The sequence below is a fragment of the Pyrgilauda ruficollis genome, unplaced genomic scaffold (assembly GCF_017590135.1).
Source record: "Pyrgilauda ruficollis isolate IOZ18807 unplaced genomic scaffold, ASM1759013v1 scaffold24, whole genome shotgun sequence".
Taxonomy (NCBI): Eukaryota; Metazoa; Chordata; class Aves; order Passeriformes; family Passeridae; genus Pyrgilauda; species Pyrgilauda ruficollis.
Genome location: NW_024523648.1, coordinates 1,311,982 through 1,456,160, shown reverse-complemented (window position 1 = coordinate 1,456,160; position 144,179 = coordinate 1,311,982). Strand labels below are relative to the sequence as shown.

Here is a 144,179-nt window from a genome sequence, read left to right as displayed (position 1 = left end):
CACATTACTGACCAGCTGGATCTATTTAAACTGTTTATATTTATGGTATCCATTGATAATGCTCACATGTTTATATCCACATCATCTTTATTGCTTCACAGGGTCTTTGGTAGTCCTCCTGGTTAGGAAGTATTTAAGATAAGTTTAAGACAAGCTTTTTTTTTTTTTTCTGTGCCTATCAAAATACCTTTTTAAATAGGAACAGGAACAAATAAGCTCTTCCTGTTTCAATCTAGTGATGTGCTAGCATCATGTAATTTACATCTGACACACTTTTCCAGGACTGGCAGAGTCTGGGTGTGAATATATCCTTGGGCACAGTCAAAAGCACATGATTTAAGACAGGGAAAGGCAGTCATCATCTTTGCAGACCTCATTTTGCAGCCCCATGTTTCTGGAGCAATTATGTTCGAATAAGTTAAAATGGAGGACACTCAAATAGTTTCATGCAACTGAGGCAGATAATACATCTAGGTAGTGATTTCTCAGACATTACTTATATTTTTGACCTTATTATCTATGTTGACAGTAGAAATAAAAGTAATATAAGGAGTAGCTCTGTCTCATCAAAGGACTGGATTTTTGCCAGAGAAATGCTCTAAGGGCCATCCATTCCACCTCTATCATCTGAACTCTTTGGCAGATCTAATGCAGATGGCTGGAGAATGGCTGGAGAATCATGACTTCTCATGGGCAGCATGAGAAGTCAAGACATCTTCAAGGAGATTATGGTAAATCTTACTATTTGAATAATACAGCAGATTAAATGTCGAGCTCAATAGAACACTCAGTCCAGCTAGATTTGGATTAGGAGTAAATAGAAAGGAAAATTTCTACAGGAGGAAGATAAATCCTATTTTCTGCCCTACTTTGTTTAAATTCTTGAAAAGAGAGCAGTGGCAATCATGGAGGAATTACAAGAAGGATTAAAAGTGGTATTCTGTCTCAGCAGAATAAAAACAGACACCACCAAAACTGGAGGAGCTTTTGATCTGACATACTCAGAACTCTGGATTAACCAGTCAAGGTAACTTCAGAACTCCAACATCTGACTTGAAAAACTCTACTCCTTACATCACTATTCTTTTTTCCTCTGTTTTAATCAATACCAAGCTGTAGAGAAAGTCTGAGGGAAAGACAGCATGGTGGTAGTGCACAGCTGAGCCAGTGTGCTGCTGCTGAGTAGTACAGGACTGCTGCAGACAGATGTGGGAGATGTGGTTCTGGACAAGTGACACAAGTACATTCCTTAAAAGTGACGGATTTCAGTGGCTGAGGAAGGTACACTCACATAATTTGTTCCGGTTCTCAAGCTATTACTGTAGTTTCCACTTTAAATATGGAAATAGAATTTCTAAATTAGGAAATAACCTTCAGTGTGTGCTCACAGTATTTAAAACATCTTGAAATTACATGATATGTATATAGATTTTAGGCTGTCTGTAACTTTTCCTTCTAACTTTACTCCTTAAAAACATTTCAGATTGCTGGGATAGGGTGGAAGACTTAAGATGATTTGCCTTTTTTGCAAAATACTGCTACATAAAACATAAACACAATTTTAAAATAATTAACAGGATGTGAATTTGGGTTTTATGTTTTTAATTACTTTCAGAGATTGTATTTTTGCATCTTTTCCAGTTTGAAATCAATATCTAACATGTCCTTCCACAAAGGCTGAGAAATGTGTGCTAGCATTGTATCACAGCTTATTTTGTGTCACCTGCAGACAAAGCAAATGCTGCTGCAGGGATGCACTGGGAGAAACAGCCTAAAGATGAATGGCACTAGATGAATGGCATACAAAATTATGATGACTTTGAAGTGTATAATAAATGCCATTCCCATAAATAAATCTAGGTGGGAAAAATAGCCTCTGGGATGTCTTTACCCTACACATGTACACACATGCACACCCCTGCCCCCCCAAAAAAAAAAAAAAAAAAAAAAAAAAAATCACTCAGAGAGCCTTGGCATTAAAGCACTAAATTATTTCAGTTGTCCAAGATGCCCCATGGGACATACCTGACATTCAGCCTGTCTAGGAGACACTGCATTTTATCTCAGGGTGAGCCCTTCTGTGAATGCTTTGGTGTCCACCTTTCCAAGGGCATGATCCTTACAAAATGCTTGGAATGCCCTTCCATTTGTGCAGACGAACTAGGACAAGCCAGCTTAAATATGACTCGTTATTATTTAAGGAAAACTTCAAGGAGTAATTCCTCATGCTGGTACTTCTGTAGTATCTCTCAGAGCTATAAATCCACTACCACTGCCTTGCTTTTTCACCCATCTTTACTAATAAGAAGGGGAAGAATTTGGACTTAAAATAACAAGAAAATTTGAAAGTAAAACCTTTTATGATAATCACATGACCATTATATTTTCATTTTTCAAATAAAAGAAAGAGTTGAACCACCTTACATCTAGAGTCCAATCCTGAAAAGCCAAGCACTATATGACTTTATTAGTAATGGGGACATAAAAGGTGAAGCAGGAGAAGCAACATGCAAAATCCTAGCCTTATCAAAATCAGTACCTTTCTCCTAATGAGCTTGAAGAAATGAGGTTTTAATTTCAGAAATTGAAACTGCCTGTCACTTGAGCAATGTGATGACATGGGGAAATGTAAACAAGATGCAATGATTTCATAATGTTAAATCTAAGCCATATATAAAAATTGCTTGAGAAATTATGTGACAATCTTTTAGGACTGTAATTTTTATAATAGTTTGCAAATAAATATACATTTTCTGACTCTTAGCAAGATTTGTTCATGCTGAACATTACTTTGTTTCAGGAGTGGCAGAGACAATGCTTGTTTTTCCGATTGTTGTGAGGGTGTCTGAATGTGGCCCTGTGGAACTTCAGTTCAAAACAAATCCAGATGGATTAAATAAAGGATGCTTCTGAAATGCAGTGACTGGGGAAAATGAACAAGGGAGGAATGAGTTTGGATTATCAGACTGAAACTAAATATATCTATGGACATATGAAACAGTAAAAGACAATTAGCAAATGTATTTATACTAAATTAAAACTTTATTGACTAATGTTCTCCAGACAACATGATCTGACAAACTATGGTTGCATACATGCAATGAAGTTGAAGACAACAGTAGTTTAACATGGAATGTCAAACAAATTAATATATTGTATTAAATGAAACAATTTATCTGTGTTGCTGCAAAATGAAACCAAGTTATGTATTTCCTTGGTGAATCTGTGTTCAGCTAAGAGGCTATGCATTTGAAGAAACTGGTAGATTTCTTTAGCATATATTTCAAATAAATTAGCTAGAATTGTACTCTTTAAAAATCCTTTCAACTTCACTTGCATTTCAAACATAATCTAACTGTAAACACTAAAGTTGCTAGAGCCATCTAGAAAGACCTAACTGTCAAACTCAGTGAACATTGCAGTTCAGCAAAAGTGAATATTTAGAACAAGAAAAATACCAGTTACTGCAAAAGCCATTTAGGCATATTTTATTATTAATCCAGCACAAAGCACTTCTTCTAAGTTTCTCACATAAAAGACTAAAGCTTGCTTACAGTACTACATCTTCTATCATTCAAGCATCATTATTACCTATCAGGGAGATTGGCTAGATGACCTAATGGGTCTTTTCCACCCCTAACTTCTACAAAAGAAAATCATTCATGCCAGCAAGAACATGGTTCGCTACATCTTGGGCTTGATCCTGCAGATTTGTTGAGGCAAAACTCCCAACAACTTGAAAGAGAGATTTTCCAGAGCAAGACATCCAGGATTAGGCCCTTTAGATTTTTTTATTTTTATTTTTAAAAGAGCATCCATTTAGGATACATGGAAAATATTTTATAGAATTAAAAAAAAATATAACAACGTGTGCTTCACTTACATTGAAGGAACCAGAGAATGTAAACACCATAGTGGCCCAGATCTTCACAACATCCATGAGAAAGTGTCAACTGCAAGTAACCTGTGTGCGTTTATTTCTCAGCCTATGCTTCTGAGGGTGTTTTGTGTATACCTTTACCTCCACAACCACACACATACGTACACCCTTGGTACGCATAAAGGTGTGATAAAATTCACTAAAGGCAGTTGCTTGCTTGTCTTGATGCTTAAATCTGCAAGTGGCAGCCAACTGTGTTTTATATAATACTAAAGAGACTCTACATAAGTAGCAGGACACAAGTATTGCTGTGGGCAAGACTGTGTCGTTGCTGGTTCCACATGTGTGGAGCCATCCCATTTATGCACATCACAAAATACACCTGCATGAAGGGCTGGAAGAGCAGGTGACCAAAGAATTTCTTGGTGGGCCATGCCTGAAATTTGAATTGAACGACTCAAAGACTGTAAATTGTCCTCACAGGAGCCTTCCAACAACCCGGAGGACTATGTAGGAAAGTTTACCTTCAAAGTGCACTTTCTAAGAATGGAATGTTCTTGACAGGGAAATGATCAGAGGCAATCCTGGACTTTTTTGCATGTTGAATAGGAAAAATATTTTCATCTTCAGGTAGCACTTCACCCTGACAAAGGTGAGTTCAGTTATTATTGGGTTTTAGTATTACAGAAGAATCTTTAGAAACAAACATGATAGTACACACATACACATACACTCAGATATTTACAGCCTTTCTAGAAAAACAGCCCTTTACCTTAGTACTACCTATCTTTTTTCCTTTTTTTTTTTTTTTAGTATTTAAATTCTTTAAACCAGCTACATTAAATATCAATGTGTAGTGTACCACCCCACACCAACCCCACACCCCCCAAAGAACCAGCAAGTATTTTAAAAGTTTATTTGCTTGTTTGTTTTGCTTTTTTTTTCTTTTATGATTGTTAAAATCTCCTGCTTGAGACTGTTAAGTACCACCTCCACTGGAACAAGATCAGCACTGACGGCATCTTCCAACGCACGTCGTTTCGTAGTTGAGCAAGTACTGCATCAAGAAGCTTAGATCTCCAGGTCGTCAGGTCGAGGCCTGCTGCTGGCTCGGCTGCTGGCTCTGCTGGGAGGCCTCTGGTCCACAATGGTGAGGGGCTGCAGCTCATGTCCTGACGCCAGTTTTTTCGTGTTCTGGTGCTCATCGGAGAAGTCGAAGGGCTGGGCATGGGAGTTGGAGATGGTGCTGCCAGCCTGCCCCATTCTGTTCTGCTCCGCGCTGTAGTTGGCCCAGTTTTGCTCGCTGGCTTGCTTATTGTAGTTGCGACAGGAGGAGTTGTTCCTGTCTCCAGTGACAAGCTTGTACCCCGGGGGAGACATGGGAGACAACGGGGCGGTGGGGGACGAGCAGCCATTGTAATAAGCATATTTGGGAGAGCCACAGTCCTTGGAAGGGCTCATGGCACCGCTGTGGGAGTAGGGGTCGGTTTTCCCTTTCACACGATCCTTGACACCCTTGAAGAACACGTAAAAAAGCTCAATGATGTTCAAGGCAAGAGACACCAAGGACACCACCAGCATGAAGAGGATGAAGATGGTTTTCTCAGTTGGACGGGAGAGGAAACAGTCCACTCTGTGTGGGCATGGGTCTCGCTCACAGGTGTAGATGGCATTCAGACTAAACCCGTAAATGTACCACTGTATCAGCAAGAAAGCCACCTCGAAGACAGATTTAAACAGGATGCTGATGATATAAGTACGGAGCAGTCCCCCACGCATCTTCACTTTGCCATGCTCTTCGATCCCGTACTTGAATTTCTTAATTTCTATTTGCTTGAGGTGCATATCCACATTCACACCATCATTTGCCACTACTTTAAGCTCTTCTTCTCTTTTGTTCAGCTTCTCTTCTTTCCTCATTACATAGAAGACATGTGCCAGGTACAAAAGGGTCGGTACAGACACAAATATGATCTGCAGAACCCAAAAGCGTACATGGGAGATGGGAAAGGACTTGTCATAGCAGACGTTCTCACAACCAGGCTGTTGAGTGTTACACCGGAATGCAGACTGTTCATCTCCCCAAGCAGATTCAACTGCTGTTCCCAATAGCAAGATTCGGAAAATGAAGAGGACAGACAGCCACACTTTCCCTCCTGCAGTAGAATAGGCTTGAACTTTGTCAAGAAGTTTTCCCAAGGCACTCCAATCACCCATCTTCACAGGATGCTGGCTAAACAAGGACACAAATGAAAAAAATAGCAAGGGTTAAGTCAGAGCTTTAATACCTTTGACACACTAAATCACTGATCAGTGCTAACAGAGCAGTGGTGTCAGCTTTGTTGTAATTAATGTACTTTACACAATCAGAAGATTAGTAAGTCCGCAGGTGAAGTGGGAAGTCAGGGAAACTGAAAAGAGAAAGTAACACATAATGTCTCAGAGCACAGTCGAAAAAGTTCCCAATTTCACTCCAGTTTTCAGGAAGCCCATGATAAACCTCAGTGACCACTGTGGTTGGCTCAGCTTCCTTGATGGCATCCTCAATTCTATGACCTACACCTGCCCCAGGTGAAAAACAGATGTGACACACAGCTGAAGCAGGGTGTGGAATAAGTAGTAGCACTGCCTAAATATGCTAGGAATATATGAAAGATTTCTCAGTTTCAGTGAGGATTGATCTTTCAATGTAATTTTTATGTTCACTCTTTCAGATACTAAAAAAGCAAACCACATTATAACCTAAATACAATAGGTTACCTTAGGTTAATATTAGGGTCACAATCCTAAAATTCTACCTTTGCAAAATACACTCTGTTTTTCCTACATTGCAATATTAAACTGAGCTTCTGCCTGTAACTTCATAGTATGTAATACATTTAAGGGTATAGTTCCTAATGATGCCAAGTTTATACTCTAGTAGACTTCAGAAAAAGCATTTGCTGTCTAAATTAAGCTTATACATTAGTATTTGCATCACAAAGATCAAAGAAAACATTCTTTACCTATAGGTTTATGAAGGAACAAAAAATTGTAAATACATGAAACAAAGCTAAGAGCTTGTTACAATATTGGAGGAACTGGTTTCCTGTTTATCTGTGATTTGTTTAATTCATTGGAGTTTCAGGTTTGTATTTGCATCTTTTTGTATTTAAATTCCTTCTTTGTTTTGAAAGGAAAAGATTTAGCAGGAAAAAAAAAGGTAAATATGCTCTGTTTGTAAGGCGACTCCTGGCTTGTAATTTGCATTCCAAGTGTTGAACACTGCAAGTTTAAAGTGCCTTTCCTGACTTGAGTTTTAAAGTGCTCGTTTCTGGGACACAGGCAGCTTCTCTGGATATTTGGAAACACACAGGATGACATAAAAGAAATCAAATAATTTGCTTGATGTTCTAGATTCCTAGGAAAAACAAATTTCGCTATAGATTTTTATCAACTGGAGGATGGCAATCTTATTAAAACATATTTTAACTTGCCCGACATGAAAAAGCACGAAATCATATGAAATCAGGAACTTAAAAGGAAAAATAATCATTAAGTTTCCCTTTTAATGTGAATGCTGCAGGGCACAGATATTGGTTCCATGGATGCTGAGTAATCCCTTCCTGGTATTAACAGTTTTGATAATGTCCAAATTATTTCCTCCCCACTGCATCATGGATGTATTCCCTAGTGAAGGTCATTTATAGAATATGCGCTTTTTGGATAATTCATAAAATGGGAAATTTTAGCACCAAGGAGACTTGCTTTCAAGAAGCGGTGAGTCACTGGGAACACAATATCATAAATCTGGCAAACTCAAACATAACAATAGATGCCAAACAAAAACACACCATTCCTGCCACCGAGTCTGAGAGAGTAATGGGAGACGAGTGTTTAAAGTACTCGCTCTGACAGCTCTCAGATGCCAATTATCTTTGAACCTCTGAAAAATATTCCAGGGCCATTTCCTCCATCTGCCTTAACAGCTGGCTCTGAAGCAGCCACTGCAGCCTGTTGACCCTTCCTCATGTAATTAGCTCTTCTCATGAATGAAGCTCCATCAAAGGATCAGGTCTGCTTCAAACTTTTAAAACTGGAAGCTTCTGCCGGGAGGAGCAAACAGAGCATGTTTGTCTCTGACACATCCCCTCAGCCATCCTCAGCTTTCATCGTTCCCAGAAAAAGTGAGTTTGTCTTTTTGGGCTGGAGTGGCAGAGAAGGAGTTAGACAGAGAAGTGTGGAGGTCCCTGGAAAGTCTGGAATGAAATGTGACCATGTTCCTCCTCAGGCAGGGATTGTTAAAACAGAGAACAGCCTGTAACTATACAACACGTGAAGTTTGTTTTAAAGGCAAGTTATTTGCTCCATGTCCTAGTGCAAGGGGACAGAAGGAGCCTTTTTCAAGAAACAGCTTCTTGATTTAATTAGTCAGCTTTCCAGTGACTAGAAACTATTGGGTTAACAGACTTTCCTCAGACTCAACGTACTTTTTTTTACTGTCTAAATGTTATTTCAGATTGAAAGCCTGATTAAGAAAACAGAGGATATGTTATTTCTAGGCAGTTATGTGTTGTTTGTTTTCTAATTACACTCCTCTCTGGTTCATTAATGCAATATGATTTACTTCAGTTTTGACCTACTTAATCCCACACCTGCAGTATTTGGAGAATTTACTCCCTATTTTTTTAATTTGCTTCAGCATGCAAAATTGCTAAGTTTCATTTGTGTCCGCTGGCAATATAAACTCCAGGAGGAAACATTCCATGCTTGAATTACTCATACGTAGTTCTGAAAAGCAACTTTTTTAAAAAGAGATCAGTTACATGCTAGCCTTTGCCAGTGATAAAAAAACCCACATCAATTCAAAACATTGTACTGTTAATCAGATAACCTTGTGGTGGCACAAATATATTATTCTTTTTCTTAAGTGGATTCCATTGCTTTATGAAACACAGTACTTTGCTTTGTTGTAGAGAAAATTCATTCATCGGATCTAACTTGTTTACTTTCAGGGCACTGAAAGACCAGTTTTATTAACCGATTACAAATCTGTTTACCAGGTACAAAAAGAGGTTTTGTATCAAACAGGTACTTAAGTATTCTAGCTTTGTAATTAGCTTGAAATGGTTGGCAGACAACCTTTAAAAATAGCTCTTTAGCTTTCTGGTCTTTAGCTTGTTTTAACACTTCCAAATAACTTAAAGGAGTCCACTGAATGACAGGCTGGCCTATTCAATTCATACAAGTTCATTACTTTGGGAGTTTAAGGATATGGCTGATGATGAGTACGTGCATTTCATGAGTTCCTCCTGATTAATACTTTAGAGGATCATAACCTTCTCTGAGGCAGACTAATGCTGGCCTAGAATTAAAATCCAGCAGTCTTTAAAAGATGGATTTCTTCCAGGTCCTACTGTGTGTGGGTAAAGGCAGGGAAAAAATCCATAGAGCAGCAGGAGATCTGACAGCATTCATCTGCACGGGTTTAGGATGACCACATATATAAGACATTTGATTTGTAAGCCACAATTAAGAAATTCTAGAACTATTTTTTATGGATGGCATTCATCATGTCATCTGGTTCATATTTTCCAAGAAGAATAATGCAAACTGAGTGCTGTGGTAATGTCCTAGGTCTGACTACAGTGTTAGAAGGTCACATGCCAGTGGATGGAAGAGCAGCAAGGGTTAGAGTGGGCTCTAAAGTGGGATTGTGCAGCTGAAGTAATTGGGAAACAGGCCAGAGCTTTGGTTTTCAACCTTTTCTCTCTTTTTATTTGTGCTCACACACACCTAGACAACAAAAGAGAAGGCTCTGGACCCTGAACATAAATCAGCTTGAGCATTTCCCAAAAGTAACACGCATTGCAGAGAAAGAAGCTGAGAAGTACAGCTCATTTGGTTTGGACCTACTGGTACAAGGAAGGCTAGTTTCCAAAATCTTATAAAAATAAGCAAATGCCTTGCAGACATTCTCTTGGGAAGGTGTAGTTCATATATAGGTCTGCAGGTCAGTTCATTTCATCCACAGGACAAAGGCTACACACAAAGTGGTTGCATTAACTAGAATTTAAAGTGTCACAACATTTTAAATGGTTTTTCCTTTGTCTGCCGGTACTGCTGGTGGTCAGTCACTACCAGATCTACCTCATAGCCTCTGCCTTTCCCATCTTGTACCCTCCACACCTAATTTAATTGTAAAGCATATTTGCAAAGGCAACTGTAAGCACTTAGACATTCCCTAGTTGTACAAGTCAGGTCTATCCTCTGCATTAATGCTCAGATTCATCCCTCTCCTGACTCACTTTGGAATTAAGGGAAGGAACGCTGAATTCCCTGAGGGGGCCTCAGGCCCTCTGATGCTCCTGCTTGGGAATCTTGAAATCTGGATGTCTAAGTACATAAACAGCACAAACAACAGTCCAGGTGCCACTACAGGAGGCAAATTCAGTGAGTAACATGGGAAAGAGAAACCATGGCAAGAGATTGGGGGGCAAGAGAGCAATGTATCTAATGAAACAAATGCATTGCTCAATGTCCTCTAACCTTCCCCATACCCACAGGAATCCTTGGTCCTGGTTCATTGCAGAGACAAATAAAATTAATCTCTTGGGCTTGCATAATATGAGAGCTGAGATAACTTTAGAGTGTTAAATCTGTCTGCGCTCCTGTGTGTATAAGCATTCAGCTTTATGTTGCAAATCAAATCCCTTTTGTCTATCCCTCTCTTCCCTCTCCTGATCCCAGGCTGCCCCTTGCCTTTCTGCCATTCGAGTGCTTGGTAGGTATCGTGGGTCAGCGCCAGTGTTTGGCTTTGAAGTTTCTGAAGGAAACACTTCAGTAAACATCCCAAAGACTAGAGGCTTAAATTCTGCCGCGTAGTGTGCTGTGCAGATGTTAAAAATGGCAGGATGAAAGCTTCACGCACGTCCTCTAACTCGCTCCCTATGCGCACACACACGCGCGCGCACACGCGGGAACGGACGTCAGGCAAAAGGTGTCCATATCCCATTTTTGTGCTCATTACCAGGGTTTTCGTCATAAGTATCACACACAAACACGAAATCCTCAGAGGAAATATGCTGCTCCATGAGGCTTGCTGGTTATCTCAAGGCAAAATATGAGGACAGATATAAGCACACAATATCCTTGTTCATGTGTTACTTGATAAGATAGACTCTCTGCTTCGTCTGTCTTTCAGCTGAAGGCTCTTTTTTCTCCTTGCTCGTGCTTCTTTTTAAATACTGGTGAGCAGCAGGCAACAACTGCTATGAGGAATCACTCCAAGTCTCCCAACATGAAAAGGTTTTTAGTTCTCCAAGAGATGCTGCTCAAGTATTTTCCCCTCTGCATTTTGACAATTAAGTCTTTGAGGTATTATTATACAGGGAATGTGTCATATGTGGATTATGTACAGTCCTTCCTAGAAAATTTTCATTTATATCTACTCAAGACTTTCACAGACATTGCCAGCGTGGTAAGGCATATCATGATATCCCACATTCCTTCTCTAAAATCCCTCACTGAGGTTGCTAAAACAGAGTAACTATATACAAACCAGGTTAAAAATCCATAACCCGTGTCTGGATTTTATCACATCTATTTTAAAAGAAAAAGGAAAAAAAAAACTTATCAGGAAGACCACGTGAAAGTCACCACTTCAGTAGCTGCAGCACTTCACAAGGCATCTAATTAAGAAGCTTACTCTGCTCAAACTATCAGGCATCAATCAGGATTTCCATATGAAAGCAAAACGTGTGGGGAAGGAATGGGACGCATCCAAGGCAAGGTCTCTCTGTTACTAACTTCTGATGCAATTTCGGTAGAGCAGAGGAGAGCGCACCTCGGCTTTTTCTTAAAGGAGCTGAGATAGCCCGAGAGCAGTGGAGGGAAGAGATCGCTTGTGGCAGTAACAAATCTGCACAGCCCGGCACTCGCAACTTCGCCGCAGTTCCTCCTTCGGCTGAACAAGGTTACAAGTTGTAAAAGTGTAGCACTTCTAGAAATGCATAGAAATGTGACAAAAGAAAGCAAAGAATTCCTCCAAGCTGGGACTTAGTGCTTTAAGAGAGAATCTACGCTGTTTAGAGATGTGTGTTTTTAAACAAGTTCAACCCTCAACGCAATAACGCAGAATACTTAGGGTGGGGAGGGAAAAAAAAAAAAAAGAAAAAAGAAAAGAAGTATTTTCAGAAAAAAAAGGAAAAAGGATCCACAAAATGATGAAAAAAGAAACTTTCAACTTACCCTTGCTGATCAGTGAAAATGGATCAGAGCACTTCTTTGGAGGGTTAAACTAAAATGGAAGAGCACGTTCAGGCACTCAGACCTGTCTATTTAAACTTTAAAAGTCTACTGCTGTTTTGTATTTTTCATCCTTCCTTCCCCACTAATGAAAGAAAAGTGCTGATACCTCGTAAAAGTTTTTTCTAAGTTGGAACACTGGGAGAGCTTTTAATAAGTTTTCAAGCCTCTGACTGTGCGAGAGGAGGGGAGAGGGAGGGGAGGCAGCCCGGGAGGAGGGGCGCTCTGCGGGCGGAGAGCTCGGAGCTGGGGGAGGAGGAGGGAGAGGATTGAAGGCACAGCAAAAAACCACAGCAAAAAAGAAAGCCAGAGAGCATGGCACTACATCTTGCTGATGTAACAAAACAAATACACGGGCAGTCAGCAGCTGCCCCACAGCCCCCGGTCACTGGGGCACCTGGGTGGCACGGTGACCAGATCTGGGATCGCCTGAGACAGATGCAACAAGTTGGCTCTCTGGTGTGCCAGGAGTTTCACTGCAGGGAAAGGCAGAAATGCAGTGAAAGGCATTAATGAGGAACCAGCGTGGACATTCTGGATACGGAGGCTGCATCTCCTAGCCACCATTCAGGAGAGGAAGCCCTCCCAAGCCCTCTCTACTTTTTTGTTGTGAACACAGCCTTGTTTACCGAGGTCAATTTCCTTTACGTGCACACATGAAAGTACACACCAAGAGCAGTGTGTTTGTTTCCACGGAAGATACACATCACATATTTTTTTGCTATTATTTGTGTGTGCATGTGTGCGTGTGTCTGTCCCACGGGAGAATTGAAGAAATGATCTCACATTCCAGGAAACTCTTTCCAGGAAACTTCAGAAAATAAAGTATAGTACAGAGAATCAGGGTTCAATAGTGAGAAATGTTCTCGATAATTTTTGAACACATGCTACAGAACAAAAACATGCTTCAAAACTGATATATGCAATTGCAACAAAACTAATTTGGCTGTGCTCCTGCCTAGACCCTGGTTAAATGCTCCTTGAAAAATACCTTGTCTGCAGAACAGAGATTAATTTGTTTCTTTATTTTAAGCTCCTCATACATGGAGTTCAACAGTCATTAGGAATTGGTCTTATCCTTGCTCATGTCATGGAGTATTAGCTGCTCCATGGGACCTAAGAGCTTCTCTAGAAGTGTCCTGGTCAGATAGTTCTCCATGAAGTTTCACACTTTGGGTTGTACCAGGTTCACTTGGGTTTCAACTCATGTTGCTCTCAAGAGCTATTTCTGGGCTCAGTATCATGGATAAGCATTTTTTGCTCTTTGAAGGGGAGAAGATCAGCAATGGGTATGGAGCTATTCCTAGACAAATGTCCTCTTTACAGTTTATTTTTGAAATAATGAGTTAGATTCTGCAACACAACCTAGATATTACTGCTTATTTTTCACAGCTCTTCCCTAAGACAAGATCTTTGTAGAAATATACTCAGCAGGGAGCTTTGAAGCGAGGAACTAAACACACCCATTCTGGTTCTTGCTCTGGAGCAGTTAATAGCAGCCCACACTGCCTCCTGTTTGACAAAAAGAGCTAGTACACTACAGTGCACACCTTCCATTCCCCTTCTTCCAGCTGCAGACAAAGACAAGCGTTTTGCTCAGTTTCCTCTTTTTCCTTTGATAGTGGCTGTTAGTTTGTTAGTTTTGACTTATTTTTTTCCCTCCTCCTGTTTTTACAGTTGTCCAAGCCATATGGCAGTAAGAAATTTCTGTTTTCTGAAGGTAGTTTTCAGGTTGCCTTTTCTCATCACATTAAGGGAGAATTGTAACTTTGTGCCTCACAGACTGTGGACCCTTCTTCCTGAATACATAAATTGTAATATACAAACCATAGTGTTTCACTGTCTTCATGACTGTGGTATAGAGAGTGAGCAGAGTACACGTAGGGCTCCTGCTAGTGTCTGTAAAACAGTGGTTATTCTAGAGCAAAGTATAAAACTCTGTCAGTGTGACTATGTGTGTTAATGTTGAGACATTGAGGACATTTTGGATGTTGTATATGTTGGTCCTGAAAAAAATTGCCCCTTTGGAAAGCAGAATTATGCCAGGAATAAACCCTTGAATTATAACATGCAAGAATACAAAGCTATCATTCCCTGTTGAAGCTGGCAAGATTGCAAGATCACAATATCACAGGGTCCAGCTTGCCTGGTCTTGCATTTTCCCTTTATCTTCCAGTATAGGCTTTGCAATTTTTCAAACATTATGGTTTTGAAGGAAGGAAGAAGAAGTATTTCTCCACTTAAATTAAAATTCCCAGCATTTGTGAGAAGCCCAGCAATCTTAAAGCCCAGTTTGGAAATCTAAAATGTGACATTAGTAACAAGGGAAGAATGGTTTTGCAGCCATGTTAAGCATAGGACTTGGTTTTGCTATGGCATTATCTACATGCAAAAGGGAAAGGTTTACAAGTCTCCACTGCAATACTGTGTAGAATTAGGAAGGATTATTATCTGTCCTGATAAGAATTACTTGGAAATGTCTCTTAGAGTTTGGAAATATGTCTTCATGATCACATTTTAAAGACTATTACCAGAACATATCCAGCTTCAGGTGATGCAATGACCTACCATTTCACAAGGTTACAAGAAAATCTCACATTCATTTGCTTGCAAGGGGAACAATTGTTTCAGATGTGTGTCCTCACACACAACCCTTCTTCAGCTGAAACTGTGTTCAACAGGAATGCACAAGGGCGTCAGATCTGAGATATTTTCAAATCTGTTCATAATTATGGACTAAGAGAGGGGTAAGAAAAGTTAGGCTTGAAGCCTCACATTGTAGAAGACAGATTCTTTTCCCATTAAAAAAAAAAGAAATATTTTGAGGCATTGAACTGTCTGGGAACTCTCTTGCCATCCATTGATGTTTTGCCTTTTGGAGCAAACAGCACTGTCTTGGCAGTGCAAGGATTCCAGAACCTGTTTGCCTATGTTTTGGCAGCTGCAGCACAATCTGTAAGGGCACTGTTGCACCTCAACCCAGGCGCAGTGCTGGAGCGCAGGCTCTGCCAAGTGCCCCTCTGAGGCTGAACCTCAGGATGACTTCCACAGTGCTTCTGTCCACTCTCTGCTGAAACCTCAGCTAAACAGTGAAATAGCTCAGAGCCCACACTGCCCACTACTGCTGCTGTTCTATGCAGACTTACCAAAAGGAACTGAAATTCGGATTATTTAGTACTTCCAGCTTTTGGCACATATTCATGGTTAATACAGAACCCACTCCACTGTTTTCTTTGTAGTTATTACCTTATGACAAGTGAAACATTTCATTAAAAAACCCTTTTTTCCTCATATTTCTTCCAAATAATCCCTCAATAATTTTTGAGCAATCTGATTCACTAGAAAAGCCAAAGTGAATATTTCATTTGGAAGGGTCTATCCAGTCCTTTGAGCATCACCAAACCCCCCACGGATACCAGTGGGTTCATGGTCTACTTCCAATTAAGCATGTCTGTAGTTTGTGGAGCTCTTAAAAAGGATCACATGGCTTCACTTGTTTTCAATTTCCTTGCAAAATTCACTTCCCAGTACTTCCATGCACAGCACTGTTCTCATCCTGTGCATTTTGGGAGAGGAATCCACAGACCAAGTAACATGAGCTGAACATACAGTACATAGAGATTAATATACACAGGCAGTGCAGATTTTCTTGCTTTCCAGGTAGCTGTGCGGTCACTCACGTCCCTGGATGGTGCATGAGCTTTGGCAGCTTTTCACTGATATCCCTTCTCACACACTTGGCTTTGAAGAACAAACTTGTGAATAATGCGTGGCCCTGTTTCACGCCCTATGGAGGTAAAGCTTTTCAGAACATCCAAGGAATAATAATGTGGTATTTCATGATTACCTAAGCACATAAATGTGCAGACTAATGCTTCTTTTTTTTTTTTTTTTTTTTTTTTGCTTGTTTAAGGGATTTACGTCACGTAGAAATACAACTCAGCTTTGAAGTAGCTGGCCACAGTGCTTGCACATTCTTCCAGCTGGGGTGACTGGGTTGGAGCCCACTGATGCACTCAGCACGCCCTTGAGTCTGAGAAGCACAGCCATATCCACCCCCTGCCCCAAGTTTCAAAGGGTCATTGCTTGTTCAAAACAGACAGTTAAAGGCAATTGTCACCCTTCAGGGCAGTATCTGATCCCACTTGGGTGGCACAGCACATAGCCTATAAGAATATTCTCTTACAATAATTTTAAGGATAGTAATAATAAAAGGAGGATAATCGCAAGACTGCCTGTTACTGAGTTCACCTTCCATTCCTTGTTGAAACTGGTCTCTCAGATTAATTTAATTCAAAGCTAGATATTCCCCAGGGAAAAAAGGAGTCTTAGTCAGCATAAGATAGATTCTGCATTTACTGCCTGCAGAAGAAAAGAATTGCTATTGGAAAAGAGACCCTGCTGGAAAAAGCAGCAGACTGAAGAACCTAAAATGAAAGTGGCAAGTTCTCTATGACAGATGCCGTTGCATCAGAGCCCACCCTAGGGAATGGTCACCATTCTCTGGAACTACATGAATTGTACAGTCATCTGTCTACAATCTCAGAGTGTTTTATAAATATTATCACAGAATAAGTTACGTTATAGTAGCTTCTTTTATGGACTAGGAAAGTTTGTCATGGAGAATATGAGCAGCTCTTCTGAGTCACAGACAGCTCATGGCTCAACCAGAATGAGAAGCAAAATTTCTTAAAGTCAGGGTCCATCCTTTAAGACCCAAATTATTCTGATTTGTTCTCTAGTTGCATTTTGGAATATCAGCTGGCAGGAAAAACAACTAAGTGTGAGTTTCTTTTTAAAATTTATGAGGATCACCGAGAAGGAAAATAAAGTGCTCAAAACTTGGGGTGATGGTTTCCTTTCTGTTCTTTGTGCTTGCCACTTCATACCACTAAGGTCTCACCACAACTTCAAGGAGATACTCAGCTTGCTCACTTTCACATACTACATTTAGAAATATGAATTCACTCCTGTGTCACTGATGAAGAAGGGGAGAAGGACAATACAGGACGGTTCAGATGCTCTTCAGCTGTGCCAAGAAACTTCTAAAGACATTAAAGACAGCTTAAACACCAGAAAAGTGGGTCTGAAAAGGATTTATCCCAAGATTGTAAATGATCCCAAGCAATACGTCCTCTGAACTAGTGGCCCCTCCAGAAAGACACTAAAAAAATATTCAAACAAAGATTGAAGTGTAAGTTCACAGATCCTTATGAATTTGGCTCCACCTTCTGTACACAGTGAAAATAAACATGAATTATATTGGATGTTGAATGCAAGGTAATATCTTTCTGTTTATTTTATTTTTCATTTCACATTAAAAAATCCAGCAGTGAGATGTTTTACAGTATTTTATGAGTTTCTCTCTGTTGATGGTGGTGAGGATTCAAAGTCCTTCACTCCCAAAGGATGGGAGATTTTTAAAACAAATATGGCCATTTCATGTTTTCAAACCATAGAGTAACAGTGTGAAAATAACATTGTCTTTCACAAAACTGTCTTTAAATTCTTCAGGAGGTCTGGAAATTATGGAATTTATTATCAATGAAATAAAATAAGATTTCAGGATATCCATTGGCATTGTATCCTGCTTAGTCTTATGGGTAATCTCACAGAAGGCAATAAATTTGCGCACATAAAGTATTATCCAGCAATATAAATAAAGGTTGTACAACCAAACTACAAAATAATAATCTTCTCAAATGAAAGAAAACCAGAGTAGGTAAGTCCCCAAAATTACTACCCAGCTGAAAATACTTCTGTAACTTTATTGATGAAAAAATTCTTTATTATAAAAAAAAAAAATTGCTGTGCAATAATCATTGGGCTTTGGATGTTTAGAATAAGTGAGCTGTTTTGACGTAATTCTAATACTTTTTATCCAGGATTTACAAACAGCAACTGTCTTTCTATGGAAGTCTTAGAAATCTTGCAGAGATTGATGAGTTTTCCACATGTGTTTGAACTGAGGGACAGAAAGTTTGGCTACTTTCAGAGGAGCAAAGAGGAAATGGGTGAGCTTTCTTCCCCTCAAGAAACCATGCCTTTTCAATCCTGTTCTCAGACTATCCTCGAGTTTTATTTAATTTTGATTTTTGGTCTTATTTAAATAATTCCAGATTCACTCATAATTTGAGTGAATTTATTAGTGTGAGGTACTGTGTTTTAGTAAGAGAACAATAATTTTGCATTTAGATAGTCAATATCATTGGTTACAGTGAATTAAACTGAGCTGCTTCAATATTTAAATGAGCATTGAAATCTAACTAAATGGATTTTTTATCTAGAACATCAAAATGAACATTTTTTATTGCTAGTCTAAACATTGGTATTTAGAAAAAAAAGACCCTTTTTATCAGTTCCTACATAGAAAAAACTAGAATCAATATTTTACAGGCTCTCCTACTATGTCATGCATTAGAACAAAGTATGTTAATTATAATTGTAGCAGTACATTACAATTGTAACTGTTTGGGTTTTTTTTTTTTTTTATTATTCTTTACAAGATTCAAGAATGCTTTTGTAGATACAATTATGTTTAGATTGACATGTGGCTTCATTCACATTTCACTGAGTGACTCTGAGTGACTCTGCCCACTCACCTGCAGACAGACTATGCTGGTCATTTATTTCAAAGTCTTTTCCCCACACAATTGCCAAGGAAACAAAGAGGTTTATCTTTCCTCTCACTTTAAGAGGGTTTTTGCAGAAAAGAGAAATTTAATGTCGTCTAAGAGAATGGGCCTGACGTGCACTATTTTAAAAAAATTCTGAAAATCAGAGGCAGAGGGAGTGAGGTGTTCCTGGCTGAAAGGGAAAGGTGCACTCACTGGGCTTCTTGATAGCACCACAGGGGTGTTTGAGGACATGAACATTTCAAGGTTTCCCACTCACTTCCCCTACACCACTGTGTTGCCATTTGCTGTACAGCTGCTTATATGTTGGACAGAATCATTTGAGAAGCATAATTGCTTCTTTCTTTTGGAACCCTGCAGGATTAATGGTGCTGAGGACATGAAAGGGTCTTCAAAGAACTAAACGTCAAGAAATTCACATAAAAGCAAAGTAAAAAATATTAATAGGGTTTACTGCTGGTAAAAACACAAATTGATTTAAAATATACTACTAATTAAGAGTTTCCCATAAGAACAGCTTTGGGAAAACAACTGGAAAATTAATCTGCTGAAATTAGCAGTTTCTGTTATAGATTTTCCCAGAAGGAGATGTTCCAGTATAATCCATGACTCATTTTTTTAGGTAGCAAAGAACATCAGGTCCAGAAATCTGCTATGAATTTAAATGTGTGTACATTCATTAATTTAATTTCTCAGAGATTTTTAGATTAACTGAACTGAAAAAGAAACGTAGTCAAGTTACACAGTATATCAGTAATTTAATGACATATACAAATGATGCGTAAAGAACATAAAAAATCCTGGCTTCACAGTTTAGGCTGGGAACTGCTCATTAGTTATTGCCAGCACTGTTCAGCAGACATGAAGATAGGTGCATAAGGGAAAGCATCACATAAAAGATAACAATAGCTATTAGCTATTAAACTTTAAGACAAAATACATTGTATCAAAAGAATGCTAAAAGCTTGTTCAATAATGTGAGAAAAATTAGTTGTAATGTACTGAGCATTAAACTAAGGGTTTCCTTTTATGTATCAAATTTGAATAGTAAAACCTTGAAATAAACAACTCTCAATTCCTGCCCTATAAACTGACACTGGTGTATTCTTCAAAAACGTTGTTCTTGCACACTTGATCACAATAAAACTCAAAATTGGTACTAATAATCTCAGACTTTTCCATATGTACAGAATATTTTTAGAAGATGGAAGGTACAAATTAAATCAGTATTCTCACAACCAAGGTTATGTCTGGCAAATTCCGTCTAAAATCTAAGTAAGAAATGGTAGACAATGCCTGTAAGGTGTTATCTCTTATGAAAAAAAAAAAAAACAAAAACCTTTATATAATAGCAATAATAGCATATTAATGGTGACCTAGTGTTGTCAGCAGTGAGGATGAGAATGAATACAGAATTTATGTCCTAGTACAGACATGGAGAGCTGAGGCACAAAAGTCCCAATTTCTGGTCCAGCTGCCTTTCTTCAGTGATTACCAAGCTCTGGAAAAGCACAGATTCCTGCAAAGCTCAGGAAGCATCAGTGGTGCTCAACAGGTCCAGAACCACCTCACACTGAGCTGCCCAGAGCCCCCTTCTATCCTTGCTCTTACCAGGAACCCCAAAACACCAGAGGTGCTCCCCCCTCCCTGCCCAGAAAGGCCCCCTTTTGCCCCATCTGAAGCAGCCCAGGATGAGCTGCCATGTGAGGCTCCTCACGCAATCCTGTTCTTCCTGGATAAGGCTGCTTGTGATTCTGCTGCTGCTGCTGCTGAGATTTTTGCTAATTATTTAGCAATCAGAACACTTGTTCCCAAAGTGGTAAACTTACTTGCAAGCTGAGACTGTAAAGTTCAAAACAGTGTCTTTAGCTTTCAAAGCCACGGCTCAAACTATTAAAACTGAGGACAGCTGCAGGAAAACCAATGCATCTTTTATTGCTGTTGAGAAAGCTGCACTATTTTGCAAAAGTATGGCACAAGGGCTGTGGTTTAGCAGTGGGCTTGCCTGTGCTAGATTTATGGCTGAACTCCATAAAGGTGTCTTCCAACCTTAATAATTCTATGAGGTTGGAACTAGATGATTTTTATGGTCCCTTCCAATCCAAACCATGCTATGATTATATGAAAAATAATTGAAAAGTTCAATAAGATGAGAAATAATTGAGAAAAAAATTGGATTTTTTTCTTAGCGTCTTTTTCAAAAATAGTCCTAAAAATGGGATAAGATCTCATAACAGTGTTAAAGAAAGTAAATTTATTTCTGTCAAATTCAGATGATCACAGCACAAGTGGATACAATCTACTGAGCCTGAGAGCCCCTTGGGCCACACACTGCACACTATTCTGTGGAAATTGTGATGACTACTACATTTTGGATGAACTTCTTTATTTGGATTAACCTCTTTACTCACTGTTTATACTCCTCTGAGTAAATTCTTTCTCTTAAACCTGGAAAGCAGTCATGAGTATGAAGCCAGTTAAGCTGATATCTGTAGAAGATACTGCTGAAAAAGTTTACTGATTAAGGAAGATCCTGCTGATTAGCCAAGTAAGCCAGAAAAGAAGGGCCAATCTTGGATACAGGACAGGGAAACAGACCATAAACTGCAAGTTAAATGCTAAAACAGAAATAAAATATCTTTGGATTACTTCATGAATGACTATATAAAACACAGATCATTTTATGAATTCTTGTCAAGTGATACTGATGCACTTGCACAAATTTTTTGCTTTTCCACGGCACATAAATAGCTCTTTGTTACTTATTCAGTCTTTGTTCCCCGTCCTCAATACCATTTGATTTCAAGAAGGAATTCTACATCAAGAACAAACAGAGTCTCTACCAGCCTTTGAAATGGAAATGTAGAAGTCTCAGTGTGAAATTGTAAAAGTCCTTGATATGCAATCTGCTTGACCAGCAGACTACATCTGAGAAGTGCCTGTGTTGGGAACCCTGGTGCCATATATACTGCCATAAAATAACTCACTTCTACCACTAGTCTCTGCTGTAACAACTCACCATGGGTTTTAAAATAAGTATTCTGCTCTGATGGTACAGATATGTGTAGATTTATTGTGAGACAGCCATCTGGGAATGAAGTATTTATTGCACGTAATTATCCTGAATATTTATGAAATCTAGGTAAACACATTGAGGCAATAATATGTACCTAAAATGTGTGAAACATCTTTTGGCTCCTCTATGAACTCCTGAGAGCAGGACTGATAGGGAAAAGCGTATTACTTCTTTTGTCCTATAAATTGCCCTGAGGAAAGTTTATTCCCATAAAACTATGACTGCTTGCCAGTATTTTCAACTTAGGGATGAAAAAAAAAAGCAACAAAAGTATGAACAAAAAATTATAACATCATTGCCTCTTTTTTCCCTTGAAGATACTAAGGATATTCAGAAAAGAAACACAGCGAAGATCTTTGTGGACCAAATTCAAAAAAGGGATCCTTACAGCACAGGACTGGTCAGTATGGGCACACTGATGACCAGCACAAACACAACCATTCAAAGCTCTGTTTTAGCTTAGAAAGGTGCTTTCCTTACACAGACTGAGGCACCAAGCAGCTTCATGCTCTCAAGACCAGCATGCCCCGCAGCAGCCACAGCAGGAAGCAATTAATGACTTCTCAGAAAATGAGGTGCCTCCAGAGATGGCAGTTGCTGCTTTGGAGCTTCCAAGCTATTACAGCAGGAGAGAAAGGCCTAAAGCATAACTCAGCACCAGAAACTGTGTGTGTCTTTAAACCAAAAATCTTTGACTTAATTCCAAATATTACACTGAGACGTAATCTTTCTTTCTGTCCCTGTTAATTACCGGTTTTACAAGCTCACATTTCTAAGCAGCTCTGCAGACCAAGGTTGCAGAGAGATATTAGACACAATTTTCACATTGTGCCAAGAAGAATAACTGCTGCTGGGCAAAAAGCCCGAAGGACTCTTTTGACATCCCAATTCTAACCAGGGTTTGAAGTTTTGGTGGCTAGAAGGAAGTATAATCTGCCAATATAGCAAATTAGCCTCGAAGACACTGAAGGACACAACATGAATTTTTACATTGCCCCTATTCATATTTGCCCTACATCTAAACATAAAAGAAGCTCTATACTTAGGGAAAAAATATACATAAAACCACAACGTAACGACCAAAATAAAGATTTTTAAAAAAATTATAAAGGTTTTAAAAATTTCTTTATTATTATACGAAGTAGTTTAAAGATAGACATATTGATTTATGTGAGACTGAGGTTTTGAACGAGAAGGAGGCGGGAGTTTGGCCGGGGGACAAGCGGGGCGTCCGCGCTTCCAGCAGCTCCCGCCAGGGGGCGGTGCGAGACAGGGGAGCACTGCGGCCGGCAAAGGCATGGCTGGGATCGGGGCTGGCAAAGGGATGGCCGGGATCGGGGCTGGCAAAGGGATGGCCGGGATCGGGGCTGGCAAAGGGATGGCCGGGAATGGGGCAGGGTCGGGGCCAAAGGAAGGCTGGACCCCGTTGGGTTGTGGTTTTGGTGGGTTTTTTTTTTTGTTTTTTCTTTTTTCCTTTTCATTTCAGGAGTGCCAGAATTGACTAAATGTTAAAAAAAGTTTCCCTCAGTCATCAGGAGCCTTGGTTCATTGTAACCATTCTCTTCTTATCTCAGGAATGAATGTCTGAGAATGAGAAACTAGTGAGTTCTGAAGGGTTCCCACCTGAAAGTAATGATTGAAATACATTATAAAGTCTTTTATTTCATGGTCTATAATATAAACTTGTCATAATGTTTTCTGACTTTGACAAACTGATCAACAATATTTTGTTTGGTTTTGTTTTCCCCATAAAAGCCAAGATAAATTGACAGAATGCTTGATTGGCTATCTATCAGCTTGTATTATCTGCGAAATCAATCCTTTTTCAACAGAGAGTACATTTCAAAAAGTTAGTTCTTGTTTTTAACTCCTGTATCAGGATTTTTGCATGTCACAGAATTGCAGAATTATTCAGCCGAGTCGGAAGGGACCCTCAAAGATCACCACGTCCAACTCCTGGCCCTGCACAGGACACCCCAAGAGTCACACCATGTGCCTGAGAGCATTGCCCAAACACTTGTTGAACTCTGTCACGCTTGGTGCTTGACCACTTCCCTGGGGAAGTGCCCAACTATCTTCTGGACAAAGAACCATTTTCTAACATCCAACCTAAACCTTCCCTGACACAACTTGAATCCATTCTCTTCGGTCCTGTCACTGGTCACCACAGAGAAGAGATCAGTGCCTGCCCCTCCTCTTTCCCTAATGAGGAAATTGTAACTGCAGTGAGGTCTCCACTCAGTCTCCTCTTCTCCAGGCTGAACAGACCAAGTGACCTCGGCTCCTCATACAGCTTCCCCTCAAGGATGCTGTCTAATGGTTTCATTTCTTTTTTATATTGTGGCACCCAAAACTGCCCCCAGCACTTGAAGTGAGGCCACCCCAGTGCAGAGCAGACAATCCCCTGCCTTGCCTGGCTGGCGATGCTGTGCCTGATGCTCCCCAGGACACATTTACCATTTACATGGTGCACTGATTTGGCTAGTACCCCAGGGTTTTCAAGGTCTATTAGTACAACTAATTAATTGTCATTAATTGTTTTCTTGGTTCTTTTCTGTCATTCATATTACTCTATTTAAATTTTCTGGTTCTTCTGGGAACAACATATTGCATACTTTTGTCAATAAACCTACAACACAAACATTTTTCATTAAAAGTGTCAGTCAGTTGCACAGAAAATGAGTGATTACTTGTAATTGATTTGGTCAATTCCTTCTGGGAAATATGACAGAGCAATTGTTTTAACAGCAATTTCAATTTTAGAGACTGTATGTCAAGTCTTAGTGTTTTCCTCTGGAGATTATATTTACCTGCAGAAAAAGAGTACTTAGATCACTTGAGATCTAATTATCTCTAGAACCATTGAAATTCCTTTACAGTAAGTTAATAGAAAAAAAAGTCAACTGGTAATGATAGTTGAGGACATGTTCTCATCTGATGTCACTTCTAGAAAGGGTACTGAATGCATTTGGGAGGAAAAAAATCCAAACAAGTTCTAGCGTAAATAACCATAGGTAATATGTGGAGTCACTGGTGGATGTAAGCAGCAGGAATTTAAGCACTTTCTTACTGCTCTTTATAGGATAATCAAAGCATAGGAGGCCTTCCACTTGTACTGTAGATACAAGTTAATGTTGCAGTGAATAGATTAACAAAAAGTCAAGAATTCCATAAAAAAGTTAGAGACTTCCATTAGTCTTAAGTTGCTGTAGCAGTCATGCAATAGTAAATTACAACCATAGAATATCTAATTAATTTAGACAATTCATTTAGATATTTACGTCATATTTCCAGGCACAGTTTGATAATTACCAAAGTATCCATTGCTCAACATTATCCTTTTAAATATTTACATTAATGTATTTTAGGAATGTCTTGGGAATGCTCTTGTAACACATAATTCCAACTCTTTATTTCCAGCATGGGTTATTTGTAAATCACAGTTTGTGGCTGCTATATTAATTGACTTCTTAAACCCACAAAATACTTTCCAGAACATGTACTCCCCTTGTTCACCCCTACAAAAAAGGTAAGTACACTCCCATATAAATTTGTTTCAAAATATTTGATTTTCAGAAAATAATCACTGATAATAAGACTTATCCTCAATGACTGTCCTGAAGGAAATGTAGAATACAGCACAAGATAGTAGACAAAACAGTGAAATCTAAACTCCAAGCCAGTAGTACAAACAGAAATGAAAGATAGTGGTAAAGTTTGGGATTTTCTTGTTTGCCTGATTATTTGGTTTTGTGCAGGGAAGGTGAGAAAATACAGTAAGTGAAAATAAATGGTAGAAAGATGCTCTTGAATGAAGGAAAATATTTTCCAGCTGCCAGGGAATGGAAACTTTTGTTCTCAGTCTTTTATGGCCTAAGTGGTTTGTAAATAACTTGGATATGAACACTCAAAAGATAACAATTTTGAAACAGCAAAACCATAGGTGAGAGGACATAATTAAGGCTATTTCCAGCTCCAAATCATCTGATTTTGCATTTCAGCAACTGGGATCTTCTTCTTCATTGTGTGGAGGAGACTTGACACAGTCATAGGAAAATGAATGATGTCCTCTTCTTGTGTCCTCTTTAAAGGCTTTGAAAAATCAGTCTCAATAAAGTGAACAGTATAAAGAGATGTCACCAAAGGCATGGGTGATTTTTAAACATCAAATCACAGAGGATGAAACTACCTGAAAAAGAAACATACCACACAGAGATGAAAATTCCTTATTGAAAGCCATGCATGCACAAACCACTATTGCTACAGACATTTCTTGCAAACTGCTATCTCTTTAGAAAGTACATTTTAGAATTTACAGTAGCTGCAAGGAATCCTCAGGATGGAGCTGCTCTTAACAGTGGTGCATTCTTAAGAAGTGTGAGGGTTTTTTATGCAAGAAAAATGTAGGTCTGTACAAATTATTAATGGTACAAAAGAGATAGTGATGTGATTAATGCTTCAATATGGGTTATATTTCCGTAAATGTAATCTGATTAGTTCTTGAAACAACCATATTGACGCATTTGTTTTACTGTGATCATTACACTCACACAGATTTTCAGTTTGCCTTTTCAGTTTGGGTTTTTGTTTGTTTGCCTTTTTAACTTGTTTTCTATTTGCTCTCATATTAAGGAGTGTGCCCTGCTCAGTATCAAAAAATTTTCTGGATCAACAAAGTTAATTAAGTCAAAAGCAGATTTAGTACTGAAATAACCTGGACTTTAAATTATGGCTCAAGGTGGAACAAATAATGAATAAATGTAGGAAATGGGAATTGTCTCTAGTTTTAAGGGCTTCATTTGAAAGATAATCTCTAAAAGTATCTCTTTTCTGTGAGATTTGATGTTTGTGTAGACTCAATAAGAAGTGTACCTCCATTATGAATTTGTGCAAAGTTAAGGATTGCACATATGCCACGCAGCACCATTAGTGGTTTTGCTAGATCTTACTCTAACTCATTTGTTTGCCTTTTTCACCAGGTTTTCGGAACAATTCTCTTTTTATCAAGCAGGGTTACATTTGACACATACCACTTCTGGCAATCTAGTGAAAGAAGAGGCTGTTTTAAAAGACAGATTCAACTTTTCTCAATGTAAAACTGCAGTGGTACCCATTGCACCTACTGTATCTGGGATGGATAGCCAGACTTAAAACTCAAAATTAGAAAAATCAAAATAATTGTCATCTTGTAAGCAGGTGTAAACCTTTATTTGGAGGTGAAAGACGAATAAGATAACCATTTGGGGACTGTGAGTACTAAATAGTGAATGATATTCCAGTCTGCAAGTCTCAGTGCCTCCTCCCAAAGCTGAAGGTCCACAAGTCCTCCAGTTACACCAATCTAATTTTTTCTGTAGGGTAGCCCTTTCCATGCTCCAGATTGTGAACCTGTAATTGCTCCCAAGGTTGAGATTTTGCACAGGTGAGTGCACTAGTGTGATTTGCCAAACGATTAACAGGTTCATATCTTATTCTCTTATCTTGGTACCAACAGTTCAGCAATTTTTTTTCCACTTTCTGAGATGAAAATTCCCAATCTTGTGGAGACAGGGTTTTCCATAGCAGTGATTCTCTATGTGGTTCTAGGATCTGGTTGCCTTACCCTCAATTCTTCCTCCAGGCATATGAATTCCTGTCAGGTGGTTTTCAAAATAGTTTGGCTTTTGAAGGATTAGCATTCAATATCTGTTACATAGTGTTCTTCCATCCAAAGCATAATTTGGCAAAATACTTGAATTTTCTTTCTGTCTGGAATTGGCTGGCTTATGAATGTTTTTAATTTTGAAGTTTAATTACTAAAATTCTCAAGATTTGAATTTGCTGAATTATTAAACAACACTTCAGGGCAAGGTAGCTTTTTCATCTTCTGGCCATTTAAAAGCATGATGGCAGTTTAATCAATGTTTTAAATAATTATTCATACTGAGACCCAAATAGCTAGCCATTAATGTGAACAATTCTGTCATACTGAGGCAAGGATATTGATGGCTGTGTATTTGTCAGAATGCAGAACAAAATTTTATGGAACCATTTTTATACAAGGCACTTTCCCCTTCAGCAGGATTTTAGTTGAAGCTTTGTTCTATTATTTATTTGCATAATGTAATAATCTGTTGCAGTGCAATTAAAAAGACAGATTGGACTGAACCTATTTGGAAGAATAGGATATATCACTTTCTGCCTCTGTAAAAATTCTCTTTAAATAGCACTGAAATTGGCAGCACTTACCTTTCTACCTAAATTACTGTAGCCAACTAAAATGCAATGTTTCCATACCTGTAAAATGTTCAGTATAATCAGGAAGGAGCAAGCTGTGCTTTAGGGTTTTCAGACTCTCCTACAGATGTGGCTGAATGCATTCACAAATAAAATCTTTACTGGTATCAAAGTAGCAGATTACAGAACTTGCAATAGTTTCAGATTTGTTATTTTAATGTTCGATGTGCTCAGTAGAGGCAAGCTGTGGTCTGTGTGTGTTTACATAAGAGAAAGCAAGAGGAAGACTCACTAAGCACAGAAACATAAAGCCCACATGTTCTCAACAGCTGCACAAGCTGGAAAATTGTCAGAAGCTGGGTAATATCAGTCTAACAATGTCACCTGTCTGAGAGCTCAGAGTGCATAGTTTTAATGTCACAGTCAAATTGCTGCATATGCTGCTGTCTCAATGATTGTTGTGGAGATGTAGCCTCTTCCACAAGCACCATTTCAAATTATTTTAGTGAAATGAATAAGAACTTTCTGCTCAGGAGCTCCTACAGATTTTCAGTGGGATGACTTCCAAGACAAGAGACTGCTTTGCTGAGAAAGGCTGGAAATCATTGTGATGGAGAATGCATTATTAGCAAAAAGGAGGGGAAATCTCAGGGACGAGATAATATTTATTCACAAAAAAATAGTTTCTTTATCTTTTTGTCATCACCAAAAGTATAAATTTCTATTTGGACACCAGGAATTTTAGTAAGGGGGAGGTGCACTGAAGGGGCTTGCCACCAAGACACTATAATTTTGTACTGGAGATACCCATATGTTTGTCTGATCCTCCCAGCCACCACTAACCCTTCCTGCTGATCCTACCTCTCCCAGCAGCTGCAGGGCACACGTTTATTCCTATGGAATACCTCTTGTGGACCACCATTGACCCAGCTCAGGGACCTCAATGGAAGCAGTATGGTGCCCAGTTAGCAAGCACGAGTGGCTCACTGGTACAGAGTAACAATCAAATTTACCTCAGTAAAACATGGAATGAAATCCATGATTTCTAACTTGTCACTACAATACTATAAAATTGTTTCCATTGACACTTTCTAAAGCTCTGTCTCCATTTGTCTTTGAAAGGCTTGGAACTAAGTCCTGTGTTCCCACTATGAAATTCATATCCTTTTGATGGGCTCTGAACTGAGCTCTTCCTGGGGCTGGCTAGAGAATTCTTCAAGGTGATTTGAACTGTGAAGCTTTGAGATATGCTCCTGTAGTAGGAACCTGACAAGTATCACATTTCGACTTTGTGCATTTTTATTTTAAAATATAACTACAGTCAGATGCTACTATGCCAAATATCCATGCCTCTTTCTCCTGTCACCTATGAAGAAGTATTTTTCTGATGTGGAAAACTAGATTTTTTTTTCTTCATTCTTGGGAAACAAAACTATGGGTTCTGACTTGAGTTTACCTGGGAAAATTCAAAATTGATAAGAATAGCAGATTCTAACAGAGATGTTACTTGGAGGAAAAAAATTTATATGACAGCAGGGGTCTTTTTCTGTGTTAAAAACCATGTTAAAATAAGACACTGCCAGGGCTAAATTGATCTGCCCATCAGAAATCATAAGCCACTGTATTTTATTTATAAAATAAAGAGAAGGAATTTATTGTCTTACATTTTCATTTGTTTAATTTCTGTGTTCACCACTCTCATTCCACATGCATTAAGTGTCTCAGAGTTAAAGGGGATGAGTGTATTAGTGAAAAGCAAATAGACTGAACTAACAGGGTAGACTTCAGTGACAGGTTTGGTTTCATACACAGGATATAGGAGCCTAAATAGAAATTAAGTAGATGTTAAGGATAAAATCTAGTTGTGTGAATTGCACATGGTGAGACTGCCTATATTTACAAGTGACTAGGGCCATTTGGTGCACTTATGGGGCACTTTGTGCACCTTGGTGCACTTATTTATGGGACGGTGAGAAAGAACTGAAATACAGGAGATGCCCTGTCCTTTGACAAGACTTTCCTTTAAGTTCAACTAAAGTTTGTTCCTATGTTAGTTGGCTTAAATCCAGCTTCAGTTTAAGCTCACCTGAAAGTAAGCTTAAACTGAAGGATTGATTCAGCACGCTCAAACAGACACCTACTGCCATTTGGGATGCCTTAGGGCACTTCAGATGTGTGTGTGTGTCTGGCAGATGTGACACAGGACAAACAGGATGGCTACACTGTTCTGGAGCGTCTGGATACCACACACTGGGCCCAAGAATATCTCAAACTAAAAGCCATTTATAGAGAACTGAATTTGATGCTTATTGTCCCACAAAAGCTTTCAAAACAATTACCTACAATAATGTATTGTAATATAGCAAAAGAAGGCCACACTTAACCCAGGAATTTTCATGCAAATTGATCCACAATAAAAACTGGATTTCGTTAACAGATGGATCATTTCCCCATTGTTATTTTTACATTGTTCCAAATCATGTTCCCTTCAATTGTAGGGTACTTTACAGTTCTCATTACCAGTGAAAACTCACAAATATAAAGTAAGATGGTATTGCACTGCCCAGTTCTGCACAGCAGGGTGCTTTACATAGCCAACAGATCAACACTTTTCCACATGTCACTGCTATTCTGCCAGATAGGGACAGAAACAACTTTATGAGATTCCTTTGAGTTCACTAAACAGAATATTTTAATCAACTGACATTTGTACTTTCATTCTCAGCACTGATGATGTGGAAATTAATGACCCATACGCAGACAGAGCTGAAGCAAAGGCTGGCAGTTGCTGCAAGAACCCCTGAACCCTGGAGCACTTCTGTCACTTGCAGTCTGTGAGGCAAAAGGGGTAAACAGTTACATTCCAAAGGAGGCCAGGCAGAAAAGAGCTTTAGCATGATGTCTATGACTCCCTGTCTTTAACATGGACCTCACCTTAGCTAATTCAGTTTGTGTTTCCTTTGGGCTCCCGTTTACGTGATTGGTACTTAGAGAGATTTTGAATGTAATTTTAGCCAGATTCTCTCATCACTTAGAACATTATAAACAGAGCATGACTTCCAATGGACTAACTTGGTGGTGTAAGATAAGCAAAAATAGGGAGAGAAATAAAATAATTCTAGATTTCCTGCATGCCTCCTATCCATTTACTACTATGCCATTAAATCCCCTCTGATTTTGTTTTGTTTATTCTTCTAGTTAGCATCCTCTCAGTTAAAGAATTCATTTTTACCTTGTTTGTTATTCTTAGGCTCTTGGAATAATCTAAAATAACTGACTTCAGTATTGTATAAACTAACTGGTTTATAATCCAGTTCCACTGAATAATTTTCATTAATGTAAATACTTTAAACAAATTAAGTGTTCTTCCCTTATAAGGTTTGAGATTTACAGTTCTAAATTACTTCAGATTTACCCAGCAGGATACTTAATAATAATAATACAAGAAGAAAGCAAATCAATGAGTTTTCAGAGTTAAAATAGGTAAAATAAAGAACTTTGAAGGTTGAGAAAGTCATGAGAAAATATTAATTTGAAAAAAATTAATACTAACAGTGTGACACTTTTGAAGAGAGGTGCTAAGTGTACGCAAACATTTATAGGGCAAAATACCTACTATGGAGAAAGCTTTATAACAGCACCAAGCTGAAAAGCACAGGACAAAGTTTGTGAGTGTATGGAGACAAAGATTTCCTTACTGAAGGAATCCAGTTATGGTGAAAGAAAAAAAGAAAATTAGAAAATAATATAATCTCACCTTTTTTAGGGAACACAGCAAAACCTTAAACAGAAAAGATTCCATGTTTCCTCTAAGAATCACAATGCTTTGTACTAACAAATATTAATCCATGCCACCCCCAACCTGTATTGCAGGAATCTGAAGAAAGCAGTAAACCAAATCAAAAGAATGTCAGAAGTTAAAAATCACACAGACTTAAAAAGAAAGATGCCAAAGAAAAGAAAATGCCAGGGACTCTGTATTCCTTCAGGAACTTCTTTGCTGTTATTTTCTATTTGAAAGATCTATATGCTGCTATAATAAATTGGAGTGTAAAACTATATTGTTATATTCAAAATAGTAGCAGTGAGACTGGCTAAGCAAAATGTAAATCTGATTGTCTGAACCCTCACAAAGGTTGCCATTTCTGCCACATCAAAAAGAAAACAAAAGAAAACAAAACTAGACAAGCATGCACTAGAAAACTCTCCTGGAATATCTTGTAGGGGAAAATTCCTTGACAGGCTCTATGACCTTAAGAGCCAACTTTCAGAGGGCTTTCAGCTTTGGCTGTAAATTGAGTATGTTGCCTGCAGGCACAAACAGGATCTATGCTTGCAGATAAGATTTTGCAATGTTCTCAGATCACTGCTGGGTCAGTCACTTGCATGCAGTAGATCTGCAAGATACCATTAAGGACTCTTTTAAAGTTGCTATTGCAAGTAATTTCCTTCTCTAATTCAAGCATTTCTGCAACAGACTATGCTAATCTATGAACAGCTTATAGCATTAACATGTTCAGGAATGTTCCATCCTCTACATCCAGCAAGACACCATTTCCATCAGCAAGAGCAGATGGCATTAAGCACTGAGTTTATTCCACCAGCAGGCTCACAGCTTTGCACTACTGGGAAAGTAATGCCATTATATATTTCTAATGCCAACTTTAATTTCATTGTGACCCTGTCTTCAACTTCCCTCTTTCACTGTAGCTTCCTGAACCCTTTTTCTCTTTTTCTCCTGGTTTTTCATGCTGGTCTTTCTCTCTCTTTCTGCAAAAATCCTAACTCCTACTCCAACCAAAAGTATCTGCTCTGGGTCTGCAAGAGGCTGCAGGTTTTACTGTGCTTTCTGGCATCCTTATACTGAGGGTTTATTTTCAAAAGTAATTGAACTGGAAGAATGCAAACTTTTTATTCAGCTTTCTTAAACAGAAATTTCAAATGTAAATTTCCTGCTGTGATGGACAAGCACTACAAGATAAACTGGCACACTCACCATTAGCTGGAGAGGAAGGGTGCACGAACAGAAGCTGGAATACTTTATTCACAGAGGATATTCTTTCTTGTGATGCTAAAGCATCTTGTGATGCTATGTTTAATTAATTTTGGAAGGCTTCTTCCATCACCTAGAACTGATGCAAAAAGGTAGCCTGAGATTTTCAGCCATGGCTGGCAGCAATGTGTGCAAAGGAGACACAAAGAAGCTGTGCAGAGCATGAATACACAGTGCTTCCTAGAAAGCATGCCCCACCAAAGTTTCCAGAAATATACTTAAACACCCCAAAAATCAACTATCTTTTCTGAAAACCCTCATCACCCTCTTTTAACATCCTCATAGTGTGTCACCCTGAATAAGCACTTGAAGGGACCTCTGAATAAGCACTTGAAGGGAGCTCTGAATGGCCATCCCCTTTCTTCTCCTAGTGGAACCTTTTCCATACCCACTGAAGTTAGTCAAGTCACTTACAAAGTGATCAAAATTAACACAAGAACCCCAGTGTGTTTTGTTGCATTATAGGAGCTGCCACTATCACTTTAAATAACCAAATTCAGGTGGTGTTTCGTTTCAAGCCTCCAGCAACCACTGTAAAATCCATGTGGCAGAAATAACCTCTCAATTCCAGCACACATCTAGCCTCTCTGGCTTTCCTTTATGCTTGATGCAACCACTTCTTTCCTGCAACTTAACACATAGATTCTGTTTTCTTTGTATTCAGTCTTGTATTAAAATGGCACAGTCTTGACACAGAAATGTGTCATCAGTCACAGTGTTTGGCCAGTGCTGCATACTAGTTAAACACTGGCTATACACCTTCCTATGTGTGCTGTGTCTGTGCAATTCAGTAAAAGTCAAGGCAACCTCCTCTTCCGCTCTGTCTACTGATGAGACATTTCTGTCCCATATTATCAACTGTAATGATACCAAAAAAAAAAAAAAAAAAAGAGAAGCATGAAAAATTGATGGTGATGTGTGTTTGCTTTAAAAAACACTAGCACATTTGGATATGTTATGTTTAAAAAAATGACACATTAAAAACTATTTTTCTTTGCTAATTATAAAAAATGTACAGATACTGTAGTTATGATTTGGTCTGCTCCAGATACTTGATAGATCTCTACACTTTCCTCATTTTTGAGGTCGTACACTTGTTTAGTGTGCGACTAGGAATATGAGGCACTATGGTGCTGTGCTGAAGCAAAAGCCTAAAGCAATGGAAACACCTATTTCTTCTTAGTATTTCTGCCACCATCACGTCATTATATTACTAGACAGACCTGCTGTTGCTCTTGCTGGTAATGTCCTACTCAGTACATGCCTAATCAGATCTAATAACAGGGTCTAATAACTTCTATTTGTAGCTAGATCAGTGGCCACGGGCACTGGCATACAGACACATGATGTTTCCTGTACTGCACACTTTGTTAGGCAGAGCTTGGTACCAAAGGAGAAAATCTCCAACCCTGCTGGGGGGCAGGGATTCTGTTCTGGTTTCCCGGGACCAGCTTCCTATTGCAGGCACCTTGCATCTACAGATCACACTGGATTTAGATAGAGAATGACTTAATTTATCCTTTGAATAAATAATAAAGTTCCACAGTTTAAAACTCACATTGATGACTCTCGGTTTTTCCCCATTGAAAAAAATAGCAAGGAAAGGAATTCACTGTGCTCAGACCTGACTGGGCTGAAAAGCAGCTCAGCTAACACTGCAGCCCCATCTCCTCAGGTCCATTAGACTTGTTAAGTGTCATCTATCTGAAGGTCTGCTCAGCAGCACTGAGAGCAGAATTCTTTACAACTATCTGTTCCCATTGAAAATAACTGAAAAATATTTTGGAGCCTAGGGAAGAAAAAGAAAAGTAGGGATATGAATGAAATTAACTCTGACTCGTCTAGTAGTAATTCAGTAAATCTAAAGAATTAGAATTTCTCTCAAAATTATTTTCCACTGTCCCCCCCAAATCTGACTCAAACATTCATCAGCCAAATAACTGCTTTAGATTTAGTGTTTTGTCCTGAAGATCTAGGAAACTTTAGATTTTGTCATTTTTTGGCCCCTCCAACTTTGTACAGACTAATTCAGTGCAATAATTTTCAAAATACTTTAAGTAACTCTTATTGACCACACAGTAAGCTATATTTTCATGTAAAATTAGTTTCATTTTCCTGACTTAAATTAATGAATTTATTAATTAATAAAACCATTGTCACACATGTAGAGAAGGAAAAAACAGTACAGTAAAGAAAAATGCCTGATCAGAAGAGATACATCTAAGATTCAACAAGCAGAGTACCACTTTTACAGAGCACATCCATCCACAATTCTTCAATTGACTGTAAAGAATTAATAAACTTTTTTAAAATGCAGACTCAGCCTTTTACAAAGGAATTAGTCAGTGAGGCTCCTTGCCACTATGGTGCAACACTCTTGCTGCTTGGTGCCTGCAGACACATTTTTCTGTCCGATTTCATGCTTTTCTCTTCTCCCTCACTTCAGCAGAACACCAGACCACAACCACAGGCACAATGAGGAAATGTTCCTATGATGTGGTTTCTGAAATTTGTTTCAGTTTTTTTTTTTTTTTTTTTCTTGGAAAAGGTTTATTAATTTCCTTGCTCTGTGCCAATCCTGTTCCCAGTAAACAATTAGATGTGTGAATACATGTGAGTGCTGAATTTGACTTTTTGTGTTCTGCTGGTTTCACAATGTCTTTTTCTGACTTGGCGCTCATTCTGGCAAATAAAGTCAAATTTTAGTAAGTAGGGTTGCCACTTAGCAAATCTTTTTTATTAGTAAATGCATTTTATTCCTCCTACTTTGATTTCTTTTTCTCTGACATTTAAAATCAAATCCTCATTGTTAAGAACCCTTTAGAGTCTACACTAGATTACATTTCCAGGTGTAAATATCATATTGTTCAACTTCAACAGAGCTCAGTTGTGCCTGGTGCCTACTGTAAGCCATTTAAAGAGTTACTTACAAGATAAGAACAGTCTTTCAAAAGGAAAAAAAAAAAAAGATTTCTAAACATTTCTAAACATATCCTTTACAGAATGCAGACACTGACAGTTGTGCAAAGGCTGTATGATAAAAATGTTTGGGAGGTCCTTGCTGCAGCCCTGATACAGAAGACTCAGAGCTGGGTTGAACTGGAGTGCTCCTGTTATGTCAAACAGAACAGGTCCCAGGGCAGATGCACTGGTGGCACTCCACTGCCACCAGCCTCCAGTTAAACACAATCCTCTAAGTACTTTCTGTCCTTTGAGCCCAACCATCCAACTGCTTTTTAACCAACTATCTGTCCACCCATTCACAGTGTAATGACTCAACTTAGTTCCATGGAGTTTGAAGGAGGCTCTGTTGGAAGCCTTGCTAAAGTCATGGTAAATGGCACCCACTGCTGTCAGCTTGGTAAGGTATGATTGATCACTCCCTGGAAAATCCGTGCTATCTGTTGCCAGTCACTTTCTTCTTCACCTGCCCCAAAATGTCCTTCAAGAGGGCTTGCTCCATGGTCTTCCCTAGGATCAGCATTCTGGAGACTACTCTAACTGGTAAAAAATATTCCAACTCCCATGTAAGATAATTTGTATTGCATATCCTTCTCTACTATTAGACAGATTTGAAATCTTCAGAGTGGATACAACATTTAATTAATCACTGAACTTATTTTAAGTTGGTGTCTTCAAAAGCCCCATTCATTAAAATCTTCTTCTTTCATAAGACCTTTTGTCCATGGCTTGACAGCAGAATTTAAGGCTTAGTTTATAAAATCCCATCAAAGCTGCAAAGCTGCTGAAATCTATGAACATAGGTGAAGGCAGCTTTTTTTTTTTTCCCAGGAGATAAGTGATGATCATAATTAATTTATTTTAATTCAGTATAAAAAATGCCTTTTTTTTCCCATTTATTATTAGAATGATAAATTTATTTTCACAATCTTAACTGTCAGTTATTAAAGAAACCTGAGTTATGGTTTAACAAGTTAAACACAAAAAATGTTAGAAAATACATTGCTTTGTGTATTAAAGCTGTGTTTGGGGTACATGCACAATCCTAGGATATGAGTGCCCACTAAGATGTCCAAAAGCTGGTTTTGCAAGAAAAGTTCACTTGACATTTCCAAATTCCAACTCAGAAAATACATATTTTTTTAGCATATTTCTTCTTGCTTTCTCCTATTATTTTTATTCTGTGATTGTAAACTGACAGGCACTGTTCTTTCTGTGTTTAGACAGCACCTAGGCACTGCAGCCCTGGTGAGTGACTGAGGCTCTTGGCAATAGTGAAAGGGAAGGATCTGTAACCTATATCTAGTTGCTAAGTTCTAAAACACTTCTAGGTTGTGTGTAAAGCCAAAAACAGCTTTACCATAACCTTATTTCCTTCCTTCCCTTTTCCACACAGATATGATGAAACAGGAATTCCAATCATGTCTGGTTTGTCTGGGAGACAATTAACAAGAACTCCGTTTTTCTTCTCCCTGTTCCTGCTCTGCATATCATACTGCAGGGAAACACACAACATTTGGGCATACTGCAGCAGATTTGGAGATAGAGCTAATTCCAGTCTTAACTGTGCATTTTGGCGTTGTGTATTTATTCCATTAGAAAGAATATCTGGTTTTTGCCTTCGCTTCTGAATCAGCCCAGCCACAGAGTTTCATGGTCTGTGAATATTTCTGCTTGCTATCATAGTCTTTTCTTGTGGTCCATGAGCAAAAGAAGGCCAATAGAGGTATGAGGCATTTACAACCCAGCAGAAGCTTACCAGAATTTAACAGGACAAAGAAGAAATATTTCATCAACTATAAGTACTCCTCCGCTCAAAAACCTCCAGCAAATTATTCATATATATATAAAGAGTCTTGTAGAAAAATTTGCAAGAATGTTATTAATGCGAAGTGTATAAAAGCCAAGATTTAACAGAGTTTCAAGATAGTAAAAGAAATGTAATGCTTCATTACATCTCTGAAGGCTATCTGCAGAGGTATTAGCCAACAAAAATGAGGATGTGCTCTGTGTGTGGATGTGTCCAGTTTTCAACTGCACAACTCAAAAAAAGACATGCACAGACTAGAGAGGATCCAAATGCGGGCCAGAGTTGATTCAGTTGCTGGAGAACCTGACTTACAAGGAAAACTGAAGTAATTAGGCCTTTTCTCTCATGAGAAGACTCATGTGAACTCACCAAAATTTTCTAGTACTTAAAGGGCAGTTAAAAAGCAGAGAGAAGGTCACTTCACAAGGACACACAGGGAGAGGACAAAGGACAATGGGCTCAAGCTCCATAAGGACAAGTTTCATCTTGATATAAGAAATAATTTTGTCACAGTGTTCCAACTGCTGGTTGTTCTCAATCTCCCACTTATGTGATAGTCTCCATCATTGCAGGTTTTTAAGATACCACTGGACAAGGTGCTAGATGTCTTTAGGGCTCCCTTTCCCATGAAAGTTTGAATCAAATGAACTTTCTATCTTTTCCAGCTTAGGCTCTTCTATTATTTTGTGACCCATCTACTACTTTTTTATAGCATTTGGACATGCATTATTAATCAGTTTATTTACTTTTACTGGTTTTTTTTTGGTTGGTTGCTTTTTGTTTTGGTGCTGGAGGGAGTGTTTTGTTGGGATTTTTAGTTGGGGTGTTTTTTTGTTTTTTTTTTTTTTTTAATTCAGGAATTCCATGCAAGCTCAAAATTTAGAAGCAGATGGGACAATTTACCATTTGCTTGCCCGAACAAGATAACGTCAGAGATCTCTCCAAAATGTTTTATCTCCTTTGCCTCATCCTCCTTACAATTCTCCTGGATTCTAAATCAGATTTGATAAATTATTTGAGGATTTGGTTTTGACATGAAAAATTGTCTTCTGCTGTGGTTCCAATTCATAGTCAGCATTGAACAAATGGCATAACTGCCTCACACTGTGATTTTTTGGCTAATATAGCAAAATTATCAGTGTTGCAGTGACCTTTTTTTCCATGATGAAGGATCATGCTGATGTTTTTAAACAAACTAAATTACTTTGAATATCTGAGTTGGCAGGGATAAGAAATTGGAAAAAAATTCTACAGTTGAGAAATCACAGTAAAATGAGGAAAGGATTATAAATATTGACCAAAAAAAAAGTAATTTGTGGATCAGCTTGCATAGATTTCATACTATCTTCATTTGGCGTAACTTTAAAGCACAAATCTGGCACATAAACCCCAAGGATTTAAAAACACAGGAAATTCTAGTTACAAAGAAAAAAAAAAAAAAAAAAAAGACTCCAGAAGATATTCTGATTTATTCCTAAAGGCTGGAAAAATTGCATCCTGAGGTCAGAAGTAACTGTCAAAAAAAGAAAAAAATCACAGAGAAAAGATCTTGTGTAACTTAAGCCAAGAACTCATGACTACATGGGTATGCATAGTTAGGATATACATGCCAAGAAGAAAATTAGGAGATCCAAGATATGTGAAGTAATTTCTTCAATAGCTCATTAAAAATATTAATACATCATGCCCACCTTGTTATACAAATTTACCAGTCAAATATTGAAATTTGAATAGGACAATTTGGCTAACAGGTCGAGAATTTTTTAACTACTTTCAAGAAATAGAAAAGCATTACTAAATGAAGAAGTTCAGTGAAGAGTAACAGAAATGGTCAGAATTGGGACTAATTATAAGGAACAATTAAAAGTATTGAATACCTCAAACTTAGGAAGGGGCTGACTGAATGGCAATGTAACCAGTCACAGATATTTCTTTAAAAATGTTAACCTCAATATGCTATGGATAAAGTAAAACTGGGGAAAAATTGGGTAATTATCAGTAAAAAGTAAGAATAAGTATCTTCTGGTTTTCATTATGAAAAATTAAGGAAATTGTATACCGCAGGAATATTTGGTATGTGAAGCATCATTGTAAAAGTGCAGATGTATTGTATGAATCAGTTGGCCACTTTCTTATTAAAAAAAAAAGGGTTTTTTTGTAGAATGGAGCAAAAATTCATAATATTGTGATCACTGAAAAAGTAATATTTGCAATAGCTCAAGAAACAAGTCAAGAAAGGTTTCTCACTGCTGCTGTAGTTATCACTTACTGAAACAGTGAACAAGTGTTTTGGAGAATGAGGGCGAGCCATGGCATTGCCCTGGATAAGGTTGCTATGGAAAGAAATTCTGACCAACACAGCCACAGTCTCACGGCCAGTACCAAAACCTCCCTGAAATTATTGGAGTCTTTCCATGGACTTAAATAGACTCTGACATTCTGTGAATGAAGTGAAATGAACTTATGGGTAGCACTCAAAGTTCAAGAAAGCCCAGAGGACAAGGTCCTGGCCTTTCTATGCCTAACAAGGGGAAAGGAAAGGGGAAAAAAAAAAAAAAAAAAAAAAAAGAAAAGAACAGTAAGGGAGGAGGGCAGGCAGGAGAATGGTGGAGGCATAGAGGAGAATAGCAACTCTGGGCTATGTACCTCTTGGAGAAATTGATAGGGAAGGGAAGAGACATGATTAAAGGAAGGTGGGCCAAGGAAGAGGGAGGAAGATGAACCTGGCACAGCAGAGGGAAATAAATAACACAGTTGGAAGTCCCTTCACGGAGCTCTGATTAAAGCTGAAAGGGTTCAATATCCTCCAAGTACCTCTCCCACTTTGTAATTCTTATTGCAAATTCCAACAAAACTGAAAGCAAAAAAGCAAGGAAGACAGAGGAAAGCTTTTGCATTGGTGGCAAGAAGAAGCAAGTATGCTAATCATGAAAAAAAAGAGAGAATGCAAATCACAGACCAATAAAATACAGTGTCTTGCTTTCATAAGTTAACACTGAAGAGAAGGTTTTAGCTCAGAAAAACTCTTTGTGGTTAAAGTGAAAGACACATAATCCAAAAAGACCATTATCTACAGGCCTGGTAAAAATGGTCCTCTATCACTCATGAGCATGCATGAAGCAGAATGGGTGGCCTTAGAAAGGGATTATGAGATGAGATGGGGAAAAAAACCACCCACATCAGAAAACTGATGAAATCCATAATAACAATAAGCCTACATTAAAAATATTTTAACCTGATACTGCACTGAGAGAGCTGTAAAATTTTCATCCTGGGAGATGGTAGGAGACCAGCTTAGACTATTGATGAAGACACAGTTCCTCACTCAGGCACAGGTCATAGTCCAGATGGCAGGTACTTCTCAGAGTTTTCATCAGCAGTGACTTGAGTGAAAGGGTTTTGCCTCTCTTCCCCTGCCAGCCAGTCCAATCACTAATATTTATTCAAACGGGATAAACAGTAGAAACAATTTTTGGAAGAAAAAGAGCTTCAGTTTATTAGGACTATGGAAACTCAATGCCAGATATTTAAAAGTATAATCAAGCCACTTAAGTCCAGCCATAACATTTAGATTCTATTTAATCCTAATGTATTTTTGTAACTGATTTTTGATGAATCAGCCTTTTAAAAATTTTTACGTAAACTGTTCTTTAGATTTATATGCAAATACTATCCTTTGTAAACTGAAATGTTGGCATATATTCCTACCACAATTTACAAGTAGCTTAACTATTTACCCTTCAGATCATTCCTAGATTTTTTTGATGGTAAATAGCATCCAAAGAAATGAAAGTGTTACCTTTTGGTGTACCATTACAATAAACCCTTAGAGATCACAAAAATTCCTTAGGCTAACATTCTTGCAAGAAGGTTAATCTGAACCTGATGGGTTAGCTCAATTTTGTTCTGATTGTTTGCTTAACATATGCATTAAGAACAGTTTGGGAAATGACCTACATTATATATGAGCTACTTCAGACTGCTAGAGTTTGTCAAAAGTTATGTCATCTTGCAATGTTTCTAGTTGACCAAAATGGTATTCTTACCTCCAGCAGAAGTGAGACACCTGAATAGCATAAAATTCAAACAGGTAACAAAGCAATCTCTTAAAGACTTGCTGATCCCTGCACCAGGTCTGTTCTAGAAAAAGGGAAAGAACCTTTCATTTTCTTATGCACCCTGCCTGCTACAGCAATGTGTGCTTCTCAAGGCACTTCCTTCTACCTACTCTCCTAGGAGCTTCCACACTTACATGTTTTCCCTTTTGCTACAGATATTTTCATCCCTGTCCAGTAAACTGGAGTGGTCAAAAAAGTCAGAGACGCTACAGAAAACAAAATTCACAGTCTGAGTTAACATGATAAGCAGTGAGACAATGACTTGGCATAGCTAGCTTTAAATATATAGTGAAGGGCCCAAAAATGGTCTGCTAGAGCAAAAAGTCTCTAAGATCATCATTAAAAAGGAGCAGACATTCAAACTTTATCTTGCACCACCTCAGACTTCCAAGAGATCTTCCCACACTCTACATTGCTGGTGACAATGGAAGGTCGATAATGTCCATTCCAGATTTTGGTGCAGTCTATAATGCAGTCTACAAGCTCCTACAGAGGCTTTCAGGCCTATTTAACTTAATTTATGTATTTCTCACAGTAAAGAATCACAAAACACTCTGAGTAAAACATCCTGCTTAACATACAGAAATATCTAAAACCCCTCCCACACCACATTGCTACATTAGGCACTAAACTGCAGGTCTAAGATCCTGTCACACAATTTTTAGCTAGTACATTCTATACAAACACCCTCAACATTTGAAATGCAAACATACAGGATAAGGCATAATGAAGTAATATACTGTGTACCTATCTAACATAATGTAACATAAAGACAAAGTAATACTTTATTTTTTCTCATCAGCCTACTAAATCTTGCTCAAAGAGGCACTGTACATAGCTAGGATTTAAGGAGTGAGACATTTTGAAGAGTTCAGACAAAGCTCTATACAACACTAAAATTTAGATAACAAATGTAACAAGGTTTACCTGGGGACACTTTTAGCTCATTCCTACATATGTTCTTTAAATGTACTTTGTCCCTTGGTGGTGCAGAAGCAAATTAACAACATGGGAAATCTACTAAGGAAAACAGAAGGTGTACATTAATTTCACACCTAATTATTAACTAATTTGCTCAGGCTCTGCCAGAGTAATCAGCACTTGAACAGCTTCACTTATTCCTAATGAGCCTCTGCAGTGCCTGTGTTTAAAATTCCAGGGGGGCACAGATGCAGTAGGATGAATAGTAATGATTGCAAGGAGCCTGAGCCTCACTTGGGTACTCTTTCCATGGGGCCAGTACCACACTCCTTTATAGTACCAAGAATGACTAGGACACTAATGGTAGAGCAGATAGATGTAATTTCTTTCTGGTAGATGTGCTACACTAGCATAAGACCGAAGGGGAGGATGATGCAGGTGAAGTAGCTCCATTGCTTTCGCATTGCTGTAAAATTGTAACAGTATAAGAGAAAGTCTGTGTTATTCACACTAGAAAAATTATTCAAGACAAATGAATCTGCATGGTGTACTATGAACCAAGGCTTTGGTGCTCTGATACAAACAATATGTAGTGTTGGAAGATGACAGGTTCAACTAAGATTAAATAAAACACAAATCATCTTTGACAGAGAGATGACGTGAAAGGCTGACAGGAATTTTTCTCCATGCTGCCTCTTGCAGACAAAACTTCTAAACATACAGCACAGTTTCTTATATGTTTGATCCAGATTGTTGTTTGTTTCCTTCTGTACCCCATGCAGGTTTTAATTTGCTGTAACATCTGCCTGATAAAAAGTCTTAAAAACCCATTATGCTTATATAAAGATACCAATATCTTCTACATCCTATCCTTTTTATGTTCTCCTAGGTAACAGAATTGATATATAACCTGTCATTGGCCTAGAAAAAGAAGCACATGTGAAAAATGGAAGACATTTTGGACCAGATTCAGAAGGTCTGAAACTGAAAATTAGGGTGCAGGGTGCAGCTTCCTCCTTGGCTCCGAAGACACCAAATGCCTACACACCTCTTTTCACTACAGTCTCACAGTGCCCACTGGCAGTATCTAAATCATCTCTAGAAACAGGGAACTCAAAACAAACCTGCTTCTAGGAGAATTTTTTAGTGGCTGAGAAGCAGGCTAGGCTGAGCAGGGCTTTCCTCTTCTGCTGAAGATTTGTGAAGGAGGTAGCAATGTGCCAAAGAGGGAGGGAAATCCAACAAGTGGAAAATTGACGCTGGAGAGACACTTGGGTAGGAGTGAGTTGTGGGACTGTCTCTATTGTCAGGACTGATCATCCATTTTATATTAAACAGTGACAGGACTTAATAAAAAGCAAAGTACATACACTCCCACATCAGTACTTAACCATAATGCTACAGTAAAGCTTCATCACTGTGTAAGATCTCAAGGAATTTGTAATTCCTTTGTGAAAGGAATGCTTTCCTTCCCTTCCTTTCCCTTCTCTGTGGAGCTCATAATATGGAAAGCTGAGAGAGGAAGGTTTGCCTAAAAAATGCAAATTCAATGGTTCCTTTTAGCTCTTAGGTCCCATTCTGGAATTAAATGAACAAAATGAGAGTCACATAGTCTATTTTTGCAGAGGTCAGCTGATCTCACTAAGCTTAGGATCATATCATAGAACAACAGAAAATTTATTTAGTGTCTAAATTTACTCTCTTAGCTAAGTATTAAATATTTAATGGATAGGAATTGGGGTGTCGTGGTTAACATGCAAAAAAAAATCTGCATGGGATAAATAACAGAAAGAATAAAAGGTTCTGGCCTGCAAAGTGAGATTCTTGGCATTCCCTGCCTTTAGAAACAATTGAGAATGTATAATAATACTCAGGAGTGATTTTCAAGCAACCTTTGAGGCAAAGCATTATAAGTATAAACTAATTTTAAAAGACAAGTGTAAAAACCATAAAATCCTAGCAGAGCTTATTTACTGTTTTATACCAACATCCATGCTTCTATAAAACTTTGTGGAATTGCATTTAATTTACCACGGGTTATATCTTGAATAAAAACTAGGAAGAAAGGGAATAATATTTTCTCTATAATTTTATATTATTTTCATCACAGTAGGTAACCTACCTATAATAAAAATCCACCAACTCTGTTTTGTAATACTATGTTTATTGTATTGAGTTATATGCAATATAATATACATCAATACCATATGGTGCATAAGCAGTAAAACAAAGAGTATGAAACACAATGGCATTACAATTATTTAGTGCAATAAACGCTATAAAGCATCAGAGTAGCTAGCAAAATTATTCTAAAAACTAAGCAGGTATTTTTAAAGCGTTCTGAGAGCATTGCCAAGAACTACTCACCTGAGAGTGAATCTTCCTTCCTCCTTAAAACTGGGGTTGAATCTTCTACTGGTGTATATTGATATATCCATCAGGATAAATCAAGTCCATCAACCTATAACAGCCTAGAGTCTACATCCACATGAATTCTTCCCTCCAGCTACTGCATTATTCTCCAATGAAAGCTCAGAAACCTCAGCTAAGCAAAAAAGAGTGCACCAAAAGAGAATCAGACTTTAAAATAGTAATTATCACATTCCTACCATATTTTTCATATAACAGGAGTGCTCCAAGGATTCCAAGCAGAATAATAAGTCTCCAATTAAATCACAACAAGCTCACAAAACCCATCTGACAGATGACAAAGGGATGAAGATTACACTCAGCCTTATCAAAACAGAATATGCTCCCACTTGCTTTGACTGTAAAGCCAGTTATGAAGTTCCAACCTCCATCAAGAGTTACTTTTACTCCAGAATCACAGCTCTTTTCCCCTCAGTAGCACTGACTTGCACACTGCAGGTCTGGTATAGTAAACAAGACCATTCACAAGTCCAGGAAAAAGACACCTCCTGAACCAAGAGACCTGAGTCTCATCTTGTGAATTCAAATAAACTTCTAACCCAGGAGAACAGGGACTCAGTGTGTGTTTGTTCTGGGAATTGCCCCAGACAGGTGCAGAAGTACAATTGTCTGGATTGAAAAGGTGGTTCCCTGAAAAAAAGAATTAAAAAGATGAATTTTCTGACGAGGAGAAGAGGGATCTGGACAGACGGGATTGATGAACCAAGGCCAGTTGTCTGAGGTTCAACAAGGCCAAGTGCCAAGTTGTGCCCTTGGGTCACAACAACCCAGCTCTACAGGCTTTATGATAAAATATGCATTACAAAATTTGTAACAGCCAGTGAGCAGATGTATGAAGATACAGAAGTATTAGTATTTGATTGACAAAAACATGTCTCTATTGGAATTTCACTCACACCATAAGGGCACTAAAAAATGCCAGTGAAAATATTAAATATTCTTCTTGTTACTTGGAGATTATTTTTCACGTCAGAGAAATGTATTTGCAGATTTACTGAACCAAATTCATCCTTAACACTAAAATTCACTGGAATTACATTGAGATGATGGTGGCATATTGACTTCAATAATGCAAAACTATAACACTTTTTTAAAAAAGAAATTAGAATAATTATCTTAAGAAATGTGTGTTGCTAATAAGATTCCATTGCACAAGAGATTCTGTTACATAAAAATCTTAAATTTTTCTTAAAAGACCATATTTTGTGTATGAAGGTATTCAGGACTGGTGTTTTTCTTCATCCATTTTTCTTTATTTCAGACACTGTATTTTTCCACAGAATCTCCAAAAAATTTTCTCAGATGTAAAATTCTTTTAGGATCACAGACATTATCTAAGTGAAATAAAACAAAAAAAGTAAAAACAAGTGTTTTCAGGAATTTAAATAAACAGTGTTGTTACCAAGCAATGTTTTGACTATTTCTTTAAAACATAACTTTGAGGAGGAGGTCACAGTTTGCTAGGACACAAAACATTTGAAAAACAAAGCACACAGTTCATGTTGCTGAAAGTACACAAAGGAATAAAGCACGGCAAAGGATGGGCCAAATTCTGTCTTCCTGAGACTGTCTTATGAAGAGTACAGCTTCAAATGAGCAGCAAAGAGCATGATTTGCTTACTTTTCAAGCATTTTACAACATTCCAAAAATGAACAGAACAAAGTTATCTGTGAGTCACATCTGGTCAGATTAATCTGTACTCCTAGAAGAGACTCTTACAAGAAGACTATAACTTATATTAACAAGAGAATATAAAACAACAGCTTACACAGCAAATGTCTCCAGTATTTGACTCCCTGCAAATATTAATATTACAGACAACACTTGGCTGATGATCCAGGAAGGAAACTGTATTGTGTTTGACACTGGGATTCAGAACTATAGCAGGATAAGCCATTGGGTAAGAAGAGCAGTAGTTTATCTGGACGGTAAAATTTCCAGAAGACAAATGGGAAACAGGAAGGAGAAGGTGGGGTCACTCAACACTTAAACCACAAGAAACAAATCACTTTTGTTAGTAATTAGGCTTTGTAGTTAGTGTTAGGCTTTGTAGTAATAATGGTGTAATAAAAGAAGTGATACCAATGACACATTTTAGGGAAATCTAAGAGGGAGCAGAAATGCAAAGAGGAATACCAATCAGTGTCGGCAAAAGAATACCACATCAGCAGCTCACAGGAGCTGACGAATGCATTCTGAAATGTCAATGTGACAAGCACAGGAATTAATGCTGATCTTGAGAGGAAATCTTAAGGAAGTTACTTTAGCAATACTTTACTAAGGATGAACATAAATTGAGCAATTATGAAAATATTCAACTTCAGGATATCAAAGTAATGTTTTCAGCGGTAGCATAAACAGTTATTGGTAAGGAAAAGAAGACAGACGTACAATTCTAAGGCATGGAAATATTCATATACAACTACTAAAAAGGCCACCATGTTTGCTGAGCAAACTCTTTAACAAGCACAGTGTGATAAATTCTGTCAGTATAATTTAAAATTGTAGCATTTGTCTTCCATGCATATTTAGGAGTGGAGATTACTTTAAGGAAAAAATTAATTCTTCCTTACTTTTCTCTTGGAGTGAAACATTCAGATCTGAAGGCATGCAAGGATTAGGGAGTTCATTTGGACCAGTGAAAACTCAGAAGGAAGCCCTGTTTTGCATTTTCGTTAGACACATGGTCATTGGCAGCTATGAAACTGACAGGATCACAGAATAAGGATAGAAGGGACCACTGGAAGTCATCTGGTCTAACCACCCTGCTCAAGTCAGGTCATCCTAGACTACATGGGAGAGGATTGTGTCCAGATGGTTTTTGAACATCTCCAGTCGGGGAGACTCCACAGCCTCTCTCTCTGGGCAGCCTGTTCCAGTGCATGGCCACCTGCACAGTAAAGAAGTTCTTCCTCATATTCAGGTGGAATTTTCTGTGCATCAGTTTCTGCCCACTGCCTCTTGTCCTGTTGCTTGGCATCACTGAGCAGAGCCTGGCTCTATTGTCTTGACACTTCAGATAGTGAACAGACATTGATGAGGTGCCTTCTCATCTATCTCGAGGCTGAACAGGCCCAGCTCCCTCAGCCTTTCCTCTTAAAAGAGATGCTCCAGTCCCCTCATCATCTTCATAGTCCTCTGCTGGACCTGCTACAAAAGCTCCATGACTCTCTTGTACTGAGAAGCCCTGCATCAAAGTGGCATTTCTGGGAGAGCAGTACCAGTACTTGGGCCTTTGTCCTGGATACACTGTGAGAGCAGCCCCGGAGCTGACAGAAGACTTGCAGGCAAAAGAATCACCTCACATAATGCAGTTCTGTTAGTGAAAGACAAAGGGGAGGAAAGCCCTGCTGCAGAGATATCTTTGTGGGCTTCCATGATCCTCCATTTAAATTGCCGTGGGATCTGCAACTCCCTGACCAGGCAACTACTAGCAAAATGAAAGAAGACAAAAGTTCTCTAAATGATTAAATATTTCTAATGTTGATGCAACTGCCTTGACTCAGTAGCAAAAGCATTTCACAACAACGCAGTGTACCACATCTGAAGCAAAAGGAGAAATGTTACTTTCTTTTTTAATTGAAACACTGCAATCCTGTAAGATAGTTGGCCTGCCTAACTCCAGCAGTAATTTTAAATCATGAAGATCAAATGGAGGAATGGAACTGAAAGAAACCCTACAGACAGGCTATAACCTTCCTTCAGTGATCACACATAACATTTGTTTCAGTGTTTTGAACTGCTAATGTAGTGTCCACAAATGAGCTTACAGTTCACTTCAGAAAAAGCATACAGGCTTCTATGAAGATAATGAAATGGTTACTTTTAACTGCAAACAATGGTAAATTGTTAACTAAAAATATTAAATACTTTAGGAATCCTCTTTTAGTTTACGATTTTTTATTATACAAAAGAATAAGCAATTCTAACACTCCAGGTCAACATAGTTTCTTCATATTTTCTAGTGATATTGTACATCCTATGTCTATAACAACAGTATCTACATCATCAAATTTTGATTTAAACCTATTATTAATATCCATAAATACAAATATATTTACATTGAAGAAATGCTGTATTACAGGTCAATAGGTTCAAAAGTCAGACATTCATGCAAGTCCTGAATATTGCTGCCACCTTCAGGAAATACATGATAAAAAAGGACCAAAATATTAATTAGAAAAGAAATGGGAAATAAAGTCAAGACCTATGATGCCATTTGGTTATTATGTTTTGAGATTAATTTTCATAATAGCATATAAAGATAATTTTATTATCCTAAATTTCCAATAAAGACCGAAGTCTGACACTAAGAGATCTGCCTAAGGCCAGTCAGAGCTTGTAATATATGTCCTTGGCTCCTTGAAGTTTCACAAAAAATAAGTTGTGGATCAGAAAATTATTTTATTGGCATTTGGATATTTACATTGTCATTGAAGCTTATTTTGTCTTTGATTCTTTGAGGTAGCTACTTAGCATTGCAATATAAATTTTATCACCTCAGTTCCAGTAGTTACTTTTACAACTGCAAACAGAGCATCTATTGAAAACTGCATCATAAAATACAGATGGAAAAATCAGTACCTATATATTCACTAAGTTACATTTTTAATCAATAACATTCCTGATTGGTATTGGACAGGCTGGTTCAGAGTTGGTGCTTTACAATGTTATGTGAGAGTCCTATTGATTTCCTGCCAGTCTCTCACTTTTCAGAAGAAAAGAGACCAGGAACAGCAAAATAAGATCTTCAGTCTTTTTGAAATGTCATCATAACTGAAGTTTAATGGCCAAATAAGCAAACTGACCCAATTTAATTTTTTGATTCCTGTAATAGTTTACATGCATCTCATACCAGCTTAGCTCTCAAAAGGTACGTACGAAGTCATCTGATGTAACTTTTGACCTGTCAGGACACTTTACATTCTCCCTGTTATGGAAGGTATAAATTCTGTTTGCATGTGTTTTAACACAAGATTTCTAAGTGCAGCTGATCACATAAGTGCTCCAGCCTGCAACCCTCGTGACCATTTACCCATCAGTTTCTTAGTGTTTGTTTTAGCGGAAACATCTATCCAGGGGTTAGTATTTCCCCAGAGTGCACAGGGAGGAAAGGACAGATGGTCTCCAAAACAGAAAATTTCCTTTGGAGATTATTTAAAAAGATTTTCCCATCAGCCGTAATATTTTAAGCAGTTTCCTTTTTGATATTTATGATTAGATTATGATCTAATAATGTCTTAAAACATGTTCATTGTTCCTCCAAATTTGGGAAACTGCCATAAATGTGATGTGAGAGGGCAACAAATGCCACAGCATTCATACAAGGGTTGATGAACTGTCCTCATCTTTTATGTGGAGTCTCAAGAACTGCTTAAGGGATGTCACTGTGCAGAAAGGTGATGAAGACTTCTTGTGCTACCTCCAGAACCAGAATTTACACTTATTTCTCCTTTCCTAACTCATTTCTTCCTTTTCATATCTTAGTCCACGTTTGGGAAACTCTAAAGTGAGTACACCTTGACTCCTTCTGATCTTGATTTAGCTCTGAAATGGGAGTATAAAAAGTTGCTTTTGTTTTGGTTTGGTTGGGTTTGTCTTAGTCAAGTGGAGTTTGCCTTCCCTTTTAGTTATCTGGTATATAGTTCTTTGAAAACTGTATCAGACAAGGAAAGGCTGATAAACTGGAATTTCAATAGATACTGGCTATGCTAAATTTTTTAATCAGATACCAAACCCCAATTTCTTTAGTAGGTCCTACATATACATTTGGTAAAGTTGTAGCTAAAGTCTTGGAGAAACTAACAGCTGTGCATCAACTACATAAAATCAAAATTTCTCCAAACCTTTCTGTGCCATCCAGAAAAAGAGCAGTCTTGTGGGAAGTTCCAGTGAAGGAAAAGAGAAAAGTCAGAAAGAGCAGAAAGAGGGGAGAGAAATTATGTCCCTGTTGTAATGACATGGGCACCAATACAAGCTGTTTCCACTACTACCAACAGCTGTAAAGAAGATTCTTCTGTTTTTCACAGTTTCCTTTTTTATATGGTCTGCCACATTGAAGACACTGCAAAAACATTTTAAATTTACAGAAATTTGGCATAAACTGATAATTCAAATTTTGGGACATGTTCAAGGTATGGGGAGAAAACCATATAAATAAAATTAAACTCCTCTATAATACTTAAACTACATTCCTATAATGTTCCATAGTTTGAAACTTTGCTTATCTTATATGCTACACACTCTAAGAATTTGTGTGTTGTTTCCTTTAAGTTTCTAAAATTATGGAAGTCAGCACTGTGACTTTCTAACAATGCTGAGATCTTATGAAGACCGTGCCTTCCTGAACTGGGGTTACTAGCCAGGCTTTCCTGTTTGTACAACAGAGGGAGAACATCTGGAATATTTTTACCCAGGAGAAGGAATTCCTAGAGTGAAAGAGAGTGGAAATTCACCAGTGTGAAATCCGCATGAACAATTTCACAGTGATTGCAACCTCTCTCAAGTGACAGACATATCCATCCATGTAAACATGCTGTACTTCAGAATGGCACTGTTCACTCTGGAGTACCACCCTCGGAGTGGTATCATCTTTTGCCTGGATGCATCCTAATAATCATAGCCAACACCATCTGAGGTCTGCCAGCTTTGCTCACAAGAAAGGGCTCCAAATTCCAATGGGTGCAAAATATGGCTAAAGAAGCTGGATGCAATACAGAGGGTGGGAGAAGGCAGAAAGGAATGGAAAGATTTCAAGAACATAGCAGGCATCATGAGGACATTTTTCTGTGATGCCGTTACAAGTGCAACTTTTCTTATAAGGTTTTTTATAAGATAGGGAAGGCTTGTTAAAGTGTAGGCTCTTTCAGTAAGGACTATGAATGCAGAGCACTATGTACATTGATTTTTTTTCTATTCCTTATCAGCTATGAAACTGAGATGCTGTCAAGTGAATCAGTGCTTATGAAGTGATAAAGGAATTAGAAGTGTTGCACCACTGCACCTCTCAGTGGGTATGAGGACAGAAAAGAAGCAAACTATTCTGTTGCCTGTGAAGGAAGATCCTGGCATGGATGTGGGATAAGCTGCTGTAACATGTAGCCCATTCCAAACAATGCACTTAGAAGATGGGGAGAGTGCAAGGCCAAGCTACCAGGACTCTGTCAGTTTACTGGAGCTCCTTTGCAAGCAGTAGTAAGCAGACAATTTTTCCAATTTTATTTTGTAGGTACCCGAGCACACTGGCCACATCCAAGCACTGAGGAGCTCACTTCTAAAGCTACCACAGAAACTTTGTTGCAACCGATCAAAATCCGGTTTCTGAGAACCAGCAGTAAGAGAGGTTTGTGTTGCTCCTGAATTGTCTCTTTCCAATAGAAATACAGGACTTTATTAGCTTAATTCTACTGTGGAAGTGGATCCCCACAACTAAGTAGAGCTCTGTTAACTGAAGGGGCTACAGTTAAAGGAATAAGTACTCATAGAAGGTTAGCATTACATGGAGGATTAAGATTTAAAGGACACATCACATGGAAAATTAGCACCACCCAACATCAGAATCATTAGAAAAATATTGGAGGAAAGGATAATAATACACTATGTAACACTTTGCATGCAAGCACTGAAAAACATCATTACGAGTGTTTACCGTAACCAAATTCTGGTTTATTATAGCAGACCTAATATAAATTATTTCATATCAAACTGCTTTTGCTGTTTTTATACATTTTTATACATTTTTATACATTTATTTGCTGGAGAGAAAAAATACTATTTGATATTTTTGTAATATTTCCTTCATCACATTAGGGAATGGAGAGCCAAAGAGGACTGAAAAATTCCTTGCCTTTCATTATTTTATTTACTGAGACAACCTGCTCCATTGCTGATGTAAATTGGGAATAACGGCACGACTGCATTCCTTCGATTTCAGCGGGAAACCTGAGGGCCACCACCCCGGGCTGAACAGAGAGGAGCCTGAAGCCAGGAAGCGCTGAATGCTCCTGAGTTCTGCTGGGATTGCCCGTATCGGCAAACACGTCCCGGCTGGCGGCGGAGCGGCTCCCGGTGCTGCGGCTCCCCGCGGAGCCCTCACGGCAGCCACCACCGCAACACCGCCATCCCGCGCGGGCGGGGCGCGGGCGGCCCACGCGCCCTCTCGCGATGTTTCCAGGGCCCGGCGAGACACGGCGGCGGCGGCGCCACGGTTGCCAAGGGCCGCGGCCGCCCAAGGTGAATCCCGGCGGGCCGGGCAGCGGCACGGGCTGCGGGCGGGGACTGGGAATGCGGGATCCCGGGATACCGTGGGGGAGCGTGGCGGAGCTGAGCGGCTGCCCGAGCACAGCTCGCCTGCGCTGTCAGCGCTAGCTGAGGGAAGCACTTGGGCAGGCGTAGCCTCTCCCGACCCTGGGGACGGACCGGCTGCTCTCCTGCTTTGTGGGTTGTCCCGGGAATCCCGGCTGCCGCCCCGCCCTGGTGCGCGGCCGAGGGACGGGCGGTGAAGCGCCGGGAGGGGCAGGGATTCTCGCACTGCTCGCGGTCTGGGAGCTGCTCTCCTCGGCTTGTTGCTGAAATTGCCTCCCTGCCCAGGCGGAGGTTGGTGTGAGCATAAATGCTGGCAACAACAGGCCGCTTCTGAATCGTTGCCCGAGTTGTGGGGCAGGATTTTCATGTGGGATAGTGCCGGGACCTCGAAAAGACTGCTCAAACTGGGCTTTGGGTAAAGTTGTGATTTAGGGAGAAAATGACCATTTAAATGTTGCCTGGAAACTGAGTGGGGGATATACCTGCTGGGAAATAACCCCCAAAGCAACAACCACCAAAAACCCAAGCACAACAAACCGCCAGCCTTTACAAATGAAATGTAAGATATGTATCTTTGTTAGTGATTACATAAGTCAGGTAAGACTTTTAGAGGCAAACTGGAGGTGAAGCTGCAATATTCTCATGATTTCTCTGTATGAATAACCTGAGCAGGGCTTTGCACTGATTGCCAGCGAGTATCTGGATACCTTGCACTTCTAAAAATGCCTAGTTATACAAAAATACTTGGTGATTTTATTTTTTCCCCCCAAGGGATTAGGATATTGTCTGATGTTTATATAGACCTAAAAGTTCATTAAGTGTCTTGAGATTCTATAAGAAAAAGAGGGCTGCAGATCCGCGATTTAAGATTATTGCAAGGGATTTGGGGTGTTTTGTTTGTTTGCTCTGAGTTTAGTTTAATGAAATTTCTGGTAAGATGATTGAGTTAGTATTGATTAATGATAGATCTAAGTAAAATGTTCAGCAACTGTGTTACTTACTACAGAAGAGTGTTACCTTGATGAACTATTATCTTCATTAAAGATAACTCTTCCAGCTGGTGCTATATGGCTTTTTTTTTTTTCCTTTTTCCTCTGGTTGATACTATTTGATACTTAAACAGCAATTTGCTATGTTGTCTCTTCCACGTGTGTGTGTATTGTTTATTCATAGGTGCTTAGAGAGTCTTTAATTTTTAATTCAGAAAAGTCAAATATCTCTAAGTAATTTTTCCTTAAATAGGCTATAAATATATAAGCTAAAACTGCCACTGAGGTTTGAAAGTCTTCCATGGCCTATAAAGATTTTTAAGCCATTGATTAATCAAGATTAAAAATAAGCTCATGTATTTTTTTTTTTTTTTGCAGTTCTTGAAAATTTAACTGATTGTCTGTCTTCTGGACTTTGCAGATGTTTCCAGTTTCTCACTGCTTCTTTCCCCCCAGTTTTTCCCAGTAGTTTCCATTTAATTTGACAGGACTCTGTCAGGTCACTGCTGTTGATTAGCACAAGGCAATTAAACTGTTCTGATAATTCCACCTGGCCCTTTCAAAAGCTGACAGCACTTTCAGTCATGGGCACAGCAATAGCTCTGAGTAGAGGGATTCCAAAGTCAGAACTGGGTAGTAATAATGGATGAGAAGCAGGTCAGAGACTATTTATAAAGTTGTTTTTTTATCAAAATACAGTCATTGCATCTGTGCAACCTTCCCTCCTTTTAATTTTTTTTAAACTTGCCATGTGGTCTTGTGCCTCTGTCATGGGCAAGTACAAATAGGAATATTCAAGCTTTTCCTAATGTACTATCTCCTTTAAGAATATTATGCTACAATATCAGGAGTTTTAGTGAAACTGATTTGATTGTGTTTTCAGTTGGTCTTAAGATAAACTCTGTCAAATATTTTCTGTCTGTGATTATGTCTTTTGATGAAAATCCTGTTGGTAACAGTAAAAAAGTGGCAATTTAAGGGATTTGTGCTTTTCTTAGCATCTTGAAGAACAGCAAAACTATGAGAGTTTCTTATTCTTCTGTTTGTTTTCTGCAGATGTCTCACTTTACCAGTGAAGACGAAGCTCTATTACAGTCTATGCTTAGACAGTTGCTGCAGAGTGTGAAGGACAAAATCACTGGAGCTCCATCAGTAGAATGTGCAGAAGAAATTCTCTTGCATCTGGAGGAAACAGATGAGAATTTTCACAAGTAAAAATATTTTTTGTTATTTTTAGTCTTTTTAAGAAGTTGGTATGTCTTAAACTGTACTATTCCTGGGAAATGTCTACACTTTACATTACTTCGTAAATGTGTGTGTATTTATACATATGTAGATATTCCTGTCACTAATCAACTCTCAGATTATGCTAATTTAAAGAATAAAATTAACGTCACCATTTTCTTGGTTTGCTTTTTTCCCCATCCATTCTTGCTAATATGTTTTTGCTGTAGTAGTAATCCATGATCTGTTTGTGAGAGAGCAATTTACAAAGCTCTGATGCATGTGCACACATGAAAAGGAGCTAGAAGAAGTAGTCACTGGAGACTCTCAGTATATTTGATGCTTGCTAGACAGCATAGTCATGTTTTTCAAAGTAGAGTACTTTTTCAGAGGGCCATTGGCTTCCATATTTGATTGTTCTCTCTAGCCTGTATTACTGGACATGTCTGTCTTATCTATCTATTCCAATCATTCTTTTAATTTATGTTGTAAATAAAACAGAAATGTATCCCCATCACACTTCTGGTAAATCAGATTTGACAGTGTGACCTCACATGCAATGTAAATTTCTAGATCCCATGCTCCTCTTTCCTTTCCATGATGTTATAACTTGATTATTTTTTACTACATGGGAAATTTTTAGTGCACAGTTTATGACAAGCCAAGACAATATCAGGCTGAAATGACCTGAAGACGTTTTAAGAAGAAACAGCTCTGTGACTTGACTTCTGAGAAAGCTGGTTCCCTATCAGTTTTTTCAGAAGTGGCCCTATCTACATTCTCTTAAATTTACCTAGGTATTAGCATTCCTTTTTCAGTGGTAGGAGTTAGGTAAAAGTAAATAAGTGAAGTAGAATTAGGGTTTATCTAAAATTTCACTGTAATTTTAAAATCTTGACACTTGCATGTGTTCTGAAGATTCTTTAAAAGGTATTTTAGTTCAGTTTTGGTTTTTGTTACCAATGTATTGAATTACACTGTTGCGTATACTCTTGTGAATTTTGACTAAATAGGTTGCTGGGTGACAAGCATGGCAGTAAAATATTTTGGTCGCAAACATGTCAAAGTTGAAAGAATGTAATTCTGAAAGGAAAAAAAAATATTTAGAGAAGATATACACAATAAAGCTCAAACAAAAAAAAACCTATTTCTGTCACTTTTTTTGAGAACCTAATAGAATACCCAGGGTGAGGGAGTAAGGTCTGTAAGTGGTTGAAGCAATGCCTATATAGCTTTTCCTTTTACAGCCGTGAAACCTTGACATCCATTACTCTTTTTTGTATGTTAGAAAATTTGCGATCCTAAAAATACTTCTTTTCATGAGAACACTTTTAATATACATTTAATGGAAAATCAAGTGATCTTTAAATTCAGAACATGAGGATTACTATCTGGTGCTGCAATATTTTTGGAGGTATTCTTGTCTTGTTTGTGACCCATGGCAGTTCAGGCTGGTTTTCATGGAAAATCAGAGAGGTCATATGGTCATTTATAAGTGAGGCCATTAAGAAACTTTATCCTTAACCTATCCATCCAGAGTGCAAGCTCTGTTATTAGTAGTGTGTGCTTTTGAATTGTGCAGTGCTCTGGTTCAGCTCAGCATTTTGAGCAGTACTGTTTCTGCCTCATGCTTATTTTGACACAGTAATTTTACAAGATTTTGAGGCCTTACTTTATCCTTTGTTCCCACTTTGATGTAGAAAAGACAGAAATGCAGGATCCTCAGAAAGCTAATAAAAAGGAAAGTTGAATCAAGTAAAAAACTTCTGTGCAGTAGTAGACAAAAGGATTTTAAACTACATAAGTAGCACGTTTTCTGTTATATTAGAGGTATTTTTAACACCCAAGTGTTATTCCTTTGTAAGTCCTACCAGATCAGTCTGAATTGATTCTGCTTGTGAAGAAGTAGTATTGTCATCACTGAAACGCGTAATTGTTACAAAACATGTCTAAGGTGGAAGAATAAGGCAGAAGATGAAGACTAGAAGCTCATAAAAGTAGTGGTGTGAATAGTGATGTGGTTACTGTATATTTCAGAGCGAAGGAGTCACTGCAAAAACATATACCCTGGAAGTGTTGCCCTTATAGAACAAACGGGAGACAGTTTCACGAAAGCTTTCATGCAGTGGAGAGTTATGTGCAATTTCACAAATGAAAACAAAAATAAACATATTTTGCATAGTTCTTGAGACGTATTTCTGTTGCTTTCACTGAGAATGAGAATGGAAAGGTAGGGGAGAAGACAGGGACATACCTGATGGAACCTGAAGTAGGCAATCTAGTGAGGAAGTATCTATCATGATACAATTTTCTGTGCTTTGTTGTTTGTTTTGGGGTTTTTTTAAAATCCAAGTTAATGTGAAGTAGTTGCACATCTACTTTTGAATCAATGAAAATAAAATTATGCATGTATTGTTACTATATGATTACTTTTTTTGTATGTTTCTGTTAGCCTTGCCCTTTATACAAATCACAAATCTAGCCAAAAAGGGAAGTTGATTTATTCTGAGCACTATTCTGGCAATTTCTGTAGCTAATATGAAGTTGGAAGACCCAGGGAGAGTCTTTAGTTTGAGATCTCTCTCTGATTATTCTGTTCTCTTAGGAAGTGTCTGGTCTGGGGCTATCTGATCATAAGACTGCAAAGTGGTGAATCCTTGAACTTGATATGTTTGTGTAATCACAGATGGCTGTTTTGTCAGTTTGACTGAGATCTGTATATTGTCATGACACATAGAATTTCAAAGGCCATAGATGTTCTCATACGCTCTAATTTATAAACTGTCTTCTGTGTATTTTCTAATTTTGTACGTATGATGCATAAATAATATTACCAGACAGTTTAGGGCATGTTCAGAGTGCTATAAGGAATGTTTCTTTTGGAATTTGAAATTTCGTGATACTCTTTGTTTTTTGTCTACAAAACCTTTACCTTTTGGTAAAGTCTTTTGGTCTGAGTGGATCTTTATTTTTAGAAGAAGCATGAAGTGAAAGTGTGCATTTTGGTAAACTAGCTATTGGCTTTGTTTCTTCTTCTTTGTATTGTTTCTTCCTACAATATGTTGATACTGACCATACTGAAGAAGATCGAACTGTAATATGTTATTTTACACCCCTGAAGTTTATTTACATGCAAGTCATAAACTCTTACCTCAGGGTAACAGATGTACTGGGAGAGAAGATAGTGGTTGTTGGAATAATGTTGAAAATGTTTCATGGTGAATTCAAAGAGATATAACATTTTAATTTTGCATGTTTCTTGCAGCTATGAGTTTGTGAAATACCTTAGACAATACATAAAAAAGACTGTGGGACCTGTGATTGAAGAAGAAACAGAAAAATGTACCTCTGCTCAAAGCCAGGGTGAAATATCTGGCTATGACACACTTGTCCAACATCTTACTAAGAAGGCGCGTGAATCGAAAGAGTGAGTATATACCTGCAATTCACATCTCTATTTCTTCTTTGTCTTAGTGTTCTTTTTGCTTTGCTATAATGCGTTTTGGAAAAATAAGATCTGAACCAATAACAGTTCTGAACCTGTAACCAAAATCAGTGCTAAGAAATTCAGATATTCCCACCCTACATTGCAATTTGTCGTGCTTTGTCTCACCCTGGAATTAAGGTTGAGAACAACTACATAAAAAGATAGGTACCAAATATGTGAAATTTTTGAGGTATTTAGGATTTTAGCATCAGTGGTCATTTTTATGTGTTGCAGAATAAGAAAATAGGAAAATAGATGCTAGCATGACAATTTTTTAGATTATATTGTTTGTATAATTTTGTTTCAAGGATCAGGACCTTAGAGTTTTGTGTGTATTAAAATTGGTAGAAGAAACTCCAATAAACTAAATATGTATCTTATATTTTTGATTTGACATGTAGGAAGATATTAAAGCACAGTATGATAATCTGTATCTTTGATGACTGTAAATAAATAATTGTAGCATTAAAGTAAAAAATAATTTGAAATAAAAACATCAGCATTTTATGACAGGATGCTTTTCTGAAGCATTTTTTTATTTTTAATTGCTTCCCTGTGGATATTATTTTTCAATTTGTGGAAATTAGAAAAGCATGGGTTTTGTTGAAAGAAAATTATTTTGTGTGCATGACCTGTACTCAAGATCTTGAATCAAGATGATATGTTCACTTCTACTGGATCTGCTCAAGGTTTATAGCAGAAGAAAAATTGGATGTTGAACTACAAGAAACAAACAGTAACAAGGATGAGAACTGGCCTGTTCTCTCAGGGACAGGTCCTCCTTTTTGGTGGACTCATGTTGTTCTTTCTTAAGAACATCCCAAAATAGAATTATGATAGTGGTATTTCATTGAATGGTTCTGGAAGGGAACAAAAGGAGTTTTGTTGTGATTTTAAAACATTGTTAACTGAAACATCTAAGGTACATATGTTTCCTTGCTCAGTTTGGATTTGGATTTGGTATTCATTAATTTCTGTAAATTCGGTGAATTCAAGTCCAATTAGCATTATGTCATATCCAGTTATTCATGATGTAGTGATTTTTTTTTTTTGGTTGTTTTTTACATAGTGATTTTTATATTCTTATATATTAAAATCATCTTTACTTTGAAGATACAGAGAAATGATCCATGCCTTGAAGAATGTCATGATGGTTGTGGTAGAATCTTTGATTAATAAGTTTGAGGAAGATCGGATGCATGATAAGGAGCAGGCTAGTAAAGCAAAGAGAGAACGTCGGAGTGTCTATTACACAGACAACTGTTCTGACAGTGACTCCTCCTTCAACCAGGTACAATGGGTGTTCTCTCTATGTTATGAAATAAGCATGATACTGCAAAATTAAGTTTCTGTCAGTGGAATGGCCCTAGAGAAAGATTAATTTTTCCCATCTTTGTTATATCTTTAACCCAAACTATTTGCTTTTCTTTCAGTTTTACGTACTAAGCTTATACTAGCTACTTTAGGCATCATATGCTGTATGAGATCAATATGATGCCCATATGCTCCAAAGTACCTATCCAAGTATGGTATAGAAAGATAAAGATAAAATAATTACATCATCTAACTTTTGTGATTTTAGAAGCCAAACAACTTCAGAAGCCAAATAACGTGCAGTTCATTTCCAGGCTAGTGTACTAGGCTACATTTCTTGCTGAATAAATTATTATAAGGGACTTTTTGTAGATACAGAAAACTTTGAAGTAAAGCAAACAAAATATGTCATAGTGATTTCATTATCGTAAGTTTAACTTTGGGCAAACAGCAGAAAACATTTGGAATGTTGACTTTACAGTAAAATTAGTGTAAATGTTGAAGTCCTAATTATTAAAAGTAAATTAGGAATCAGAAAGACTGATGATTTTAATCTTCTGCTGTTCAGTTTAATAAAATATACTAATGATCCTTTTATAATGTGTATTACAGAGTTATGCATTCATGAGTCAAGAACAATTGCAGCTGCTCACAGAAAAGCTTGACCCTATTCAGCCCAAGGAAGTAAGTTTAAAAACAGAAATGAAATGTTGAAACAAATGAATGTTTTTGCATATTGTAGAGTAGCCTGTATGTACATACGAGTTCCTATATACCTGAGTGGAAACTTGTCTTTGTTAGTTCATTTATCTTACCTTCAGTGCAAAAGCTACTCTGCAGTGCAATATTTCATTGTTTGTAACCATCTGGTTCAAAAACTAGTGTTGCAGCAAGTGTCTATATACTTTTAGAGATCTGTGTGCTATAGATTGTCATTTTTAGTTCAAAAGAAAGTTGTTCCATAATAAATAAAATTACTGAACATTATTTGTCCTGTATACATGTCCCTTGCCCTTCTTGGTAACTTCTGTGTTGCCTTTTGAGTTGCCCCTGTCTGGAGGGAGAGATGCCTGCTGATTTGCCAGCAACCTGCTGCCAAATGGAAAATATAAATCTAAGTTAGGTTTGCTGTCATGTCAGTGGCAGTACTAATTTGTGTCTCTAACCAACAACCAGCACCAGCTGCTGGTACTTTTGAAGCTTGGAAAAATACCGGTTTGAATGTGCTGCCTTGATAAGACTTGTTGGGGCTTGTCTGGTAGTTGAAACGGGCATGGTAGGTAGGAGATGGTGCAAACAATTTTTTTTATTAGAAAACCAGCTAAAAAGCCTGATGCTATTAAATGTTATTAAAATGTCTTACAATTTCTTTCAGTAAGATGAAATAAATTGCTAGAGGTAACAATTGTCTATGAATTGAAAAAAAAGTTACTTGAAATTACTTAGAATGCTGATGAAAATTCAGCAGTATAACACAATGTCTAATGACTGTCTGCTTCTCCTAGCTGAGAGCTTTAGAGAGCTATATTCCCCAGTTTCAAAATATTTGATTACAGGCAGAAAATAAAACATAAACCTTGCATCCAGTATTGAAAACCCAGTTAAAATGGTTTTATTGCTTCTTTGAATGCACACATTTTCCCTACTCAATGATGTAGTGTTTTGTCTAAATAGCCATAAAAAGTAGAGCAGAAGATACGTATTTGTTATTCCTTATCTCTTCTACAGCCAAGTTCTGTTCCTTCCTGTCCTCCCTCCCTCTGACTTGTAAATTACATATTTCAGAGGCTACTGTGAATAGGTTTTTGTTGTTTATCTTTTTGACTGTTCCAGGTTCGCCAAGAAGCTTTGCAGACGCTGTGCTTGGCCCCTGCCTCTGATATCCTGAGCTCTGAGAGTTGGCCAAGTCTGAGTAAGCATCTGACAATCTCTCTGGCAGATCCCGATGCAACATTCAGTGTAAGGGAATGTTTTGTATCTAATTGTCAGATTTGTATCCAAAGAAAGGACTACCAAAGAAGTGTAAGAAGTTACACCTCTTACATATTATAAGTAGTCAAGCAGGGATCAAGACATTTTATTATTTATGTGTGAATCACATAAACTATTTTTTTAAGTAACAGAAATACAGGATTCCATTACATTTTGGTTTAAAGGACTGCAACAGGCTTTCAATAGGATTTTGAAACTCCAAAGTAGTGATCTGCATTTCTTTTAATGGCAGTGAAGACATATCAATTTCTTTTAGCAGAAACCCATGTAAAAAGAATGGACAAAACTGCTCTGTAAAGTAGTTTTTTTAAAACCTGTTCTAGTCAGGTTTATGCCCCATGATGATGAGAAAATGATACATAGCAATATGACACAGGCAGTGATGAGGAAAAGAAATGACAGCTGCTTAAATGGCTTTTAGGTTATTTATTATATCAATTAAACTTCTTTGCTTCTTCAAATTTTAAAGTGATTACCAAATAAATAGGAAAGTTGACCCAGCTGCTGTCATATATTTCTCTTTCATCTGAGTTCTACAATTTCTTTTAAAAGAGTGATAATTACAAGTTACTGATTCTTAATGGAAAAGTAATGTTCCTTGGTCTGCTTTGTAACTCAGTGAGGCTTTACGTTGGTGCTGTAGTTCAAGTATTTGAATAAAATTTCCTTTGAACTGGAGATTTCTGTGATCAGAAACTATATTTTTAGAAAATATGCTTAACATCTGCACAGATGTCTAGATGAATAATATGTAATATTAAGAATAAATGAATTATTGATTATTTTGCAGTTATAATACACAGTTGATGACTAATACATTACTTGCTTTTTTCACCCTTAGGAGAAAATTCTTAGGTTCTATGCAAAAACCTTTTCTTCTTCTCCATTTAATATGACAAAAGAAGTCTATATAAGTTTAGGTATGTGCATTTAATTACATTTCAAACTTCGTGGGTCATGTACTTTTTGAAAAGTTAAATTTTATAATGAAGACTGTATAAGACAGTCTGTTTTGTCACTGTTGTCATGGAGCTGAAGTGATTTTTTGTTGTTTGGTTTCTCTTTTTTTAGCACGACACTTGGAGTTGTACTTTCTTTCTGAAGAATATTCTCTTCATATTTCAGCTGGTCTGGATGTATCTAACTCAGATGTAAATCGTTTACTTAAAAAGGTATAAATGAACTTTTTGTGCCTTTTCTAACATTACTGAAACATTATGCATTAATTATTTTTAAATTTTAATAATTATGTTCTCAGGTTCGCCTTTTAAATGAGTACCAAAAAGAAGCACCATCTTCCTGGATTCGACATCCAGAAAAGTATGTCACCTTCAAATCCCTGTAACTGTTTCTTAATTTAATAGTTATTGACATAAAATAAGATGCATGTAATTTTAACAAAGGCTTGATTATAGGATGCACAGTGGCTGGTCAGTGACAACAGGGGAAATAAAAGTAGAGGGTGGGAAAAGTAAAATGGGGAAGTTGCATAGGAGTCATATTTAGCTTACTTAGCTTTTGGAGTTCTAAGTACTTTTGAACAAAAAATAATTTGGATGCAAGTGTAGCAAGTGTAATACACTTAGGAGTTGTCATAACTTAGGAGAATATAGATGCATGTTAGTTTTATTTGTGGTGTTACAAAGAATTAATGCCCATACAAGAGCAAGTTAAAGATAATGCTGTTGGTATTGGTGATTTATCTGAACAAGGTTTTATTGGAAGATTGTTCTTGACTATTATTGGTGGAAGGACTTCAGTGATTTTTTTTTCATTTCCTGTCCATTTTTTCCTACTTGTGTCATAAGGTACATGGAAGAAGTAGTGGAGAGTACCTTGTCACTTTTGTCATTAAAACACAAGCCTAATCATCCTGCCTCTCCAGACTTCCTGAGTCCAATGCACTTCTTGGCCTTGCTAGATATCAAAGCAATGTGGTTTAAGAAGTGGACGGTAAGCAAATAACCTGCAACCCACCAATACATAACTTGTTCATGTAAGACATTTATTTTGAAAAGTTAAGGTTCTGACATCACAGATCTATTGTGTCTTATAACAGCCTATACTGAGAACTGTAATTAAGGAAGTGCAGATTTTTTTTAGACTTTTATGTCCACTGCTTTTCAGTATTACTCTCCACCTCAATTTCTGTTCAGTTACTTGTTTTCATGAAATTTAGGAGTATTTTCTGTGCTTTGGAAGAATTTTCTCCCTTTGGAAGAATTGACTGTCAGCCATTAAAAGATGCAAGTATTTTTTTGGAGGAAGTGTTGAGCATGAAAGAACACATATATATTACACACTACACACAACTTGCTAACTTTAATGGACATTAGAACTTTCTCCAGCCTACCATATATAAACTTACAATTTTCTTGGCACTTTGAAAATGCATGGTTTAGCATTTCAGTGTAGTTATTGGTTTTCCCTTTTAACTACAAGTTTTATTACACTTTTTTCCTAATTCTTTTATCTACGTGTTCTACTACACTTTTTTTTCTAATGATGTAAGGGGTTTTTTTGTCATAAATGTACTGCAGACAAAAGTCTCAGTTGAATATGATACTGGCTTACTCGAGCTGGAGTTCAATACATTGAATATGTACTATATATGGGATCTCTACTAGAACAAAATCAGAGATAATTTATACTTTTTAGTTAACAACCAGAACATTTCTTTGTAGTTGATGTTACATCTTCTTTGTCATTCAAGCATGCACATTACAGCAGAAGAGTAGTATTTAAGCTTCTGGAAAGGAAATATAAATCCTTGGTAAGTACTTCTGTTAATATACTTTATTGATTATATATGCAATAATAGTCTGTAAATAAAATTTATTGATAGAGCACAGGGTAATGGCTTGAACCTGAAAGAGGGTAGATTTAGATTAGATATTAGGAGGAACTTCTTTTTCTGTGAGGGTGGTGAGACATTGAAAAAGATTCCCCAGAGAAGCTGTGGATGCCCCTCCCTTGGAAATGTTCAAGGCCAGGTTGGATGCCCCCATTACATTGTTTGGAACTAGATCTTTAAGATCTCTTTCAGTCCAGGCCATTCTACGATTCTATGAATTACAAGGCAAGTTCACTTGCAACTTAGTCTTTTTTGCACATAGTGGTTTGGACAATTTTTGTGTTGTTGTTGTTTTGGGTTTTCTTTTTGGGTTTTTTTTGGTTTTTTTTTTTTTTTTTTGTTTTTTTTTTTTTTTTTTTTTTTTTTGGTGTGTGGGAGGGAGGGGGTTTTGGTAGCTATTCCATGTTCTTCAGTTAGATAAACCTTTTGGATTTTTGAAATTTTTTTGTCAAATTTTCTTTGCTTAAATGGATAATTGATAAATGCAAAGAAGCATATATGGCCAGCTCTGTGTAAGGGGAATTTGGATATTTTATTACAGGTGTTTACTTAGTATTATAATTTATTAATTTGTTATGTTTCATTCATATTTAGAATTATTTCCAAAAAAGCATAAAAATGACAAATGGTGCATGATAAATACTGTAAATTCACTGTGCTAAATTTGGATTTCTTCTTCATGCTTCTTCTTCCTTCTTCTTTATGGATTTGGGTGGGATTTTGTAATTGAGCAGAAAAGTCTGCATTGCGAGCTTCCAGGGATCAGTTATTGGGTTAAAAGGGAAAATAATCTAGGTGTCCTTTCTTAATTGGATAGTTTAGTCTTAAAAGACCTTGTAACAAGAGATTGTTAGCCATTTTGTGACTTCTAATGGAAAGCTGCTGAACTCATGGTTGTGAGATTGTTTTACTGATAAGAAATAATAAACACCTGGGTCTGAACATGAACCCACCATCTCAAGTACCTTCAATCCAGACCCAGAGGAGCCAATAATGAATGAAATCAAATGTAAGATATATGGGACCAACAAAACCTTAAGATGGAGCAAAGGACACAGACAGCTATAAGAGATCTGTATTTTTTTATCTGTGTGCATAGAACAGGACATAGAATAAATCATGATCCATGCAACAAAGAGTTCATAATAGAAAGTCCATAAGCAGGGTAGTCTAATCTAATTTATAAGCAAGGGTAAACATCTGATTAAGGTTGGGGTTTTTTTATGCACTTTTTTTATACACTTGTGAATAAATCTTGGCAGCTCCAAGCTATAATAAATCAAATTATTCTTCTCAGATCATAGGAAAATCGAAGAAATTAACTCCATCACACTTCAAACCAGGACAATATGCTTTGTGTTTCCTTGCTACAACAATGCTTATAACTTTTAAACTTTTATATACCTTGATTAGATTATAGTGCTATGACAATGATACACCACCAAGAGCAGTAATAGCACTGACAGCACCCAGCACCCAAACCTACAGTTTAGTAAGTGTGTTCAAGAGAAAGTTTTTCACACATGGAAATTTAAAATCTTCCACAGTAATGACAATAGGGCATCCACAGATTGCTGTTGGCTTCTCAAAACACTTCCATGTTCTCTGAACTCTTTTTCATAGACTGTCTTTATGTTTATAGAACTGGTTGTGTGATAATGTAATAATAATGGTGATATATTTTAATAGCCCTATATATTTTGCCTCCTCTTGGTTAGTACATACAAAGCACTGAAAAATTAAGTAATTTAAGTGAAGTGGATATTTAAGTTCTTGTGTTAAAGGACAGTACTTGGATGCAAGAGAGAATTAATTTGTTGTGAAATATCAGGTACTTTTTTGCTTTGTGTTTTATTCCACAGATTAATGCAGCAGTCCAGCAATGTCTTGATTATTTTGAATTTTGCAAGGCAGCAGTTAATAAAAATTCCAAAGTCAGTGACTTTTCCCAGCAGCACTGTAGTGAGTATCTTTGCATGTCTCAGATTATATGCACATACATCCACATTCTCTAGGGTTTTGAGCATGCTACCTCAAGAGGAAGACATTCTATCTATTCTATTCCCCAAATGTTGTATGACTGTCTTTTAAGAGAAAACTAATAGCAGTGGTTGATAACTTAAACTATCTTTATATCCAAAATTATCTGCTTGTGTTGCAGGAAGTAACTAGGTACTGTAAACTACAAGAGTAAAGTTTTAATTGTTTTGCTTTATTGTTATAGGTGATATGCAGAATTTTTCTTACACTGGACCAGAATTGCAGTACATTTATTTTGTTCATTCACTGTGCCTCTTAGGAAGATTGTTGATCTATAAGGAAGGCCAGAATCTCTTTCCAGTACAGCTGAAAAATAAAAAAGGTAGGGGGAGAGTTGAGGAAAATGGAACCTGTTCAGAAAAACTATCCATTCTCAATATATATTTATATATTTTCACTGCAATATTGTGGATACTGAAGATCAATACTTTGTTCACCAATTCTGAGCCTGGAAACTTTCATAGTGGTGGTGTGTGTGTATATATATCTATATATGAGCATCTACACACAGTTTTTTATTCTTTGATGGATGTGGTTGAATGGATTGCTTATGTGTTTTACTTTTAATACATTATTTTTGTGTTGAAGGACAGTTGGATCAGTGTGTAAGGGATTCACTTTTTCTACTGTATCACATCTACTAGGTGTGAGTAATAGCTTCTGTCAAAACATTTGATGTAATTGGTTGGAAGAGAGACACATTCAGGGACCAAAACTGTTTTTTGGATGTGAAAGAAATATCATTATTTCAAGCTAATTACAAATTGAAAACAAGTGCTCTGAGTTTAATCTGTTAATTAAGATAAAATAAAAGTAGAAGAAAAGTTTCATACCTGTGGAACAGAAGTGTTAGTAGGGACACAACATATGAGATGGAAAAGCTCTTTAACAGACAGAGAAATCTATATGGTGCAGGGTTGGCAAACAGAAGTGTGTGAGGGCAATTGTAGCATTCCACTGCTTTAGTGTCTCTATTAATTCAATGTAGAATTCCAAACCTTACTGGATATTCTGTGACTTGTCTTTGTCCCTCTGGTTAGAGGATCAGGACTTGATAGATCCAGTGTAGAACAGTTGTGAGTAAGAGACAACTACTAATAAAGTGCTTTTGTCATTTATGCATTACCAGTGTAACACCCATCCAGCAGAGATCCTGGGATGGGGATTGCTTATTTCTTTCCCATAAAATGTAACAATCTTGCCATTTCTTCTTAATAGTGTCCTTCTCAGCTTCATTGATGGCAACTCTTTCCTCACAGATTGGCTGATTTATTAACGTAATTACATTAAACTTGGAACAATTTTTCCCATCTTGAATTTAGCTACATTTATTTTTTTTGTTTTAGACCTGAGTAAGAGTTGTGTGACTCCTCTCTTTTCCAGTTGTTTCCCTTAATCTAATGGTAAGGTAATGTTTTTTTTCTACAGCCAGTATTTTCAAATGTTGGCTGCCGTTTGTTACAGTGAAAGACATTGTAAAATTTCAACTGGCTAAATTGAGAGCAAGATCAAGCCTTATAAGTTGATCATGAAATACCTTAGAGTCCCAAGGACATGTATGTCCTTTGCTGGTAACTTGTACATAATTGATTTCCTCTATACAGCAAAGCATTCTTCACATATATTTACAAAATCCATTTTTTATTTGGAAAATTAAACGTAATCTTTAATTTACAAAGTACTTTCTTTTTTTTTTTAATAGCTACTGTATCCATAACTGATGTGTTGGTATTATTTGCTCAACTTATTTATTGTTCTCCAAGTTACCCAAAGACAGCTTTGGCAGCACATACAGGTAAATGCTTTTTTTTTCCTTATATGCTAATATATTTACTTATAATGAGGCATATTATAACTTCTTTTGCAATTTGTGTCTGTTATTAGTGCAGTTTTTCTCTTCCCTTCCACCCTTACCATTTCTTCCTCCCTCTATGTTGAATTAGGCCTTAACAAAATTAATAATAATTCAGAAGCAGCTACAAAAATCATATAGAGATATTTAAGTGAAAGTATAAATAAATATTTCTTGTGTTCACCAGAAAATTATTCTCCAGAAAGTCTTGTTATGGAGATTCTGCAGGTTTTTTGTGATCAAACAGGATGTGCTGCTGAATGTTTGTATACGGACACAGTGATAGATGCCCTGCTTCATCCTGTTCAAAGTTTGCTGAATGGCACAGAGGTTTGTAATAATCTCCCAAATGATTTCCACATATATAGAATATTCTACTTTATCCATATTTTCTATGTAGAAGGTTTTTTTACTCACATAATACGATAGCTTCTGTGGTATTTTATACATTAACTATCCTAGTGTGCATGGAATAGTTTAGTCCATTACTATTATTGGTGTGACATGGAAGTCTTGTGAATAGTAGCAAAAATTGGGCTGTAGTGAGACTGTTTCCTTGGGAAGAAACACACTTTAATTTTTTTCATTGGTTTTGGCTTTTTTCTGTCATCATTTGGATATTTTATGGATGACTATTTTCTCTACCTTCTATTTGAAAGGCAACCTACTTCTATTTTTTAATTCAGTTGGAAACTTGTAAGTTAGGTGTTCTCAATAACTAGTGTAAATAAAATAAATTCTTCATGGAAAGCTGCTGTTTTCTGGATTTATATTAAAAAAAAAAGGCTTTTTTCCTTTTTTTTTGGTTTTTTTTTTTTTTTTTTTTTTTTTTTTCCTGTAAACATTTTTATAAGGATTATGGAAAATATTGGGAATTAGTGCCCTTTGTGATGAAGATTTCTATGTAATGACATTGGGAACATAATATGTTAACTTACTGTGTTTAAGACATTAAGAAATCAACAGAAAAGTGACCTTCAGGTTCTGCATACCTAAGACAGACTTGAAAAAATAGCTTTCACAAAACCATTGAATTTAATGCTTCCTTTTTTTTTCCTCTTCCAAATAGGTGTATATAAACTGCCTTGAAACCACTTTACTTGATGTAGCTGATATTTTGGCAAGGATTGCTTCTTCAGAAGGTGGTCTTTCTCTTCTTCTTTATGGAGAAAATGAAAAAAATGCCAAAGACAGGTAAGAGTGCATTAATGCATGGCATTAGTGAGCACTTCAATAAATTACATTGTTCTTATGAGACTCATTTGCTCATCTTTCATTTTTCTGTAATGTGATAAATTTTGGTTTTGTTTGACTAAAATATCTGATTATAAATTAAACTAGTAAGCATTTTATAGAATGTATGAGGGAGAACTTTATGTTTAGAACCAGGTGAAATGACAATGTAAAGAAATACTGATAATAAGGGAGATTTAATGTTTTTCTTATTTTTCTAATTAATGTGAGAGCTTTCCTTTCTCTGAATATAGTTCCATTATATTTGTAATGTTACTTTTCAGACCAAAGGCCTCTCTTCTTCAATTTTCTTTGTTTGATTTTAGAATAAGTATTTAAACTAACCAAATTTATTGAAAAAATAGATTTAATGTAGCATTTACATTTCAGTACATCTAGTAGAGACAGGTCTTTTATAAGACGCTGCCATGTGTAATACTGTACCTAACTTAGGATCAGTGTGTTCCTGTGGGTGGAATGTAGTTAGCTGATGCTAAAGCTTGTAACAGCAGTAAAACTGAGATGATCCTTTGAAAACAGCTAAGCTGCAGGTCATGAAAATGTTTGGAATGTACATCTCCTAAGTGGAGAAATCTCCAAATTGTCTTCCCAACTGGACTTCTATAAAATTTAGAGTCTGTGTAGTTCATGGTCCTGTGGCTTGTGTGGAAGGCAATGAATGTATTTTTACATTGCATAGAGCTATTTGCCAAGGTGACATCACTTGCTGTAAGTTTCTTTTCTTCTGACTGATGTTACAGGTTATAACATAGTTTGTCCCTCCATTGGGGGTCTTAGTCTTTTTCCATAGCTTCTTTTTCCCTAAAAATTTTAAGTAAGTTCAGTCAGAGGATTTGTTTCAAGGCTTACCACAAAACAAAATTTTAAATGTATTATTTTATTTCTAGTCCTACAGCTGCTCATGTACTTGTTCAGTTCACAAAGAAACTTCTTCATGATGACATTTCTCTTTTATCTGGACGTGAGTTTATGCCAGTTGTTAAAGGAGCTTTCATTTTTGTATGCCGTCAAATGTACAGAACTTGTGAAGGCCTACAGATACTAATTCCTTATGGCTTGCATGAATCTATTGCAGAGGCCTGGAGAAAGGTAAATTTTGCTTTTGGATTGGGAAAAATCTTCCAATGAGATGTTCAGCTTGTGTAATAGTTGTTCTTATAGGTTAATTATTTTTAAGCAGTTAAGTAGTACTTGAAAATGTTGTAAAAATGAAGTTCTACGTGCAAATTTTCCTTCTGAATGTAAACCAAAAAGAAATTTAATTTGATACTTCTATGCCTAAGATTAAAACAGGAACTCTTGATGCATTGGTAGACCTGTCATTGTCATTCATTGATGATAGAAGTCACTCGATGTCATGGTAACCACCGACTACGACAGATCTTGCCTTCACTCTTGGTTTGGGATATTTGGAAAGAAAATACTCCTGTGATGTGCTCTTATTAATTTTTAGTTAAACTGGTTTGTGTCAGGTGGGAGATACAGAGAAAAAAATAGTAGATTGCAGCCATTTATTAAATAGTGAGGTGGCACTGAAATATTCTCAAGAAACCATAGTGAGAAGTGCCAGGCAGGAGTTTTTGTCTTACCTGCGTGCATGGATTTGTTATGAAGTTTAGATTCTGTACTTTAACTTCAGTTTGATTGCTAGTCCAGTGTTTTTTCTACATGAAAGAAAGAGCTTGGATCCAACAGTTCTGTGTATTTTGCTTTCTGTTACCACAGAGTCACAGAATGGGTACGATGGCAAGGGACCACAGTGGGTCTACTGTTCCAACCTCCCTGCTCAAGCAGGGTAATCCTGTAGCACATGGCAGAGGGTTCTTGAGTATCTCCAGTGGGGGAGACTCCACAGCCTCTCTGGGGAATCTGGTCGAGTGCTCGTTCACCTGCACAGTAAAGTTCTTTCTTATGTTCAGGTGGAACTTTTTGTGCATCAGTTTCTGCCCATTTCCTCTTGTCCTGTTGCTTGGCACGACTGAGAAGAGCTTGAGTCCCTCCTCTTGACACCCTCTTTTCAGATACTGACAGTCATTGATGATGCCCCCTCTCAGTTGTCCCTTCTCAAGACTGAACAAGCCCATCTCTCTCAGCCTTACTTCATAAATGATCATGCTCTAGTCCCTCATCATCACCAGTTCTGTTTTCATTGTTCTGAAAGTCACATGCAGTGTGAAAATCCTTGTGTATTGTAAAAAACTACTTAAGATGGAGAAATGATGGCAGATCCTGCAAATGCAGTTTTCAAAAAGTTCACAGGGAAACAAATTCCAATATTTGAATCATTAAAATAACATTGCCACAATTTACGTAAAGGTAGCAAACAAATCTTCAACTTTGGCTTCCAGCTTAACTGAAAGCATATTTAAACTGTAGGTATTAGGACTCATAGTGGAAAACCAAAGTCTAGCTGTGTTATTCACTTTAACCTGAAAAATAGGACTACCTTTTCATATCTTAGAGAGGCATCAGATCAAGCTGGAACAAAGAATGGACTAAAAGACTGAATTTGTTTTTTTCTGGAGGCGAGGAAGGGGGAGGGAAAATAAATGCAAGGGAAAAAGAATGGAAGAGCTTTTCTTCCTTCTTGTACTGTATGCTTTTATTATGATGAGACATTTTAAAAATACAGTCACAATGTAACTAAGGCAGAAAATACCAGAAGGGAGAACATGGATAGAAGGTACTTAAATCACCAGTTTGACGGTATTTCTCACTGTTTAATATATTAATATTGCCACGAAGCCATACATTGTCTTGAAAATAAAATATATTATTACTAAAAATCATAATTATATCACAGTAAATACTGTTTCTCATCAAAGAATGTTGGTTTTGAAACCTGTGTTACTCCTTGCATTGAAAACTTGAGGATTTTTATTTAATTAAGGAGCTTAGTTCACTTGATCCATGCTGTAATTTACATAACTCAGCAATCTTTTTTTTGATGCTTTCCTATTGTGTAACTTGTCAGTCTTACTCCAACTAGCCTCTTACTCTATTTAATGTTTACCACAGGCAGAGTGTTAAAAGCTTTTGATGGGCATTTCTAGTTATTTCCTCTAAAAACCACAGCATTTACACTGTGTACAAAAGACTTCTTTCCACATTAAAGTCCCTTATTAAGCTATAGAACATAATTTAGACAAATTGTCTTGACATGTACAAGATAAGTAGACTGAATGTGTTGAGTGAAAACAAAATTTACCCTACAAAATGTTATTTCTTCACTTCACTTTGGTAGTCAGATGTAAACTGAAGTAGAATCAACCTATTCTTCAAGACTCTTCAAGACTTAACATGCTATTACAGGAAAGTCAAGTCCATCATCTTGCTACTTTTAAAATTATTTTCTGTCATTTTTCGATTTTAAAACCCATGAAGTTTATAAAATATCTTGCCATTTATAGTGTAGTAAAAACAGTAGACTGTGGTAGATTCTTTCCAAGCAGTGGTGTCAATTTTTTAATGGCTGGGCTGGTAACTTGTATCCTTTTACATGTCTCCTAAGTTTTAAGATTAATGGAGAAAAATTATTTTTTTCTTGGCAGATTCTAATGAAATTCTAGGACAGAATTTATAGAGATGACAATAAAAGGGGAGCAACATATCCAGTACAATTGACTAGTTTAATAGAATAATCTGTTGTTGATTTTTTACATCACACTTATAAGGCAGTAAATTAATAACTGCTTACTAATATTTCAATGGGGTAATTTGTTTTTTATCCCATAAACATAAAACAAATGAAATATTTTTAAATATGCATTCTTTCATGCCAGTTGTCTTCAAATATAATTTAAATGATCAAATATAAAAATATGTGTATATATTTGTCTGTAACTCTAATATCATTCCTACCAATATAGAGCAATTTATAATTTATAAATAAATAAAATAAAGAATGTCAGAATTAATCAGTAAGTTTGGTATAGTGAATCCAGAAGCTGTTATTTCCATTACTTGTGACAGAAACGGAGTAAAGAGTTGTGTTACAATTTTTCGTTTTTTTTTTTTATAAATACCAATTTCTGATTTGGGAGTCTCCAGTTGGAAAGTAAAGAGTTTCATTTAAGAATTCTAATTAAAAAAATTACTAACTTTAAAACTGTTTATACCCAAGGAAGAAGTAAAAAATAAGCTTTTCTGGAATAAAAATAATGTAGTGGAATAGTGTATTCTATACCAAAGACTGGACTATAACTGGATCACTGTGTTTTTTTTCTTTTTATACAACAAGAGAATTAACAAGATCTGGAGTTTAAAAATGCTGTAAATAAATATTAAGGAGGTATTTATTTATTTTTATTTTACAGACAAGTTTGCTTTCAGAAAGAGTGCCTACTCCTGTAACTGATGCAGACTCCACTTCATCGATAAGTCAAGAATCAAAAACCAGGTAACTTGGTACTTAATTTATGCACATGTATAAGTGTGAACACACACAACTGAGACATCTTCTAACCCCATGTCTTTGTTGTAGTTTGATTCCAGCTGGCAACTAAATACTGCACAGCCATTTGCACCCCAATAGCATGGGGTGGAGAACAGGAAAAAGAACTATGGATTGAGATACAAACAGTCTGATAATTTAAACAAAGTAAAATATAGTAATACTAATAATAGTAATGTTACCAATGGTAATAATAACATTAATAGTAATGAAAAGGAGAGAGAGAAGTAACACACAAGAGAAACAAGTGACACACAGCTCAATTTCTCATCATCCTCTGACTGATGCCCAGCTCATCTCTTAACAGTGATTTTTGGCCAACTTTCTGGCCAGCTTCCTGCAGTTTATGTATTAAGCATGACTTCCCATGCTATGGAATATCCCCTTGATCAGTTTGGCTCAGCTATCCTCGTTGTGCTCTCTCATGGTTTCTTGTGTACCTGCTCACTTGCAGAGCATGGGAAACTGGAAAGTTCTTGACTTTGATAAGCACTACTTGGCAACAACTAAAATATCAGTGTGTTACCAACATTATTCTTATCCTAAATCTAAAAAACAGCACTTCACCAGCTACTTAGAAGAAAACATACTCTATCCCAGCCAAACTCAGGACAGTCTTTTTTGCCAAAAGGATAGTGATAGGTAGAGAAACTATCCTGGCCTAGGTCTCAGTAGAGCTGCAAAATTCTTCCTGACCTTGGAGAACTTCCTTAGCTTAGAGAGTGGTGTCTGATCTATGTAAAATTGATTATAGTTTATTCTCTATGACTAAATTTGGTTCAAGGAAAATGTGAATTAGAAAGCACAAAACAAAATAGCTGTCTATCTTATGCCTTTGATGTGATGGTACTTTAAAATACTGTTCTGCTGAATCATATTTACACCTTCAAAATATTATGTAGCAAGATTGGCAGCATTTTGGCTGATACCAAGTGAAAGGTGTCCTTCCTTTTATACTGAAACTTAATTCCCTTTATAGAAGTTTATATTCTTTAAGATGAGAAATACACAAGTATTTGGGAGTCTGAAAATTCAGGACAATGTTTATTTTCCATTTACTGCTCTTATTATGTGATGCTATTGTGTAAATACAGCACCTTTCTTCATAATTCCATACCAATTTCTTGCAGGATCCTTCAGCTCCTCAAATGTGAGTGCTTCATAGTGTTTTTACATTGTTGAGAAATTCTGTGCCTGTTTTGCCAACATGTAACTGCCATGTTAATATCTTAAGACTGTATAGAGTCAGACTGTAAGTCATACATATGTGCAGGGATGTCACAGATCTTTTGGGTTCTCCTTTACAGCATCTCTCTCTTCTGTGCTCCTATATAACATTAGTTTTACCGTGCTGGGTTTGAATGTTCACACAAAATGCAGTCTGGTATATTATGTTATTATCTTTTTCTCCAAATGCTTTTTTAATCTAACATAATCTTATAAATTAAGCATAGAGTACAGTGAGTAAAGTACTGTTGTTTTTCAAAGTTAGGAATCATACTTTTTCTTTCTTCCCATGCCATTTTACATATAGTTTTTAATTACTATTTTGTTACTCTTGCAGCTTGTTATGGGAAGAGACTTTGTTAGATGCCTTGCTAAATTTTTCTACCACACCCAAAGGACTATTTCTGCTTCATAGTACAGATGCCATGAATGACTGTGTGAACTTTATGTTTAACAGTTTATCAAAAAAAATCCAGGTAAGCATTGCAGTATTTGTAGTTTATTTTTTACTGTAAAGTTTGAAATGCTAGAAAAAATTTATTTTCTTCTCAGTGCAAATTTTCTTACATAATGTTGGTAGGTCATGTTGAAATCTAAATATGCTAGACAAAGCTTGAAATATAAACAAAAAATCAGATAAAGAGAATTTTAAGTCAGATAATGTGCAAAAAACTAATGCGAAAAGCATCCTACTGAATGTGTACAAAAGCATTATAATACTAATGGTTTTATTGGCTCATATTGCGTGTCTCAACCACAGTATTTTGTGTTTAAATTTTTATAAGACACTTGATAAAGATGTTTGGTTAGGAATCTGACCCTGGTAAGTCTGTGGAGGATAATATCTATGAGCTGTTCAAGTCTAAACATAAATTGGATTAAATTCTGTAAACAAGTGTAAGAAAGATCAATATTTAAGAGATCATTTGATTTGAGAGTTTCATGTCTTCTGAATAACTAACACTGCACTTTTATACTTCTTATCAACAGACAAATGAATATGAAGATTTTGGTAATAAAATCATTGTTACACAAATGGCAACTACACCAATGGCTGCAGTGGCTCTGCAGAATTCAGGTAAACTGAAGGATGATGTTCTTATGAATAATTGCATGCTGTAGTCCATCATTTTGAAAAAAGAAAGATGTTAAAAAAAGATCAAATGTGTAAAATAATTCCACAGCATTAACAACAACTCCTAAATATTTGCTAATTATTTCTTGATGGAAATTAATTCTCTCCAGCTTTCTTGATGCAGCATTTTAGGGTTTTTCTTTTTATTTTTTCTTCTGATATTATGCAAAATCTTCACTTCACTAGTTTGGATTTCCAGAAATTTCCTGTATGTGTGTGAAGACATCTGTCCTGTTTAAAAATAAGTTTGCAGGTGCTTCTTACTGATCTGCAGATCATAATTAATAACTGTTGATGTCTGTAATTTATATGTACATTTCCATGGTTACTGACTGCTCAAAGGGTGAGGAACTGCAAGGGCCTGAATGTCATAGGTGCAGTTACACATTAGTGAGATGTAAAAGAGATTGTGGTGTGAGAAGAAGTGTCACACCACAATTCAGACAAAGTCCCTTCAGAGTCAATCTCAGATAACCCAACTGTTACCATATCATCAACAGTCCAGGTAGCCATTATATTAAAACTAGAAACTCATTGATAAAATGAATGTAATGTCTGAAGCTGCTAAGGAAGTCCATGAGGTACAAAAGTTGCAAATCATCTCTCTGAGTGTCTAGAAGGGGCTGGTGTTGACTGAAAGACTGTCAGAAAGGCGGGCAAATTCTGCCAGTCAAGGAAACTGATTCATTTCTTAGTTAGTTAGTTACTATTTATGCCTCTGGGATTTTTCACAAAGTGGGGAGCAGATCCACTGAGGCGTTACCCATCTGTCCTGTTGTACGGTTTTCAGCCAAATTGCTTCTTATGGCCCTTTTATGCCGTTTGGCGTCAGAGACAAATGATATACCAAAAATAATCAGCATTTTAAACCCTTACATTTGAAGATTTCAGAGTAAGAGGGCTCTTTCCTCTTCTATTTAAATATTTAAGATTTTAAATTTTAACAATTTAAATTCAGCTAGTAGTACTTCTCTTAAAGTTGGGGTTTTTCTAGTCCTTTTCACTATGGTCTATTATAATTTATTTATGAGTTATAGTGAATCTGTATTTTTAGAACACAGAGACAATACTAGCTAAGCCTTGATCCATTGCAGTTAACTTTTTAAGGAAGGTCAGAAGCTTATTTACATAGAAGATATATGACTGTAATCCTGCCCTGGTATAATAGTCTTTGGAAACCATTGCTGCAGATTATAGATTGACCATAAGCAGACTGCTCTAGAAAGGTAGTTTTGACTAAAGGATCGAGAATACCAGGAATAGTAACCCTAAGGCAATCTGTTAGGAAATTTCAGTCTTCAGTATAGAGACATTTTGCAAATCTTGGTTAGAATTGTGGTGTAAAACATTTCTAATATGAAACTCATTATTAGAACAACATTCTTTTTAGGCTTTATAAAGGCGCTTGTAACTGAATTATGGGCTCTTTTGGAATGTGGAAAAGATGATTTGAGAATAACCCAACCCAAATCTACTCCAGTTGACCCTATTGATCAAAGTTGCCAGAAGGTGAGAAATTATTTAATCTTATGTTTTTGTATGGAAAGGAACAATGCTGTGGTTCAGATAGGATGATACATACCTTTCTGTAAATTTTTATTATATCAGCTTCTTGGGACATGTGTCAAAATTGGTATAATACACTAGTTAAATGATGACTGATACAGGATTCTTATGTTGCATGGCAGTTCACAATGCTAAGGATTAACTATGAAATAATAGATAAAAATAATGACAAAACTAAGTCTTAAGTGCTGGCCATCAGTTTATGTCCAGATTACTTCAATAAAATCAGGAAGCGTGACATTTTAGATTATTCTTTGTCTCAAGATTTTAGAATTAAGTGGTAATGGAATAATGTGATTTTCAAAATTGTATGTGCAATTTGATAGGTAATAGATATTTCAGAGACTACTGCCCTTTTAGATTACATGGATGCCTGCCAAGGTTTGCAGTCTTATTTTGGACAGGTCTCTTTATGTTAAATTCAGCCTGTAAAGGATAAGAACAAAGTTAATGTAAATGACAAATAATTCCTAACACTTACTTGGTTGCACTTAACAGATTAATATTCCCTGTTGTCCTTCCTTTTTTTTTTTTCCTCTAGTCGTTTTTGTTTCTGGTAAACTTGCTCACTTACCCAGCAGTTTTTGAGCTCCTGAGTAAACGAGATATACCAAATAAACCCATGTACTCGTTCCGTGAAGTACCCACAGATATAATTGTAAGTATTTTGGAGAAAAATATTTCAGTGAAGACATTTTTACCTGAGAAAATGTTATTGTTATAAAACAGTAAGTTTTTTTCTTATTGAAAGATTTTGAATTTTTCTGCATTTTGTATTATATACAGCATGAGGGCAGTATATGCACATATCACTTCATATTAACCTAAATTTTCATTTTGAAATCTTAAAGGTAATATAAATTTTGATGCCTAATTTAAAGATCGTCTTTCCTGACTTGTGTTAGAATTCTATTTTTTCACAAAAAAAAAGGTAACGTAAATAATCATGTTTGTATGTGCATACAGGTACATATGGGAAAATGTTGGAAAATACATATAGTTGCACTTTATACAGCATTGCTCTGTCACACTATCTATGGATTTAAAAAGAATAAAAGAAATAAAAACAAAATGAAAACACAAAGGCCTCATACCTCAGGCTATTTTTTAATAGGACACATAATTCACACAAAGGAAAAAATCAGTAATTGGAAAGCTACTGATTAAGACATACTTCAGAGAAATAGCTTCACTATTTCTGTATTTGGTATTATTTTATATTCAATCATTCTACTGCAGTCAATTATGGCTTTTTTTCTCATCTACAAAGCACAGACAGTTTGTGACCTTGTGTGGCAGTTAAAATCAGATTTTTTTCATAATGAGTTAGCACTTTAAATTGCTGTTATGTTGAAGTGTTTGTCTAGCACAGTCTCTGGATTGGTGATATTTTAAGTTGTGTAGACAGAGTTTATTGTAATAGGGTATATTATGTTTGGAAGGGATTTTTGAGTGCTTTTTTTGCAATACTGTTTTGATGATTTCAGGAGGAAATTGCATGATAAATTTAATTTTTCCAATCTACTCAATGCTAGTGAGTTCACCGATGGATAGCTTTGTTCAATTATCAAGCTTTTTAATGAACTTAAGTCAGGAAGATGTATGCTGAAGATCATAAGAATTTGAGAGCATTTAAATTGTGGTAGATCTCAAGAATTATTTTTGCAACTTTTGAAAGCCAGTGTTATTTTAGCTTTAGAGGCACTTGAGTATTTTTATGAATTTTTTTTTGGTTTTTAGAAATGCCAATACTGATAGAATTGTTCAAAGTTCCCTGAGGAGATAAAGATATTTTGGATGAGGCTTGTCTCAATTAACTACTGTGCAGCAATGGGTTTCGTAAGCCTCGCCATCCAAGATACGCCTAGCTATGTAAGATAGGCATCCAAGATTATGTAGTTAACAGAAAGGAAATGGTCAGATCCTCTAATGTTTATTTAACATATAATGGCTGAGTCCAAGTACTCAGAAAACTTCTGAACTTAAGAAGAGATACAGGTTTGTTATGACCATGTTTTTGGGCAGTGATTCCAGAAAGCAATTGGTAAAAGATTTTGACTGGCTATAACTACAAGAAGCAAAGTAAAAGCAACTTCTGTGTCACTAGAAGTCTGTGTCACTAGAAGATTTGATTGTGTGTCTTATTTTTTCTGAATTGTGTCGCATTGCCACAGAATGTGACTTGTTTGAGCTAAACTATATTTGCTAGTGCACAGAACTTAATCAATTTTGTATATCCTTTATTTCTTGAATACCCAGGATTTAAACATTTTTACCTCCTTTATATTTTTATCTGACTAGCTCAGATAAATCTGACTAGTATCATTGACTGAACAAATTATCAATTGATAACAACTGGTAATTGTGATAGTTGAGAACAACTTTTACGGCTTTTTACTGTAGACTAATCAGGTTTTCATTTGTGCCCTTAGGAAAATTTTTCTTAATACATGCAAGATTTCTCTTTACCGTGTTTGGCATGTAAAATTATTTTAGAGAATGGAATACATAAATGAGGGTTTTCTGCTTGTCTCCAATCTTTGAGGGCTTCTGCAGTGTATATATTCAGGGGAATCTAGTTTGGAAGGTACCCTCTAGACCTGTAGCTTTGAAAGACATTAAAAAAGGTGATTTTCTTCAGTGATTCTAGAGAATCTTAGATGGCTTGTCTTAGGTATTCAAAGTAGATAACATCTGACCTGTAATATTTAAGCTATGTTCTGTAGCTGAGCAGTGCAAATCTATCCACACATTTTTTGGATGTAATCCTGTGTTAGATCTGATTCATTATCTTGCTTACTAAAATCCCAAATCAGAGCGTCGTCTCTGTTCTCAATAGTCCTCTCACTGTGCCTGCTCTTTGTACTCTTTTGCCACTCCAAGCTTTGATTTATAAATGAGAAAAGGAAGATAATGCCAGAGAAATATCCCTTAGCATTTAACTCTTTGTATGCACAGATATCTGAAAAAATCTTAATTCCCAAACAAATCAATTGCTTGCCTTATCAATTTTATCAGCAGCCTTGAGGTCCAAGTTGAGTTTTTTTAATTGAGAATTTTATTGTAAATAAATTATGTGGAAAAAACTGTCTCCCCCACTGCCCCAACAATCTAATAGGAAAAGTATGCTTTCACTGTATTTTATATGAGTACATTCTGTGAAGACAGTTTACTTTGAAAAATTCTAGACTTTTTTTTTACTATTGTGATTTTTACTCATGCTTTTTACTTTTCTCCATTAAAAACTAGAGCTTTTGTTAATTTCATTAAAGTATGGGTCTTAACTTTCCCTTCATATCTTATTGAAATGACTCATTGGTCTAATTAGGTGAATAATAACTCCCTCGTCTGTCTCTGAAACTATACTTCTAAAATGTGGAGAAAATAAAACTTTAATCGAGATTAAACAAAACTCTTAAGGATTTTGTGATCTGTTTCTTGTAACCATAGCACAGCAATCTCTCTCTGACATGATAACTTCACTGAATGTTTTTGTTCATTCCTTAGTTTTTTTAATGAAATAATTTTTTCAGAAGCAATTTGCATATGCAAGTGAGCCAGAGGGGAAGATAATTGGGTTGGCTTTGTGGAAGAAGTGGGAAGCAGTCACAAGTCATTGTCTGCTACATGAGATGCTCCAAGATGAAAGGTGTAAGCCTCAACATCTGAGCCAAGCCTTGTTAAACCAAGACTAAATGGCTGTGTCTTGAAGCATGTAGTACTAACCGGTGTGAGAAAGGGTTATTGTACTGAAGGAGTTGCTGTTCCCTTTATTAAAGTAGACATGTACATACTTCAAACATACAAAACAATTTTAACTTTTTTTTTGGTGGTTTAATGCTAAAGAAGAACTAGGATAGTTGATATGCAAAGATCTTTTTGTATGTTTATATTTTTTAATAGATTTTTTTCCTAACCTTCTATATGGTTTTGCCATTTTTGCCTTCAATTTTGCCATTGACTTTTGTGTGGAAAACACCTCCTGTTGCTGAAATAATTTCAGTGTGTGTTTTAATAATAGCTCTCATTCAACAGTAAATATCCCTATGAAACTATGATGTGCTTAAATTATAAAAACATGCATGGTTTTTTACATTTCTCTTCCTTTGACAGGATATCATTGACAGGCTTATAATTTTGAACTCAGAGGCTAAAATTCATTCCTTATTCAATTATGAACAATCCCATGTATTTGGTCTGAGGTAAGATGCATGTTTTTTATTCTCTGCTCACATTAACTAAATAGGATGTAATATGCTTGGATGTGTTGCTTCTGACAAGATAACATTGTTTGGATTTTATTATGTATGAAGGTGAAATTCCCCCCTTTTTTACCATAAGAAGATTAAATGAAAAATGGCCTACAAAATGAGAACAGTGACGTATCTAATCTTATTATCTGTAAATTGATATATTGTAATATGAGAAGCAGTGATAGAAATTGCATGTTACTTTGCCTACTTGACTGTAAAAAACAAGTTGTACATCCGCTGTACACCAAAATACTAAAATTATTTTTACTACATTTATGTCATTTATGTAGTTTCCCTGTACTTAAAATTGTTTTTAACTATTTGCTTAATTATCACCTATTTCACAAAAACTTAAAGAGTGTATAATTTGATTCCAAATATTTCTAGAACCTAAAGGTACACTTAAAAAGATGCTCACACTGTTATGCTCAGGTATTGTAATATTCAGTGCTTTATAATTTTAACATAGAAATTAGTTTCTGCATTTTTATTCTGTTTTCCAAGGATGTCTATATATATCCTTGAATTCACATTTTTGTTGGGAACTTATTTTAGACATTTATTTTAGACATTAGAAATAAAAATCTATTGGATTACTTCATAATATGGAAAACTTTGATTACCTTGCTTGGGCAAGATATAGCCCAACTGATTGAGTTCTGAAACATTAGCTTTTTGCAGCCATATTTATACTTTAATATCACACTAAAATTATTTCATACTGTATATGAATGACCATAAGATAAGTACAATTTGTTGATAAGGATGAGCATAGAGGAGATGAACAATGGCAAAGATTGGAGTTGGGAGGTATATATCATTTTGACATATAATTCAGAAGTTATAAATGCTGCTTCGGAGGAAATCACTAGTTTATATAGGAATGAGAAGTCTTATGATGAAATTTGAAAAAAAAAATTGTCCTTCGTTTAGGATTAGACTGACTCCATAGAAAACTTGACAGAACTTTCATTGATTTAATTAGGATCAAGAGAAAATGAGATGTTTTACAATTTAAAATAAAGGGTGGTTGGGCACTGGAACAGGCTCCCCAGGGAAGTGACAAAAGCACCAAGCCTGACAGAGTTCAAAAAAGCAATTGGACAGCACTCTCAGGCACGTGCTGTGATTCTTGGGGTGTCCTTGGGGTGCAGGGTCAGGAGTTGGACTAGATCCTAATGGGTCCCTTCTAACTCAGGATTTACAGTATTAAGAGTTATTTAGAGTATTAAGACTTACAAGTAACCGTGGCCTATACTACCTGAACATGAGAGGTGTACAGTTAATTTCAAAGTTCCATGATCTTTCCTGTGAATGCTACTGACTGCAGACATCCATGTTATGTAAAATGAACCTTGCCTTGTGTAGTTGATTTGCTCCTTGACCAAATTCCATCAAGAGTTCTAAGTTCAGTGGTAGTTATACCAAATAATATTAGATGCTTAACAGATCTGAAAATGTGGAAATTATAGCAAAAGATCTAATTTCTCTTTACTGTTATGTAGAAATTAAATATTTAGGTGATAATTGCAGCATTGAAAAACAGTATGAATTTGTGAAGCAATTGTCTGGAAACATTTCTGCTAGACTTAATACCAACAGTACAGCCAAACCCACCTTCTTGTAATTATTCACAGATCTACACAGCCATACACTATATATGTGGCTCAATTCAACCCATAGTTGAGTGTTGAACTTCAGCTCTGTTGAACTTACAGGTTTTACTTGAGGTGCTGCTTTTCTTTTTCAAAACAGTTACATATTTACTTGATTGTTAAACAACTTCTGCAAGTTATTTTGGTTATTAGATGTGTGATTGCATATAAAGCATAAAATACATAGGTATTTCCACAGTCTGTTTAATCCAAAATGCACAGGTGTATATATTTATGTTTGTAGTGTCATTATGGCATTTTCTGGTGAGTAGTTTTCTTCATTTTGAATAAGTAGGATTCTGAATTATAATTTTGAAGGACAGTCCAGTAGAGGCTCTGCTGTCAACTTCACTTTTTAAGCTTAACCACTGTAAAGTGGTATGCATGCAGTAGAAAGCAAAGGGAAAACATAGGGAGGCAAAATATGGTGGGCATAGCCAATATCACTTAGTCTTTAAAGAATACTTTATGGTGCATTCATATAGATTAGGGTTTGTGTGATCAAGGGTGAAATACGCAGTTCCACCGCAAGCTGTGGTTAATTTCCAGTCTATGGTTCTTTTGGTTTTCTTGTTGTTGTTGTTATTGCTTGGTTTTATTAGGGATTTTTTTGTTTGTTTGTTTGGGGGTTTTGGTTTGATTTTTTGTTTGGTTTTTTTTATGTTTGTTTGTTTTTAAGTTCTTGGAAGTATCTTGGCCTAGGATGGTTCTTCAGTAGTTTCAGACAGTGATCTGGTATTACATTAATTGAATCTATTGTGTGTTTCTGTCATGAGATTTGTTCACTTGAAAGTCCTTTTAAGCTAATTGGAGAAAAAAAAAAGGTGTCATTAGCATTTTTATTTATTTATTAAAGGGAAACCTTAGGCAAGAAGTTGGAGATAGGAATAGAAATGTCTAAGTATATAGACAGTTCCTAATTTTTGTATAGAAAGACTTTCAAATTGTTGGTTCAGCTTTCAGCTTCAAAGCAGATTTACACTTCTTTAGAATTGAGAAGTCTCCCAGTTGGCCAATATCAGTTGATGAAAGAATACTGAAGGCTGTCTTAGGCACTCTTTTGTACAGGCTGAAAATCTGGATGCACGGGAGCTAATGCAGAAATTCTCAGTAGTCTTTCCGTTTTATAAGCTTCTGAACTTGCCATCAGAGCACAAATCCTACAGAAATGACGTTCAGAGCAATAATTAAAGCAATATTTTTTTTACATACTAAACAGAGAGTATTTTCTTAGTTTAATGATCAGCTTTATTTCTCTGATAAAACTATACCCATCAATCTGATTTTAAAAGATATTGCATACGAGAAATAACAGTTTTCTTAAAATGTGGCACTAAAAGTCTTCACCAGCTTCCTGTTAAGACCAAACTCTTTGAAGAGCTCTCTAACTTATATTAATAAAGGAATCTTTCAGGTTAATGTTATTATATATTATCAACACAATTTGTCTAGTATTTCAGTAGAGTAATTGCATTCATGGGTTTTAACAGCCTGCCAAGAAAATATATGCATAATATATTTATTTTTAAAGTCTTTACCTGAAGCATTATTCAGCCATTTACATATTGCTGTTCTCTTTATTCAGAAAATAGGTTTTCTGTGAATGTTAGTGGCACTGTTTTGTTAGCTGGATTAAAGTGTGGCAGAGTAAAAATTTCTAGCTTTGCTAATCCTGTCTCTAAACAGTATCAATACCCCAAAATAAATTAGAAGATACTCAATTAGTGTGGGCTTGAGTGAAAAACAGAAGGAGAAACAACATTACTGGAATATGCCTAGACTGTGGGCAGTGGGAGGGGATAAGACCTGGTTTACAGGGAGATTTGCAAAAATTCCCTTTACTTAATAGTGTACTTTTGTAACATACTGTTCTTGGAATCTCTTTTTGTGGATATATGATAAAATGGCAGTAAGGGGCATTTGAATACTTTAGAGAGGAAAACAAGACCTTTTTTTTTCGTTGGCTATCTTATTTTTTTCCCAGTGGCTTATTTTGAGCATAAATCAATAAAACTCCTAAATATTGTGAAGTCAAAAGATCTTTTGTATGTACATTCTTAATCAGAAGGACCTTTGTTAGCTCCACACTTGTTCACTGAGGTGCCTCCTGGTAGTGAGCATCAAGTGACAAGGAGAGCACTTTGTTAAAGAGTTTGGCCTTCTGCAGGGAGATACCTGGAAAATTCTGAGGGTAAACCCTTTTCCTTCAGATATGCAAATTGTGACTGTTTAATTTTAAAGACACAATGTGTTTGCCTATCATTAGAGATCTCTGAAGAGAACCCATTTCGTCGAAGTGTAATTTGAACTGAAATGGAAAATAGATTTGTTTTAGGCTTCTCTGAGGCAAGGCTGAAAACACAGTATTTATGACAGTGCTCTGTGTGAATAAATGCATTTCTGTTTCTGTGGAATTATAGAAAATTGTAAATATTAGTCTAAGTCAAATGCTCATCTGTGTTAGCCTCAGGATTGTAAATCTACTGTCTGCTGCAAATAGAAAAATAATATTGAATTGTTATTTTCAGGTTTGTGTAATAAAGATTTTGCCATTGTTAGGTCACATTTTCTTTGTCATATAAAATATTATGATGAATATGCTTTTTGTTTATATTTTCATGCTTACTTGTTTATGTTTCCTTGCAGAGAATGATAAAAATGCATTGTAACTATTTCTGTTGCCCTAAAAACCTAGCAGAGAAAGATTTTGGAAAGAAAATTTAAAGGGCTTATATTTTACTGACATCAAAATCAATCAGCATCTTGAAATTTGCCTTAAAGCATCACATTTCTGTTAAAATTTAATCTAGAGCATTCCAGTGAAATCCAGGTGAATGAATTAAATGAAAAAAAATGTGATAGGCAAAAGATAACTTTGTGAGTTTAGAAAATACAAATAATAAACACCTCTGCATTCTTCTCCATTACTTTTGTCAACTGCATTGTAAACACCCCTCTTATATAATTGCATTTTAATAGTGAGGTAGCCTCAGCATATGAAATAGGTAATTTCTTAATTGTACTTGCATTAAGTGTATTGTTAATTAAGAGAATCTGTGATTTCAATGACTGCAACACAATGCTGTTTATATTTACTCTCTTTTCCTTTCTCTTTATTAAAAAGCATTATGAGTACAAGAATCCAAAGGTAAAAGGGGACAGGGTCTGGATTAGTAGTGACTGCTAGTGATGGGGATTTGCAACAGGATTATGTGACAGTGCTTCCACATTATCTGTCATCATGTAGTTACACAGTTAATTCAATTTTTTTCTAACTTATACTTTAGTAGAATTTCATTTGGTTTATTCATTTAAAACAAATAATTGTTAATAAAATAGGAACAGTAGATTCTGTGGTCAGATGTCACTTGTTTGTTGACTTTTTTTTTCTTTACTTAACTGAGGGAAAGTAAAACTTTTCACTTCTGAGTCCTCTAGCGTGGCAAGTGATGCTCATGCAAAGCATTTTTGTTTACCTGGGGAAACTTTTTATCATTAGCAATCACATTACATGCCATTTGTAGGTACATTGGGTAGCTGAAATGGTGTAGGTGGTCTTTTGAAAATCTTTTCACATTGAAAACATTGTAAGGAATACATTAGTCCCTGAGTTTTCTTTCTGAGAGAAACATGACTGCCCTGAGGTAGTAGCTACCAGCACCCCAGGCACCAAAGGTGTAACTCCTCTATCCAGAAATTCATAATTTTTTTCAAAACCATGCATTGCCCTCAGTGGAACAATTAGAAGCCTCAGTCCTTTAGCTAGACCAAGTGCAGAGGCATCCTCTGTCTGGTCATTGCTAATGCCTTTTGTTCAGATTGCAAAGGCAGTGTACAAAGCTTTGCTTGGCTGAAGCTTCCAAATGCCCTTTGTGTTCCAACACAGAGTGGCTTTTGACTTCTTTAGGGTTTATTTTTTTTTAGCCGTTTCCTCTGTCTACTGGTCAGGCACTTGATAATAATTACCATTCACTGTTTGGATCCATGTACTCATTGAAGCTTAAGCTCTTACTTAAGGTGTAATAAAGAATAAATAAAGTTGTTAATGTAAGCTCTGATGTTAAATGTTTTGAGACTGTCCCCCATGATGATGACACTGGAATTGTTTAATGCAAATTTGGCTTTGGATTTCACTTTTGTTGTACATAGTCATTTAGTGAAAAGGAGGTCCTGCTACTGCACAGAGGTTCCAGTCCTTGTTATATTGCTCTTCAATTTTTAATATTTATTCCTGAGAGATTAAAAAAAAAGAAATAGCACCTTACCTTGCCCCACAGCTGAGCTCTGTACAAATATCATGCTGTGTATTTTGCACTGGCCTGATTCAGCCATGCCTATATCAGTAGAAGGCAGTAACTACAAGCCAAAAGAAAACCTTTTACTAAGGACTGGTTTAGTCCTCTATTTCAGCATCATTTCACTGTCTATAGCAGAGATGTAAGCATTTTGTGTTTAGTTGGTCATTTTATGCTGCATGCACACATCTATTACTGAGGTTGTAGTATAGTTTACTTTGGATGAGCTGCTTTCTTTTTTCTATGTGGTGGAAATTTTGTGCTGCTTATAGCATAAAATTTTATCTTGTTTTTCTGGAGTACATACAGACTTGGGTGAAGTTTTTTACTAGCACCCCACATGGATGCTGTGTTTTGAATTTGGGACTAAAGGAGTATTGATAACACAGCATGTTTCCACTGACACTGTGCAAGCAACAGCTCAGCAACAGGGCTTTCTTTTTTATCAACATTGCCTATACCTAGGAATGTGCAAGAGGTTGGGAATGAAAACAGCTGGGACAGCTGACCTGAACTGACCAGAGGAATGTTTTATACTATATAGCATCCCTCTCAGTAGTAAAAACTAAGGGCCTTGGAGGTTGGTCTTGCAGGTCTCATTGGTCAGAGACTGGCCAGGCACAAGTGGCAAGGGAGTGAGAAGCAGGGTGGATGCTTAGTTGCTGAATGGTGTCAACCCACCACAGACTGTTACAGCTGCTGTGTTCAAGAACAGTATCTTGCATCTTTCACCACCAGCTGAGTATTAGCAGATACGCCTGAAGTAAGGACAGAACATCAGTGTGGCTTTGGAAAGAACATATGAAAGTAAGGAAGACTAGTGTATGTTGGTATAGTAGTAACTACAGAAAAATAGAATTGGGTTTACCATAATAAAGGTCCTGTTAGAGAGAAATCTGGTTTGACATTGGGAAAAAGAACAAAGAGCATACTGTTTTGTTTTCTTAAAAGGAACTCCTAGAAAAAATATTTAGTTGTTAATAACTTATTCTCATAATATGGGTTTTTAGCAACTCAGAGTAAATCATGGGCAGTTTATTATATTATTTTCAGGCAAAAAAAAAATTAGAGAGATGGCATGAAAATTAGCAAGATTTACTAGCTGATCTATACCCCATGAAGGACTTTTTGTTGTGTCATAATTAAAGAAGTCATTATGATTCCACTTACCAAAACCAAGGAATAGCCTGTGGAACAAAAGACTGGTAAGAATGCTTTATTTTAGATTAGGGACTTCTGCAGTGAAGTATTAGTTGTGAAATTGTAGTTGAAGGGCTAGAATCCAGGGAGCACCTTTCAAGAAAAATGGATAAGGCAGGAAATGCAGAATTCAGGACAAAATTACTTATTCCTAGCATATTTTCACAACTATGATATGTATTTTGATATTTCTGAATTTCTTTGAAACTACTCTTCTATAAAGGACTGCCTTCAGATAAACTTTTATATGCATTGCAGTTGGTTCCTGGATGTATGGTATATCTTGCTACTAACGATCAGAGAATTACATAATCAGAATTGAAAGGGAGATGGAAGATTGTGTTGTACAACTGCTCTGCTCAAAGTGGGTTCAACAGAGCATTACTAAGGGATGTGTCCAGTCTGGTTTAGAATATTGTCAAGGTTGGTAATCCTGCAGCATCTTTGGGCAATTTGTTCCACTATTTTACCACCATCACAGTACATTAAAATGGAATTACCTGTCTTTCAATTCATGCCCTTTGCATCTAGTCCTTTCACTGGGTATCACTGAGAAGAGTCTGACTAAATTTTCAAACCTTCCTGTTCGATATTTATACACAATGACAGGATCTCCCCTGAGGATCCTCTTCTTCAGGCTGAGCAATCATAGCTCTCTCAGCTTTTCCCTGTGTCAGATGGCCCAAGCCTTAATCGTCCCCTTGGCCTTTTGTTGGACCTGCTCCAGTGCATTCATGTCATGCTGTTACTGGGGAGCTCAAAACTAGACCCAGCACTCCAGGTATGACTTTACCAGAGCCAGTAGAGGGGCAGGGTCACCTCCCTCAAGTCACTTTTGGCAGCACTCTTTATTACACAGCCCAGGATGGTGTTGCCCTCAAGGGCATGTTTCTGGCTCATGTTCAAACTATTGACCATCAGGACCCCCAGGTCCTTGTCTGCAAAGCTGCCTTATGACTGATTGTCCCCAGCCTGTACTGTTGCATTGGGTTCTTCCCAGGTACAAGAACTTCATCAAAGTGTATCTTCCAATTTTCAGCAGTATTTAGGTTGAGAGTTCTATCTTCTGCTTTCTAAAGAAAATTTAAAGACATATCTCAAAAATATATGCTTTAATCAAATTGTGTTATATCTGTAAAGGTTTTATACATTCTCCCAAGCATGTACTTCTTATAGATGAGATATTGAGATGGGGAGCCTGATCCAATTCTCATGTTCCAAAAACAAACAAAAAAGAAGAAAAACTCCATAGCTGTATTCAAGCATGGTTACAGATATACTTAACTATAAAACATAGTTTGTTTTTTTTTTTTAATTGGAAACTTTATACATTTATGACTTTGGAAGGTAATTAATGGAATATTACTATTAACCAAATAACCTGTACTTCAACAGCAGCATTTTTAAATGTATTTTTCTATATAGGTGTAAATTTCATTTGAATGCCCAAGCAGCAGCTGCTTACACTAGATCTTATATATTTTGTCATTTATTCTACCACTATTCTATCTACCTAATTTTACTTGCTCATGGTTGGTTGGTCTTGGTTTTTTTTTTTTTTCGCTCTGTCTTGCCTACCAGGGGAGATGATGTTATAAAGCATTCTCAGCTACTAGTCTTCTTCCAAGTGGTTTTTAACTGCAGGTCTTTGCCATTTATTGTACTTCACAGAAAAAAATTACCCATCTTCATAATGGTTTCAGTGCTCTTTTCTATTTGTTTTTTTTTTTAATTTTTTTTTCTAAATAATAATAAAAATTATAGTTGAACTGTCATTTCTTCTTGTATGATTTAGAAAAGTACTGAGAACAAATTGATGCCACCAAATAGTTAATGTAAAAGAAATAAAGCTGAAGAGTACTGATACTGAACAGATCAAGTTGTTTAAAAAACAACAGGAAAAAAACTGAGACGTATTCTCATCTTGGCTGTTTAATCCTTGGCCACAACTGTATGAACTTGCGGGTGTTAAATTATTGAGAGAATGGCTTATGAATTTTTGCTATTGTCAGTAGAAACATATTAGGTATTACATGGAAGAAAATAAGCTTTGACTAACAGACCATGAATTTAAAACAGTATATTTTCTAGTTCATATAAAATCTTATGTGAATGCAAAATATAATGCTGATCAGCCTTAATTTATATTGCATTTTGTGACTGTTAAAATAGGAAATAAAACCAGTAACAAGAATGTTTAGTTACATTGTTTTCCTTGAACTGGAAGCCCTCAATGAAATTATTCTGTTGTGGTTTTAGAGTGAATAGATCAGTTAAAAGAAAAAGTAATATGATTTGGATTGCTTTATTTCAGATTTATATAAAAATATATTGGAGTACTTACCCTGTTACTTTGCCCCAAAGTTATGAAAGAAAATTGTATATAATGTACTGTCTTGTGCACTTGTTATTATTCATTTCATTTACCATTTGTGTTTCTCTGAAAAAACCCAACCCAGCAGATTTGTTGGTTATGTTACATGTTAAATCTTTTATTGCTTTTGAACTGCGTTAAATGTGATTATACAGAAGGGCTTAAAAGCCTCTTTTCTAAATGAAAGATATTTTTTTACCTCCCTTCCTTCCTCCTCCTTCAGACAACCTAATTCTGAGTTGCTTTACCAGCCTGTTATTGTATAATTTCCTTATATTTCACATGGAATGTCTTTCTAAGCCTGTATCATTTTTGTTACACTGTGATGTAAACTCAAAAGCAGACTGAGCTGACCAGTGGGTATTTTCTCTGGTTGTTCAGTGCACACGAAAAAAACCTGTTGGGAACCATTCCCTGTTTGCTTAAGGTTGTGCGACTTGAATGGTTAAAAAGGACATAAAAGAGTGTTCCTGACCTAGTTGTGTCTGAGTTTTTTCAAATGGGTTTTTTTGTTGTTTTTTCCTCCTCTCCCTTTCCATTGCAAAATCTCATAAACATGTGCACCCTTGTCTTTTTGTGCATTACTGGAGTCCTGACTGATGTGCTACCATTTCAATGTGTCCTTCTGCAGGCTGTTAAACGTGCTGTGCTGTGAGCTCAATACCCTTTTACTCTTGGAGACTCAGTATAAAGTGTCACAAGTTTTACTAACTGCTCAGGAGGAAAATGTCACAGAAACTTCAGAAGGACCAGGGTAAGAAGTGATTGATGTAAATGTTATTTTAACTATCAAACTCTTCTTCTGAGAACAAATACATGAATGCCTTAGTAGCTTTAAATGTACAAATGCTGTCACTCTGGTTTCTAATGTCCACAAGTTTCCTTACATGCAGGTTTGTCAGCAGTTTTAAATTACGAAAAGATACAATAGGCACAATACAATAGCCTTCTCTTTCTCCTATGTTCACCCCAAAAGTATAAGAAATAAAAAAGCAGTTGTTTTTTCTACTTTTTAGTCATCAAAACAGCTCTTAAGTTGTTTCTAAAATAAAAAGTGTCTAAAACTTGTGAATGTAAGTATGCCTTTTAATTTTATATATTTTTAATGTTACATATTTAATATAAAATCAGGGTATTGTTTTAATGTTCATGAATTACAGGCATCATCATTTGGGGTTTTTATGGGAGAGTATTTTTGTTGTTGTTGTTATTGTTTGGTTTGTAGCTTTGTCAACTCTCCAACAGTTTATTTGTAGCTTAGTCAACTCTCCAGCTTCCATGACTTTCCACTGCTGTCTTCTAAATAAAACTGCACAGCACATCCTTTCAAATGGAAAAAAGTACTTTAGGGACAGAAGCGGACAGTCATTTAGTTACTGACATTTTTTCCTTTCTCATGGCATGCTGAGTTTTAAGCATTTTCCTCTTACTGTTTGTTATATGGGACCATTACAGAATGTAAGTCAAACAGTGTGGGTGAAGATGATAGTTATTTACTATTTGAAGATGAAAGCTGCTATTTCCCTCCTAAGGCAAAACTTTTGTTAAGAAACTCAGTGAATAAAAACTGGATGTTACTGCTTTCAAAAATTTTGTACCTTGGCTGCACAGTGACTTCAGACAGCAAGTTGTCTCCGTTTCAAGTAATGAATAACTCTGCTTATTTGTGACAGCAGAAATATACTGGTAGGCCAAATAAGGAGCAAATTTTTATGGTCCATTAACTGTCACTGCCCTAATTGTATTATTTTTATGTGACATAAGAAAATCTGTGAGATTTTCTACTCTTTTGGATCCAGTAGTTGCTCAAATTTTTCTAATCAGTAGTAGGTAGGGAAGCACAAAGTTATAATAATGCTTGGAGACATCTCAAAGTGCTTAATGTTTCTATTTATTTATGCCTATATGTATTCCAGGTTGTGTTTTAACGCTGGTGTGTTTCTCAAAATATTCTTGCTTCTTTCAGTTTTCTGAATTAAATAGTCAGTAAATAAAAGCTTCTAATTTTTGGAGGTTTGTTGTGTATTGTTTGGTTTTTTTTCCACAGAGTTTTTATAATTGATGGTCTGTCAGTGGAGAGAAACCATGTTCTTGTAAGGATAAATCTGATTGGAGGACCACAGGAAAGGATTTTGCCTTTGAGAGAATTAGATAAGGTTAGAATTTAAAGTTTACCAGTTTCTTTCTGTAACTTCTGCTTTCATTAACTGAACATTTTTGCTGATAATTCAGCATGTGAAAAATTATTTAACACCAGAGCACTTTTACCTTTATGAAGTGTTAATGTTTCAAAGAAGTGATACACTGAGCAAATACATTGCTCCTGCTGTCGGGGGATTGTCATGTACCTAGGACATACTACGTTCAGACGACGTGTTTATTTTGCTCCATTTTAATGTTACTTTTAAACGAATACCATTTGTTTGGTGTTTTGCTTTTATATTTCTGTGTCTTCTTTACTAGTTTTCCATTTATCTTTGTATTATTTGATATTTTTTCCATTCTTGGGTTTTCATGCGCAGTATCTAATACCTGGAGCTTTCATCAATGTTCTAACAAAGGAATGTTTGTTAAGCAACTTCTTTAAATGTTCTACTTCTCGCTGGCTGTTAGTCTCATAAAGATGAAATGCAGATTACTGTCAGCACAACAAAGACACCTAAATCAATGTATAAAGTTGGAAATACCGTTTAGTAGGTTGTTGGGGTTTATTTTTTATATTTTTTATAAAACTTGCAATTTCCTTTGTGGTTGAAAAAAGGAACTGTAAAATCAAAACTGTCAGTGGTATATACACCATAAAAATTATATTCTCAAATGCTTTTTGGATTTTCTATCCTATTTTTTAGTTATAGCACATCTCATTGGAAATTGTAGTATCAAACAATTTTGGTGCATAGGCTGTAATTCTGGGAGCTGTACCTTTGTGTGTTAATCGAGAAAAAGCTATTAATGTTTCTGCTAAATTAATTTATTTCTGGTCTTGTTTCTAGGGCAGTGGCCTATATCCTTGGCCAATGTTTTCATCATTCCCTGTGCCAAAGTGCTATCTTGCAGAAATTCCTAGGAAAGCTGAATTGAGACAAGGTACATAGAAAGCATGCAAGCAGTGTAGATTTCATGCAAGGATCTCAGTCAATTAAAAAAATTTCTTTCTCCTTCCTCCCTGCACCCTGCTCCCCACCCTCACATCCCACTGATCATAATCTCATTTAGTACTTAAGTTTATTTCAGTGCTGGCTGCAATTGTAGCTAAATAAGTTGGTTTGGTTTTGCTTGTTTGGCTTTGTGGAGCTGTCAATCTGAAAAGCTGTTCGGTAATCTAATTCTTATGCACACTTCAAGATTAACCTCCTGGCTCGTCTCTGGTGGGTGACTCATAAGGTACATTTATATCATCTCTCTAGTAACTGAAGCAAGACAGTTTGCTTAAACTGCAGAGTTCTTTGTACACTATTTTCGTGATTCACATCCCTGTGTTTACTGAGCTTGGTGGTGTGTGAAATAGACAGCGTTTAGGATAGTTGGTTTCCACATTGAACATCAATTTGGAATGTGAGCAGACTGAAGAATCCTTTGAAGAACTACCTAGGCACAGCAGTTTAATTCTCACAGAGAAACTGTTTTAAGGTTTTAGTTTGCATAGACAATGCAAAAGAATCAGGTGAATTGTTTGGTAAATAAATAATTCATTGTATTTGTTCATGTTTACTATGTCCCTGAGATGAACTTATTAGAAACTGTGAATTTCCTTAGCAGAGACAGATTGACAGAAGTGATAGAAATTTTACATTAACTATGGACTATAAAATAGTCTGTTTGTATGTATCTGGGGGAAAAAAATTTAAAAGGTGATTTCCTGCTCTGACCAGAGGAAAGGCCATATAGTTATAAAAGAAGTGAGTTTTCTGTATCTTAGCTTTTGTAATACTGTTCCAGGCTTCCCAAGGCAAGTTTCATGAGACAACAATCAGATAATGGTAAAGTGGGTGTCTTCAAGGAGGCAGTAGTGTCACTCTTGGGGTGGAAAAGCATATTGTATTATTATTCTCAGAGCATGTTCAAAGGATCCCTTGGTTCTCTTGTTAAGAATAATTCTGTTGCTCATCATTACCCAGTGGGCTAATGAAATAGATATTACAGTTGTCACGTTTGTGGATGACAGCCAACTAAGAAAACTTGGGTAAAACTTTGGCTAAAAATAAATTTGCTGAAATGAAGTTTCAAAGGTTTGCAAATGAGTTTGATGAAAAATTGAAATCAAAGAAATGTTTTAATTTGGAAAGGCATTTTTGATGTTAAAGGTAACTAAAGTAAAAGATTATATAACTGCAAAATGAACAGAAAGTTTGATAGTGGAGTCAAAATATTTTGTATTTGTTGTTTGAAAATAAAAGGGAAATAAACCATTGAAAGTGTTCTATTTCAGTACTAGGTTAAAAAAACAAACAAACCACTCAATTGTGAACATTGATTTGCCAGAATTAAGCTTTCACAATGTGTAAGTTATTTTGAAAGAAAGCATTAGAAAAAATAGATCAAAAATTAAAATAATGAAGTTCATAAATTGCTATTGTAGTGCTTGCAAAAAAAGAAATCAAAGAGCATGAATAGAAAATGGAGAATATCTGAACTGTATTTTTAAGTGCTATGATATGGCAGTGATAGAAGTTTCCTTTCACAAGACAGGTTAAAAATACGATTACAAGATGGATCCATGAGTTACATTTATATGAGATCTTGCAACTTCTTTGTTGTGAATATTCAGAATTCATGTTGTGTGTTACTCAGATTGCTTGGAGTTTAGAAAAATACTTGTTAAATTTTTATTCTGCTTTAGTGCAAGGAGATAGACAGGGTTCACACAGACTTTTGACTGGCAAGAGTTCTGCAGCCATTGTGTGAGTGGGAATGCATGACTGCTTCATTGTATCTGTTGACAAGGATTGAAGGCCAGCACAATGTCTCTGCTTCCCTGAACCTGTCTGTGTTCAGATTTCATGCTGCAGTGTTTCGTTATGTAACCTGTGAGGTATCATTCTGGTCCTCTTATTTTGCATGTATCTATGACATGAGTAATTAAGACTAGTAGATTCTTAGTACTATTAAAGAATGTATAGTTTCTTTGGCTGGAAAAGCTGTAACTGTAGGTTTTATTCTGTCTGTCCTGACCTCTTATTTGTGTCCTCTTTTGTTGCTTAAGAGGAGTTTATCTTTTCTTTGTACTTTGAAAATGTATCCTGTATACATCACATAATTGTGATGGCAGATGCAAAAACATAACCTGAGTTGATTTTTTGATATATTTATATAATAGATGGAGATGGATTGTGAGCATTTTAAAAAAAAATAAATTTACTGATGTGCCTTGAATATGATACTGCTAATAGTTCTGTTTATAACCCTCCTTTCAGGTGGGGTTGAATGACAGATGCTGTAACAGAACATTTTGGAACTAGTGTGGCCAAACTGAGGTCAGGGAAAAGGAAGTTTCATTTCCAGATCTCTGGACTTCATTTATCCTGTATCTGGTATAATGGAAACCATGGATAAAACTGAAAGTAGCTTATGGGGGTGGTTAATTAAAAGGCTTTTTTCACACTGAATTTGAAAGCATGAAAACCCAAGAAGTGGGTAGGATTTTATCTATAAATTCTTTTGAAGGACGGTGTTAAACATGCAACACTAACACCTCATGGTTCAGCTGTAATAAAAAGCAGAGCAGTGGTAACTCTGACAGTGTACGGAACATGTTTCCCAGCACCAAGGCCTAAGGCTGTATGTAACAGAACTCTTCTTTTAAAACTCTTGGTTTTATTCTGTGCTATTATAGTGATCACAAATACTGGCAAGTGGATATTTTGACTCACTGCATAAAAAAGGACTCTATTGTAATTTAGTAACTGCTTTGACTTAGTGGAGTATCTCTTCCATTTCATGAGGACATTTTGAGCGAGCAGACTCGCCCACAAAATGTTTGTATTTGAGGGAAAACTTGTACTGAGTCAATGTTTACAAATATCTGTCCTGTTTTTGCAGATGTTAGGTATTTGTTTGTGTGGTATATGGGTCTGCAGGAAAGGATTTATGGAAAAATAAATTTGCTTGATTGTATATTAATATGCTCTAATAATTTCAGCCAGTAGTTAGAGTTTGAAGGCTATTGGATAGCCGTATATTAATGACTCACTTTTGTCAAAGATAATTCATAGTGAAACTTCAAATGATTTATTATTTATATGTGAAAATTAATTGCCATTTCTACCTGTTTACACTCCAGCAAGATACCCTTTGCTTTTCTTGTTTATTTGTTCAATTATTATTTCATTAAGGTAATTTGAGGAAGAACTATTAAGTAATTTTCAAAGATTGATATAGTCCTTTTACATCCAGGATACAACTGTGAAAAGATTTTTTTTTTATTTGTAATATTAACTATAGTGTCGATTATTAAAAGTTAAACTCTTTAGAAGGCTATTAAACTGTAATATTCACTCTTCTATTTGCACAGAATATGTTTTGCTTTTCTAGTCCTAGCTCTGCAGTTATGACAGTTGGTAATGACTGTGGCTGAAGAATATTGTCCGTAAATGTCCTGCAACGATGCATTCACTGCTTAACATTTCCCTAAACTTGGGTACTCCACCATTCATTAATCTTATTTTCTTCTGAAACCATACATTCCAGAATTGGTACCAAAAATCTGTGGTTATTTCTTATCAAAAGTATTTTAATAATTTTTCTCAGCCACTGTTCTCTGAGTTCTTTGCTTTAAACTTGTAACGTGAATGGGAACTTGCTGCCATGTTTCAGGTTTGGTTTCATTGAGGGTTTCTTGTTTGTTTGTTTGCTTGTTTGTTTTGTTTGGTTTTGTTATTTAAATCTGATCTCATTCTTTTTTTTTTTTTTTTTTGTAATACCTGGTATTAGAAGTGTCCTTAAGTTTTTTAAAAATTTACTCTGTCAAAGAATCAGCCATATTATCTTTCCTGTTATCCCTTATAATGTCACATAAATGCCTTTATCACCTACACTTCTTAGACTTGTACTCCTTTTTATATTTGTCATAGTATTCATGTATATGTCTGTTGCCTTTTGATTTTAAGTCCATTGTACTCCTTTTTATATTTGTGTGGTATTTGTGTATAAGTCTGTTGCCTTTTGATTTTAAGTCCACTCAATTAAAAAAAAGGTGAAAGAGTAGGTAGGTCTATGAGAAATGCTCATGAAGTTTCCTAAATTATATATCTCTGTATGGATTTGTTTCTATGTACTGGTCAAATAAATTGTAGTCAGGTTATTAAGCTCTCAATTTAGATTTTGAATAAGTTATGCATAGATTTACAGATCTTAGTTTTTAATCACAGAAAAACACTTCTGCCACAAAGCACCGTCAGATGAGAAGCAGCTTGTTCCATTTCTTATGTTTTATAAAACATTGATGAATTTTTCTGGGTCTTACTTGCTTGAGAAGATCTAAACAAGCTAGCTGAAGAATTATTTGAAGAATTATAAAGCAGCATCTTTTAGAAAAGGGAGATCAATTGAAACTTGCTATTATAATGTAGTGGTTCAGATTTCATACATGTGTGAAAGTGTAGCTTATTTATAGTGCAATTTCATAGCTTCATAAACTAGTAAATGTGGAGGATTTGTTTGTTTTTTTTTCATGGGATTTCATACAGCAACCATTGCTAGCACAAAGTAAGTACAAGTAAGGGATGGGAAGGCGAAATATAACCACATATGAAGAAAGCAAAAGAGCAGCAGATTAATTAAATTTGCATTAGCTTATTTTCAATCATGACCATATTTAAAAGCTTGCCAGCATCAGTAGAGGAAGGTCTTAGTCATTTTCTTCCTCATATTTTCTCTTCTTTCTATTTTTTCCCTCCTTCCCCTGTTCCCTCACCTTCTATCCTTCACATCATTCAGCAGGTCTAGTATTTTTTGAGGAAAAAAATTAAAATCAAGTCATTAATTTGGGATAACTTGCGAACTCATTTAGTGACAAACCAAAAAAGAGAAGAAATAAAAGCAGGACTTCTGTTTCTCAGTGTTGGTATGTTTAGAACACCCCTACTGGTAGTGGTAGTGTGACAGCCTGCCCCCAATAACACTTAATATGTTAGCCCAGAACTGTGTTGTTGCTTAAGTTTCACCTACAGGGTAATGCTGTTTGGCATGTTGTAGTTGCCTACTAAATTGTGATAGTGACTGGCTTTTTTTTGATATAATGAGTTTTTGGAAGCAATTGTCATTCCAATCCCCCCCAAGGTTCTGTCTTTCTGTCTTTTTTTTTTTTTTTTTGTTTTTTTTTTTTGTTTTTTTTTTTTGTTTTTTTTTTTTGTTTTTTTTTTTTGTTTTTTTTTTTTGTTTTTTTTTTTTGTTTTTTTTTTTTGTTTTTTTTTTTTGTTTTTGTTTTTTTTGTTTGTTTTTTTTTTTTCACTGTGATTACCTGCTGGCAGAAGGGATAGTTCACATTTAATGACAAGTTGAGGGAAGCAAATGGTTTACCTGGAAGAAAATAAGCCACAGTAAGTTTCCACAGTATGATACCAGTTTCAGTTTGTACTGGATATATTAAATACATGACTGCACCACAGTATCTTGGTTGCATGGGTCTCTGGTACATTGACTGATTAAGTCTCAGCTTGTAGTCTCTGATCCTTGTCTGCCAAACTGAATTACTACAATCCTTGAGGAAGTAAAATAACTGTTTAACTTGTATCGAGGAGTGTTTCTTTGCAGTTCTAGGATTTTATTCAATACTCAACTGTTTCAGAAATAACAAAAAAGGGCAGAGAAAGAACGAGAAATCATACTGATAATACTGCAAGAGTTAAATCCTTCTTCACATGAAATTTTCATAAGTAAGCTGTTCTAAGCATCACTGCATGTTATTTGGGAAGATACTGAGGACTTATTTGTGTGAGGATCAAAAAGAAATTTCAGGTTAATTAATTTGGAGTCATTATTAATTATAATAATTATGTTACTATAATAAGATTGTTTTGAAATGTTATGTATTGTATAATAAATTCCGATGACAGGGATACAATCTAATAATTAGAAATCATTAAGGTCTTTAGATGAGCTTAAAATAAATTACATGCAAAATCATAATTCTGTTGAAAATATTCTAATACTCTAAAAAGAATAAGATCATTTGAAAAGAGTGTTTTGAAATAGAAATGCTATAAAGAAGTAAAAGAAACAGCAAATATTCTACATATCCATAGACTGGCTCAAACAATTTGATGATTATCCTGGTTTAGGGCAAATTTAGGGAGGAAATCTCTGAAGTGGTCCCTCTAGAAAGCAGATTCAAGTGGCCACTCCCCCCTCCAGCTTGGGAGAAAAAAATCTTCTTCGAGAAAAATGGAAAAAACTTTATTTACTAAGCAAAGCACTCAGAAACATGAAAAATTAATAATATTAATGGTCCAACAGCAGAGGAATTGTACACATATGGAGTGAATGCCTGTGCATTTGCTTTGTGTCAGGTACCATCTTTATTTTTCCCCTCCAGATGGCCAGAAAGTATTTCATAGCAGCATCAAGTACTCTGGGGGCCAAGTTACATGGTAGTTGCCAAGTGCCCTGGCAGCCAAGAGGGCGAGCTGTGTCCTGGGGGGCATCAGGCACAGCATTGTCAGATGGGCAAGGAGGGGATTGCCCCCCTCTGCTCTGCACTGCACTGTGGTGGCCTCACCTCAAGTGCTGGGGGCAGTTTTGGGCACCACAACATAAAAAAGACATTAAGCTGCTAGAGAGTGTCCAGAAGAGGGCAGCGAGGATGGTGAAGGTCTGAAGGGGGAGCCTTATGCAGAATGGTGGAGGTCACTTGGTCTGTTCAGCCTTGAGAAGAGGAGACTGAGGAGAGACCTCACTGTGGTCTTCAGCATCCTTACAAGTGGAAGTGGCGTGCAGACACTGATCTTTTCACGTTTGTGATCAGTGACAGGATTTGAGGAAATGTTATGCTCAGCCAGGGGAGGTTTAGATTAGACATCAGGAAAATGCTGTTCATCCAGAGGGTGGTTGGGTACTGGTGCAGGCTTCCCAGGGGAATGGTCACAGCAACAAGCCTTTATGAGTTCAAGAAGTGTTTGGACAACACTCTGAGGCACATGGTGTGACTTTTGGGATGCTCTGCATAGGGCCAGGAGTTTAACTCGATGATCCTGATGGGTCCCTTCCAACTTGGCTTATTCTATGATTGTATAATAGAAAAGCAAAAGTCATGCACACAGACAAAGCAAAACAATGAATTAATTAACTACATCTGGGTGGCAGGCAGGTGTTCAGCCATCTGCAGGAGAGCAGGACCCCATCACCTGTAATGGTTACTTAGGGAGACAAATGCAATCACAGAATCAAATAGGTTTGAAAAGACCTCAGATATCATTTGAGTCCAGCCTTTGAACACCACCATGTCAACTGTCATCATGTCAACATCACTCAGAATGTTCCTCCCCTTCCTCTTTCTTCCCCCCACTTTATATACTGAGCATATCGTATGGTGTAAAATATCCCTTTGGTCAGTTTGGGTCACCTGTCCCAGCTGTGTCTCCTCCCAGTTTCCCAGGCACCCCCAGCCTCCTTGCCAGGGTAGCAGCATGAAAGCAGAAAAGGCCAGATCTGTGTAAGCTCTGCTCTGCTTACACAGATCTCTAGAATATCTCTATATTATCAGCTCTGTGTGCAACACAAATCCAAAGCATAGCCCCATACCAGCCACTGTGAAGAAAATTAATTCTACCCCAGCCAAAATAAGCACAAAATCCCATCAGTAAACAGAATGTTGTGTATAAAGCAGAATGACATCAGCTTTAGGACTGCTTCTCCAGTTTAATTGTCTTAGGAAAAGGCATATTTATGTAGTCTTTTCTCATGAGGTCTGCCAAAAATACATGTGGCAATGGAGTTGGGGCTATGTGATCCTTGAGGCCCCTTTCAACTCAAACTATTCTGTGAGTGTATGATCATTAGAGAATAACATTAATTTTTCATTTCTTCTAGATAAAGATCTTGACAAGCTCTTAAAACTCTTAAAAAGTCCAGACAAGCCAACCGGGTGGGCAGAAATTTGTAGAAAACAATTCAGCAAAGTCATGAAAACCAGACCAGATAGCATCAGTGGACCAAGTGAGTATGACTTAAGGATTGTAACAAAGAAAGCAGACAAAAGACCACTAACAAGCAACTCTTCTTATTTTTTTCATTGAGGAGTACATTATCTATACAAGTAGTGCATAATTTTGTGTTACGAAAACTATTTCAATGGTATTTTTCCAAGAAAGTAAGGTTTATGTATTTTATGTCCTATTTTTCTGTTTACGACTGTTATCCCTCTATGTTGTCAGTGAAATTTGACAGAGAAAGAGGGCTCAAATACAAGTCTTTGTTCCAGATCTCTAAAGGGTCCATTATTGAGATAATGAGAAAATGGAAGAGAAAGCCTGAAAGAAAACAGACGGTTCTCAGAGATTAGTGAATGAGTTAACATGGGCTGGGAAATTATATTAATGGGCAATTTCTGTAAAAAATGTCAGAAATAAGCCATACTAAACATCAAAGAATTCATTCATTCAGGTTTTTCTTAATTTTCATATGCATTTCTAATGAAAAGTATGATCATACAGGAGCATTGCTATAGCACAGTGAAAAAGCCAAAGCAGCCAAAGCAAAAACACAGATCATCACATATGACATAAATCATCAGAAGTAAGATATAATAATTCCCTTATGATATCATATAAGCTTGTGTAGCCGTAAAGAAGTGAGGTGTTCTCAGATATTGCTGGCTTGCATTCCCATAGGAATTCTGATTATAGTCAGTATGTAGTCTAACTTGTTTACAGGTGCCCAAGGTTTCCCTTTATGTTATTTAGATAAGCAGTTAATAGAACTGGCTCTTGCAAAGCTCTTCAGATGTTCTGTATCTTCTTGGAGATATTTCAGAAGCAGCAAAATATCTGCAGCTCTGTGGTTTGAGACAACATCATATTCACTGAATCCATTTTATAAGAGACAGCTGTGCTGCTGTGTATCTTTTGCAGCATGCAAAGCTCTTCCAAATTTCAGAGGAATGAAAGACTTCAGTCCAGATGCCCAGAAATCAAAGCTTTCTTTATAGTTACAAGATGGAGCAATCTCCATGGTTTACAGAACACAAATGTACACTTGTGCTTTCTGTACTGGGCCCCTTCTAAGGGGGACTGACATTAACAGGAATTAAACCAGAATATAATGAGCAAAGATAACATTAGATTCAAGGACTGTATAGTGTAATGTGTATTGATTTGTTAAAAATATTCTGTGATCTGGTGTCCAGATTACCAGATGCTGAATCTATAGAACCTGCTTGAACTCCATCAAAAAATTATTGAGCAAACTACAGTATCAACATCTCTAATTCACCCTTCCCATGTTGATTACTCTCCCATCGACTTGGTCAATACTTTTGTGCTAAATGCTCTGGTAATGCATTGCTTTTGAGATGTCCTTTAGACTGGTGTTTTCTCTGCTAAAGCATCACCTCTGACTGTGGCTTTTAAGTAATTTCTGTGCTCAAACATCAAAATATGGTTTTTGAAAGGCTTTATTGAACTGCTAAAAGGAGATACAAACCTTCCTCAGGCCTGCATGTCTTTTAGTGCATCAGGACTGAAAGTCTGGGGTTTTTTTTGGTCTCCTAAAACAAAACATTGTAGACAACCAGCTCCTAGAGTCTGTTGTTCTAAGCACAATAAGCTATGACAAAGACATTCTTCTAGTCATCCCTTCCCTGAAGGTGTCACAGATTTGTGGTTGTTAGGGTGTATAGCTCCTTGTTTTCTTTGGGTCACTTATCAGCAAGAGAACCATGGGGAGAGCCTTTGGTCAGGTTATGTCTTGGCTTCTTTTGGACTACTCATTGCAGTACTTGTGGCCTCCCTCAAGTGTCTTTAGTACATCTAGAAAAGGGCTTTCTGTGTATCGGCATCTAAGCTTTGGCAGAAAAAGAAGCAGGCAAATCAACTCCTCTGAACAATAGCTTAGATTTATGTAGAAAGTTATTACTCTATATTACTCTAAGCTTAGCACAGTGCATGTTCAAATAGTTCACATGACTGAGTTGGTTTTTTTTTTTTTTCTGTTGAACCAGAATCTCATCTTGACTATTTTAGCCATGCATTTTTCAATTATCTCCTCCTTCTTGTCCTGCAGGTATGGCAGAATTCATTTCTGTTGCTTTCCATTCCAGCATCTTGTTTTTTCATCTGTTCCCAGTTAAAATTGTATCAGCATCTGATTTCTGGGCAGATTCAACATTGTTATTCCTCTCCCCTTTAGTTAGGAGACTTTAAACCCAAAGCAAAATAAATTAAGGGTGTTGCGAGATCATATCAATTATATGCTAACATTCTTGCCTTCATAATGAGATACTCTGTCCCCAAATCCTGTTCTTCTCAAGCTTTATATTCATGTGTGATGTGGACAGGGATAGTAAATTCAGCTAAAATTACTTGCTCAATAGAGTCTTTCAGATTTTCCATCACCTATCTCCCTGAGGATCTGGATTTAAATTTCCAGTATTTTTAAGGGCCTATTAATTTACCTCCAAATAGTTTTTTCTTGATAAAAACCAACCAACCAAGAAAAGAAAATATAGCAGCTCTTGAACTTGCGTGTGAGAACTTACTGTAAAACAGGAATATTCTCCAGCTTTTATAAGTGAAATGTTTGATGGAAGCAGAGTGGTTAGAGTCAACACAGTGTTCTGGAATCCTTTAATATTTTGTGAGCTCTCCATCATCTGAGAGAGCTCTATCAAAACATGTTGACAAAAAATACAATGTGCCTTTGAGGCAGTGTCATTGTTTGTGATGTATGTGTGCTGCACCCTTTAGCAATTGCAACAAAAAGTTAAAACTAACTGCAGGACTTTCCCCATAGGATAAAGAACCCATGACTACTGTATGCTGTAATAGTGTTTTTAGTTCAGGATAACAAAATGCTGATATTGGATTTTCAAAAGAAGTTTTTAGAATAATACAAAATAGATGTTTGTGTTTTTATTTTTATGTCCTTGATTTTCCAAGGAAGCTTGTGTTAGAATTTGAGTGAAACAGTGGGTCTTTATGTTATGTAGAAAGAACAATTGCACATCAAAAATTCTTTCTTCTGACCCCCAAATCAGCTTGGAGCCACTGTAAGCAGTGGCATGTGAATGTATGTGCAGGTGTGTAAAGATTTGATTTGGATTTGAAGGGCTGTTTTTTCCATTAATAAAGAAAATACTTGTATATTGATATAACATATGCAATGTTCATCTCTAATGAAAGCACTGTCAGAATTTTTGTTATCTTGTTTTCTTCTTTTCAGAGAAAATGTAGGTTGTTCATTTGTCATTTTAATGTACACTAATTGAAAGTCCTCCTCGTTGTTGCCATCAATAATGGAATTGCTAACTCTGTTTCTCACATACTTGTTAAACTGAAGTATGGTTGATGGAGTTCAAAATTTCTGACGGTACTCTTGCAAAAAAGTAATCTGTCCAAGATTTTCACTCTTGAATTTCTAGCCTCTAACAGAAGTCACAGAATCACAGAATCCCTTGTACTCAGCACAGTGGGAAGAGGCCATCAAGGATCATTGCGTCCAGCTCCTGGCCCTGCACAGGACCATCCCCAAGAGTCACACCTTGTGCCTGAGAGCAGAACTGCTGTTAAAAAAATCCTTTGTATTTTCTTTTAAACTCCTCTGAAAAACCTGGATCATAGAACATGATCCAGTTACAGCAGTTATATTAGAGGATTTTAAAAAGTCTGATGTTTTTTGCATTTTTTGACCTTTTCGGCTTAAAAATTTCAGAGTAGGAATTAGGCTAGTGCTTGTGGTTGTTAACTATTAAAACAGTTTTAATCACATGCTTTTTTAAAGCAGTGTTCTTATGCAGTTTTGAAGCTGTTTCAGTTACCTTCCTTTTGTACGCTACTTCTTCAAGGAAAAAGAAAACCCTGGAGAAAAGTAGGTGCTTTATAAGCATACTGCAGTAATTTAAGAAATTTAAAAACATTTCTGTTTATTCTATATGATTATACACACCTAAATTAAAATTCTGTTTATTTTGTGTGTAGGAATTAAATTTCCATGAGATTATTTCTAGACTTATAAAATCTTCAATACTAACACAGCCAAGCTACCGTAATTTAAGAAAATCAACATTTTCACTATGTTGGTAGGCCACATAAACTTGACCTGAAAATTTGGACTTTTACAGCAATACTGACTGTACTGTACAATGAACCTGCCTAAATGTCTTTTGTCTAGTTTTTCAGTTAAATGAAGAATCACTGAAACAGTTTCTACAGTGGTGTCGAGATGGCAGCTAAATTATGTAGTGTTAAAACAAAAAAATGAAAATAGCTACTTGTCATTTCACATGGACATTCCTTTGGAAAAGGCAGTGTCCTGTGAAAACCATTTACTTATGTATTAACCACATGTGTTTTGAGACACATTCCTGTGTGTCTTTGTCTCTCAAACTTGATGAAAATATTTTCAAAAATCCTGCCAGGCACTTAGATAAATACTTTCAAATGGTGGAAATCAATTTAGTGCTTGAGTTTCAAAATGTTGCTTAGCAGTTGAACTCTCACTTCTATTAACTCAAGCACTGAATTGAAGTATTCACCTGCTAGGTCAAGCATATGTCTGCCTTATGACAAAAAGAGAAGAAATGTACAATGTCCCAGCTTGGTTTTAAATTTTCTGAATTATGGGATATTTTAGTCTTAACATAGTTTCCATTTATTATTATAGTAGGGCATATTTCAGTAATCACTGTACTAATAGTCATACAGTAAATATATAGCTAGTTACAAACTTAAAGTCTAATTTCTGCTTTTTGCTGTCTGCAGTTTCAGGAATAGGCACGTTTGCTCATTTTGCACAAATATTTGTTACATTGTTTGTGGGCCAAATTCCACTAAGCATATTAGTGAGGATTAGTGAGTTTGTATATTCTTCAAAAAAGAATAAATTGTTACTCTTCTGTAAAGTAAATTGCTTTTTTTAGCCCCATGTGTTTTATTAACCATGATTAAAAGTAGCTATGTTATATTTAATTAGCAGTTTCATTTCACTGTAAGAATGCCTAAGAATATAAATTACACATGTAGGTTTTTAGTTTTAATTTAGTAGTCCCTTGAAATGCAAAATTAATTTTGTTACTGTTGGAGTTGGAACTGAAAAATTCATGTTTATCTGTTGTAGTGAAACTTCTTTAGCATTACCAAAACACAACCTTTTAAAAACTTTATTTGGACTTAGTGTAATTTCTCTAAATGTTTTAGGCAATTAATCAAGACAAAAAAGATTGTGATTTAATGTCAGTATGTTAGCTTAAAATAATTGGAAGAAGAATTAATTATCTTTATTGTATCTTTTTCTTCATTGTTTTTCTGGCATAACAAGCATCAGAGTGTGGGTGGAAATTCTGTCTTTCTCCTCCTCCTCATTCCCAAAAGAGCATGCACTGCTCTTTAACTGCTTGTGTCAGTTTTCCTGTCATCATGGCTAGCTCAGGAGGTTTCTAGCTTTCTCCACTGCCACCTCCAGCATGTGTCATTGTTCTGCCTCACTTGTGCTGCTCCTACCACTGTCTGCTTAAACAGTGTAGTGGTACTGGTACCAGTGGTACTGGGTGTTCTTTATGGTCCCTTCCAACCCCTGCCATTCTGTGATTCTTTGAACTATTCAGTTTAAAATCAGCACACCCACCTGGGCAGTGGGTGCCTGTAGTTATGTGGAAGAATGGGGAAACAGGAGCTGAAGCTTCATTGCTATTAACTGAAGTGCTGCCAGGGAAATGGTAACATGATCTTAAAACTGGAAATCCCACAGATGGCAGCAGTCGTTACTCTCTAAATACGCTCCCTTGCTTTGCATTCTTGTGATAAGTATCAGGATGCATATCTGTATGCTTTATATCCTATTTATGGAGCCAACAGCAGGTGGTTTAGGATAGCATTTACTTATAAAAGAAGTTCATTGTTGCTATCCTAAATTCCTATTATGCCTTACCTCATGCGGGCCTGCTCCGTGCAGTTTGTGTAAAGGCTTCCTCATAAGCTTTGTTTAAAATTGTATGGTGTAGTGTTCAGTTGCCATAGCCTCAGACTTGGGGAACTGAGGAATCAGGGGCAGTTTGGATAATGATTTGTCACCGAGAGGTCTTGCTAACTTCCTGGCTAACATCCTATCAAGGTGGGAGGTAAGATTTCCTCCATAGTGAACAGATGTCACCATCGGACTTAGCTGTGCAGTGTCTGCGGACTCAAAGTTCCATAGCAAGAACTGAAGAAGAACATTATGGTCATCATTAAATGGAGAATTTCCAAAATTAAATACTCCTGTTGCATAAATTTAAGTAAATAATTTTTATCTTGTGATAGCATAGGTAGTTTTATATTGAGGTTTTTTGGAAACAGGCCTTAAACTTCATGTGCTTTTGTTAGCATAATTTTGGGATGGTGTCAGCTTTTGGTTCAATGTGGGCTGTTGGGTTTATTTGGGATATTTGGTTCGTTGGTTGGTTTGTTCATTTTATTGTTTTCCTTTCCTGTCTCCCTGTCTTCATACACAGACAAATGTGGTAAGACATTATAGTTTAATTATAGTTAATTTTCATTTCATATTGAAATAATGTAACAAATTCTGAAGTAATCCTTGGAGGATATGAAGATAATATGAGATTCTCTTTCTGTTTACACTGAATATATTCTCAGTAAAGCTATTAAAATTTAATTTAAGTTAGGAATGTTGTTAGGAATGTAAAAGCGCAATGCATGTTTTGAGTTTTTCCCCTATAAAAATGTGAATAAATATGCAAGAAATAGCTTTACTTTCCCACATATTGTCATTTAGTTAGGTGACATAGTTCCATATTTTGTTTGTTGCCTCTCATTTTTTAATGGGTTTTTACTTCTTGCAGTTTTGGCAGAATTAATTGAAAAGTTCGTGTCACATCTTTCTGAAAGCAAAACAGATTGTTATTTCAGCACGGGAAGCTATAAAGGTCAGTCTACTAATAATTTATTGCCATGCAGCTTCTTCATATTTAAATTGCCTTTCTTCTAAATGTATCTGTATAATTTTGGGGGTTGTTTAAAATGTTCTTTAACAGCTCAGAAGTTCATTACTTCACTGGTGGGAAATAACCTCACTTTGGAGAAGAAAATGATGTGCTCGAGTGAACAGAACAGATAATTATTAGTGATGGGCTTTCACATTTCTGTGTGAAATAATGGAAAGATGATACAGAACAGGTGAGATTCAGAGTATTTGTTGACACCTATTATAGATGATTTGCAAAGCTGGTGGCATAAATATTTAAGATGGTGTAAGCAATCTGGCTCACCTTTTGAAAGCCCCACAAAGGTATATACACTTTATATTGTATTAAGGGATATGTATTAAAGAACTGTTATTGTTGCCAGAGTAACCTGAGTGTTAGTTTTGTACAGATATTGTGATTACAGCCAAGAATAAAGGATGAATGATAAAGTTGATTTATTCTGAGTGTAAATGTGTTTTAATACTTTGAAGCACTGGTAAAATTAGAAGATTTAGAACCAATGTTAATATCTGCTGGAAGATGTACTTTCATTCTTCACTGTTTGTCCATGACTCTTCTCACAGGTTGTAGTTCAGCCATTTACAGTACTTATTCTGTTACTAATTGTGGAGAATCAAGTCTGCTTTTGAGGAGAGTCTGTTATTTATACTGATATTTTACTCTTCTATCCATAGGACGCAAAGATAGTATCCTTGGAGACTTGGGGCCTGCCTTTGAAGTTTCAAAGCATAAAACCCCTTTAGAAATTTTAGAAGCTGTTTTTCTTTATATTTAGTGGCCTTTACCTTCCAAAAGCTTGCTAACAGGATATCCTTAATTTCATTTCAGAATCTGTCTCTTTGCTTTAGGAAGAGAGTTGTTGATGGGACAGTTATTTCTATCACAAGTTTATATTTTCTTAAAAGATACTGAAAGTATTTTTTATTGTCCTGTATTACTTTTCAACTTCTCATGAGGCACAATGAGCAATAAAAAAATTCCATGGACTCACAAGGCTTGCTAATTACATATTTCTGAGACTTCCTAATTCAAATTATAATTTTGGTTGTTCCTTTAAAAGCTAAAAATGCAGAAACTACCTAGAGGAAAAAGAAACATCTGACTTGCATCCTCTGAATGGATGCCTTGCCCAGCAAAGGCAGCAATCCTGCTCTTCCTTAATTGTGATATCTAAGTGCTTCCATCTGATGTGAAAGATCTCTAAAGAGAAGCAGTAGGTCTTACTCCATTCCCTTAGTCATCAAGTACCTTACTTTTAATCCACTCCTCTCAATCTTCTGGTCAAAGTTGGGATTTAAAGTATATTCAGGAAGGTTGAACCTAGATTTTCTATTTAATTGATTTCACCATGAACCACTGATTAGACAGAGGTGGCATCAACACTGCATTATTTATCTAAAATCTAATGTCAACTTCGAAGAAAACCAAGTTTAAAAATCCTGTGACAATTGCATATATTGTATAGAATTAAAAATCCAAAAGAATAGATACAGAAACAGAGATAACATAGTGAAAACCTCAGTTCTTGGTTTTCTTGAGCCTTAAAGATTTTCTTTTAATGATAAACCAACTCTGTCTAATATTTTTTATTTTCTGTATGAAGGGGTTTTTGGATCTTATACAGGCACTACTGGACGTTAATTCTGGATAAGTTTGCCTGTTCGGTTATCAGATAAAGGCTCCAATATTTAACAGGTTCTCTAATAAACAGTTTTCATGTGCAAATGCCTTTGGTATTCCATGTTCTTTAATGAAGAAAAGCTTGGAAATGGGAGAATAAGAAGTCTTCTCAAGGGTAGACAGTAATCTGGTGGTAAGAGGTAGTCAGAGGACTGGTGGTGTCCAATTGAGTTCTTTCCCTGTCAGCAACAGCATTATCACAGACTTCTATTGTGGAGAGTTTTCCAGCCAGGAAAGAGTGTTGCTCAGGCAAACACCATGTATCATCAAAGGTTTCTTTTAACTTTTGTAGGAAAATAGTTACTAAAACTTCATAGCACCTTTTCCAGAAAGGTGTAGCAATAAGCGTTAACCAGGTAAGTTAGTTTAGGCCAATAAATTCATGCTAATTGACATGAAACAAAAGTCTGGCTCTAAAACTGAATCTGTGATCATATTCTAATTCTACTCTGAAACAGTAAAAGGGCATGATTTTAAGGATTGGTCATATACCTAAAATTATGTTAATTTTGGGTTCTTTTTTACATCATAAAATAAACAGTATGACCTTTCTGTGAAGGGAGGGTAATGCATATTGAGAACCCGGGATGCATTATGCTTCCTGTGTTTGTACCAACAGGACAACAAAACACATTCAGATCTTTATCAGACCTTATTTGTTTAAAATTAGACTTCTCACTGATTGAACAATGATTGTCCAGATTTCTGTACCTTTCCCAAGGTTTTCTGGTAGTCTTTATGAATTGTTGCAATTTCTTTGAGGGGAATTATTGAATGCCATGTTATTTCACAGTATGTTTTTCATATATTCCTGTAAGAGCCATCTAACCTAAATCCTAAAACTAGTTACAGTAGGGACATTTTTCTGTATGAGGTAAAGCTAGTGATTTGTTAGAAGGTAACATCTTTCTAGCTTCACATATAAGTAAGCCAGCGTGAACTTGGCAGTGGTATGTATCCACCATTCTTTTAAATAAATTTGGGTCTGAGGAACTGAAAGCCAGTTTCTAGTAGTTGTTTCATTTCAATGAAGAAAAGTCACATTTTTCTTAAAAATTGATTCAGTACAGCACATAGATATTCAGCATTTATCATGTTTCCTGAAATTAGAATTTGATTATCCTAAAAAAATGACAGCCTTGTAAACCTGTAGCTAGCTGTAATTAGAATAACACAGTCATCCATATGCCATGGAGCCCCTCAGGATTTCAGTCTCTTATAAAATTTGGAAATATGGAAAAATTAAATTAGATTGGGTTGTAACCATTTGCAAGATAAGAGAGAAGGAAAAATATCTGATAAAAAACTATGCAGTTGCAATATTCAATTACAAACAGTAACACAAATAACACAAATCTTAAATGAAGTTTACTTTCTTCTAGCAGCAACAATACTGCTGTGATGTTTATTCAGATGACTGAATCTGTGCATACGTCAATGATCTCTGTCTGTCCCCTTTCCTAGAGTTAATAATTTCTAGTTTGCTTTTAATTTTTCTTTCTCCATTATAAACCCTAAAACATTGAAAACCAAATAATTGGTGTCTAGCTGTAATAGGTAATAAAATGGCAAGAAACTGAAATTTGCTGTAGTAATAAATACCATGCATTATATATTAGGTATATGAAGTTCCTAAAATAGCCTCTTACTCTTTCTGTTAGCAAATTCCAGTTCAGTGTAACAGAAATGCTTTGTGAAAATGTCATAGTTTTCTCAAGGTTTAAACAACCCATTTATCAGAGAAATGTGAAGTCATCTAATGTATTGGTGTCTGTGCTTCTTAATTGGTCTCCATGATGTGTTGCAGACCATGATGTGTTGCAGACACTTGGGACTGCTGCAATGTTTTGTGGTCATTAGGTTTTTTTTGGGGAGCTCTGCTTTTGCAGATGACCTTGCAGTCGAATCCTCTGTTTCCACTGGACTTTGTCTCTGAAACAGCTCTGCCATTTACTGCCAAAGGGACAGAACCTCTGGGATTTCAGGTCTTGGCCATAAAACTCAAATGTCATGGTGTGTTCCTTCTCCTAGATGAGCCTAAGTTCTCTGACTGAACAAAATCTCCAGGAGCTTTCTGCCATTTAATGAGCTCTTAATCTTTGAAGGGTCATGTGGGTCAGGTAACAAACTGAGAAATTTAAAAACACCAGGGGGAATGTATCGATATAGAGCTGTTCAGAAGGAGCAGCAAATAAGAAACACAGGATTACAACCTGAAATTGTGATGAAAGGGAAGGAGAAGGAAGGGAATTTTTCCATTCTTTCTGTATCATTTGATAAATTCACTTCAAACTGTCCACCATTTTGATGATGTTATCAAAAAGCATTTTACCCGTTGCCAATTTAGGTATCTGGACAGAAAATGTGTTTCATTCTTAATGAAGCTGTTGCCAGAAACAGCTTGAGTGTTTGAGATGATCTTTACATAAGTTGAAGTTCTAGATATTAATATTTTGGTCTTGTATTGTTATGACAAGAGTACTGATGACATAACAGATACTTTCGATAGTCAAAGTAGAATTATGCACAAGGTTACCTCTGAGAAGCCATCAACATTCTCCAGCAGTCACTCTTGGATCTTGTTTACATTGTCTCTATTCTCAGTTCAAATCCAACAAAAGTAATACTTTTCTTTGAAAAAAGATTATTTTATAGACGTTTCTAACAATGAGTGTGAGGTCAGACTGTCACAAGTGTTCTAGATGAGTAGCCTGGTTGAAGGAGGTGACATCATGGAGAAACAGTAGCAAAATGGCAGAGCAGATCATGGAGAAAAACTTGTAAATTTTGCTCTGCCACAAGTCCAAATAATGTTTAAAATAAAAAACTTTCATAAGAACATCAGAATGAGAAAGGATAGTTCCTGGCATAGCATAAAGATTAATATTGACTGTCTGGGTATCTGCCAATGGACAGGGTCAGTGTTTAGGTACCCGTTGAAGAGTAAGTGAAAACCTGCTGGTTTGTTAACAAAAATAATAAATCCTAGGAAAAAATTATGAGTTCCATAATTTCAGTTTATATGGACAAAGCCATGGACTAGACATCTGATAGCAAATATACTTATATACTTCTAAGTATTTTAAAGCATTTGTGGGAATTAAGCTGGTGGCTCTGGCTATCATGGTATTTTCAGCTGTTTGCAGAACCTTTACTAATTTTTTTTCTTTGAATCAAAAGTCTTTTTTATCCATAGCAAGAAACCTAATCTTTCTTATTGTCACTGAAGTTAAAATTTAGCATCCATTAGTATATTCCAAAGGTTATTTATATAGACATAAAACCATTTGGCCTGGGCACCAGGAAGTGAAAGAGCTAAACCAATAATGTGAGTGACAGCTTTAGTAATATTTTTTACTTAGGACAAAAGGGAAGCCAGTGGTGTCTTTGGCGTAGCAGCACTTTAGACAGGGAAATAAATTAAATATTATCCAAATACCATACAAATTATATGACACATGCTGTAAAGCTGTTTCAGCTTGGCATCCTGTCATTTCAGTATGAATGCAATGTAGCCCATTTTCTGACTTAAACACATAAAAGCTTTGTAATGGTAAGAGGAAAAATTAATAAGAAAGCAATCTTTCATATAAATTGCAAACTTAATTGGAGTGTAGGCTGATCAGAAAAAATGCCACAGGACTATGCATGGCAGTTATGCTGGAGTGCTTATAGCTATACACTGAGTTTAATAATTTAAAAAATCGTGCCTCATGGGAGTCTCTTTTTGTGCTCCTGAATGCTGCAAAACATTTTGAAAAGTGCTGCCCATTAAGGTGCTTTCTAAGAATTTTCTTAAATTGTAAATCAGCTCCTAGAGAATTTCGATGTCCTTCAAGTCCAATTTAATTTTGGCTTCTGTTTTACAGTTTTTCATTTTTAAATAAAAAAGTGTGAAATATCTGTTCAACATAGATTTTTTTTTGGTTTAAGATAAATAAAAAGGAATCTGCCGAAATGTGTTGTTCATTCAACTTAATAATGGCCAGAGTGCTGTATCATATTATTAATTCAGAGTTCAGAGAGGTGGTCTGGCCTTTGATGATGAATGGCATTCTTATTTAGTGAACTGATTCTTCTCCATGACTTTTTGTTATGAAACCTTTTGTGCTTCAAGACAGTTATATCAGGTGTATTGAAAAATATTTGTCAAAAATTTTTTGTATAAAATTAATTAAGTGCATTAAAACAGATATATAGGCATCATCACAATAAGCTTTTTGTCCATGGATTGCAATATACGGTATTTAAATATTCCACTTGTTTTTCATAGCATTTTTCTCAGTTTAATGGAGCATTTAAGGTTTCTAGGTCTAGTTTTTAATCAGTGGAAAGTAGTCCTTTGTGTATTCTAAATGACTTTACAGTGTTCTTAGGCCTAGTCTTCCCAGTTTGCTAAATAATAAACAAAAGGGAAAATAAAAACTTTTGACCCAGGACAAAGAAGCACAATTTTTGGATTAGCAGGATACAGAACTGTGACTATGTCAAATACAGTGGTGTCTGAAAGCAAGAGGTTTTGCCTTGATAAGGTACTGTGTGCTAGAGAATTATTATTCAGTCCCGACGTCAAGTTAATTTTATCTTCCTTCACAATACAGAGAAAAATATCAGAAGGAAGTGTGGTGGAAAAAAAAAGCCCTTTCCTGCCACTAAGAAATTGTTACAACAAAGAAGAAAAGTCAATGAAAATTTTTGAAGTCAGTTGTGTTCTCTTAATGTTAATGGACAATGAGCATTCAGTACTTGCTGTGAACTGTAACAGAGTGGACACTGGCTCACACAGTGGGCTGTGATGCAGCCTTTCTTTGTTACACCCTTGCAGGACTGGGATACCTTCATTTCCACCCACAAGAGCATCCACCTCAAAATGGAAGCAGGGCTTCATTGGAGTTTATAGGTCTTCGTGGTCCTTGTCCTTTGCTGCCATTAAACATGGTGGTGTTAGGACTGCATTGGTCAGGATCCACAGCTAACTCATTTAAATTCCCCCTATTTCCTAGGATGTATGTATGCCTCTTGCCTTCCCAATTGCACACACAAGCTTGAAAATATATTGACTTAGTATGACAATTACAGCTTGAGTAAACAGGTAACTTGGAACAGGAGCTGTAAAAAGTTATGAATGTTTCAGTTATTTCTCTGGGGTTTTAACTGAAATGCCCTATGAATACATGTGTATTCTTCCGAAGATTGCACTGCTGGTATGCTATGCAAAAGATATTTGAACTACTGTTCTTTGGATTGCATAAAACCTCTCTGATGTGCGTTTACTGTTTCAGTCCCATCAGATTATTGAATAAGATAATTTTATTCAAAGAGCAGTTGATATTTATTATGTATAAATATATTGTCAAAGGTACAAGGTTAACTTCTCACAACCCTAACACTTAAATTATTGTTCTCTGTGAAAGTTATAAAACAGAGTGGGGTTTTATTCTTGCCATACTTCCTCTGCTGAATTTTATTGCTTCATTGTTGAGTGTATTTTGCTGTATTATTTTCTTCATAAAAATTTTGCCCTACCTCATCTGATATGAGCGGATGGAATCTTATTTTTTGGTTTTTTGGTGGGTTTTTTTTTGTTGCTTTGTTTGTTTGTTTTCCCTTTGAATCTTTTCCTCCCTGAACTTGTAACTATTTCATCTTTAATATCTTAGACCCAGTTTGTGTGCCAGGAACATAGAGTGTTTACCTACACATGAATAGCCAGGGAATCCTTCACTTTGATTTCTTTGTCTGTCTGAGGATATAGGAAAAAATACATGAGAAGTTACTGTGTGATTTGCTTAACTGAATTTTTACATTTATCATTTACATGAAAATACTTTAAGTTCTGCTGCCATATCTATTATTTACATTTTTAGCAGGTGTTGTCAGTTAAGGTTTTTGTTTGTTTCATTTATTTCTGCTTTTAAGCAGCACTTTCAAAGTATATTCAAGGTTTATTGCCTCAGCTTTGTAGCTCATAATATTATTAGACTGCAATTTTTATCTGTGGTATAGTTATCTTAGATGATAACATGTACATTATAGGGAAAATGCCCATTTAAAATTTAATTTAGAATTGAGGAAATCCTACAGCAGTGCTTGCTTTAAATCCTTATTTATTAATTTTTTCTAGCTTGGATTTTTAATTTAAACAACTGCAGAAAATGGGGTATATATTACTGTATGAAAAAAATGCATGTAAATAATAATTTATTAAATATATCCGTTTTAAAGTTTTCTGTTATTCATATCATAATAAAATTTTTGTTAATAAAGTTGGAATTACAGCTAGGAAATTTTAAGGCCTCTGGAATGGAAGAAAGTGGATCAGATTAGGCTGCCTTACCCAATTTCTAGGCCAGAAAGAATAAAGTTCTGCTAAGATATGGGGCTGAAAAAGATTTTGCTTGCTGTAAAGGTAGTGATAATCATACCAGCCATGAAGATTTCCTAATAACAAGAGTGATTTTCATTTAAAAAAGTCTTGTGAAGAATGGAGATTTTTTTATGAACCCTTTCCAAACACTACCAAAATAACTTTGAATAGGAGACTGTTCTCCAGAATTGGTGTTCATACACAGAAAGAGCTTTACATTAGCATTCAGTTCAAATCATATTTCTTATAATAGATTACTTAATTTATTTTGTTTTAGCCATGGATGCAGATGTGAAGAAAGAAAACCTTTCATCTGTGCAGCAGCTTGGTGTTGAAATGACAGTCAGGTACATGGTATTAAAATATTTCCCTAGAGTATTTCTAGGATTTGTTTGATTTTCATGGAATGGCTTTAATAATACTTAATCCATCAACTCATTGCTTTATAGCATTTAAATCTAAGATAAACTTTAAGAAAATGAATTCTAACTGGAATTGAAAAAGGTATTAGTACATAATTAAATCATCTTTACAGTTTATGTATGTTATTATCCTCTATTTTTGTAAAGACTAATTGTAACGTACTAGTAAGATTTACCATAAAATTGCATTATCCTGAATTATGTGTCTTTTTATCCATTGCATTACTTCTCTAAATGGTTCTGTTTATCTAAGCTTAGTTATATGCCATTTAAACATTTTATTTGGCTGGTAATTTGCAGAGCTGTGATGAAGGAAAAGCTTAGATATCTGTACTTCCACAGATTGCTATCTTTAGCATTAATGTTTGAATTCTCATTATAATAATTACACGTACAATAATTATATCGAATTCTAAATATTGTACATGAAGAAACTGAGTCATGCGTGTTGGAGTACTTGCTCCTCCCTACCACCGTCTCTAAAACTGAACTAAAGGGAATTTGGGTGAGGATTTGCAACAATGAGCAGCAGATGTTTGCTCATAATCCTTTCTAGGTAGAGCACAGAAGGTTTTATTTAATGATCTATGTGCAAATCTACAGCATAGTTTTAGTGATGGACAACTTTATGACAGCTTAACTTTTACAGGTTTTTTAAATATGAATTCTTCCTTTCTAGGAACTCAAAAAATATTTAAAAAGGTTTTTTTTAAACTTTTTGAAACAGATACGGAAAATACTTAAATTTGCTAAAAGAAGATGCTGAAAATGGGCTGTGTTTCGTGTTAATGAATTGTGAGGAGTTTCTGAAACAACAGCAAAGAACTGTGGTATCTTCACTTTGTATCCTTTTCCTGATAGTGTAAGTTATGTTGTCTAAAAATTTCAGTGGAATTTGAACTCCTGGTTTGTACTTTTAAGAGGTGTGGGTGTGTTATATTTATAGAAAGAAAAAAAAATTAAATAGCTCTTTTACTTTGAAAGTTTATTAAGTTAAATGCATTCCCAATGCACTTAAGAAAATGTTCACCCTTTTGTTCCCATACTTTGTTAGAATGTTTCTCATTCTAACTCATTCTCACTTTTGTCATCAACTGTTTTGGAGTGGGATCTCATCTTTGAATGTGATGGAGCCTGCAACAATGCACCTTTGAACATTAGTGAGTACTTGTGGAGCTCCCACAATACCAACACTGTTAATGATACTGCCCATGTAGTGAAAAGCGTGATAAGTAGATGTAGTCAGATCAACAGGAGTGGTTAGACTTTTGGTTCTTTTGGATCTACTGTGGAACTTCCTGTAAAAAAAAAAATTAAACAGATAATAACTTTTCAACCAGCTTTGCTATATGATTCTCTGTTAGATTTGCATACCACTATTAAATTATACTTCAGGTGTATTAGTCAGAATCTCATTTTTAAGGCTTTTCTTTTACTTTTTTTTTCCCCAATAATTTTAAGTCCTGTTTTATTCCTCCACTATTCTGCTTTCTTGCACTTTATAAGCACGCTCATTTTGGTGCAGATTTTTTTGCATTTACTTGCTTTTTCTTTACTTTTACTGATTTAGCTTGACTACATATGGCCTAAAAAAAATTTAGTATATGGGGAAAACAGCTTAAATTTTTTCTCCTAAAATTCAGTTTGAGAGATAACTGTGCCTTGATGCTGCCTTCTGTGCAGCTCTGTTGCCCTTGGCCAAGTCTAACAACCCAGCTCCTGGCTCTGCGTGTGCGCACCTCAGAAGGAGGAGAGCTGTGGTTGCTGCAGGAGAGTGAGGAGGAGATCTCTGCCCAAGTTCCTTAACCTTCCTGTTCAGGCTGCTTGCAGGAGCACTATGCTGGTTATGACTGGTTTGCATCTTCCATCTTCCTCATAATGTCAGGAGACAGGGAGAAGACACTGACATTTCTTCAGCAATTTTCACATCTTCTTGTTTCAGCATTTCTCTGGCTACCAAGACTGCATTTATCCGTAAGAATTTATAATCTGGTTCATTTGGAAAGGCTCCTTTGAAAGTTTACAAATGAGAATTTATTCATGTCCTTAGTTTCATTTTTTCTTGGCAATTTTTTTTTGTTTTCTTACTTTTCTAATGCATTATATTATCCTTAAGCCCCCCCCAGCTAAATATATGACTATGAAAAATTAATGGAAAAACGTAGATCTGATATTTACTCAAATTTTTGTTTAAAAGGAGAGAAGTAGCAGGTGGACTGAAGACATGGTTAATGAATTTTAAAGCTGGCATTGAAGCAAACTTTGTTAGTGGCATTAAATTCTGTGTGAAGGCTGTGATACTGCTGAATGACCTTTTTTTTTTCATTATCAGATTCCAGTAAGAGAGCAAGTCCATTGATCTGACTTTTTGGTTTCTTTTAGTGACAGTTTTGAAATTTACTTAATACATTTGAGTATATTTGGTAAATTTTAAAAATTGTTACTGCACAGATACTGTATGATTGATGGTTTTAAATTGTCAGTATCTGGATTGAGGTAGTACAGGAAGCATCATTTCTCTCTTTCATTATGGGAGTTCCCAGCTATTTAAAATAAAATCTTCTGTACATTGTCATGTTGTGTTTTGAACATAAACTCTAAACTGTAGTCTCTACCAGAGAACTCTGAGGTACAAGAAGCACAGATTAGATTCTGTGCTTCTTCCATATCGAGGCTTCTGTAAAAATACCAAGTGATCTGTCTTGTCACTAGAAGGAATGATGGTATCTGTTCATTCAGCACTGAGTCTGGCCTGAGGTTGTTCCAGCATAATGAAATTTGTGCTAAAATTTGCTCCACTTTGCGAGTGCTGAAAAACCATGGTGCCAAGGATTCATTAACTGGAACTGGGCATTGATATCCAGAACCTTCCATAGTGATAAAACCTCTGCTCCTTTTGCTGCACATAATAGAATTTCACTCACACCCTCCACACATACTGCAAAGATGTGTGCACACAAAAACCAACTTCAAATACCATGAAGTTCTACTTCACCACTAAATGGAGGAGAAATATTCAGCAGAAATCAATCTCTTTTTTTTCTTCCTTCTGTTTTCCTGTTTAAAATATAACAACAGTTTCTCCATCCCTGTTTTGACTATTAAAACCTGTATACAATAAGGAACTACACTACTAATGTACAGTAACAATCAGAATATATTTATTAACACCGTAGTTACCTACATCTTTTTCTTGATGGAAGTACAACCTATTATCTTTATCCTGTTTCCTGTCTCTAAAATAATCAGAATTACTTCTCTTACATATAAAAGGGTATATTTTTATATATTGTTCTCAGCAAGGCATTAAAAAACAAACAATTTCTGTAGTCTGTAATCCTGTTCCTCAATTTCGTTGTTGATGATGATGATGATGTTGTTGTTGTTGTTAAACAGATGCACCTGCCTGTTACAACGGTGGAATATGGCATCCATCCAGTCTATTTTTGCAGTGCTCACCACATTGAAATGTTGCTGAAAGCTGAGTTACCCCTTGTTTGTTCAGCCTTCCACATGTCTGGTTTCACTCCATCCCAGGTAACTGATCAAAATGTATTAAATGATCATCAACCTATTGACTTAAATCTACAAAATCAAGAACACTGAGGACCTACTGACCAATTTTTCTAAATGGCACTTGTGTGGTGGTTATAAAACTGAGGGGAAGAGATAAGAACACATAGTGACTTATCTGAGCATATGGAAATAGAAAGTGACTGACTCATAGAATAATACCAGTGTATGGGAGCTGATGACCTTTTATTACATGTTCATGCAGAAAAATTGATAAAAATAATATATACTAAATGCTCAGATTTAGCATTTAAACAAAATACCTTATTCCCTGGAATAATTATCTGAATTTTCCATAGGAGAGAAATGGGTAATTTGCAGTAGTTATATACTAGGAAGCAGTTCCTGTGATATTAGAGAAAAATTGATTTTATATGAGCTACTACAACTATTACAATCAGGTAACATACTATTTTTTCATAATAAAGAGGTGTTACAACAGAAGAATAATTATCTATAACATCAGCTTTCATTTTGCCTACTTACAAAAATTGTTTGGTAGTATGGAAAGCTATGGATGAATCATTGTTTGTAAAGATTGCAGTCATGATGAAGGGTAAAGAGCTCCGTGCAGTGAGATAGATTGTCTGTGCAAAGGACACCTTGCCAGAGTGAGAAAGTGTATTGCTGCGCCAAGGCAGGAAAAATATTTTTCATTTTATGCCTTCAAAATTCTTTTTGCTGCAAGATTTGCAGCTGAAAAGACTTTAATGGGGGCAGATGCCAGTGTGGTACAGACATTGCTTAAAGAAATCAGCTTGGGGTTTGGTTTTGGAGGAGAGGAGAGTAGCAGATAAAGGAATTTATCTCAGCATAGGAATAAGGTGCTTATAATAAGGTTCCTGTTTTAGGATGAAGAAAATACATGAGGACAGTCACTCCTTCAGCTATTCTTGTGCAAGTTACACTATTTTAGTTTTTTAATTGTGTGTACTCAGTAACAGACTAGATACTGTTGTAAACTGCTGATAATGATTTTTTCATTTATTTAATGAGTTACTGAAATGCCACTTGTAGGTGCCACCGTATCTTCTCTGTGATTTTGCAGTTCTAGTGCAGCATTAAAAACAAACTGAACTGTGGAAACAGTTCTGATATATTTAAGTGATTGTGTGCCTCAATAAATACCTCAAAACATATTTAATGCCAGACTATGGTTCTCATCTAATTAGAATTATGGTAATTCTGCTGAATATTTTTAAACACCTTAAGGAATGATTAGCAGAAGATTTGTGGTCTAGAACCAAATGAAATGTGCATTATACCTCTTAATACGTTGTAATTTAGATCAGGGCAAAAGGGTCACTGTGTTCATACTGACTTCATTAAATGAAAATGTGTTTTAGGGAAGGGCCTAACATTCATTTGTAATGCAGAGAACTACTTTAATTGAAAGGAAAACCCACGCTGAACATGTCTTCATCACTGTCATTACTCTTTAGGCCACATTTAAAACAAAACCTTGAAAAAAAATCACTTTTGCTTTCATTGGACTTTGAGTCTCAAGCTGAGGAGATGCTGGAATATACTCATACAAGTGAGATGCATGGATACAGGCTGTAATGTTTAGTCTAACTCACTAGGAGTCTATTCAGAGGCTGTACAATAAAAATGATGAATCTTGGCTTCTTTTGTACTTTATCCCTTTTATTTTCATAGCTGGGGTAATGTTATAGGGAAAAGGTTCTGTAGTACAGAAAAGAGATAAAGCAGATTAATTATGACTGAATGTATAGAATTATTTAATTATATATAATTTCATTCTCATCTAGATCTGTCTGCAATGGATAACTCAGTGTTTCTGGAATTACATGGACTGGAGTGAGATCTGTCACTACATTGCCATATGTATTTTCCTTGGTCCTGATTATCAAATATATATATGTATTTCTCTGTTCAGACACCTACAGCAAGACATCATGAAGCACACAGAAGCCCGAGATCTTCAAGTTTTTCTGAAAGTAAGGGTTTCTTAATTTTTCAACTGCTGAGGAGATGCAAAGCTCTGAATACTGAGGAAATATATTTAATATATATTAATATATATATTATTATATATTTTATCTGAAACTCTTACTGAATTTCACTAAGTCATTTTAAACAAGTGAAATAATACTTTAATTTTATTTGTTCCCTGGAGGAAATTGTGTGTAATATTTTCCAGAAAATAGCTTTCCTTCATTTTTTACGGAGCAATTTCTTTCATGAGCAAAGAAAATAGGCACATTAAGGTAGGGGAGCATTTGCTTCAGTTCTCTGTATGTGGGCTCAATCTCATTGAATGAGGTGCTCTCCAGAAGGGTGGGTTTTGTTCCTTGCTGAAGCTTGTGGAGATGTGCCATGAAGCTGATCAAGCTGGTGGTTTGAAGAAATGCTAATAACTATATGACCAGCCTCACAATTTCATATTCTTTCCCAATTATAAATTATGTTTGGGTTTGGGGTTTTTTTCAGTGTAGTGCAGAGCTGTGACTGGAGTCATAATTTGATACAGTATCTTACCCTTCTTCACAGGGACATTTTTGGGTTTTTTGGTAGTTTTTTTTTCACCTGTCAAAATTGTTATGTGAACTAGATATCTGCAACTTAGTCTGTCCCAAGAATAATAGTTTTCTGACTGGTTTGCATCCAACTCACATATGCTTAAATATGGAAAACTATCTCAGCCCAGTCAGCTTCCTTGAATATGTTCGGTACATAGTCTAAAGAATGCATTGTTTTGTTTTCTCTGGTTTTGTACAAAGTGTCTTAAAAGCTGTATCTTGGTGGCATTGTTGGATAGAATATATAAAATACAGAAGAATTAATTCATACATTGCCACATGCAGTATAAACAGACTAAAGGTTTGGCATGGTATTGTTAAATTAATGAGAAAAGAATGTAAATTAATGCAGTACTCTACAATTTATTGAGTGACCACTACAGAAACAAAAAGGAGCATACTTGTACTCCTGCTGTTGATAAGTCTTTATTAATTGAAACTAAAAAAGAAGTTAAACTGTAGAGTGGTTTGGGTTGGAAGGAACCTTTAGCATCATCTAGTTCCAATCCATCTTCCACTCTGCCATTGAACCTGGCCTTGAGCACTTCCAGAGTGTTCCACAACTTCTTTTCAGTGCCTCACCATCCTCACAGTAAAGCTCTTCCTCATACCTAATCTAAACCTACCCTCTTTGAGTTTGAAGCTATTGCCCCCTGTCCTGTCACTACATGCTATTTAGTTCCAGATATGTGTGTGTGTGTACATGTATAATTTTATATTCCACCATAGTCAGCTTTCTCACAGTGCATGAGGAGCAACTTGGAAGGTAAAATCTTACTTTTGCTTTGCTTCTGTGTAGTGGAGAAAAAATATAAAGACTATTTTGAATTCCTGTTCAGATGCCAAAGTGCAGTTTTCCAAGCCTGAGTAGATGTTCTCAGGAGAATTCTACTTAGAGATTCATAGTTAATACACCAGAGGTACAATTTATGTCCACAGAGACTGGCTGCAGAGAATTTTTTGCAGCACATGCTGCCAACAGTGGTAATACTGTTTAGTAGATGATGACTACACAACAGCAAGTTAACCCTTTTTACACTTAACCATTCTTCAGGATCCTGTGTTCTGTGTGGCATCCTCCTTATCCCTCCAATATAGTAGCCATGAGAAGGAACATTTTCTCTTTGTTTTCTGAGGGCACTTTTTTACTTTGTGTTTCAGAATTAGTAAGAATTATTCACTTTTAGTGGTGCAGAACAGTTTATTCTGGTTTTATTTAAGCACTTCATGAAGATCTTATTTTTATCATTGATTTAAAAAAAAACCAAAACATTTCCTGTTTTTCTGTAGAACCTAGCTGGATATAAAAGCCACCCTTATAAACTTATGCCATATGCTGGTGTAGAAATCTTCTTTCAAAAGAATATTTTAGTGCCTGGATTTCCCTTCTTAAAGCTTGCTTTCTTTTCCTTAAAAATCTTCAATGAAATATTCTCCAGAAATGAGGCAAACAACATCCTAGTGAAATGAAATTCTCTGATACCAAGTGTGTAATTAGAAAAAAAAAAACCACTGTCTGGAAGTAGATATTGCCAAATCTTTATTTCTAAATAAAACCTAATAAAATCTAATTTAAACAGCCAGGCTCTGACAATCAGAAAAAAATGAGCTATCTTTAGAAGCGTGGAATTCATTCAATTGGACCTGTACATTTTTTGTCCTAGCTAATAAATGCTTTCTATGTGTATCTGTGCAGGAGGAAGCACTGCATGGATTTCGACTGAGTGATTATTTACACTACATGGAAGGCTTGGAGGAGATCTACAGACCAATGCTGCTGAAAGACATGAAGTCCATAAGAGCACAGAACACATAGATGAAGCAAACAAGCACTTTATTTTACAGTTTTGTTTACATCCTTTAAAAGGATGCTGATTGATTGATATTGATACCTCAGTCTCACCTAAAATCAGCCAGGCTGTTGAAATGTACATACTGTAAAATAAATAAGAAGTGTTTTTAGAATAAAATTTTTCAGTAAGACATAACCTACTTTTGATAACCAGATTTTCCCAGACAGGTTATGTGCACAGCCTCATTTTCAGTTAGCAGAAGGCAGCTTCAGAAGCCACCTGTAGGATGCTGAAATTTCTTCCTTATGAATCCTTGAACCTGTTCTTGACTCACTGTCGCCTTGTCATGTCCTTGTAGCACTGTCCTAAAGCCTTCATATTTTGGTCAGGTCTGACAAATGGATTTTTTCTTTAATATTTAGAAACAACTGCTATTGTGTATTCATGTGCATGAGAAGTCAACAAATGGAAACCAAATTCTCTGTTCCAACTTTGTGGATAATGTTGAAAAAATGGGATGTTTGAATACATGCAATGAAAAAAGACTTGATATTCCTGTCTTTAAAAAAAACCAAATAAATAGTTTTATATAATAAAGCATTATTAACCTTTGTTGTGAATGAAATTAAAATCTTTAAAATCATTATTTGCCTAAGAATATTGTATTAAAATATATAAAATATTATGTTTCGTCAATACATGCAATAACATTTTCTTTAGCAAATGTCTGGAATCTCAGAATATTTTGATTATGATATAGTGATATAGTGTTATAGTGAATATGTAGTGATATAGTGACTATAATGATATAGTGGTTTGCAAGTCCAATGGAAATCACAAATGTTGAATTTAGATTTATCCAATATTGTTACCACATTCCTGGGAGAAAAACTAAACGTTACTGCAAAGTTCCTGAAAAACAACTTTTCTAGATAAAATGGTTATATATACACTAATTTAGCCCATACTCAAATTCAAATTATAAAACACAGAACCTGCAGTGAAATTTCTGAAGTTATATGCAACCTAAGAGTGAACATTGACAAAGGTTTTGCCACTAATTTCTACTTTCTTGACTGTGCATTTCATAAGTTCACAAGTTTAGCTTTTTTTCCTGTCTAGCAAAAATATGTTTGAAATATTTTTGCACTTTTTTGAACTCTGTTAGCTCATCTACATTAATATAGGAGGCTGGCAAGTATGAGGAAGGAATTACGACAAGAACTAATAGAACCAAGTGTTTGCCTGACACTGAGGCCAGCGAATGTTATGACTCGCATGATATCTATTCTTTTAACCTTAATAGCAGTTTCTCTTTTCTTAAATAACCTTATTTAGGCATATATCTCAAACCAAGGAACAACAAATAACAAATATCCAAGTGGTGAATAACACTCGAACACTAATATAGACATATTTCTAGACAGACCATGGGTGATTAAATATCCATTATGAAGTAAGTCATCAATTCCTTTAGCAGAAGCAGAAATTTTTCAGGAAAATGGGCCTTTGTGATAAGGCATATGAGTAACCCAGAGACTCTTGCCATATAAATAGCTGTCATTTTGTGTTCCTTGTCCCCCAACAAAGAAGAGAGAGGTACTGTAGAGCTGACCCTTAATATTAACAACTTTCATCACTATTTCATCAAATCAATCCAAAGAGATCCAGTGCATAATAACGAGAAAGTTCAGATACAAACAGTAGAAAGCAAACAGCCTGACTACCAAGAAGTGCTACTGATAAAAGTAATTTTTGTATTTCCAGCAATTCAATCGACTGCAATTTTCCCATCTGCAAAACAGCTACATTTTCACACAGTCTGTATATGCTGAGATGATTAATTAGAGAACATCCATAAAACAGTTAGTGCATGAAAATCTTATGTAACTGCTAAATCTTAATACCTGGTAATAATTGAAAAGTCTGTTGTGCCCTATGACAGAAAAAAAGACATTGACACCTACTACAAGTATACTGAAATAAAGCTTGAAGTGGTGGGGAAACCAATGGCATCTTCTTTAAATCAATGACAATCTGAAAACAAATGATCATTTTAGCAAGAGATACCTGAAGACATGCTCACATGCTACATTCCCTCCAGTCTGAAGACTCCTTTATCCAGCTTTGCTGGTTTATATATAAATTTCTCCATTCAGATCCCTATTTTCTTTCAGAGAGCTATTCTACTGAGATGTAGACAGTTTCTATCTCAAAATCTATTTGTATTTTTCTGGTTTCCTCCTCCAGCTGCTTCTTCCTTGCTTTCCATCATGACTGTACTTACCTCTGTCAGGCTTTTTCTCTGTGTTATTTTCAGCTGTCTCATTGTTCCCAATCCCCATTGACAGCCCAAGCGCTAAAGGATAAGAAGTATTTCCTTCCTTGTACCTAAAATGTGTAACTAAACTTGATTTAAAATAAACATAATGGTGCAAAACCCCCAAAACAAGACACTAAATAAATCCCCAACTCAGAAAAATTGAGAAGTCAGCTGTAGGAAGACATGACCCTCCCAAATATGCTGTCAGCAGTCCTGACCCAGGCTCCTACTGGAGGAAACTGATTTCTACTGCCTCTGCCTGTCTGTCGTATCCCCCTGACCATCAGCTGGGATGCCATGCTGGATAGAAACATCTGTGTTGTTTCTAAAAGATACGTCATGTCCAAACTACCTTCTTTAGTCTCTGCAGCATGAGTCAACCTTTGTGATAAAAAACAGTAACATCCACAAATACTTTTCACCTCTTCATGTCTGCCCAGTTGCCTTTTCCAATTTTTTTTTTTAATGACAGTTCTGCAGGTAGAAAGTTTCTCCATTACTATATATAATGTTCATGAAATGAGAGAAATACTGACAGTGAAAGCAACTAGAAACTTTAAAACAAAATATTTTAGATGTGGTAGGAAAAAAAAAATAGATCAGTGGTAAATAGTTGCACTCAAAACTCTGGGTTCGACTGTTTTAGTATGTCCAGCTCAATCACTGGACAACAGATAAAAAGTCTCAGCTTTTCTAAATCATTGTGTGTTGTCTTAAATTACTTTTTAGCTAATCCATAGCAATTGTCCATAGATTCAAGAATAAGTTGTGATTTCAGCATACATTTTTCCTTTCAAATTATAATATCTACCTATATATCACATTGGACTGGAATGGAAGATAAAATTTTACCTAGATTGATCAGATAAAACTTAAAAACTTGTTTGAAACATAACAGTGTATTTGTGCCCAGAGACGTAACTATCATTTATTTCCCATGAGGAAATAAATTTGGAGAGCTGCAGTGTTTGTACTGTTTCTGCAAATCTATGGACTGTATTTGTGACACTTCTTGTGGCATTTTGTTTATTAACTGATCATACATAAGTAGACAGAGATATGACTCTTCCAAGCTAGATTACTCAAGATAGTTTCCAGTAATTTAAAATTACATTTCCATTTACATAGATCCTGACCTTTTAGAGTTCGTTTTTATCCAACATCTAAGCTAAAGGAGATCAATTCTTTACATTTCAGATTGTGAATAAGGTACCAGTTTTATTACTTCACCTAGCAAGAACTGATTCAAAAAGTTTTGTATACTCAGCAGTGTTTGAGGGAAAAAAAAATCTTCCTTGTTCCTCTGATACCAAAACACCACTAAATTAAAAAATCCCCACAGCTCCAGACATAATGTTGTTTGATTCTGTTTCATCAAAAAAAAACCCAAAAAAAGCCTTAAAGCATAATATACAGAGCAGTGGTGCATAGGGAGGTTTCAACATGGTTTGAAAAATTAGTTTAGAAGATGTTAAATCAGGAACTTATACCTGACTAATGTTTCATATGGTCAGTTTCCTGTTCAGAAACAGAACAAGACAAGGAGAACACATGAAATTCACTTAAAATGATGAATGAGGAAAGCAGGCTTTTTTGGAGTAGGTTTTTAAGGAAACAAACACCACAGGAATAAAAACTCCAAGGGAAATTAAGCATTTAAAAGAAATTAGTGTTTACTCTCTCAAAAGATTTCATCTGCTCTTGGTATTTTCTCTGCTCTAATTAAAAGCCTGTCATAGAATCACATGCATCCATGTTGTGGCAATTAACTCCTTTAAAATTTGACTCAGCTTTTAAAATGCTGCTTTAGTTTTAATACAGACATTCACAAGCACAACAATCCAATTAAACTTCTCTCTCCTCAAAATTTTTGATGGTTTATATATGATAAATTTTTTTTTGAGTTTTCCAGGCTATCTATTGCCACACAGTTTTCACTTAGGAGGCATATTTACAAGTGGTTTTTTCAGCTCAACCTTTTCTTGATTTGTAAAACACACTGTTGTGAACAATGCCATAATGTGTACAGTGTCACAATTTCTGTCATGGATTTTCTAGGCAAAGATTTCTTCTCCAAAAAAACTTACTTCCCATGCTGATCCAGGATGGTGTTTGGTTATACTGCCCTTTTTTCTATAGCTCTAAATCAACAGATAAAAGCCTCATGCTAGAAAATAGGAAACCAAAGCTTGGAACAAATACAATTTTGGCAAGGAATTCCTTCTGAGAGAAACTATAGACCCATGAAGCCAGTTAGACCATCTGTCTAAATCACTTTGGAGTCATTCAGATATTTGTAGGAAATTAATTTTGCACAGAATCTGGAAGTGAGAGGAAACCATGGTATCTAGATATCCCAACCCTTTCAGACACCCATGAAAATTAAATTTGATGAATTTTCAGCCAAGTCACTTGGAGCCATGCAACATTGTCCCTTAGAGAAACTAATTTATATCCTGAATAATTGCCTTGACCTTCAACATGCAGTAGACTTGAAGCTTCCAAAACATCCTGAACTGAAGGAATGGGAGAATTATCAGTGTAGTGTTTAACAACCATTGGTCTGTTTTTAGCCTGCAACACTGCTGCAGCTACCACTCTGGCTATTCTTGGTGCCAGCTGTTTCACACTGGACAGCATTATGCAACTAATACACTATGCTGAGGAAAACAGGGATATCTTCCACCCTGAATCAGCTAGCTCATCCTCTCTGGTGAATAATAATGGGACAGTTCGCCTCAAGAGAATTTTGACAACAGATTTCATCAAATATTTCCAAAAGCACAGTGATTATTTTCAGAGTGGCAAATCCTTTTAAATGTCTCTCATAAAAAAAATAGTCTGCCTCACCATCAGCACTGCCCCCCAAAATTACAAGGAGCTATTTAAAACATAATACTCATTCCAGAAAAATGGTAATACAGAACTCCTGGAACATGCTGTTTAGGGCAGCTAAAAAAATCTTAACAAGCTGCTACCTTCTGTAATCCCTGCCTGAGCGATTAATAGTCTCACTGCTTGCACCACTCTGATTCCTATTCAGATCCTTCCACTAGCTGCTTTATATAATTAAAACAGCAGAAGGACATAATCTTGTTTTGTGAAGGTTGTTTTCTAGATGCTCAGGTGGGATGTAGAAGCCCCATCTGGGTTGCAAGGTGAACCTGTAACATGACTAAGTGTGCACATGGAAAAATGGCTCCTCCACTTGTGTCACAAGCACTTAAACTGTCATTTGTTACAGTAGAGAAGATGAAAGTGTCAAAATCCCAAAGTAAGAATAGTTTGTTTCCCCCAACATGAACTTATTTCTACTGTAAATTTCAGCCACTGAAGGAGTTTGAAAGATTTAAAGAAATACATTAACATTCTTTATGGTACATCATAGTCTGGATTGTGAGCAGCCAGTTTGACTTTGAAGAGCAGAGGAGGTAAATGTCAGAACTGATCTTCCAGATGACCCTTTCAGAAGATAAAAATGGGCCAGAAACTTGAAAAAAACCCCAAATGTGACTTCTGATTCTAACTAAGTGTCCTGGTTTAGGGCAAATTTAGGGAGGAAATCTCTGAAGGGGTCCCTCTAGAAAGCAAATTCAAATGGCCCCTCCCCCAGTCTGGTTTGGAGACAAAAATCTCTTTAGAGAAAACTGGAAAAAAAGTATTTATTTAACAAGCAAAGTAGTCACAAAACATGGAAAAATGAATAATATTAAACAATGGAACCTTTCTTGGTGTTCTCTGGTGTTCTTCTGGGTTTTGGATCCAGAGCAGGTTTGAACAGTTCAAAGAAAAAGAAAAACCACAGTCCAGGGAACTTCTCTGCCTGAGCTAGCTAACAAAAACTAACTAAAAAGCAAAAGAGAGCTTTATTCCACTGTCCTTCCATGCTGCAGACAACACAGTCTGTGAGAAGGAAAGCTGAAGCTCTTATATCTGTGTTTTTGAAAACAACCACCTCAGACATTCTGCTGCTTCTCTTTCTCCCCCTCTTTGCTCTCAGATCTAGTTTTAAAGGTGCACAAACTAATTTCGGGGCTAAACAGACAAATAGGAGTACAATTCAACATCATAAAGTCACCCCAGGACACTAAGACAAGCTCAACACCTAAAACAAAACAAAAGTTTTCCTTCAGGAAAACCCCTGGTAAGACCCACAGCATATTTTCTTTGGCACATACCTTTTATTTCAGCTTGCTGATTGTACTGTCCTTTTCTTCCACTATATACCACAGCTGCCAGTGCCTATCCCTAAGGTCCTTGTATACCCATGTCACCTACAGCTTTTCAAAAAACAACAGTGAAGTTACACAATTGCAACTGTAGAAGATAACAAACTCATCTTAGGGGTACAAACTGCAAAGGGGTACTTGAACAATTATTTGCAAATTCCAGATTGATGACAATACAATCAACTCAGATTGATTTTGGACTCTCACAATGAGGTTTTGGATTAGCCAAGGTTTTTTTTTCAGCTTCTTTCAGCCTTTTCTCCAGCCTCTCTGACATCAGCCACAGCCTCCTCACACAAGGGTTTGTTCAACTTGCTACTCTTAAAAGTTGTCACAGGTCCTAACAGAAATCTGTCTGGAAGCTTGTCATAAATTGAATACTCTGAGTGTTGCTTAAAAGTATGAGCAGTATGGAGAACTCCACATATATGTCTTCAAATGTTTTTTGCCAGGAAAGGGTTGTGCTTAGCTCCTCATTACACATCCCTCCTCATGGGCAATGGCATGCAAATCAAGTTCTCCATGCTGCAGATCCAGAGCTGTAGAACATGGAGAAGAATGTTTGGTCCCTCTCCCCCTTAGCTCAGGCAAGATCTTCAGGAAAGAGCCTTCTCATCTGTATTTGTACCAACAGTTTCTATTGCAATTTCAAAAAATTTCAGGTCATATGAAAGAATGTATGAATAGTTCCTTTAAGTACAGTAGCAATTTCATGGTTTGTGTTTATGAAAAAAACGGTATTCACAAAAAGAATGTGCTGCTCACAAAGACCACGGGACGTAACTGCACATTATCACTGTAGCAAAACATTCAACTTTACTTCATTGGCCATGTAGTAAAAGCCAATGTTGATGCATTTTTGTTTTATTTAATCCTGATGACAATTTCACTAAGATTATATTATTTGCAAATTCTATCTCAAAAGTTTCATCTGTGAATAGAGAAAACAATGCTAACACCTACAAAATCTTTTTCACAAAAAAGGTAAATTAAGTAATTTAGACTAGATATGATGGGCAAGTTAATATGTCACTTCAGACATATTTAATCTGTCTGAAGAAATTAAAGCTTTGTGTGTTCTGCTTGCAAATATTTTAGTTCAGTGCACAAGGCAAAGAACTCAGTTTAAAACTATAGCTTGGAAAAGTACGTGCTTTTCTCTGTTGGCCTCAAACTAACATTATATTAAGATACATCATTATCTATACAAAGAATAGTATTGGGAATTTTTTTAGAAATACTTTACTTTTATTAATTCCAGAGCAACTGACCCAGTGAGATCCCAGTTTTTGTTCTGATAGAGCTGAATGTTAGGTAAAGTTTCCAGCTGAGTATCGATATGTAGAGTGAGAGCGCATCAATTTCAGCAGAACTTTGAGCAAACATACTTTGATCATTTGTAAGGTGACTGTGCAGTTTCATAGATTGCAATTATTATCAGTTAAAAGTTCAATTCTTTCCACAAAGTAATCAGCCAACAAAGATTAGCTCATTATGCAAATACAGGCAGTGAACATTGTGTGCACAGTGGTGTAGCAAAGATGCACTGGCAGCAAGCTACTTAAGGTACAGAGAGAAACCAGAGCTTAAAACAGTAAATGTAATAATAAAAAACAATTAGAAGGAGCATAAAGATTAGGTCTGAGACTAAGAAATTAGAAAAGAAATAACTATCAAATTAGTATGCCAGCATGAAGCTGGAAAGCAAGGCCCTTCATAAAATAATCAGAGCACAACAGAGACCATCTGAATTTAAAATTGCAGTTTCAATGGATATGAAAGCATCATCTGCCTGGAACAACAATCAGCCCCTAGGGGTACATGAGCTCTTACCCTACTGTAGAATGGTGCTTTCTGTGCAATGCCTTGCTATGTTTGCACAACCATAAATCTCTTGTCAGAACCCTTTTTTTAGAAGTATCAGTGTATTAACCTGAGGCAGCGCTCTTGAAATATCTTACAGTGAAAGTTCTCTATAAACACATGACCAATATTTAGAAAACCTTCCTTGCCTTACCCAAGATACAGTTCTTCCTACCCTCCCAGTCTGGCTGTTCTGGAAGTGGTGGCAACTTCCAGAATATCAATAGCAAATTTTCAGGCAAGAGCAATCAACTTTGAGCTAGCACGTCTTTTCCCATATCCATGTCAGCCTAACCAGTTCAAATCTCACCAAAAAACTGCAAACTCTGAACACCTTCTTATAAAATGGAAGTATGCTTAAATAATTCCAGGTTTTTCAATCAGAAAAAATAAATCTACTGGAAGTTCCAACTCTATACATTTGTTTAGATATAGTCATTCCAATAGCAGTAAAACAGACAGTAATTCTTGGAAACTAGCTCAAAGAAACATACTTGTTTCAAAGTTTGGAGCACCACACACCACCTGGCATCCAATTCCTTGTGTAGGGATTCAAACTGACATATGTACTCAGATACTTCTGAAGGTATTGTTCATATCTTCAGAAGGATCAAACACTTTCAAAATGGTGTTTGGACTTTTCACAGCCAGCCATGGGTGTGTGCCATAAGACTTTATTCAGTTTTGCTTTACAGTATTTTGGTCATTCAGTCAGTCCAAATGCACATCACTGATACATTACCATTCAATATCTAGCTGCAAATTGTTCACTGCTTTACAATGTGATCTTTTTCAGGCTTTATCCACAAGCCACCAATAATCCATATCTCAACTGCTTTTTGGGAAGCAGGAAGCAATAATGGATTTTAGTTAGCCAAATGCAGTAGGAAAGCATTCATTCAGAAGACTGCTTTGTTTCTCACTCTCCTCAAATTGCGACTAACCCCATATCATTCTGCAAAGAGCTATTAATTTCTTTGTGAAGAGAGAGTGCTCTTAAAGAAAATCTGTTCAGAAATGAAGCAATGCAGCACTTCACCTGGTCTAGAGATGAAAGGTACAAAAGCTCTTAAGGAGCAAAGGCTGTTCATCAAAGAGAAGGAGTTCAGGCTGGAAAAAATTAACGCCCTTCACTAACAAAAATGTAGGGATTAAGCACATGCACACTTTGATAGAAAACACATTCCTTGCTGTATGTTAGACTGAAAGTGAAACACAAGTATTAGAATCTGATATAGATGAGACATCTGCAAAAGAGGAATTGTAGAGGAATTAATGACAAAATATTTTGGTTTCTCAAATTTCCAAGTAAACACCAAAAGTTAATTGGAGAAGGAAAAAGTGAAAGAAAAAAAACCCCAAAATCCTCAAACCACTACAAATAAATAAAAATGGGGCTAGATAGTGATATTTTCCTGATTATCTTCTAATAAGACTTAAAGTTTCAGTTCCACACAGCTATCAAACGCCAATACGAGAAATATATGTATAATTTATGTTCTTGGTAAAAGTATCAGGCCACTTCCCATAACACCAAAAGAATTAAGACCCAACTACTTAAGAGTATTTTGGCTAATCTGCCTTTGACATTTTAAGATTCACTGCTGTTCTCTGGTCTAACTCTGTAGACATTTCAGCCTGTGAAACTTCAGGCAGGGAGATGGCCAAAGCAAAGTCAAACTCTAAAATTTACACCTGGCTCTTCTATAATTCCTATATCTATACCAAATAATGCCTAAATCATGGGTATAATCTCAGCCTGCCTGCCTGTGCACCAAAGAGGTCAATACAAGAAATTTATACCAGCTACTAGTGTTACATGTATAACATTTCAAAAGCAACTGTAAGGATCTGTTGTTTCACAACCTAAGGCCTCTGTGTTTACTAGGAACACTTTCTCAACTTCACCTCTTTTTCTGAACTGTTCATGCACATGACAGTGATTTTTATTTGTACCGCTTCAGTTTACCTCGAGTCCAGTTTGCCCATGACACCAGAGCTGCAGCAAGCTCAGAAACAGCTGTGGACTAAAGCAGTAGAGATTAATGAATTACAGGCCGGAGTTCTTCCACATAGGCTTTGTAGCTAATGACCCACCCCAAATCGTATCAGCACTTTGACAAACACTTATTCGCATGGCATTTCTCCTTGTTGTCTTTCTGCTTTATCTCCAGGAGCCAGGCAGGAGCACGCAGGGCTGCAGGCTGTGTGAGGCCCGGTTTGTCCATGGCTCCATGATGACATGTGTCACTTCCAACATGGAAGTTCAGACCTGCTGAGTTCCCAGCAGATCCTTTGAAACACAGAAGCCTTTAGGTTTTTGGATATAATGTCCTTCTGAACGTTTGCATTTAAAGCTAATATTTTAAAAATTGAAAGAGCAGCAAGGCAGGTGCTCCAGCAGCCTAGTGTGGGAACCACACCAAGAATAAAGCAGTAAGAATATTTTGGCCATCCTTTCCAGGTGTCTGGAAAAATTATTACTATGGTTTCTTTCTTTCTTTTTCTCCTCACTTCTACGGCATATGCTAAAATTCTTATTTTCTTCCTTTTTTATTTTTTTTTCCCTTTTGCTTCCTCCCAACACCTGTTTTGTGACAGAGTGAAACAGTGGCAACTTCATAGTCTGGCAGCTGGCCGATGTCAACCTCACACAATCTGGTTTCTTCTGATATTGCTAATCACGTATTTTCTGCACTTTAAGAGGAAATCAAATACATTGTCTCCAGTTCTTACAGTGTCTTTGCTTTTCTTCCACACAGAAAATGAACAACTATTTTTGGTATTTTCTACATTTTTGTAACACTGGAGTAAATAATGTAACTGTTTGGGTTTTGCTGCCTTTTTTTTTAACAGGTAACATTTACCTCATTCCCATCCTTTCAGATGTTACTTTCCCAGTATACTGACGAATGGTGCCATGCAACTTTCACCATTTCCACAGCATCATCAATAGCCAAGTTCAGCTTAAGGCAATTCAAGTATTCAACTGTGGAAAATCTCATTTATTCTAGCCCACTTGAAAGGATAAACCAAATCATAATGCGTGATCAACTGAACAGATAGCAGGATTTGCTACAGTGGCTGTATTGAGAGGGCATTATTTCCAAATGCAAGAGAAAAATATGTCTATGACAGTGAATACAGACTGAAATTTTGAAGCCCTTCCCAAAGTTCTGTTGCATACTTAATATCCAGTTTTCAATGGCATTTAACCAATGAAATTGATCAAAACATAATTAACCAAACCTTAACCAAACACCAGGGTAGAATTTTTTTTAGTGATGATACTTGTGCGTACAGCAGAGGATATCACAGTGATAAACCCTGCATGTCCTTTTCTGAAATAGAGAAACAGTTAACTCAGCAATTTGTCTTGCAGACTTGCAAAAACAATCAAAAACCCACCTGTATAATAAGTTATTAGTCAATTTTCACAGGCTGATGCACAATTCTGTTTATGATTAAGCTACCTGAACCCTGCATACAGTACTTGGCAGAAGAATTAACAGACGTTTGCTGATTTTCCTTACCATTTTTCACAATATACAGATTCTTCTAGCAGGAGATTCCTTTTTTTCAACACTGTTTGGGATACACATCTCAGTTCCACCACTGCCTCTTCAGTCAGCAAAGCCAAATAACATTTCTTATTATACCCTAAAACAAGTTTCTCTCCATATTGCATCTAGACTGATCAATAAGTGCTCATTTGTGCTTATGGTCTTAGGCCCCTCATGGTCCTGTGCCTATAATTTCAAGACTTTTGTTACCATCCCAGGATTGTCATTAGACTTCCTTAATGGTTCTAAATTATCTTTGCCCTGAAGTTCAAACTCAGCAGACCTTATTTCTTACTGGTACACATATTTATTACAGGGCAGCTGAAAATGTCTTCTTTATGGCTGTGTTTCCCTAAGAGAATCTATCAGTACAAAGCATGTATTTATTATCGTTTATTTTGTCATGGAAAAATATATATTCCCAAAGATAAAAACTTTCCCAGCCCATGAACAGTTAATGACTTTCAGCAACATTTGACGTTCCTGACCAAAAAAGTACTTGGAGAGGAGATGTGCCATTGGTATTTTTGTTTCACGAAACACCCAGCAAAACACCCTGTCCTTTTCTTGACCCAAAAGGTTTTCACTACATTTCCTCTCCCCGGTCCCTCCTCCCTGAGGGGAGGAGTTAGAAAGACGTTTTGGTGGGCACTTGATATCCAGCCGGGGTGAACCCAACCATACTGGTCTGGAAAAAAGAAAAGTGTCTTACAAATGTTGTCTCACTGGACACCGATTATTCTGTTTTAAAGGTATTTTACTGTTGCAAACTATTCTGTCTTAAGCAAAGCAATATTGGCTACACCACAGCAGACCTGAATGCTGTCTACAAACAGCCCCATGGGAGCCATTACCACCATCCATTGCCATAGGCCAGTGATTGCAGTTCAGGAGGATTCTTTCCCTGTGGATGCATCATGCCAGGTATTGCAATAAGACTGAGTAGAAGCAAATTGAGCTGTATGCCAGCATGGGGGGAATTTTAATGAGAACAGAAGCTCCTTTGGCATCAGCAATATTCCCAGTAAATTTACTCTTTTTTTCTGGGATATCAGAGCAGTAGATAAACTTCCCCAGTTTTATTCTTTAATAGAAGCAAATAGGCTCTTCTTTTAGATCTCAGAAGGAGTCTACCATCATCCATTAAGCACGGCATTTCTTCTTCCCCCTTAGAAAATGAAAATTCAGGTTTTGATCCCTCCCTTTTTAATTTTGTTTTCCCTTCCCCACTGTCCTCACACAAATAGCAAATGTGTGGGATGTACATCCTCAGGAACAGACCTACCCAAGCTCATTATCCCTCCACCAAAATCACCTGAGCCATGACTGCAAGTCAGGGGCAAGTGACTGAGCACTGGTGAGAGCCTGAGGTGTGTCAGCTAGCCAGCCATGCTTTCTGCACCTACTGCCAGAACTGAACTTTCAGTCACTTAAGAATTTAAAGTTCATACTGGCCTCTGATGAACTCAGGGTAATTTTCCCATCTAATTAAACCTCATTGACAGCACTCTTGTTGTTCTTTTATTTGTATGTAAAAGGGAAGATTTGGTGGCATATCTTTCACATGCTCAGCAGTACTTGCCATGGGGAAAGCACTGAAAAAATAACAAAAAGCAACAATCATCATACTGTTATCACCTTACTGTTTTAGCAGCATGCTAAGAGCTACACGTGACGTGTAAAAAGATTACAGAGTGCATTGCAAAGCTCTTACATTTAGTTTTCCTTTAAAATATCCAAGCAACCTTTACTAATTGCATTGATGGTTACAAAAATGATATCCCTAAATTAGCAATGGTTTATTACCAATATTGTTCTCCTTTCCAAGAAAAGCAAAGTAGTCATTCCAAAAGATTTAATTAAAGGTGCATTAAGCCAGAAACATCAGAAAGAAATACTTATGCTATTAACATTCCAGTTCCACTTTACTGTTACTGGCTTTAAGAGCAGGTCAGTAACAAACTCGAATTTTTCATTACAAGGTAATAAAGAAAGCTAGCCAATTATTTATTCCTTCCTTCCTTAGCACAATTTTCTTTTACTCTATTTGTATGTCACCATTTGTTCTCTCTGTCCTGCTATGCAGTGATTAGCTCTAATTCAGTCCTAAGCTCTGAACCAGACATTAACACACCACACCTGCACCTACCTAGGGCAAGGTCAGCTCAGCCAGCAGTTGGATTTCTGAAAGTCCCAGATGATTAGCTAATTCTAGGTTTTTTAATGCCATTCTACCTAAGTTTTCTAACACACCATGATGTGGCATAAAATGGTCCATTTTCCTCTGTGAGGATGCCTGTTAATCTAATAACAGTTGTGAGAAAGAAGGGAGACTTTGCAAGCAGGTATCAATTTTGTGTGTGCAGTACATCAGGGAAAACTGACATTTGGTTCTTGTTGATCAAGAATTCATCGCTCTTCGACTCATAGAGAGTGACTTGGTGTCTGAACCTCTTTGAGGTATTTAGGATCATCCTCTGAGCTCTTAGAAATATCAGAAACATAATCCCTTCTAATAAAAGAACAGCCATCATCAGAAGTTCATAATTTGAGAAAGGAAGGAAATCTAATATGTCAATTTTTCCTGGCACTGCCATCTTGAGCAATAGCTTTCTCTGATAGGCAGTGAGACACTTCTTACAGAATTCCATTGCTGATGAATTGATCAAAATTCAGGCAAAAGTAGCACAGACAGCTAAAGAGGCAGACAAGGAAAACAAGGAAGTGTTCGTATTGCTTTCCCTGTCATGTAAGGACTGATGCTATGCTTCCAGGGCCATTCAATTACAAGTTGTCCCTTATTTGCTGTCAAGATAACTGACACTCAGTTGATCAACCCTCCTTATCCTGGCACAGAATCAAATTGTTCCATACCAAATATGCAGGAAGATTACATTTCTGTAAATGGAACTAACAATTTGTGATCAGTGCATGCAGAAATCATTACAATATGTGGATAAAGTATCAAAAATCTAAAAATTTTCCACCCTTCTCAATTCTAACAGAGGTTGCAAGGCAAAATTTCTATACATTTTTTTTTTGCATTTTGGGAAGAATGAGAAATCATATGTCTTTCCATTATTGTTAAGTTCTGATTTATTTTTTAATAACATTGAAGCTTATTTATGGCTTCATGTTTCTCTCATAACAAGAGCTGATTCTGTGCAAACCTATAGAAGACTCTCAGACACTTAAATTTTGTGAATCACCATTTAAGGATCTAACTTGCAGAGCTGAGACATTTCCTGGCTTTTCAGCAATGCTTACATCACTTATGCAAAAGCGATATTCCACAGTAACACAGCATTAAAAGGGTACTGTGAATTTCAAATTTTAGATTGTTGTACTCCTAAAAACTAGTCAGAGATATAAATGGACCTAATGAAAAAGTCCCCAGCCAACTCTTCTTCCAAGAAGCTGTGAAGATTTGCATATCTCATGTGATTCTGTAACTTTTGTGATGTCTAACTAAAGTATATAAAACTGTTTCTCTTCAACATTTTGTTATTTATTTCTGCATGCATCCCAACTGACAATGTCAGCCCTCTCACTATTCATTCAGCAGGGACTGGAGAGTAAGACATATATAAGATTCTGTCAAAGACCTACACTGGGAAAGTTTCCTTTAAATTTTTTCTTTCCTTACTTTAGCTTCAGTAAAATCAAGATAAATTCTCCAAACACAACCTATTGGGTATCCTGGAGTCCATTCAAAAGCCTTCCCTGAGGCTGTGTAGGTTGTTGCTTCCTGCTGTAGTCATTAGAGTATGAGCCCACCTTCAAGAGCTCCTCAGGAAATATTACTATACTAAAACTTCTCCTACTTCCTCAGATAAGTATGAAAAAATAAAAACGAAGAAAAAAAGAAACTTTTTGTTCACTGATCTCCAAGTATCACAACTTTTCATAAAGCATAAAGTTCAAAGTTCTATTTCAATAGAGTCCTTTGGGACAATGTAATTTCTATTCTACAGCAGCACACAAGGAATGATGTGCCTATGCTGTCTCCTGGCAGCACTGATTATACTACATCTTTTAAACCTGTTATCAGCTCAGACTGAATACTGATGCCTTTCTCTACAGGTTGGCACAATTTGATGAGAAAATCACATTTTCCTGACTTTAATTCAACCCACTGGCATTTTCTAATGCATTGAGCTCCACTGTCTCCCCAAGGGCACATCTGAGGGCAGAATATTCATGGCAGATAGGTCTAAGTGCATCTCCTCCCCACAGTTTCCTCACCCACTGCAGTACCTGCAGGCTGGACTTGTACAAACTCTTACAGATGCCACCTTTGTGTGAAAAAGATCTTTCCTGAAGGAGGCAATATATGGTATTGCACTGCAAAAAATTCCATTTTGTCTGCCTGTTATGGCCAAATATCTTACCTCTTATACCTTTATACCATTGTCTCCCCATCTCATCCTCCCTCCAAAATCAATCCTACTATGATTTACAGTTGCAGAGGATATTGTCTTTTTCCTATAACTCCATTTTTCCTTCAAGAAGAGATGAGAAAACTCCCAGCAGGATGAATGGAATCTTAAACCTGAGCAGAGACAATGCTCTCCTGACAAAGTGGTCAGTGCTTCATCAAAATATCTGCCAACTACAGAAATTAACCCATATGAGGCTCTGCTACTAAGACTGCAAAATGAGGATTCAATTTGAAGAGTGGCTTTAGCAATAAGAAATGTGAATGTATACAAATAAGTAAAAGCCATGGTACTCTAACAAAAAAAGTGAAGCCTTCGGTAAAAAAAAAAGGCAACAAAAAACCTCAAAGCAGATATTTCATCTGCCTTCCCCTGAAACACAGATATATGGAGTTTCTG

General features: G+C 36.3%; 2 protein-coding genes across 3 annotated transcripts; one reads left to right on the top strand and one right to left on the bottom strand.

Annotated features, from left to right (window-relative positions):
* Positions 1-3,023: 3,023 nt before the first annotated feature.
* GJA1 (gap junction protein alpha 1) lies at positions 3,024-12,723 on the bottom strand. 2 transcript variants are annotated; one of them, XM_041469823.1, is made up of 2 exons: positions 12,110-12,723; positions 3,024-6,109 (listed from the first exon to the last, which is right to left on the bottom strand). In XM_041469823.1, exon 2 carries the CDS (start codon positions 6,095-6,097, stop codon positions 4,952-4,954), a length of 1,146 nt encoding a protein of 381 aa, XP_041325757.1. In that variant the 5' UTR covers positions 6,098-6,109; positions 12,110-12,723; the 3' UTR covers positions 3,024-4,951. The 2 variants fall into 2 exon arrangements, with proteins under 2 accessions (XP_041325757.1, XP_041325756.1); XM_041469822.1 differs by having other exon boundaries at positions 3,024-6,113; positions 12,110-12,722.
* A 40,853-nt stretch (positions 12,724-53,576) lies between these two features.
* TBC1D32 (TBC1 domain family member 32) lies at positions 53,577-127,975 on the top strand. Its single transcript, XM_041469893.1, has 34 exons — positions 53,577-53,619; positions 55,737-55,891; positions 59,170-59,331; positions 60,505-60,682; positions 61,318-61,389; positions 62,539-62,664; positions 63,539-63,617; positions 63,769-63,869; positions 63,956-64,017; positions 64,506-64,650; positions 65,411-65,470; positions 67,414-67,513; positions 67,776-67,913; positions 69,294-69,386; positions 69,631-69,773; positions 70,513-70,637; positions 71,585-71,786; positions 75,014-75,096; positions 76,715-76,853; positions 77,368-77,455; positions 78,903-79,021; positions 79,620-79,736; positions 83,192-83,280; positions 93,487-93,609; positions 94,903-95,011; positions 95,849-95,942; positions 103,881-104,006; positions 110,842-110,925; positions 119,310-119,379; positions 120,182-120,297; positions 121,274-121,428; positions 122,851-122,991; positions 124,800-124,988; positions 127,267-127,975. Exons 2-34 carry the CDS (start codon positions 55,737-55,739, stop codon positions 127,384-127,386), a joined length of 3,903 nt encoding a protein of 1,300 aa, XP_041325827.1. The 5' UTR covers positions 53,577-53,619; the 3' UTR covers positions 127,387-127,975.
* Positions 127,976-144,179: the final 16,204 nt, after the last annotated feature.

What these genes read in the sequence shown, in the direction of transcription:
- GJA1 (XM_041469823.1), bottom strand. Translation starts at nt 6,097, where the DNA reads ATGGGTGATTGGAGTGCCTTGGGAAAACTTCTTGACAAAGTTCAAGCC.
- TBC1D32 (XM_041469893.1), top strand. Translation starts at nt 55,737, where the DNA reads ATGTCTCACTTTACCAGTGAAGACGAAGCTCTATTACAGTCTATGCTT. An exon ending in AGCTTTGGCAGCACATACAG is followed by an intron (nt 69,387 to 69,630) that starts GTAAATGCTTTT and finishes TGTGTTCACCAG; the next exon opens with AAAATTATTCTCCAGAAAGT. An exon ending in GAAACTTCAGAAGGACCAGG is followed by an intron (nt 93,610 to 94,902) that starts GTAAGAAGTGAT and finishes TTTTTTCCACAG; the next exon opens with AGTTTTTATAATTGATGGTC.